The following is a 144,179-nucleotide window of genomic DNA, read 5'->3' on the forward strand; positions in this document are numbered from 1 at the left end:
GGACCTCAATGTACGAAAGGAATCCATCAAAATCCTTGAGGAGAACACGGGCAGCAACCTCTTCGACCTCTGCCGCAGCAACATCTTCCTAGGAACAACGCAAAAGGCAAGGGAAGCAAGGGCAAAAATGAACTATTGGGATTTCATCAAGATCAAAAGCTTTTGCACAGCAAAGGAAACAGTTAACAAAATCAAAAGACAACTGACAGAATGGGAGAAGATATTTGCAAACGACATATCAGATAAAGGACTAGTGTCCAGAATCTATAAAGAACTTAGCAAACTCAACACCCAAAGAACAAATAATCCAATCAAGAAATGGGCAGAGGACATGAACAGACATTTCTGCAAAGAAGACATCCAGATGGCCAACAGACACATGAAAAAGTGCTCCATATCACTCGGCATCAGGGAAATACAAATCAAAACCACAATGAGATATCACCTCACACCAGTCAGAATGGGTAAAATCAACAAGTCAGGAAATGACAGATGCTGGCGAGGATGCGGAGAAAGGGGAACCCTCCTACACTGTTGGTGGGAATGCAAGCTGGTGCAGCCACTCTGGAAAACAGCATGGAGGTTCCTCAAAATGTTGAAAATAGAACTGCCCTATGACCCAGCAATTGCACTATTGGGTATTTACCCCAAAGATACAAATGTAGTGATCCAAAGGGACACATGCACCCGAATGTTTATAGCAGCAATGTCCACAATAGCCAAACTATGGAAAGAACCTAGATGTCCATCAACAGATGAATGGATCAAGAAGATGTGGTATATATACACAATGGAATACTATGCAGCCATCAAAAGAAATGAAATCTTGCCATTTGCAACAACATGGATGGAACTAGAGCGTATCATGCTTAGCGAAATAAGTCAAGCAGAGAAAGACAACTATCATATGATCTCCCTGATATGAGGAAGTGGTGATGCAACATGGAGGCTTAAGTGGGTAGAAGAATAAATGAAACAAGATGGGATTGGGAGGGAGACAAACCATAAGTGACTCTTAATCTCACAACAAACTGAGGGTTGCCGGGGGGAGGGGGTTTGGGAGAAGGGGGTGGGATTATGGACATTGGGGAGGGTATGTGATTTGGTGAGTGCTGTGAAGTGTGTAAACCTGGTGATTCACAGACCTGTACCCCTGGGGATAAAAATATATGTTTATAAAAAATAAAAAATTTAAAAAAAAAAAAAAAAAAAAAAAAAAAAAAAGAGAAAGGCAAACATCCTGGGAATGTTTTCGTTCCCAGAATATTTTACATTATTATTTAATCATTCTCAAAGTTCTCACTGTGGAGCAGGTAAGCTGCACCAGGGTCTCTGGACAGAGATGTCTGCCTGTAAAAACAAAATAAACATGTATTTTGGGCTTATTTTAGACATACTTCTGTGCTAAAATTATAGATATATAAATATGGATATTGTAAGAACGGTCTTTTTCCAAAAAGCCCAAAAACTAGGGTTGCCAGATTTAGCAAATCAAAATCCTGAACACTCATTAAATTCGAATTTCTTATGAATGATTAATAATTTTTTTAGTATAAGTATGTCCCATGTGCTAGCTAGGGCATAATTATACTAAAAATATATTCATTCTTTAGCTGAGATTCAAATTTCACTGGACATCCTATATTTTATTGTTAACTCTAACAGCTGTTACAAAAGGAGACCACGGTTGAGTCTACAGGTAAGAAACTAAATTTGAACTAATTTACCTCGTTCAATATTACCAGAATACCATGAGTACTTAGGCAGAAAGCAGTAGATTTGGTACAAAGGAAAAACCTCAGTGGTAATCTTGTTCTTGCTTAAAGTAGAAGGACATTGCATGCTATCACAGTGCTTTTGTTCTTATTAAATTTCCTTGAGTTAATACAATACAAAACCTTACTGCTTTGCATTTTTAGAAGCCTTCTAAAATGGAAGACAACCATCTCTTTGGATATCTTTGTGCATTTCTAACAAGACCATGGTGACAAGGGGCTAAGTATACACCACAGTTATATTTAAATTAAAGAAAAAGGGAGTATCAATGTGGCACTTACGCTTTGAGATGGGCAAACTTGGAATGGGTTTATTTACTGTTGGGGGTTTAAGATCTGGTGTGTCTGTGGATATATGTGTGTTTGAGGGTTTTGCAGAAAAACACTGACTTATAATCAGAAAAGCACTGACTGCCCTGATACAAAGAGGTTAATTTTTAGAGTCGGCAATAAAAAAAAACAAAATTACAAATATTTTGGCCATTGTAAAATATATATCCCTTTTTATAAATATGTACCTGTAAAAGGTACAGAATACCTCTGATTAAGCATTTGTTTAAATTAAGAAATTAATTAAGTGAAAATACCAAGGCCACTGAAGATAAAAAAAAATAACATGCATAATCCATCTTCAAATACATGGGATATTTTAGAAACTAAGGAAATTATTCAGCCATCTCCTATACTCTTGGGTATTCTGATGTATTTTAGTATACATAGAATCCTATTACTTCCCATTACACATCAAGAAATCAGAAACTGATTCCAAAATATTGAAACTGAACTTCTTTATTACACATATTAGTTTCCCTCTATTTATCTAGAAATCACTTCAGCACAAGAAGTCACTGGGCGATAACTGACTCACCATAGGTGCTCAGGAAGTTGTGTTAAAAGAATGAAGCCATGGGGCACCTGCGTGGCTCAGTGGGTTAAAGCCTCTGCCTTTGGCTCAGGGCATGATCTCAGGGTCCTGGGATTGAGCCCCATGTCAGGCACTCTGCTCAGCAAGGAGCCCCCTCTCTGCCTGCCTCTCTGCCTACTTGTGATCTCTGTCAAATAAATAAATAAAATCTTTAAAAAAAAAAAAAGAAGAAGAATGAAGCCATGCTTCCAGCAAGATTTGTTTGGAAAATAGTTCGGATGGCACATACAATATTAAAAAGTGTTGAATGTGCTTTAGCATAGGTTTCATTGAGTAAGATTAGAAATGAATTTTTTTTTAAATGTATATAGTTGGGAGTCTAAGAAAACAGATATCAGGCCCTGGCCTGGCTTTCAGCTCTAGTTCAAAGATCTCCAAAACTGTGTGCTGGTTTTCTCTGCATCCAGGATTCCATTTGTGTCTGTGGAAGGAGAATGATGGATATTCCTGGATCTATGCACATCTTCAAGGACACTGCCCAGGAGGCTGACCTACTACTCTCTACCTTGCCAGGTTTGGTTTCAAATACCATTCTAGCAAAAAGAAAAACACATTGTTTATTTTTTCTAACATTCTAACTCCAAAGAAAATGAAATATAAATTAAAAGATTCTTCGCCAACAGAGTGATAATAAAGCCACGATCCCTGTTTTAACCCCTGGGTATATCAACTGGCATACTACAGAGAAAAACCAGGGCATGAAAATAAATCATAGCCCTTCCTACTTACATCTGCATTAACGATGCCTTAATAAATGGCAGGAGAAAAATGAGACTACTATGCATTTGACATTTAATCAGCTCAGCTCCTACAGTGTAAGTATTAGATGCTCATTTTACAATTGGAGAAACTACCTTCCAAAGGTCATATGACTAGGAAGCAGAACCGGTAAGATTTGAACCCAGGTCTGATTGATTCCAAGGCCGCACTTTTACTAAGGCATCATGGTGCCCTGCACTACACCACAAGCAGACAGCTTACAGCTGACCATTTCTGCTAGTGGCTAGTCAATTTGGTACACATACATGATTAAGACTGGGTTGGGGATGTCTTTTCCTATCTGAATGGGCAGCAGACAATTCTGTTCTTTTACAGGATGAGAAACGTCAAAGTCTGGACAAATTAGAGCTTTCACTAAAAACTGCAATAAGACACATAAAATTAGATAAGTATGAAAAGAATGAGATATGTTGGGGTGCGTGGGTAGCTCAGTGGGTTAAGCCTCTGCCTTTGGCTCAAGTCATGATCTCCGGGTCCTGGGATTAAACCCCACATCAGGCTCTCTGCTCAGCAGGGAGCCTGCTTCCCCTCTCTGTCTCTGCCTTCCTCTCTGCCTTCTTGTGATCTCTCTCTGTCAAATAAATAAATAAAGTCTTTTTAAAAAATAAGATATGAGGAAGTGGAGATGCAATGTGGGGGATTTGAGGGGTAGGAAAAGAATAAATGAAACAAGATGGGATCTTGTTTAGAGACTCTAAATCTTGAAGAACAAACTGAGGGTTGCTGGGGGGAGGGGGTTGGGAGAGGGTGGTAGGGTTATGGACATTGCGGGGAGGTGTGCTGTGGTGAGTGCTGTGATGTGTGTAAACCTGGCGATTCACAGACCTGTACCCCGGGGCTAAAAATACATTATATGTTTATAAAAAAATAAAATTTAAAAAATAAGATACATCATTATTTCTTTCATTGCTATTTTGGGATTTTTGTCCTTTGATTTTTCATACGTGCTTGCTGAAACATCAAGGTTAATGTCTTCATCAGGTTCCAACTTCCCAAGTGACCTTTATTCCAATTACCCTCCTACACAACACCTGCTTCAAAATACTGACCTGCTTCAAATAGATCTCTACTCTCTGAACAAGAACCTCCAACTTACCTTCTTCTCACTTCTGGAGTTAAGCAAGTTGATTAAAGTTCATTTGAAAGAACAAACCAGTAATAGAAGGGAACTTTTTCAACCTGATAAAAAGAATCTATGGGGGGGAAAAAAACCTACGAATAATTTCATGTAACGGTGAACATCTGAGGTCCTAATATTGAGAATAAGGCAGTGATGTTACATCTCACCATTTCTATTTGAGAGAGTATTAGAAGCCCAAGCCAGTATACTAAGGCAAGAAAAAGTAATAAGGGGCATACAGATGGGAAAGGAAGAAGGAAACTGTCTTTATTTGCAGATGTAACATGACCACGTATGTAAAAAACTAGTCTAACTAACCTACAGAAAGCTATTTGTACTTACAAGTAAGCCTCGCAAAGTTGTACGGTACAAGAGAAATACACAAAACTTAATTAAATGTCTATATATTAACAACAAATAATTCTGAAATGAAATTTAAAAGTAATAAGTGCAATGTTATCAAAAACATGGAATTCCTAGGGAAACAATCAACAAAACACAAGAACAATCCACTAAAACCAATAAAGTATTGCTGACAAAAAGTAAATACTATGATACTTAAATAATAAGTAATAGATAAATAAATAGATAATAAATAAATACTATGATAGTTAGATGGAGGAAACAATATTGTTTAGATGTAAATTTTCCCTAAATTTAAAGAAATCGCAGCAAAAATCTCAGAAAGTTTTTGTGTGTGTGTAAATACTGACAAATGGATTTTAAAATTTACATAGAAATTCAAAGGACCTAGAGTCACCTAAACCTTTTTGTTAAAGAAAAATAATATAGAAAGAGGTACTCTTCCCAATTTCAAGACTTACTGTAAAACTACAGTAACCTCAACAGTGTGGTATTGGCATAAGAATAGACATATGGATTAATGGAACTGAATAAAGTGTCTAGGAACAGACACATATGTGGTCAACTGATTTAAAACAAAAGTACCCAAATAATTCTGTGTGGAAAGAACCTTCTTTTCAACAGATGGGGCTAAAACAACTGGATATCCATACGCGCTAAAAAAAAGGACTCTACCCCTCACACCACACACAGAAATGCATGTGAAAGCTAAGACTTTAGAAAATCTTTGTGGTCTTGGGTTAGGGAAAGATGTTTTAAATGGGACGCAGAAAGCACAAACCTAGAAACAAAATAGTAATAAATTGCACTTCATCAAAACTTACAACTTCTGCTTTTTCAACAATACACTTTATAATGTTGAAAATACAAGCTACAACCTGGGAAAATATATTAGCAATATTGACAAAAGACTTACAGCCAGGAATTTTTAAAAAATAAACTCTTACGGGACGCCTGGGTGGCTCAGTTGGTTAAGCAGCTGCCTTCGGCTCAGGTCATGATCCCAGCGTCCTGGGATCCAGTCCCACATCGGGCTCCTTGCTCCTCAGGGAGCCTGCTTCTCCCTCTGACTCTGCCTTCCACTGTGTTTGCCTGTGCTCGCTCTCGCTCGCTCTCTCTCTGACAAATAAATAAATCTTTAAAATAAATAAATAAATAAATAAACTCTTAGACCCCAATTAACATTAGGCAAAAGATTTAAACAAACACTTCAAAACCAAAGACATATGTACTGGCCAGTAGCTCTACAACAGGTGCTCAACATCACTGTCATCAGAGCAATGCAAAATAAAATCACAATCACCACTACTCCTGCACTAAAATGGCTAAAATTTGAATAAGTGCCAACACCATGTGAAACCAAAGATGTGGCACAGCTAAAATTCTCAAATACTGCCAGTAGGACTATCATAGTGTACAACCACTTCAGAAAACATTTTATAGTTACTCATAAAGTTAAATACAAGCTTCCCATACTACTGAGCAATTCCACTCCTAGGTGTTGAGCTAAATGAAAACATACGTCCACACAAAAACTTATATGTGATCCTGAATATTCATAACAGAGTGTCTCAAAATAGCCAAACACCTAAAATAACACAACTATCTATCCAGAGGTGAGTGGATGAACAAAGCACCGTATATCCCTACAACTTATAAAATGCATTTCAAAAAATGAACAGATCCATGCAACAACATAGATGAATCTCACATAGAATCTCAATTCAGGGCGCCTAGGTGGCTCAGTGGGTTAAGCAGCTGCCTTCGACTCAGGTCATGATCTCAGGGTCATGGGATCGAGTCCTGCATCGGGCTCTCTGCTCAGCAGGGAGCCTGCTTCCTTCTCTCTCTCTCTGCCTGCCTCTCTGTCTACTTGTGATCTCTGTCTGTCAAATAAACAAATAAAATCTTAAAAAAAAAAAGAATCTCAATTCATATGAACTGAAAAAAATCAAACACTAAAGTACATACATAAAATCTCATTTATATGAAATTCTAGAATAGGAAAAATTAATCTATAGAGATACAAAGGAAGTTCATATTTGCCTGAGATCATGAGTGGGGTAGGGAATGAGGATTGACTACAGAAGAATTTGGAGGGATGATGGAAATGCTCTCTATATTAATTTTGGTGGTAGTCACACAGATATATATATTTTTCTAAATCTGAATGCAATACACCAAAATTTGTATTTACTACATGTAAATTATACCTCAACAAAGTTGATTTAAAAGCTAGATTTAAGATATTATTTCTCACCACTCAGATTGGTAAAAATCAGAGTTAGAAAACATACTATGTTGCTGTGGAGGGAATAGAAACTCCCATATATTACTAGTGACAGTGCAAAATTAGATCATCCATAGGGAATTTGCCAAGAGCGACCAAATGACATAGGCATTTACTTTTAACTCATATATCTCACTTCTAGGAATCAATTCCAAAGGTGCATTAGCAAAAATATGGAGAAAATATATACACAATTTTTCATTAAAGTACTGTGTTTTCTGCAACAGAAAGCAGAACAATAGGAAAAACACCCAAACACCTAAGGACCATGATATATTCAGGACAGAGATGCAGGTCAGACTTCTCTGAATATGCCTTGGGTTTCAATTATGTATATGAATATATTATGTTTCCTACTTCTATTCACTAAAATCCCTAAAGTAACGATCAACCCAGTTGCAATGAGCATCTTAATTGTGTTCTCTAAATACCATTTCCCATTTTTTAAAAAAAGCCAGAGTTCTTAAGAGAGAAAGGTCATCCCAGGCCTGGGAAAGGAAATGTATGAATGGATCATAATAAAAGTCAAATAGGGGCACCTGGGTGGCTCAGTCTTTAAGCGTCTGTCTTTGGCTCAGGTCATGATCACAGGGTCCTGGAATCGAGCCCCATGTCTGGCTCTCTGCTCAGCAGGAGGTCTGCTTCTCTCTCTCCCACTCCTTCTGCTTGTGTTCCCTCTTTCTCTGTGTCACTCTCTGTCAAATAATAAATAAAATCTTAAAAAACAAAAAAAAGTCAAATAAAAATTGGAAGCAACATAATACTACCCAAGTCAAAAGGATTCAGAGCCAAAACTCGAGAACCTCCCACTGGCTGAAGACGGTACAACTTGAGCATCAGTAAAGGTTATAAATACATGGAGTGAACAAGCAAATTTTTAAATCCTTTTGTTCATAATGGTACTTAAAAAAGTACACACATTCATCACTAAGGATTGTTAGGAAACCAATTCATTAATTGGAAAACTGGTAAATAAAGGGAAAGAAAATTGCCATCAACAAATTCAGATTGCAGAAAAAGCAGGATTAAAAAAAAAATCAGGACAAATACCTAGTTTTTTCAAAACTAAATGCCAAGAAAAAATAAAGAGTTGAGGGAGTTCTCTATAGATTATAAAAGATTAAGTGACTCACCAACCTGACACCAATGTGTACCCTGTATTTATATACTTATTTGAATAAACAATTTCTAAAAAACATTTTATGAGACAACCAAGGAATATGAACATTGACTACATATTAGATGATGGTAAGGTGTTACTGTCAATTTTGCTAAGTGTAATAATGGTGTTAATAAGGCTTTAAGGGAGTCTTTATCATTTAGAAATATATAGTATATTTAAAGGTGACAGATCATCTAGGATCTGACTCAACCCAATGAGGCACAGAAACAATGGAAATGGATACACAGACAAGAAGATTGCCCATGAGTTCATTACTATTGAAGTTGGACAGTGGATACAGGGAGTTCATTATGTTATTCTCTCTAGATTTTTGTATGTTTAAAATTTGTCAAAATAAGAAAGGTTTTTAAAGCATCAGTAAATAATTGAAAGGAAAAGAGAAATCTAATCTGATCATATGAGCTAAAAATAGATGTCACAAAGAAGAGAGATCAGACTTAGTGAAAGCTACAACTCAATATAAAGAATTCTATTCTAAAACCCAATTTATGGGGGCACCTGGGTGGCTCAGGTGGCTCAGTGGGCTAAAGCCTCTGCCTTCAGCTCAGGTCATGATCCCAGGGTCCTGGAATCGAGCCCTGCATCACATCGGGCTCTCTGCTCAGCAGGGAGCCTGCTTCCCCCCCCCCTGCCTGCCTCTCTGCCTACTTGTGATCTCTGTCAGTCAAATACATAAGTAAAATCTTTAAAAAAATTTTTTTCAACCCAATTTATGCAAAAAGTTAACAGTAAGCTAATATTTGGTAAGTTCTGATTGGTGAAACATAAATAATCAATCCTATAATGAGACCATGAGTTCCTGGAACAGTAAGACAAAAGCAGCATGTGGACCACCAGGAAACATGTATCCACCTAAAGCAGAGACAGCAATGAGGGACTTCAGTCTGGATGGAATAGCTAACACACAGTAATAGAAGGACAATAAGGATCTGAAATCAGAAGCAAAGCAATGGAATGAAAATGCTGCTATAAATTCTAGAGACAGTTCATAGGAACAACTGACGGAATTTGATACCGAGATGAGGGGAGAAAGAGGAGCCAAAGATGATTCAATCGAATTCAACAACTATGTACCGAACACTCTGTGTCTGACATGGCTTTGAAGACCTGGCAGTCTAATTGAAGAGATAAATAATTTAAATAATTAACTATGATATATACAAATGCTTTATGGCAGAAATGAGCATGAAAGTTATAAGAGAACATAGACTACGGAGCAACTGAAAAGATGGCCACATTAAGACAGCCATTGTAGAGATGGTGGAAATACCGGAGGAAGAGCAGTCTAGAAAGGATGGTAGAGGAACGCCTGAGTGGCTCAGTCAGTTAAATAGTTAACAGGTGCCTTAGGTTCAGGTCATGATCTCAGGGTCCTGGGATGGAGCCCCATGTCAGGCTCCCTGCTCAGCGGGGAGTCTGCTTCTCCCTCTGCTCTTCTCCCTGCTTGTGCTCTCTCTCTTTCTCAAATAAATAAAATCTTTAAAAATATAAACTAAAAAAGGACTGTAGCACCTGAAGTGCTTAAGGGACATCGAATTGCATGGGTTCAACAGAAGGTTAGGTGGAGGTCATATCAGCATCTAGGCAATGACTTTCAAAATAAATAGACTAGTTAAGTTTGTTGAAGACAGGAAAAATTGCCGTCTTTACACATAGGTCCTATAAATGAAATATTTTCTTTTATCCGCATCTTCATTGAGTTTACATTTTTATTTATTTCAATCTTTCTAGAATGCTAAGAATATTCCAGTTGAATGTTACCATGAAGACTTCGTGAAGTCATCTGAGCCTAAAGTCAAATTCCCTGACTCCCTGTTTAAGTGCATCATTTAAGACAGATCAAAGCAACTTATTTACAAATACTTGCCTCACTGCACTTATCAGTATAGATATCAAATGGTATAGTGATATTGGCTGCTTTCCGTGAGAAAAAAAATGTTACCTCAAAGAGGGAAATGCAAAATATCTTTGTTCAAGGGATGTGTACTGAGGGAGGGCAGGTAGACGCAGCTCGGCTAAGGTAACTAAAGAGAGCTAACTTTTCCAAATGAAAACAAATCCTATTTCCCTTTAGAAATCTTTGCGCTCGACTTCAGAAAGCCCTGTTTTGGAATTGGTCGTTTTCTAGGAAACTCTGGGAAAATGAGGAACTCTCTCCAAATTGCATGGATCACTCGGTCCAAGTATAGGCAATAGAACAGTGACCCAGGAACCCAGGAGGGCGAGCCCTGGCTCTGCGTGGCTCAACGGTAAGACACTGTCTTCAGCATCACTTAGCATGAGGAACTCAGTAAGCCCAGTGTGTCGTGTGGCATTAAGCTCAGAACGCAGCAATTGGGACCGCGCGCCGACTTCTGACGCACCGTTTAGAGTCGTTTTCTCGGGTTGAGAGAGACACCCAGTAACACCCCAGACAGAATGAAAGGTCACCATGAGCTATCACTGAACACCTGCACATTCACTTGTTAAATTTGCTAGAAACCGTAACAGAAATCCCCCTGATGGCCGCTTTCATCCGAGATATCTTTATAGTGAGAGACGCGAGTCAATATTCTCAAAAGAAAAAAAAAAAAAAAAGAACCTCCCCAACTTGACAAATGAACGGAAGTTGAATAATGGCGCGGACGGAGACGTTTATTTAACCGGCGCCTCCTGGAGATTCGGGACGGAAGAGCGCCTCCAGATCCCCGTCCCGCAGCAGGCGCGGTTTTATTTTTATCTAAGCGGCAGGAGCGATACAGTACATGACTAAACATAATCCGATTTGATTTGTGTTGTAGAAGCTCTCCAAAGAACAAATCTGTAAAATTACAGCATGTGAAAGCTTAACACAGTGATATAAAATGGCAGTGGCACGGTTCATATCTTAAACTGACAGACTGATGGTGATTATTGCAAGGACAATGCCCTGCATATGTCAAACGATTTGCAAATAATTTATGTCACCTTCTCCTCCATTATTGTTTTTGCAGAGGACATAAACTGTGTCACCAATATTAAACTGTCTGCAAAAAGAGCCGAGCTCAGCTTTCTCCTCTCTGAGAACGCACAGCCATCTGCACCCAGACAAACATGCATATGGCCGTCATTTGTCCAACATCTTACACAGTGTGAAGGTTTTTTACTTGAAATGCCAACCTGGGTGGCAGATGATGTATGTGTTTCCCCAGCCCTGTGATTACCGGGCCCGCGCCGCTGTGCCGCGCTCTCACCTCATCAGTTCCACAAGCTGCGCTCCAAGGTGTGTGAGGCATTTGCCGCGATATGGCTTCTGACACGCGGGGAGGCGGGCTGCTCGGCGGCTGAAGAGCGGCCTCCGGGTTTTGTTGCAATCGGGGTCAAAGTCTGACCTGCAGAAATTAGCGCGGGGGAGAGATTTAGGACTCAAAAACAGCGATTTGAAAACGGGAATGAATATATTTTGATAAAGGGGAAAGCTGAGGGCCCTCTTGCCACCCCCTGGTTAACTGCTGTGCCGGCTGCCTTCCACACGGCCTGGGTTCTGGCTGCTTGGAAGAGAACGTGGTGGAAGGTCTTCTTGGTGTCATCCGTTGTAAACAGAAAGGGTCACACCTACAGCGAGAAGGTGTCATTAGTTGTAGGGATTTGCCATGACTGTAGACCAGAAGGAGAGGGAATGGTCATCCCTACCACAACAGGATGAGGCAGCCCTTCTGCAGGTCTAAAGGTTGAGGAGCAGAGAGGGGCCGCCTGGGTGGCTCAGTGGGTTAAAGCCTCTGCCCTTGGATGAGGTCATGATCTCAGGGTCTTGGGATCAAGCCGTGCATCTGGCTCTCTGCTCACCAGGGAGCCTGCTACCCCCTTCCTCTGCCTGCCTCTCTGCCTACTTGCGATGTCTCTCTCCCTGTCAAATAAATAAATAAAATCTTGAAAAAAAAAAAAAAGGTTTAGGAACACAGAAATAGATTTTCTTTTATCTGGATACACATCCCCACACACACAGGGTGCAAGTGAAATCCTAAAACATAATTTCTAAACTATGGAGACAGGATTACTTACTTGCTTACTTACTTGTTTTTTTTAACTTGTAAAAGCTCCCACAATCCAGACATTTGATTCTTTTCTTACTATGATCCTCTGTTTTTATCAGGGAGGGAGAGGGAGCAATGAAGAACTAAAAAGTTTAAAGACTGTCCCAAAGGGATGTGTTTAGACATCAAATAGTTTTTACAAAACCACACATTTTGATGAGTTAAGTGTAAATGCATCAGAAACATATGGATTTATTTTCCTATAAAATTCACATGGACATAAAATATCTCCCCTGCCCCCCTCTTTCAATGGCGGGTTGTGCGGGGGTGGGGGGAACTAAATGAAGACATGTGATATTTAGTTCTTGTCCTCTATCATTTACCATATTTGGACATAAAAAATTTTTCAAACATGGACTTTGAACACTTGAGCAAAATACCTAATTTTAATAAAAAGAAGTCATTTCTCAAAATCTAATTTACAAAACAAAAATCCATGTACTTACCAAAATGAAAAAAATCCCATTTAGATCTAGTTATGCTTATGGGAGTAAGTGAAATAAAACCTATCAAGGCCATCTGAATACAGACTCAATAGGATGATTTCCAGAAAATGAATACTCTCAGTTGAAAAGAACAGCCAGTTAACAGAATTTCAATCAATATTTGCCACTTCTGATTACCTGTAATTCTTTCAATTAATGACAAGAGGGAAGAAAATGGAAATATACATATGTTAATAATAAAATGATAGAAAAACAAGCAAGATGGATTTAGTGAACTTACATGTGGGGGAGTTTTAAGATGTGGCCAGCAGCCCCCTAGGAACTTATTCTGACAAGTTTAATTTACATGTTTTAAAATGAGCATTGTCAAGGTTGGCAAAGCCGTTACTCCCAGTTTATCCCTCCTCCAATCCCCAGGCTTTTTGTTCTCCTATACCCTACAAATACCAAGGACATGGATAGATAGTAAAGATTCTTCAGGTGATTTGTTCAATTAGAATCATAAAAAATTAATCTTTTAAACTGCCTGCTGGACATTGTCATTTGGATGCCCAACTCAGCTTGTCCAAAACTGGCTTCCAAACTGACAATATCTCCTGAGTATGCTTTTCTATCAACTGGGGGTTTTTCTGCCATTGATGCTCCAAATTTTTCCACTACTTTTTCTTCCACCACATCTCATTAGCTATCAGCCCTGTACCCTTTTTCTTCCAAGTTTTTCCCAGATCTGCCCCTCTATTTCTTTTTTCTTGGCAATCTTGGCCTTGATAGGTTTTATTTCACTTACTCCCATAAGCATAACTAGATCTAAATGGGATTTTTTTCATTTTGGTAAGTACATGGATTTTTGTTTTGTAAATTAGATTTTGAGAAATGACTTCTTTTTACCTCAACTTAATGAAAGGGGCTTTCATTTTTGTCTCCTACCTACAGGAGGCATAGAGCACATCATTTCCTTATCAATCTGGCTTAAGAGCCAATTTAATCATAGTTTATTCTTCTCTTCAATAAAAATAACACCTTGGATTTGTAGATTGTTCCATAATCCACAAAGAACTTTCATAAAACTTAATTTGTTTGATCTTCACACCAAACCTGTGAGGTGGACAGAACAGGTATTGACACTCCTATTTTGTAGATGAAGAAGATAAAACTTGGAGAAGGCTAACTTGCCTGAGACCATTTAAACAGTTACCAGTTGAAGCCAAGAGTCTAACGCAAGGTTTTTGACTCCAATCCCAGAATAATTACCATTACACCACACTGTGTAGGACGACTGCATGTTGCCTAAGTGTCAAAATTGCTAAAGTGTGCTCAAAGCCATTTGTTACCTCATCCAAATTTATACTTATAACTTCGTCTTTCATGATTATCCTACAGAAACCTTTGATCCAATCACACTGATTTACCTACCATCCATGAATTTGCCGGGCACTTGCTACTCATGCTGTAACCTTTTAATCAAAGTCTTCCACTATTCAAAGTCTACCTATCTTCCTTCCTTCCTTTTAAAATGCAAATCAGGTTTATCTTCTCCATGAAGCTTTCCACAACCATTCCATTAAATGTAAATAATTTTTCACATGTTTAAACTCTGTCATTTTTGGGAATACTTAATTGTCTATGGCCTTCTGTCTCTTCTTAAATGGTTGCTTTTTTGCCTTCTCATTTAACTTTGCACACATCTTTGCCTTATCTGCCCCTATAGATTATAATCTTCTAGAGACCACAGACTGTGTCTGTTTCTGTCTCTCCTTCAGAATCTAATAAATACAGCATTAAAGATGTTCAGTAAATATTAGTTTAGTTAAATTAAATTCATTTGGATTGAGTTTTGTTAGTAGATGGCATTTAGATCTGGCCTTATTATTACATATTATAGCAACACTTAAAAAATGTATTGGGGCACTTGGGTGGCTCAGTGGGTTAAAGCCTCTGCCTTCAGCTCAGGTCATGATCTCAAGGTCCTGGGATGGAGCCCCAAATCGGGCTTTCTGCTCAGCAGGGAGCCTGCTTCCTCCTCTCTCTCTCTGCCTGCCTCTCTGCCTACTTGTGATGTCTGTCAAATAAATAAATCTTAAAAAAAAATTATTATCATAGTATTCCATATATAGTTATCTTGACTACACCTCTCCTAGATGCTTTCAATTTAATTTGATTTTTTAAAAATTTTAGTTAATTTAAATACTATACATATTATTAATCATCATCAAATTAGGAGTTTAAAATACACTAACTTCTTTCTTGGACTCATTTGGAAGTCAAGTTTCCATGTGGCACATTATTTTCTGATTAGGTTTACACAGAGATGGTGTTCACTGACTCCTATTAGAAAACCATTTGATCAACTTCTATGACAGAAATGTGTCATTAATCAATAGTAATTATTGAATAAATTGTAAAGCTTTGACAACATACCAAATGAACTGGACATCTGCCTTCACTTTAACCCTTCATATATTTATTAATCATCTTAAGATAGTTTCTAACACAAGCATAAATATAATAAAGTTCAGCATTTCAATTTGCCATTCAGGATAATTTTCTTTTCCTGTTGTTTGAAAATACAAATAGCAATTTTCTTAAGGTTTTCTATACTTACTGAAATGATTCTTCTGAAAAGCCAATCATATTAATCCTGGCTTTTTAGCATTTAATGGGTCCTTAACACACTTTCAGAGTTCTAACATCAATTATATACATAGAATAATATTTATTTTACACAGAGCTCTCTTGTCTACCTTTTTGGACATTTAGGGTATATTTATAATAGCAGTTGTAACATCACTGTGTACTAATTCTGTCATCTGTGTCATTTCTAGGTCTGTTTCTACTGATTAATTTTTCTTCTTGTGTTTCTTTGCATGCCTGGTAATTTTTTTTTTTTTTTTTTGGATTCCAGATATTGTGAATTTTATATTTCTGGGTGCTGGAGATTTTTATGTTCCTTAAATATTTTAAGGTTTTGTTCTGGAATGAAATTAAGTCACTTGGAATTAATTCTTTTGAAGCTTGCTGTCAAGCTTTCATAGGAAGGTCCACACAGCCTTCAGCCTAGGCCCAATTTGGCCCTAATCCCCTCTGAGGCAACACCCTCCTGAGGATCCCATTTAATGGCACATGTATCAAGTGTTCTTTCCACTCTTGACTGGGTGGAACACAAACTATTTCCAGCCTACCATGAGCTCTAAAGACCATTCTGCTTGTTTGTTTGTTTGTTTTTTTTTCAATAGTTCCTTGAGTCTTGGTAGTTTCTTCTTATGCATGTGATGAGCAACATCAAGACCAGAAGCAAAACCTTTTATAGATCTCATAGAGTTCTCTATGCTGTTGTCTCCTCTCTGGTACTCTACTTTGTGTTTTCTGGCCACCTTGGCCTGTTTGAACACTGAACTCTTGTCTTCTCAACTTTTGTCCTTCAACAGGGAACCTAGTGGGCTCTGTTTGTGCTCCCCTCTCTTGTGTTGCAACCTAGAAATGCTCACTAGGCAGAAGCTGGGAAAATTGAAGGGCTCACTTTTTTCCCTTCTGGCAAAGATCACTATCCTGAACTAACTACTATTTCTTATCAGAAAACCATTGTTCCTTATAGTTTGTCTGCTTTTTTTTTTCTTTTTTAGTTGTTTAAGATAGCAGAACAAATCTAGTCCCTGTTACTCCTATACTCCTATCATGACTACAAGTGGAACTTCTTAAACCACATTTGAAAGGTAAAGATTACTCTAGTGTATAGAGTAAAAATGAGCTTTTCTTTTTTGAAACTGTCAAAAACAAAAAAACAAGCAAGCCCAGAAATGAAAATTTACCCTTTCTAAAAGAAACCCTTCAAAAACAGTATTCAGTTCAGAGTGAAAAAGTACAATACATCAACTCTTTAGAGTAAAATCTTTGATTTATACAGGTATGAAGAGGTAATCCAACATTTTAAAGGTGATTTACCCAACCTCTTTTGAAATCACTTTAATTTCTTAAAGGTCACAAAAAGCATTGTATTGAAATGGCTGACACACTATTGAAATTTAAGATATTTTTTCCCTTTATGTTATTTGGTATCAAAAAAATAAAAAATAGTGTGACTGGCTGTACAAATCTACTCATAGTCAAAAGGAAAAAAAGAGAGCAAAAAAGAAAGAATAAAATAAACAGAAAAATTGAACTGAGCAAGCTAGTACTTTTTCTTTCTTTACATGCCCCACTTTGTATTGGTAAGACCAGATAATGAGTAGCACTTTTTCTTTGTAACAATTCATTAATCAGAGAAATGATCCTTGCTAGTGTTTAGATGTTTTACTTAATTTGGTACCTCTGGCCTGCTGCCCCACTAGTGCCAAAATTATTATTTCTCACCCAGCAGGTGATAAATAACAACTTCAGTCGTGATTAATACCATGAATCCTTCAACCTGACTAATGCAAAAAAACTTGAGACCTACAGAACAAGTGAGTGATAATTGTTGTGAGGACTGTTGGAGCTCCGCTCAGCCTGTGAGGGAAGAAATCCACAGGAAATGAAGCGTTTGTTAGCAGGCCAGCTGATCCTAAGAGGCTTCATTAAGCCCAACTCTGTGACACTCGCCATTTGAATACCAGTGCTAGGCTTTCTCCTTCCCAACGCTAAGTTTCAAGTATCTTCAGAGAAAAGAAATCACTAACTCATTTTTGCATGCATTTAAATATTTATCAAAGGGTTGAATGAATGGACGAATGAATAATAAATGAGAAAATAGAATTTTTGCCCAAGGACTTGACATTGTAATGTGGGTCATTTGAGAGCTTACATGTGATTATCTCTTGTCATTTCTCTAATAATGCAATTGTGCACAAATGTAGTTTTGTTCAAACCCATAGCAAAATTACTATTCTCTGCTGGCAAAAAGAAAAATGTTAGCAATGGCCAGTAACTAAAGCCACATGGTTCCATCAACTTTATTATTATAATTTAATACTAGATACCAAGGTAGTAGTATACCAGTGGTTCTCAATTAGGCAGGTGGTAAGGGAAATACGTATTGTTTGAAAAGCTTCCCACAATATTCCTTCTCTCCTAATTGAGAAACTCCTTTGATTGAGACTGTATATTTCAAGTCACAAGCCAATAGCTTCATAATGGTGGTCAACCAGTTTAATATGGCCTATAGACATATTTGTTTGGCAGGCAAGTTGTTTTTTCTTTTCTTTTCTTTTCTTTTCTTTTCTTTTCTTTTCTTTTCTTCTCTTCTCTTCTCTTCTCTTCTTTAATGCTTCAGGTAGCATTCCCTATTATCTTACTATCCAGTCTGTCTCATTCTACTCATTACAAGCCTGGCTTCTGAACTGAATTTGTTATTCCTGGCTAAATGGAGAAGTATTAAACAACAACAGAGGAAAAAAACCTAAAAACTAACTTGGATCCAGGATACATGGCTAAATATATCAAGAGATTTTCAAGATTCATGAAATTACATAAGCATCAATTTCTTCAGCTAAGAAATATTTTACTTCTGCCCTTATCTAAAAAAGCAATGCCTGGCATGGTATCAAAACCACTAGAAAATTGCACAATGTTGGAAGTGATGTGGAAACACAGAGGAGGGGAAGGTAACCAAACCTAGGTCTCAGGATGACTCTTAGGAATAGTTTTAACTAGGATTTGAAGGAATTGGAGAAAGAGAATGAAAAAGAACCCTCTTCCCTCACTAATATCTCATAATTCTTAATAAAAAGTAAAGAGAAGTAGCTTAAATTGGAATCTAGAGTACTGATTTATTTATCACTGATTCGCTCTTTAAGAGGAAATAGAAAACCTAAAAAAATAACCAAAAATATAAGTTGAATTAGTAGTCAAAAATCTACTCCTCCCCCAAATCCAGTAAATTTTAAAGAATGGTAATCCCTGGGTTTCAGAGAACAAAGAGAAAAGTGTCACTTGATTCATCTCTTTAAATCGACCTTATTTAAGTATAGTATAATTTCCATAGAATAAAATACAGTTTGATTAGTTTTGCGAAAATTTGTTATACATCCTATAAACAACACCATAATCAAAATATAAATTTTTCCCATTACCCCAAAAAGTTCTCTTATGCCCCTCTGTATTCAATTAAAAAAAAAATGAAATAAAAATTAAAAAACACCTCACCCCAGGCAACCATTGATCTCTTGTCACTATAAATTAAATTTGCCTACTCTAGAATTTCATATATATGTACATAGAGTAGACATTTCCACTTCTGGCATCCTACCCTCACTAAAGTTTTAAGATTCATCTAGGTTGTTGCAAGTAACAGTAATTTGTCCCTTTTTATTATTGGGTTGTATTCCTCTCTTTGAGTATACCAGAACTTATCAATACATCTATAGATGGACTTTTGGATTTCTCTCAAAATCCAGGCTATTACAAATTGAGTTGGAATGAACATTAAGGTACAATTCTTCATATGGATATGGTTTCATTCCTCTGGGGCAAATACTTAGAAGTGGATTTGTTCAGTCATACAGTAAATGCATGTTTAAGAAACTGCTAGTTTTCCAAAGTGCTCACATCAATCAATGTATATTCCCACTGGCAGTGTATGAGAATTCCAACTGACACTACACATCTTTGCCAATACCTGTTAGTGTCAAACTTTTCAATTTTAGCCGTTTTTATAAGCATGTAGTGGTATCTCATTGTGGTTTAATTTACTTTTAACTGATGACTAATGACATTAAATTTGTTTTCATGCATTTATTGCCATTGACAATATTTTTTGTATAATTTCTGTGTATATCTTTTGTTCTAACCTGGGTTGTCTTTTTATTAACTTCTAAGAGTTCTTTATATATTCTAGATATAAGATGTTTATCAGACATATTATTGCAAATATTTTCTCTCAATCACTCCCACTCCCAGAGTGGCAAACCTCATCATTTCATAGTGTCTCTGGGGGAACAGAGGTTTTTAATTTTGATGAAGTCCAGATTTTTAATAGTTTCATTTTTTTTTTAAGTGTTTATGTCCCACCTACAAAATCTTTGCCTACCTCAAGGTCATAAAGATTTTTCCCAGTATTTTCTTTTAGAAGTTTTCGAGTTTTAACTTTTACATTTAGATCTATAGTATATCTTGAGTTCATATTTGTAGGTAGTTAAGATTTTTAAAAATATGATATTGAATTGTTCCAGAACCATCTGTCTTAAAGGCTGTCCATTTTTCTTTTGGAATTATTTAGTTTTATTTATTATTTTCTACTGTGTTTCTGTTTTCTATGTCATTTGGAATTTCTCTATTGTGTGTCCATTTCCTATTTTACTGATTTCCATTACTTATTATTTCCTTCACAGTACCTATTAGGGGTAATTTCTCTTTTTCTAGATTCTAAAGGTGGAAGCTGAGATCATTGATCATAAACTATTTTTCCTTTCCTAATATTAACATTTAAAGCTATAATTTTCCCTCTTGGCACAGCGTAAGTTAAATCCCACAAATTTGGATATATTTTTTGTTATTTTTAAATTTAAAATATTTTCTAATTTTCTTTGTGATTTTGATTCTGATCCTGGGTTATTTTGGGTTTTTTTGTTTGTTTGTTTTTAAAGATTTTATATTTATTTCCTAGAGGTCACAAGTAGGCAGAGAGGCAGGCAGAGAGGAAGAGAGAGAGAGGGGAGGAAGCAGGCTCCCTGCAGAGCAGAGAGCCCGATTTGGGGCTCAATCCCAGCACTCTGGGATCATGACCCAAGCTGAAGGCAGAGGCTTTAACCCACTGAGCCAGCCAGGTGCCTGATCCTGGGTTATTTTGAAGTGTGTTGTTTCATTTGCAAATATTGGGGGATTACCCCTGACCTAAATTCGCTCAATAACTATTTGTTGAATATCTACAAGTTCAATAAATATGTACACTTCTAGAGATAAGGAACAGTAAATTAGGCAGATCTTTATCCAGACTTCTTATATTACACAGATCCTGCAAACTAAAGATCTTTATTAAATAAGTAAAAATAAGCACTTTGGGAAATGGAAACATCAAATCTGATTAGAACTTAACTCTCAAGAGTATTAGTCTAGAGATGAAATAAGAATACGGTACCAAGAGGGTGCCTGGGTGGCTCAGTCATTGAGTGTCTGCCTTTGGGTGGGATTGTGGTCCCAGGGTCCTGGGATGGAGCTCACATCGGGCTCCCTGCTCAGTGGGAGGCTGCTTCTCCCTCTCCTGTTCCCCCTGCTTCTGTCCCCACTTTCTCTGTCTCTTTCTGTCAAATAAATAAATAAATAAAATCTTAAAAAAAAAAAAAAAGAATACAGGACCAAGAGAAAGACTATGTGGTTGTTCAAGAACTTGATGAAATGCTTCCTGTGCTGTCCAATAAGAAATGCAACACTTCTAAATTCTCCAAGGGAGCAGACAGATAAGGAATGCCTAATCTGTTATTGCTTTTAGAGAGAAAAAATTTTAACATCATATAGTCAAATGACTGGCAATAAATGATTACTGTGAATCTACAATATGAATGTGTTAAATTCTTTCTCACATAAGTATGGCCTTCTATTCAGGAATATATCATAATCTTTCAGTCTATTTAAAACATCAGCTATCATGATAAACAACTAGAGGAGGAGTGATCTTTCCTAGTGAGAAGACTGGTTTTTTTTTAATCATTAATTGCCTTACTAGCTTTAATTCATTACTAGCTTTGTCTTTTCACTTTGAGACTCCACAAACTGTCAGTAATAAGACTTGCTTCTATTTTTTCCTCATGGTATTTTCTTCTTGGCTTTCATTTTCTCTGTTGTACTAGTTCTGAATAATATTCCTGTGATCATACTTTGCTTATTCCAACAGAAAAAAATAAATAGGACCGGGAATTCAAACTGAGAACAACAAAAACCTAAACATAGCAATATCCTTAATGTTTTGTTTTAAATTCTCGCTGGTTTTATAGGAATGACACTTTACACTGATGAAAGTATATTGCATTAAGTTCAGTATGGCAACATATCTAATTTAAAGAAAAAAAACAGCATAGAATTAATAGTTTTAGTTTATAGTTCTTTTACACATTATTATTTTTAAAACAATTTTGTCAAGTTTAATTTGAAAACCTAGGCAGGGAAAAACAGTAAGGAGCTAATCTCCTAGAAACAACTTTGTGCCTGTGAATGGTATTTCCTTCAAATATATTATTAAACCAAAATGAAATAATTGCATGTTGAACATTAACAAAATATACATGTAATATGGGAGCAGAGTACACTCTCATCTCAGGAACACAATTTCAACTTAATAATCATTGAAAGTACACATATTAAATACTCAGGTGTAAAAAACCACAAATATACTGAATAATATCTAATAAGCCAAACTTAGGACATTGATATAACAGTCAGTAGAATTACTTAAGTTCATATTTCAATAATTTGACATATTTGGTAAAGTTTTCAAAATACTTAGTAAATAACAGAGTGTTTTTTAATGTATAGTCTTTGACTATCTCACCCTAATGGAAGAAGGTATGAGTCATGAGCAAAAACCATCCTTTATCAAATTAGAATAATATTTTCTCCTCCAACACAACCTCATTGGTATGTAGGCCAGGATAAAATGAATACTATATATCTTTAGTGTTTTTATAGGATGTGAATGCTAGAGTGACATCACCAAGATGGTAGCATAGGTTGTTCCTGACTTCACTCCCCCTCACAAGAACAACTAACAATTATTTAAGAGCAAGACACCATTTGGGGTGCCTGGCTGGCTCAGTGGGTAGAACATGTGGCCATGACACCACTGAGAATCTTAGAACATGGGGTGAGACCAAAGCACCCCCAGTACCTCAAAGACCAAGACAGACTGCATTAGAAGAGTAAGAAAAGCAGCTACACACTAACCACTGCACCCCTTCCCAGACCAGCGCAGCACCACTCAGAGAGGTCTCCCCTGAGCCTATGATTCCCATTGGGAAAAGAGAACTGAGGGGGAACAACCAGCACTTCTCCCACTACTGCATTGTGGGTCACTTTGTAGGCACCTCTACTCTGATCTTGTCTCACAAGATTGCAGAGGGATCTGTAGGGCCCAGCACCACCAGGAATCTGACTGTGACAGAAAAGAGGAGAGGGATTTGCAACAACCAGCGCACAGATCTTGGCAGACCAAGTGTCTATCTACAGTGCCCAAGTAGTGGTCCCAACCACTGTGGCAACCAAAGTGGTTTCTTCATCTGTACAAGTAGTCAGGGCTGCACTGGAATCATGGAGACTCAGTGAACTACAGATCTCCTTATCCAGATCCTCAAACAAGGTGTTTTGCTGGCCCTAGAACCCGGGTGTCCATGCCCAGGAAAGGTGCTTAGTCATAGCCCCACTCGCTATGGAGTGGCTTCCAGCTCCATCCAACCAGAAGGGCAGGTGACAACTTCTGAAAGCTGTGCTGGTCCTGTAGCACCCAAGCTCAGAAGCAGGCAGAGCCAAGAGTTTGCAAAACAAAGCCAGTGGTCCTGCTTGGTCGGGGAACTTGAGGTGTGGGTCGGCTTGAGTTAAGACAACATCAAAGAGTTTTACCAGCTTTAGAGATATTTCTGTCACTGTGCCACTATTTCTAATCATAGCCCTGCTCACTGCTGAAATAGCCTCCAGCTTCTTTGCTCAGGAAACCTAATCAGAGCACACAGGAAGCTGTGAAGCCCATTCAATAGCCCTAGGTACAGAGAATGCAGCCCATGGCTTCCCCTATCTTTAGAGCAAAGCCAGTGGCCTCACCTGACCACAGAATTAAGTGCACACTCTAGACTCAACTGGGTCCCCAAACAACAAGTTGTATTCATCCTTGTCCTGTCCTACATAGCCCTATCTATTACTGATTATGGTACCCAGTCCTGACCATCTCTAAGTCTAACCAGAGAATTCAGGCAACCATGGAGCCCATCCTAAAGCCTCACTTGGGTAGAGAACCAAGCCAGCAGTCCAATCCAACTGTTCTTAGTCAGAGGCATACCCTCCTCCATCCCTGTCCTCAGAACTCACCCAAAAGTTCTGGGTGAGCTTTGGGTGAGCTGCCTCACCCAAAAATAAATAATGGTAGACCCCACCTGCTCAAGGACATTGCCAGAAGACATACCCAGAAACCCCAAATGAGCTGAATGGCTAGGCTACCAAAGTAAACCTATGAAGTCTTAAAGAGAAGCCTGATTACTCAATTGTGCATATAGCAATGTAACAAATCAAGGATATGAAAAAAACAGGACACCATCAAAGCAAAGTAATAAAGCTCCAATAACTGACCCTAAAGAAACAGAGGTATATGAATTGTCAAATAATTCAGACTAATCTTCTTAAGGAAGTTTAGTAAATTACAAGAAAACAGACAACTAAATGGAATTAGGAAAAAATACATGAACAAAATAGAAGTTAAACAAGGAAATAGCAACCATTAAAACCAAACCAAACCAAAAACAGATATCCTAGAGCTGAAAAATACAGTAACTGAAGAATTAAATAGAGTTACAAAAGTAGTCAACCATTCAGAAGAAAGAATCAGCAACCTGAAGGATAGGACATTGGAAAGTACCCAGTCAGAGAAGCACAAATTAGAAAGAACGATAAAAGAATGATTATGGGACTCAAGGAAAAGAAAAAATATTTGCATTATGAAAATTCAAAAAAAGAGAAGAAAAAGGGATAGAAAGTTTATTTAAAGAGAAAAAGGCTGAAAACTGGGGAGATGAACATCTAGATCCATGAGGCTCAAAGGACACCAAATAAATTGAACCTCAATTGAGTTACACAGAGACACATTATAATTAAATTGTCGAGTCACATAGAAAGGATTTTAAGAGCAGCAAGAAAGAGAAGTTATATATAAGGGAGCTCCCATAAGACTACTGGTGGATTTCTCAACAGAAACTTTTCAAGCCAGGAGATATATTGGTCAGCCATAAAAACTGAGGAAATCCTACCATATGTGACCACATGATTGGACCTTGAGGGCTTTATGCTAAGTGACATAAATCAGAGAAAGACAAATCTGTGTGATTTCACTTACATATGGAAACTAAAACAAAACAAAAACAAAAAAACAAAAAACAAAACTCATAGGCAAAGAGGTAAGACTTGTGGTTACCTGAGGAGTTAGGGGAAGTTAGGGGGAGTTAGTTAGGAAGTTAAGGGGAGAGGGAATATGAAAAAGGTTGCCAAAGGTACAAACGTCCAGTTATAAAATAAGTGAGTATTGGGGATATAATGTACAACATGATAACTATAGTTAATATGGCTGTATGATATATAGGAAAGCTATTAAGAGAGTAGATCCAAATAGTTCTCATCACAGGAAGAAATCTTTTATTTCTTTTTTTCTTTCTTTTCCCTTCTTTAATATATATGAAAAGATGGATATTAGCTGAACTTACTGTGGTAATCATTTCACAATATATGTAAATCAAGCCATCAAGCTATATGCCTTAAGCTGACACAAAGATGTATGTCAATTATTTCTCAATGAAATTGGAAGTAAATAAATAGTAATGATGTGGGTGTGGGTATATCAAAGTTTTGGAATTTTATAAAAATCAATAATTATAGTATAAATGTATATCTAGCATCCTGGCAATTACATATATTAATTAGCACTAAAATTCTTCATTCTAATTATAGCAGCTTTTAATAAAAATAACCCTAAAGCATTATAATATATTAGAATACTTCGATTCATTCCAAGGAATTCAAATTATGCCAGATGCAATGTCACTATTAAGCATATTCTATTGCATTTTAATTATTTGAAAACTGGTAGTCCAATGTAACAGGAAAAGCTATAGCTTACTATAATAACTAAGGTTACTGTAACATTTCTGGATAAAATTTCACATTGCAATTTAGTATGATAAAAATGGCATTTCTTTTTTTTTTTTTTAATAATTTTTTATTTTTTATAAACATATATTTTTATCCCCAGGGGTACAGGTCTGTGAATCACCAGGTTTACACACTTCACAGCACTCACCAAAGCACATACCCTCCCCAATGTCCATAACCCCACCCCCCTTCTAGCAACCCCCCTCCCCTCCAGCAACCCTCAGTTTGTGAGATTAAGAGTCACCTATGGTGTGTCTCCCTCCCAATCCCATCTTGTTTCATTTATTCTGCTCCTACCCACTTAAAAATGGCATTTCTAATCAGTGAATTCATAAAATAGTATTGGGACAACAGCCTACCCATTTGCATAGACAAGCAAATAAATAAATATATATAAGCAAACAATAAAGCCAAGTCCTCAACTCTCTCATCTCTTGCCTCACAATTTCTGGATAGACCACAAGAAGCACATGGATCAGAAAGCCCTAATGAAAAAGAATGATATAACTCAACACATTTAACATTTTTAAATTTACTTCTGGAAAAAATAAAGTAAAAAACTAATGGCTAATTGATAAGGACAAATATCCACAATACCTATGAAAACAATGGATTAATTTATCTATGATACAAAGATCACATGTCATGTAAATTGATAAGAAAAAATCCAATTGGTAACAGACAAAACCAGAGATTATAAATAACCAATAAAGATATGACAATGTTAAGCCTCACTTATATAATCAGAGATACAAAATCAAAGAGTAATAAAATATTATTTTCACTTAGATTGGCAGATATAAATGTTTCACAGTAAAAGTATTATGGGAATATAAATTGATATAACTTAGTTATGTGACCTTGAATTTCTTAATCTCTCTGTACCTCCTTAGTTTTCTCATCTTGAAGAAAGGTGATAATATTAAATCATAGAGTTGTAAAGAATAAATTAGTATCTGTAAAGAGCTTAGAACAGGGCCTCATACACTGTAAGCACTATATGTCTTCATTAAATAAATACATTTTAAAAATTCGGAATTTATTTTTTAGAGCAGTTTTAGGTTCACAGCAAAGTTGAGGATAAAGTACAAAGATTTTTTTTCACATACTCCCTGCCCTCACATAGCATAGTCATTGTCAACATCCCCCACCAGAGTGGTACATTGTTACAACTGACAAACCCACATTATCATTATGGCACATCATAATCACTCAAAGTCCATAGGTCACCGAGCATTACAGTTCCCTCTTGTTATTTGTACATTTTATGGGTCTGGACAAATGTAAATACAGTTTTTAGGAGGATAATTTGACAATATATACTTTTAAGATTTATCGAAAGCAAGAAGCACATACTCTTTGACAGAAATTTTCCACTATTAGGAATTTACCCTTCAGAAATATTACCTAAACATGTAAAGATATATGTTCAAGAATGTTCATTACAATGTAACTTATACACACTGTAAACCACCAAAAACTCTTAATGGCACATATTTATATAATGAAATACTATGGAACCACTGAACATGTGTACACATCTCCTTCTACCCCATAGCCCATAAACTGTCAACAAAGATATATATGTTTAAAAAATATATCCATAACAAAACAGTGGAAAGCAAGAAAAAATGTTCCCAGAGGGCCAGAAATTCTGAAGAACTCCTGATTTAAAAAATAATGTAGGTGGCATTAGATCTAAATAGAAATGTTTGGAAAAAACCAAAGGCCCAAATGATAGCAGAAAGTTATCACAAAACATGAGTCTAAGAAAATTCCATAGGTCAGTGGCACTTTATATAAAGTGCAGGAAGGGATTTATTCAAGTGATAAATTAGAAAAATGAATTCTGAGAAGCCAGGCTGATGAAGCTCTTCTCCATCTCCAGCTTTTGCTAAGAATAAGAAGCAAATGTTCAATAGTTGTATTTGCTCCCAGGATGACGTAGTGAGTACAGATCTGGGACCAGAGAGACAGCGAAGTGCACAAGGAAAAACTAATCCCAAGAATGAGAAACAACACACTCGCAAGACAAACTACCCCCAAACTCAAGTTAGAAGTATATCATGAAAAATGAGAAGAACCAGATAAGGTTGTATTACTAGCATCCAAAGAAATGTATAACAATTCTCAAATGCAAAGAAAGATAAGCAGAGAACCAAGAATTCAAACTCATGAAGAAAACTAACCCCATGAGAAAGACTCCAAATTCAAAACAGAAACTATAATCCAAAAAGAGTGACTTATGCAACCAAAGATAAATTTAAAATAAGATCTTCAGAGACTCAAGAGACTAGTTATCTGTGAAACAAAAATAAACAGAAATCCTGGAAATTAAAAATACCCTTATTTGGATAGCAGCTTCTGCTAAGATAAGAGTAATAGAAACCAGATTTATCATCCAATCTGAAATACCTAAAATCCAGACAAAAACATGAAGCAATGGTTTCGAGACAACTGGATATCAGGCAACAAAGGACAGTGATCCCTGAGAGGTAAAAAGTCAAAGTGATTCCTGTGCTTGCCCCTGATTGTCTTGGGTTTCCAGGATACAGCACAGGAAAGAGGAACCCAAGCAGAGCCTGGAAGGTTCCCTAAATTGGGGAGGAAGACAGGTGAGTCAAGGGAGATAAAGGCAGAGTTTGCAGGGTAGAATAGTAGAGAAGAAAGAGAACTCCAGAGATCTGCAGAGGATCCCCTCTGAATATTCAGCAGAGTACTGATCAGTGCACATGGATGGGACAATTATCTGGGGTTGAGGAAAACACAAGCAAAGGATAAAGGGAGCAGTACTCAGAGATCATACAAGGCTAAGAATAGTGCCTATTCCCACCATTGAGATTTTATATGTCATAATTCACAAAATGTTAGTGCATTTAAGAAGGGTCTTGTCTCAGAAGAGAAAATAATTAGCCCTAGACTAAATACAGTTCCTCTCACGTCTGACAAATATTAAAAAGAAGATCTAAGAGGATCAAACCATTTCCAAGTACTTTAACTGCTTCCTAGAACAAAGCTGGAGAATAGTCAAAGAAATACAAATATTTCCAGGTCCCCAAAAGATAAAATTCACAATATCTTGCATCAAATGAAAAGTTAGTGGGCATGCAAAGGAGCAGAAAGATAAAACCTATATTAAGGAAAAAAAAGTCTCTATATAGCAAAATATAAGTATACAAAAGAAGTACACAAAAGTACACATGAGGTACACAAAAAAAAATCTAAATAAATGAAGAGATTTACCATGTTTTAAGAGAGGAAACTCAGTATTTTTAAAATGTCAATTCCCATCTAATTAATCTACAAGTAAAAAGGTCTTTTTTTTTTTTATTCATCATTAACTTAGAGATACCAGTTACCATAATATGACAAGAAAAAGAAACAAAAATTTAGAAGAAACAAAACTGCCATTTCCTGGGAATTGTATTCTTTTATCCATAGAAAATAAAAATGGATCCTTAGATTGTGAGAATAAGGTTTAGGGGCGCCTGAGTGGCTCAGTGTCTATTAAACATCTACCTTCTGTGGTCCCTGGGTGGCTCCCTTGTTAGGCAGCTGCCTTCAGCTCACATTAACTCAGGTCATGATCCCAGATTCCTGGGATGGAGGCCATGTTGGTCTCCCTGCTGGACGGGAAGCCTGCTTCTCCCTCTCCCACTCCCCCTGTGTTCCCTCTCTCTGTCTGTCAGATAAATAAATAAAATCTTTAAAAATGTCTACTTCAGGGCGCCTGGGTGGGTTAAGCCGCTGCCTTTAGCTCAGGTCATAATTTCAGGGTCCAGGGATCGAGTCCCGCATCAGGCTCTCTGCTCAGCAGGGAGGCTGCTTCCTTCCCTCTTTCTGCCTGGCTTTCTGCCTACTTGTGATCTCTGTCTGTCAAATAAAATAAATCTTTAAAAAAAAAAAGTCTACCTTCAGCTCAGGTCATAATCTCCAGGTCCTGATATGGAACCCTGTGCTAAGCCCTGTGCTAAGCAGGGAGCCTGCTTCTCCCTTGCCCCTTCACTCGACCCCTCCTTCCTGCCACACACTCTGAAATAAATAAAATCTTAAAAAAAAAAAAAAAAGAATAAGTAGGTTCAACAGGATTACTGGACAGATTTCACACAAAAGTCAAAAACATTTCTTTATACTAACAACTTAAAATTTTATTTATAATAGCTAAAAATAGAAAAAGCGAGCAAATGGCAACACCACCAACAAACAAGATGGACTTCTATGTAGAAAAACTTTATTGAAGGACATTAAAGAAACATATGGAAGCATGACACATTTATGAATATTGACATAATTTTGAAAAGGTACTATTTCTTCCCAAAATAACCCATTCAATGTAAATCCAATCAAAATCCTATTTTTTGCTTTTGGTGGAATTTTAAAAGTTGATTCTAATATTTTCATGGAAGTGCAAAGATCCAACTTCGATTCTTAAATACAAAGAAAAAGACAGGATATTTGCCTTATCAGATGTCAAAACTTGCTATACACTACAGTAATTATGAGCACTCAATTTTGATGCAAAATAGGACAGTTAATTTAATAGACCAATGTAACAGGATAGCCAAGAAACAATCCTATGTGCAATGGGATAGGAAACAGAATTGGGACTAGGTATCAGCCAAAAACACTCAAGACCAGTCAAGAAGGTCAATAAAGAGTGCTAAGAAAATTAGTTATCCATTTTGAGAAAAGAATGGAATTAAATAGCTACCTTATACCATTAAAAAAAAAATTCCAGGTACATTAAGAACTTTAATATCAGAGGCAAAACTTGTATAAGAAAATGTTGAGGAGTGGCTTTATAACCTTAAAGTTGATGAATATGGTGGATTGATGTTCAACATCCATTACACCATCCTTTTAGGATGCCTTTCTCTCTTGCAGAAGCCAGAAAGTTAAAACTTAACATTTTCTAGACTCCTTTACAAACAGGGTTCTGGATGTTATTCAGGTTCTGTCATCCAGATAGATACATTTGTGAAAGATTTGAAAAGTTAAAGTAAGGTGCAAGGTACAATTCTGTTTCTCTAGCAAGTGTTTTCATAAAGGTTCTGTTTTTTCCGTAGCAGCATCAGCAGAGGTCCCGATAATCTGGTCACTAATTCTGTCAAGTTAATAAGCAGGGTGTGGGTGTCCATCTGGCCCATGCATAGTCTAGCAGGCATTGTCTGACTCTTGCTCTGTGCTGCAGCATGGCAATGGCATCCCAATCGCGGCAGCTTCTTGATCATGGCAGGGAAGGAATGGTTGGAGAGCCCATGGTTTCCTGATTATACGAGGCAGGAGCATCACTGGTGGACTGAGTTCTGTGGAATCATTGCTGAAAAGTATAACCTAGAGCATTTCTTCAGTATGCTAAAAAATTCTGTAAGCCATTAATACCTTGTAATAAATTTTTTCTTGCTTAACCTACCCAGAGTAAATTCTAGTGGCATTTTGTTTAATTTTGCTTCTTACTATTTTGGAAGAATTGTTCATTAATGTAGTCATCATAAATTGTCATCAAAATGCCTTGCAAGGAACACAGGAATCAAGTAAGCAGAGTTTAGTCCTTCGTAGGACAATTCTTCATGCCAACCAATACCTGAAGAACTTGACTTCTTCCCTGAACTTTTATAGAGGTGGGCTATGAAGGTGAAAATTTTATCTTTCTCAACATATCTGATTTCCCATTGTTTTCCTCTACAAATTTCAATGAAAAGTAAAGTGAATGTGCTTAGTTAGGCATTACACACAATGTTCTTTGACTGTGTTACTTTGACATACTTTTTTTTTTTTTTTTACGTCTTCCCTAAGTGAAAAAGTAGGCAAAACTTACAAGGGAAACACTAAAATACACAGAAATATCTTACTCAATATCACACAACGCATTTAGTTTCCAGTTATGGGCTCTGACATTCAGATCCACCACAACCATATTGTTCCTCAAGACTGTGTCCACCTGATAAGTTAAAACACAGAAAAAAGCCTCAAGGACTTAAGGCGCACTTCCCATGGAAAATAATAAGGTGTTATTTTCACAAACGATGGGACACTAAAACCCTGAATTATACATAAGGATTGGGAAGAGTTTCCTTTTTTATAAACAAGGGACAAAAAAACTCAAATCATAAAGAAAACGACTGACCAACACTTCAAGTATATAAAACTTAAGAACTTCTGTAAATTAGAACACACCACAAATGGACTGAAAAGACAAACTACAAACTAGGAGTAAATATCTGTAGCACTTACAACCAAGTAGGCATTAATATCTGTAATACAAATAAGACTCCCATGAACTACTAAGAACAGGCAAACGACCCAACAGAAAAACAGGCAAAGCCAACTTAAGTAGTCATATCACACACACAGAAAAGGCAGTGGCCAATAAACATATAAATTTATACTAAGCCCATTGGTAATCTTGAAAATACAAATTATAGGGGCACCTGGGTGGCTCTGTTGGTTAAGCCTCTGTCTTACGCTCAGGTCATAATCCCAGGCTCCTGGGTTCAAGCTCCAGATTGGGCTCCCAGCCCCACATTGGGCTCCCTGCTCACTGAGGAGCCTGCTTCTCCCTCTCCATCTGCCTGCAGCTCCCCCTGATTGTGCTGTCAAATAAATAAATAAAATCTTAAAAAAAAATTAAAAGTGCAAATGATAACCATGTTTAAAAAAAGTAATAGTTCCAAATGTTGGCAAAAAGAGAAATATAAGCTGCAAACTGGCACAATATTTATGAAAACAATTTGGAATTACCTTGTAAAATTAAATATATACATTACTTGACAACCCAGAAACTGGACTCCTATGTATATGCTCTGGAAAAACTGTCGCACATTCATACCAGGACATATGTACAGGATTGTTCACAAGCAACATTTTTTATAGCAGCAAAACTTTGGATACAACCAAATGTCAACTGACAGGAGAACACAGAAATCAAATGTTACACTCATGAATAAAATAATTGTATAATTAACCACTGCTAAATAGAAGAAATAGAAAATATTGTGTAAAAGAAGCAAAACAGAATAATGCATATAGTATGGTTTCATTTATAGAAAGACCAAAAGCAACAAAATTAAATCAAGGGAGTGATTAACACAAAACTCAGGAGAGTGGCAACCTCCAATTAGGGTAGGGTAAAGAGGTGTGATTAGGGTAAAGAGGGTAAAGAGCTGGGATCAGGTGAAAATAGTGTCATATAGAGGTCATCCAGATACTAGTAAATGTTCTATTTTTAAATTGAGGTGTGGAGATGATCTACATAGCAACAGTAGTAACAAAAAGGAACACATATGTATATTATATCTTAAAAAGCAAACATTTATGAACTTATATACAACATATATTAAGTAAATAAAGCAAATAAAAAAGAATGGGATTATAGACGGCCCTCAGTTGGTAGCAACTGAGGCAAGGGAGTGGCTCATAAGTACACAGGAGTTTTTATTTTTTTCTCTTCTTTTTGCATGTTTAAAATTTTACACAATAAAACCTCTGTAAGAATTTAGCACTTTTAGTTCTAAATGAGCATTTATCTCAAGATTAAAAAGCAGCCTAGATTTCCAGATTTCCATTTTTAGAATGTAGAAAGATGAAAAGAGCATTGCTCCCATCCTTAGAATAATGATGAACCACCTAACAAATTCATCCCAGTTCCTGACCAGTAGAGAGCTGAGACTGCAGGGCCAACTAACCCAGTCTAAGAAGAGAAGATACAAAAGTATTTGTTCACTTTAAAAATACTGGTCAACGGTAAGAATTGAGCTAAAATTTCTAATTAATTGCTAAAAGCTGAGTGTGGCCTCACAAAAGACCATTAAAACCCTTGGGGCTAAAAACAAAAGAAGAATTCACATTCACTCATAGGCTCTTGTCCAAGGACCTCACAGGAAGTTTACCAAAAAAACCTGGAGACATGGTGGGAATCAAGAAGTGTCCCTTGTGGTCCCTTGCAGTAAAAGCACAAAAGCCCCACCTGGATCCTTCTTCCCTGTTTCTCACATGGAACAAAAGGTGCCAAACAAAAGCAATTGTATCTCCATATGCAAAAAACCCCAGACTCTTACTTCATTCCACTTCATTCCACTAAAATTAACTCAATACAGAACTCAGAATTTAATGATATGTAAGAGCTAAAACAATAAAACTTCTAAAAGAAAACAGAAGAAAATCTTTAGGACTTTGCATTAGGTAAAGATTTCTTAGATACGACAACAAAAACATAATCCATAAAAGAAAAATTTGAGAAACTGGACTTCATCAAAATTAAAAATTTCTGCTTTTCTAAAACCATCACTGAGAATTGAGAATATGAAAAGACAAGTCACAGACTGGGAGTAAAGCTAGTATATATCACTTGAACATAGGCTCTGATTAAAAAAATATATTGTAAATTCTGGGTAACCAGTATAAAAAAACTTTAATGTATAAGTAATATACCAACAGTAGAGATAAAATGGCCTCATTTAAAAAAAAAAAATCCAAAAGAAGAGTTAAAAGAAACATGGAGCAAGTATAACAAATAAAAAGTCCCTGGCAAGACAACATATTTGAATCCACCTACATTAATAATTACTTTAAATGTTAACACGTTAAACACATCGGTTAAAAGACAGAAACTGTCAGTAATCCAAGATCCAATTCTAAGTTGTTTATAAGAAAAACATTTTGAATAAAAGGATATAAAAAGGCTAAAAATCAATGAAATCAAAAGCTGGATTTCTGGAAAAACAATCATTAGACTGATAAATCTCTAACCAGACTAAAAAAAGAGGAAGAAAAAAAATTACAAATATGAAAAAGGAAAGAAGGGACATTACTACAGATGCTATAGACATTAAAAGATAATGGAAAACCAAGAACTCTATGGCCATAAATTCAACAAAGTGGAGAAAAATGTAAGTTCCTTGGAAAGGCACACAACACACCAAAGCACACTCAAGAGGAAACATATAACCTAAATAGTCCTAAATCTACTAAATAACTTAAAATTTTAAGTTTAAAATCTTCCAACAAAGAAATCTCTAAGGCTAGACACCTGCATTGGTAAATTCTACCAAACACTTAAGGAAGAAATAATACAAACATAAACTCTTCTAAGAAGAAGGAATATATCCTGACTCATTTAATGAGGCCAGCATTAACAGGATACAAAAACCAAGGCATTACAAGATAACTGGAGACCAACATTTCTCCTGAATATAGACACAAAAATCCTTAAAAACATCTAGGAAATCACATCCTACGGGATTTACCCCAGGAAAATAAAGCTGAAGCAACATTTGAAAATCAGTTAATGTAACTCTTCATTTCCACACACTAAAGAAAAAAAAAAAAGATCATCTCAATGGGTACAGAAAAAGCCTTTGATAAAATATACCATTCATTCATGATTTAAACACACATACACAAACTCTCTACAAACTAGAAACAGAAAAGAACCTTCTCAACCTAATAAAGGGCATCTTAAAAAGCCTACAATCACACATAATAGTGGACTGAATACTTTCCCCCTAAGATCATGAATAAGGCATAGATGTCCATTCTCACTACTCCTGTCAGAACTATACTAGAAGTCCTAGTCAGGGCTGTAGCAAAACCAACAAATAAAATAAAACAATACAAGCAAAAGTCATATGGATTAGAAAGAATTAAATAAAACTATCCCTAGTCACAGAACACAGGATTGTCAAGATAGAAAATCCCAAAGAAGCTACTACATTTTTATCACAAATTCAATTACTGTAATTCGACAAAAACATAAGAAAAAAACAAAATGAAAACAAAACCTACAGCTAGAAATCCAATCCCAATTCTTAGGAACTTAAAAACAGATTAGGAAAATATTTATATCAGTCCAGATATCATCAACCTTTTTAACATTTCCAGACTCAATAAAATATATAAATTAGCTCATAACAACTGGTTATATAATACTTTAAAACAGTAAGTTAAAATAAGTTTTAAAAAGTTATTAAGTTTTATTTTAGAATACAGTATCTTGAAATATCTCAAGGTACAGCTACATTCAACCCATCCCCATTAAATGACAATCATACACAATAGTAAGTATCAAGATGGGGGCAACTGGGCGGATTAGTCTATTAAGTGGCTGCCTTCCTGAACTCAGGTCATGATCCCAGGACCCTGGGATGGGATCCCATGTCAAGCACCCTGCTCAGTGGCGAGTCTGCTTCCCCCTCTCCCTCTGCCCCTACTTTGCTCTCTCTCAAGTAAATAAATAAAATCTTAAAAAAAAGAAAAAAGTGTTAAGATGTATTAAGCAAATTTCTCAGATTGACATTTTATACTACTTTTCCTGGATTTCGGTTCCTAATGAATTAATACAATGTCTACCTATCCAATAGTCAACTGAAAAGTAATAAGTTGTTCAAAAGGGTTTCATAGAAGATATGCTAAACCCAATAATGCACATCATTCAGAAGTCATCAAATGACACTGTGGACTGTCTCTACCTTGATTTAAAACTTTCTCACTACTCATGATTTAAATTTTAGTTTAAATAGGGGCGCCTCGGTGGCTCAGTCGTTAAGCGTCTCTTAGGTGGTGATTCTGAGGTCCTGGGACCAGCCCACCATCTGGCTTCCTGCTCGGCAGGAAGTCTGCTTCTCCCTCTCCTACTCCTCTTGCTTCTGTTCCCTCTCTTGCTGTCTCTCTCTCTGTCAAATAAATAGATAGATAGATAGATAGATAGATAAAGAAATAAATAAATTTTGATTCAAATAAAGGATCATGCTAGTTATTCTCAAATTCTCAAATTCAGTACACATGTTAAGTATTTTGGCAGTAAAACAACATTTAACTTTTTAGACAGCAAACTAGCTTTTCAGTGATCATTTTTAGCTACTATGAATTGGTTTTGTGGACCCAAATTTAAAAGATAAAAGGAAGTAACTGAATCAACATAATGGGATAATCAAGGTTTCTTTCTAATGCATTGTTTTGGTGGTGATTCACTCCACCCTAGAGAAAAACAAGACCTCCCAGAATGACCCATGGATACAGTAAGTCTTAAGGAAGAGTAAATAACTCAACTTGGAATAATAACCATTATCTCCCAATGTTCCTCATTTTAAAATAAGAATACAGCCAAATAGTAAAGATAAAAATACTACAACTTATTTTGATGGAATAACTTTATATCCAAAAAACTCAAAGAAAAAAGTCTAGATTTTATTATACTGAGGTACAAATGGTTTGGGTTCAATTAAATGAATGTTATTGTAAAAAGAAAAAAGGCATCATTAAGTACAAAACAAATACACAAAAATATATACCCTCCCACAAAAAACCATCATAAGAGTTCTGCAAAAACACGGGTAACTTGGCATTTTTTAATAATACACATTATAAAACTAATTAGTTTAGGAAAGCTATATAAATAGCACTATAGTCCAAAGAGATTACCCAAAGTTTATATGGGATTTAGACTAAGGTGAACCTAATATATCCCTTATATGGTATAAATCTAATAATCTTAACAAAAAATATGTTATTCACTAAAAGCCAAACAGGTGCCAAACTGCCAGATAGTATTCACTAAAAGCCAAACAGATGCCGACTCTACTACTTACTAGCTCTACGACCTTGGGCATGACACTATGCTTTCTGTCTACCATGCCTTCCTCTGTAAACTGGGAATATTATCCATCATAGTGTCTTAATAAAGATTAAATGAGGTAAAAATGCCTGATGTTACATAAAAAGAAAATGTAAAAGTACTATTATTCTAGATTTTTTTTTAAAATGACATGATTTTCACATCTCTTTAAAGCATTCTTGGTTTTTTACAAAATATTAGAAAAATTGAAAGGGATAAAACATATGATCCTTAGTGCTTACACAGAAATTCTTGTTGATACCTCTGTGAAAACTATACTCCCACCTTCCCCATAAGAGAAATAAAATATTATTAAAATGTTCTTGACTCAAAAAAATAAGGTCTCTGAAACTATCCCTTTACCAAATATAAAAATATAGCTGCTCTGATGAAATGTTTACAAATTCAATTAGGTTTAAATATGAAGAATGCTCGTAAGTGGTAATGTGTTCCAGGATTTAACTGCTTTGCAATTATTTACATTTTCTTTTCTTTTTTTAAAGATTTTATTTGTTTATTTGACAGAAAGAGAGAGATCACAAGTAGGCAGAGAGAGAGGCAGGCAGAGAGAGAGAGGAGGAACAGGCTCCCCGCAGATCAGAGAGCCCAATGCTAAGTGCATACTTGTAAAGAACAATTTTCCCATGCCCAGGTTCACCATGTATCTATTAAAGTCATCTTAAAAGTATGGAACACAAATTATCTGCCTTAGAAAAGACAGTTTATTCCATGTATAAAAGCTCAGAGTGGCTTCAGGAAGATCAAACAGAAGTAAATACATCAGCCATATAGTTCTTTGAGCTTTATTTTTATATGCATACATGTTTCAAGAAAACAAAAATTTCAAGATACCGAGTACAACATATCAAATGAAATCATTCAGAATTATTTTAACAGTATAAAGTACATGTATAGGATGCATTATATAATATATTCTGAGGTTTCAAAAAGCAGTTTTTTTGGTTTTAAAATTCTGATACCATTACTTACTGTAACTTTCAAGTAACATAGTTCAAGTTAAGTTTTTTTTAAAAAATAATGACTAAATTAAGACATTATCTCTAAGATGATCTGATAGATGAGCTGCCTTTACCACGATCTTCAAAATAGTGCTGTTCAATTCTTCTACAGAAAGCAAGGAGGTTGCTATAGTTTTTCACCTTCTCAGAAAGTTCATCATTGGTCAACTGTGTGGTAAGAATGGTATACAAATGGCCAAATACCAGTGCATCTAGTTCAGTAGGCCTAAAACAAAAGTAGAAAGGAAAGAAATATGAATAGCATTTAACTTGTATGGCAGAATACACACTACTTTTTAAAACATTTTATTCCTCTATTTAAAAGAAAAAGTCACATAAATAAATCCTACCTCAACTTGATAGAATTTATTTTGTTTTTAACTTGGAGTTTCTGTTGTAAGATATGGAAAAAAAAAAACATTTTAAATGATAATTTGCTACTTGTGTGACTTGCTTTTTAAAGTGGTAATGCATTAAAATAATATTGATGTAACTGATCATATTCATTTTATTCATTAATTTATTCACTACATAAATACAGTAGGTCTTCAATGTGCCAGGAACTGTGCTTAGATGATAGAGATGTAAGAACATGAAAGATATCCTAAGACATGGACACAAAACATAAATTACAACACAATTTATTAAGTGTTTTAATAGAAGCAAAACCAAAATGGTATCAAAGCAGAGGATTTCACTATGGTGCTGGGACAAATGACACTTGACTACCCAAATAATGCATTAATAACATGATTTACTTTTAACTTTACTACTTTTAAAATAATTTAGCTTTTTAAAATTTATTTATTTATTTATTTTGAGATGGGGAAGGGGGTGGGAAATGGAGAGGAGAGAATCTCAAGCAGACTCCCCTCTGAGCTCAGAGCCCAATGAGGAGTTCAGTCTCAGGACCCATGAGATCATGACTGAGCCAAAAGCAGTCACTTAACCAAGAGCCACCCAGGCGCCCTAATAATCTAGATTTCTGAAGGAGAAGTAAAGATAACTTCAACAAAAAAATTTCTAAGGTTTTTTTCCCTTTAATTAGTGTTAGTAACAAAAAATTGAAATTTATCTACCTCACTACTAATGGTCTATAGATGAGGCATCACCAAACTACATTATATTAAAATAATTGCCAATAATATTAAAATACTACTGGAGATAAAATATCACTGTAATTATGAACTATTGCTGCTATCAGTCTCACAGTGATAAAATTTTTAAGAAAATATGTGTTAGCCTACATAAATGTGAAAGTATGTTTCAGTAATCTGGTTTGGAAGGACAGATTTGGGGGCCCCTCAAATCCAAGTTTGAATCCTAATTGCCACTTACTACCTATGTGGTCTTAATCACTAATAATGAATGACCTCATCCTGTTGCATGGCTTTAAATATGTCTTTATGCCACTAATTGCCCAACAATGTATCTCCAATCCCAGTCCCTCTCCTAAAGTCCAGAATCATACATTTTTTTTTTTTAAAGATTTTATTTATTCATTTGACAGAGATCACAAGTAGATGGAGAGGCAGGCAGAGAGAGAGAGGGAAGCAGGCTCCCAGCTGAGCAGAGCGCCCGATGCGGGACTCGATCCCAGGACCCGGAGATCTTGACCTGAGCCGAAGGCAGTGGCTTAACCCACTGAGCCACCCAGGTGCCCCCAGAATCATACATTTGAATGTCTACATAACATCTCTACTTGAGGGGTGCTTGGGTGGCTCAGTCAGTTGAGTGGCTGCCTCCGGCTCAGGTCATGATCCCAGGGTTGTGGGATCAAGCCCCGCTTCCCCTTCCACCCACCTCTCTGCCTTTCTGTGATCTCTGTGAAATAAATAAATAAAAATCTTAAAAAAAAAAAAAAAAGTGAATTTATTTCTTGATGCAACTTTCACTAATATAGATGGGCATCCTTTATCATTAAATGAAGGATCTGAAGGAGTTCAAGTATAAGTGTATATTCAAACTACAGTGGTCTAGAAGTAACCCTGAAGCGGTCAAAATGTTACTTGCTGCAAATGTACATCCATGTAACTCCAAAGGTGCTGAATTATATGGGTAATGAGAACTCAGCAATGGCTCTCATGTTACATAAAGACAACAACTGGATGGCAAGTTACTTTAGAACACCTAACAGGAAGTATAACACAATATACTAAATCAAATGAAACACACATACATAACTTCTAATGCATATTTTTTGTAATCCTTACAAATTTCAGCAATTACTTATATTAAGTTATATATATATGAAATATATAAATAACCCATTCCTATAATTCTTTCTTTTTAAAAAGTACACTTCTTTTTTTTCTTTTTCTTTTCAAAAGTACACTTCTGGTAGTGGTTCCACAACTGCATACCACTACTAAAACTCAGAGCTATAAACATAAAATGGTGTCAATATTAGCATGTGTAAATATAATAAACCTGATTTTTTTCTTAAAAAAGCAATAAACTCCAAAAAATACTTGCAATTCATGTGAGACAAGAACAACAACAAAAAAAACACACACTTTGCCCAATATTTGTACTGAACTGTTTAATCAAGCCAAGATCTTGATTAACATCCAGTTTTTAATTACCTTTCCTATACCACACAGAGAGAGAACTAACCTTTCCATTCTTATGCTTACTAAGTAGTGGGTTGAAATTTTAATACTGATAGCAACTCTCCTCCTAAGACTTTTAAGATCTTTCATATATATATATTACATCTATCTTTATAGACCTTTTATTAGAAAAATACTCCAGGATCATAAATACATTTTTAAGAACCTAAGAAATGTGCTGTCTTATCTTGCATTATCATTCTTTCCACATTTTCAATGGCTATCACTACTCTTTTTTTCCCTAGTTTTATTGAGAAATAATTGACAAGTATCACTGTGTAAGTTTAAGGTATACAGCACGGTTGGGTGTGATTTATATGTATTATGAAATAATTATACCAAAAGGTCCAGCTAATATCCATCAGTTATCTACTGTTCTTTCATTTGAATATCAAAATAAAAATACTATAAAATGTAAATGTTTTCCTAATATTTCCCATTTAAAATTTTTCTATACTCAACTTTTTTGCTTTCTTTATCATGACTGCCTATTTCTTTCTGATACCTTTTATAGTCAGTCTAGTTTGAAAAACATTAATATTGAATCTGTTCAGTAATTTTTCCTTCCATTACACTATTAACTTGCCATGTTTTCATACTACTAGGAGTAATTTACATATTCCCTCTTTATATACCAATCATTGATCTTAGTTAGGGCTGTCATTCAAGTTTGTAAATCAAGTCCTTTGCCATCAGTCTTTTTTATATTTTTGCCTTTGAAATTTTGAGCAATTTCAATTTGAGCAACAAATTACTCACTTTTCTGAAGTGGTGATTTAAAAAAAAAAAAGATTTATTTATTCATTTATTTGACAGACATAGATCACAAGTAGGCAGAGAGGAAGGCAGAGAGAAAGGGAAGCAGGCTCCCCGCTGAGCAGAGAGCCTGATGGATTGCGATAACGGGGCTCAATCCCAGGACTCTGGGATCTCCTGGGATCATGACCTGAGGCGAAAGCAGAGGCTTTAACCACTGAGCCACCCAGGTGCCCCTCAAGTGGTGATTTTTAACATTATTAAAGTATTTTAAAATTATTAAAGTATAATTGAGGAGAACCTGGGTGGCTCTATGGGTTAAGCCTCTGCCTTCAGCTCAGGTCGTGATCTCGGCTGAAACCCACATCAAGCTCTCTGCTCAGTAGGGAGACTGCCTCTCTGCCTATTTGTGATCTGTCAAATAAATAAATAAAATCTTTAAAAAAAAGTATAATTGATACACAATGCTGGATTAGCTTCAGATGTACAACATACTGATTCAACCACTCTATACATTACTCAATGCTCACCACAATAACCAGAGTCACCACACAACATTACTACAATTTTATGGACTATATTCCCTATGCTCTACTTTTTTCCATGACATGTACCATAGTGTTTTGATTACTACAGATTAGTAGTATATCTTGAAATCTGGGGTTAGATACTTTCAGCTGTGTTCTTCTTTCTCAAGGTTGCTTCAGCTATTTGAGGTTTTTTGTGGTTCTACACATACTTTGGATATATTTGTTCTAGTTCTGTGAAAAGTACTACTGGTGTTTTGGTAAGGACTGCATTCAATCTGTAAATTACTTTGGGATGTATGGACATTTTTAACAATATTAATTCTTCAAATCCATGAGCATGCTTTATCTTTCCATTTGCATCATATTAAATTTCTTTCATCAATGTCTTTTACTTTTCATAGTAACAGGTTTTTCACCTCTCTGGTTAAATTCATTCCTTGGTACTTTCATTCTTTTTGTTGTTAACTATAAATTCTAAATTTCTCTGTTAGTCTGTTAGTGTACAGAAATGCAACAGATTTCTATATGTTAATTTTGTATCCTACTTTACTGAACTCATTTATGAGTTTTAATAGTTTTCTGATGAGGTCTTTACAATTTTCTATATATATTATCATGTCATCTGCAAATAGTGGCAGTTTTACTTCTTCCTTAACAATCTGATGCTTTTTAATTCCTTTTCTTATCTGACTGCTATAGCTAGGACTTCCAGTACTATGTTGAATATAAGTGGTGGGAATAGATATTCTTGCCTTGTTCCTGATCTTAAAAGAAAAACTCTGTTTTTCACCACTGAATATGTTAGCTAGATTTTTCATATATGGCATTTATTATGTCAAGGTATGTTCCCTCTGTGCCCACTCTGCTGAGTTTTTATCATAAAGAGATGCTGTATTTTTTGTTAAATGCTTTTTCTGATTCTATTGAGATAATCATACAGTTTTTATCCTTCCTCTTATTACCATGATATATTATACTGACTGATTTGAGAACAGTAAACTACCCTTGCATCCATGGAATAAATCCCACTTAATCTTGGGGCGCCTGGGTGGTGGTTCAGTCAGTCAAGTGTCCACTCTTGATTTCAGCTCAGGTCATGATCTTGGGGTCTAGAGATCAAAGCCTGAGTTGAGTCAGGCTCCACACCCAGCAGAGAGTCTGCTTCAGAATTTCTCTCTCCCTCTCCTTTGCCCCTCACCCTGCTCACATGTACACACACACACACACACACTCTCTCTCTCTCTCTCTCTCTCAAGCAAACAAATCTTTAAAAAAATAAAATAAAATAGGGGTGCCTGGGTGGCTCAATTGTTAAGCATCTGACTTTGGCTCAGGTCGTGATCCCAGGGTCCTGGGATCAAGCTCCGCACACTGGGCTCCCTACTCAGTGAGAAGCCTGCTTCTCCCTCTCCCACTCCCCCTGATTATGTTCCCTCTCTCGCCGTCTCTCTCTGTCAAAGAAATAAAATCTTTTAAAAAAAATAAATAGAGTAATCCCACTTAATCATGGTGAATGATCCTTTTAATATACTACTGAATTCAGTTTGCTAATATTTTGTTGAGGATTTCTGCATCAATGCTCATCACAGATACTACCTAGTTTTCTTATTTATTTATTTATTGGTAGTATCTGTGCCTGGTTTTGAATAACGTTCTCCTTATAGAATGAATTTGGAAGTTTTCCTTCCTCTTCTATATTTTGGAATAGGTTAAAAAGAACAGGTATTGGGGCACCTGGGTGGCTCAGTGGGTTAAAGCCTCTGTCTTCGGCTTGGGTCGTGATCCCAGGGTCCTAGGATCGAGCCCCAATCAGGCTCTCTGTTCAGCGGGGAGAGCCTGCTTCCCCCTCTTTCCCTGCCTGCCTCTCTGCCTGCTTGTGATCTCTCTCTCTCTGTCAGATAAATAAATAAAACCTTAAAAAAAAAAGAACAGGTATTAACTCTTCTTTAAATGTCTGGTAGAATTCACCTGTAAAACCATCTGGTCTTGGGACTTTTGTTGGTTGATTACTGAATCAATTTCTCAACTGGTAATTTCAAAAAATTGAACAAACCTCAGTAAAATCCAATTCCTCCCTGAAATTTTTCATCTTAAGATTCCCATGTTTAATTTTTGCAGCATTTCCTCAATACCCTTTCTCATCAGTATATGAAGGTATATTTTCAAGTTTTACCATTTAATAGTTTATGCAGAACTTTTTCAAAAATAAGCCCTCTTCCAATTTCTCAATTTGAGTGACTTTTAACCAACACTCACTATCCTCTGCTGTCAAGGTTTTGTTTATACAGACCTGCAAGGAGTTCATAAATGCTTTACAATGGTATAATTCATTCTATCCTGATTAAACATAGGGGGAAAAGGGTAACATAAAAATAACACTGTAAGAAAAGTTTTACTTTTTCATTCCAAGTTCATGCTTACCACATGAAAAAGAACAAAGGATCTAGTAGCTTTTGGATAGGTATCTCAATAGATATCACATCAATAAGATACCTTGTATACAACAGAAAATAGATATTTTGTTTTAGTCTCATTTCAGAAATATGATTTAAATATTTAAAAGCTACCAACCACATTATATATTATAAAAGATTAAAGAAAAAAAAGGCCACCAGAGTTAGTATCTATCTTATTCTGATTTCTTTCACTTTTCTAATTTTTTCTTTCCACCATTTATCTTCTTTGTCCTCTTTTCCCAATTCCCATTCTTGCTGCAGGATCTCCCTCATCTACCCATTCCCTTTGAATCATCAAGTAAAACTACTGGGTTTCTTCTATGACTCCTCTCAACATCCCCATGAGGTTAACTAGGAGAAAAATTTATTCTACTTTTAGAGGGTAAGAGAAAGATACACAGGAAATAAGGTAACTTGCAAAAGTCTGGTATATATCAGAGCCAAGAACACAATTCAGGGCCACTGACCTGGAATCCGATACTACATTATCTAGACTTAAGCCAGCGCTCTAGTCACTAAAGTACAGTATCTCACAAAGTAATGATTCCTGACAGATAAAAAAATGAGAAAAATTCTGTCACATTAAAGTAAAAATACAAATGACTTTTTCCTAATTATAGTTTACTACTAATTAGACAATGGGATAAAACTAAAATTAAAAAATGAAATCTATTTTTCAATCATTAGAGGAAAATATTTATGTAAGTCTCACACAAGGTAAAATTATTTCAAAAACCTACATCTTAATATGGTTCTTCCATAGCAAATCTTTGGTTTTATGCTTGTTCTAAATGTTCAGTTTCTCATTACGAGCTTAAATATAACTGTAATCTTATAAGAAAAAAATCTGTTTTGATATTTCCACTAAATCACATGCTGAATGATACCTGGTTATGAATGAAGTCTTTGACACTGAGTTGAAATGAGAAAAATAAGTCAGATATATTCTCTTGGCCTCCCATGAAGACAGCATGCATAACAAAACTAACTCCTAACACACAATGATGCACTTCATAGGATAAAACACACCTCTTCTGGGCTTTTCAAGCCCTAAGAATTCCTGTACCACCAAGAAAAATGAGCAACTTGGCAGTAATATGTAGATACCATTTCTTTTGTGTTAGAGACTAAACAAATAGACTCTGCACAGCAGACATCACTAGAGCTAGGAACATAGCTGGAGAAGCTTTACCTACCAGGATTTCATGGTTTGAATCCTATGACCTTTGTGCTTCAGTGATCAAGACCCCAAATTTCAGTTATATATATTATACATTAATATAACAAATGTTTCCAAGCTATCATCATTGTCAATTTTGCTACTAATATTAATATCTCTATCAAAAGATGTATGATATGATCTTACAGAAGATGAATGCCTATAAAGATAAAATAATAGCAAATAAACCTTTTTAAAAATTATTGCAAGCTGGTGCAACCACTCTGGAAAACAGTGTGGAGGTTCCTCAAAAAACTGAAAATAGAGCTACCCTATGACCCAACGATTGCACTACTGGGTATATATCCTAAAGACAAAAACGTGGTGCTCCAAAGGGGCATGTGCACCCGAATGTTTATAGCAGCAATGTCCACAGTAGCCAAACTATGGAAAGAACCTAGATGTCCATCAACAGATGAATGGATAAAGAAGATGTGGTATATACACATAATGGAATACTATGCAGCCATCAAAGGAAATGAAATCTTGCCATTTGTTATGACATGGATGGAACTAGAGGGTATTATGCTTAGCGAAATAAGTCAATCAGAGAAAGACAACTATCATATGATCTCCCTGATACAAGGAAGTGGAGATGCAACATGGGGGGTTTGGTGGGGTAGGAAAAAAAAAATGAAAGAAGATGGGATCAGGAGGGAGACAAACCATAAAAGACTCAATCTCAAAAAACAGACTGAGGGTTGCTGGGGAGAGTGAGGTCGGGAGAAGGGATGGGGATATGGACATTGGGGAGGGTATGTGCAATGGTGAGTGCTGTGAAATGTGTAAACCTGGCGATTCACAGACTTGTACCCCTGGGGATAAAAATATATGTTTATTAAAAAATTAATCTAAAAAGGAAAATTTTTACTACATAACCAAGAAAAGGCTAGAATTTCTAAGTAAAACATTAAGATTAAAATGTTAATTTAGGGTGCCTGGGTGGCTCAGTGGGTTAAAAAGCCTCTGCCTTCAGCTCAGGTCATGATCCCAGGGTCCTGGTATCAAGTCCTGTATCAGGTTCTATACTCAGAGGGAAGCCTATTTCCCCCCTCTCTCTCTCTGCCTGCCTCTCTGCCTACTTGTGATCTCTGTCTGCCAGATAAATAAATAAAAATCTTTAAAAAAAAATGTTAATTTAAACCCATCTTAAACTGAAGCACAGGATGATTCTAATATATTAAAACTGTAACTTTTTTTTTAAAAAAAAGGGGAAATTCATTTTTTGCCTATATTAGATATTCTTTTCCAGATTACAAAATGATTTTCTTAATGAATTATTCAACTTAGATATATGTACATATACATTTAATCCATATCCTTTATACTAATTTCTGTGCTTTATAAAAGTTTTCATTAATTTTTAAAAGATAAGTTCATAACAGTGCTTGTCCATCCAACAAAATTGGTAACTGTTTAGTTTTATTCACTTTTCTGGTCCCCAGGGTATCACCCTGTAAAAACAAGTATGGTTAGACTTCATGTTTTAACAGCATTTTCCAAGTGTGGAATTTTGTTAAGATGATGTAGTTCCATACACAGCACCATACACATAGATAGCAGTACTTCTATCACATCATAAAATAATGACTGGTTTACATGTCTGCCCTTAAGAATTTTTAATGGCAAGGACTGCATTTCAGAAATTTTAGTATCCCAGAGCCTAGAGCTGTGCCTGATAACCAAGAAGTGCTAAGTAAATGTTTAATGAGGGCAAAAATGAAAAATAAAACAAAATCTTATCAAAAATATTTCTTGATAAAACAATTCCTCTATGGCAAAATAAGTTTATAATCTAACAATATAGAAAAGAAATTAAATAAAAAATGATAAAGTTTCTTACTGCTTATTGAAGAAATATGGTTGTGTTCCCAGTCTTTGAGAAAGCGCCTGACAGCACTGGTCTACATCTTCTAACACCTAACATAGGCAATATACCCAAAGGAAAATATTTAAATTAGCAAAACAATGTCTAAACTCTAATTCGTATCACAGCTTATATAACAAAAATGTAAGTTTAGGTAACCTTTTATCATATATTTAGAATCAGACTATAGAACACATAACACATAGAACATAAGTAATACTTTCTATATAAGAAATAAGAAGAAAATTTGAGAGAAAACTTCCTTTAAACACAAGCACATTTAAGTTACTTATAAGGATTACTATTAAGAAAGTTTCTACCTCAAAACTCTACCCCCTACAAAAAAATGTTTTCCTGAATCCATAGCTTCAAATGACTTTACATATTTTTAAAAAGCTGCTTCATAATGGTAACACTACTGCTGACCCACCATGAGTAAAAGCATTTGAGTTGTTTCCCCACTAGTGGAGATGGATTTTATTTACTCGATCCCTATTCATTTCCCCAATTCCCAGTGTGGTCAGTGGCACACAGCAGTAAACTGGCTAACTAGGACTCCAACTAGCCTTAGAAAAGAAACATTATTAATGATTGAATTAGTTCAATCTCATGACCTTGAAAAGCTATATATTTTTCTAATTTTGCTATTTCAATAAATTTAAAACAAACAAAAAGATATATTAAGAGCCTTATATAACAGGGTTTTTTAAAGCCCTGATGCTGCAGATCTATATTTATTGACATAGATGCCCACAATATATTGGTGAATAGAAAAAAATTAGATTACAGAGTGGCAGGTATAAGATCCCATTTAAGGAAAACGTTATTCAGAGACATCTAGAAGAATGTTCTCCAAAAAGTTAGCAGTGGCAATTTCTAGATGATAGGATCTTAAGCAATTTCTATTTCCTTTTTGAACTTTTCTGTATTAGATAGTTTGTTTTATAATAAGCATGTATGATTTTTATAAAACAAAACCCACTTCATGTCAGAAAAAAATAAGAGTAAATGTTTTCCTAATTTTTTTATTGTGCTGAGGTTTTTAAAGACAAAATATAACATGAATTTAATAGAAATATAATATAAATTATAAATGTATATAAAATTATATATAAAAATATATAATTATATATATAAAATATATAATTTTATAGAATATAAAATATATTGTATTACATATAAAATATAATGATACATAAAATTATTTTTATTGTATATAAAAATATATAAATTATAAATATAAAACATGAATTTCTTAATGCATTAAAGTTGAGGCAACCCTCTACTTCAATCTGAATTATCTGGATTCACCTGGTCCAGAGTCTTGTTACCCCATCCAATAGCTTTCATCTTACGTTTGACTTCCCACTGTTTCTGATAAGCCAAAATATGATTCAGAGGCCAAGGGTAAGGAGAGCCGTATCTGGCATGAGTGATCTAGAGCAAAAAGATTTTTTGACAAACATGATTCTAAAAACAAAGCCTGTTTTTACAAACAGAATTCTTAGGAAAATATATGTTCAGAACACAAATACAGCAATCTGAAAAAAATACATAGCTTGCAATCTAAAAAATTAAAATTTCAAACCATTCCCTTTAAAAATATATAAACTTTTATGTACTTTGCAACCAGTTACATCAAACAATGACACATAGCTTCCCTAAAATGTATGTGCAAGCAAAATTAAAGTAAGTGAAAAACTATATCACTAATGGTATAAACCACAATGTTTCATTTATGAGCAGGGACTTACGATTCTGAGCAAAAGTGTTTTCTCATTAAATTTTAATTAAGATAAATGCTGCAGAACCACTCACCTCCCCTACTGTAGCTTCATCACACCACTGAAGATACAACTAGGAACAAAAGAACAGTCACTAAAACTTTAGAATACCAAAAAGAAAATGGATAAAGAAAATTATTTCTTGCCATAGTGATTTTTTATAAACCAACTTTATAAAAGTCACATATATGAGAGCTTTCCCTCTCTGGCTAATATTACTATACAGAATTATTAAATTTAATTAATGATAATACTTAAAAAAAGCATTTCCTATTCATAAAGTAGTACATCTCTAAATACCATTAAACTATTTTAGAGATATTATTTAAGTAAACCTCCCAAGGCCAAAGTCAAATAATGAGTGGACAAGAATCATTCCTTTTTACCAAAAGAAAAACTAGACCTGTAAATGTCAGACAACTTGTTCGAACAATATAGCCAAGTAATTTCAGTAACCATCCTAGCCCTAGAATTGCTTGACTATATTCCTATTTCTCAATAACTCTGAAATAACCCATAAGAAAGATGATCGTTTGTAAGAGGGAAGTTTCTTTTCAAGGCCTATTATCTTCTACTATACCTCTGCAGTCAACAGCATATTGTTGACTAATTCCATGTAGGCTTTCATTTCTGCTTTTTGGACTTCATCCAGCCCATCACTAAGAGAATGGCCCTAAAGGGAATTTAAAAAAATTTAAAAGAGCATCATATTAAATAGACAAAAACTTTCAGTTATCTTACTACTGAGTGAATATAAATGTTTTTACTACATCAATGTTTTTACTATAAATGTCTAATAAACTTCTGAAATATCTCTAAAATTATACATGAAAAAAATTAATAATCTATCACGATAAATATTAATAAGCAGTATTTATATGCCACTATAAAAATGTATCTTTCAATGGACAAAATTATATTATCATTTCACAAAAAAAGAAAACAGAATGGTCAGTAAATCTTATTTTTTTTTTTAAGAGACTAACCTTATTAGTAATAAAACAAATGCCAAAAGACTGGCATGTGTTGCTTATAAAGTGGTCAAAGGTGGAAAGAAAATGTTAGTAAATGTATAGGGAAATAGACACTAATTTTAAAATTCTAATATACTATAATAATGAGTAGATCCATAAAATTCTATAACCCTTTAGTTCAATCCAGCCACCTGTGGTAAGATGTTTAAAAATGAGTATCTTTTAATATTTCAGCATCACTCTTAGGAATTTATCCAAAGGAGATAATCTGACAAATGTATAAAGGTGTCTGTAGAAGAATATTTATCTTAACACATAATAAGAGCCAAACACTGACAACAATTTATGTGTCCATCAATAAAGGCTTAAGTAAAAAAATTACAATATATCCATACAATAAAATACTATACAACAACTTAAAAGAATAATATATTATTATGGTCATTAACATGGAAGAATTTCCAAACATATTTATGATATTAAAAGGCAGGTTACAAAATAGCACACAATAACATGATCTACATTTTTCTGTATATGCAAAGAGAAAAGTCTGGAAGGGTGTTCCGCAAAATGTTAATGGGGGTTGTCCTTTTTACTGAACTCAAATGTATATATTAATATGTTCAACTTCTAAATATATTCTGTATCTCTCTCTCAAAGGTTAACCTGACATTTTATAACAACCTAAATTTTCATTTATGACCAAAACTCTCATTAACTGCAAGTTAGAAAATTATCTACCATTTTGTAAAGACCAAATTACATCCTTTGCCATTGATTTACATTATGGAGGAAAAAACTTATACTTTAGAACTATTTCTCTACTAGTTTATATTGGCATTTTTTAAAAACTAGGTTAAAATCAATACAAATATTAAGACACATTAAAGAATGATAAATGACTTATTTAAGACTGTGATCTAAAAATTAAATAAATAAATAAATAAAAATGTTTTAAAGAGACTAACTGTGATCAAATATATTTAATATCTTTTTTATTACCTTGGCTTTAACGAATTGGACTATTGGACCAAGTTCTGATACTACTTGATTTCCTACATGAATAAAAGGTACTTTACCTGTTGAGGAGGAAAAAAATGTATGAAGACACTTCCAGTAAACTAATACAAAAACAGATTGTGTTTTATTAATATACTGATTTTGTAAACCTATAACTTTTGAAAATTATAATTAAATGTGTACATTAAATTCTATAAACTTTTAAATGATTACTAATTTTAAAAGAAAAAGGAGATTCATTTCTAGAGTTCTCATTTGTATATAACAACTGATCACAATATTAGCTTTTCAGAACTAACATTTACAAACTGCTATATAATATAATATAGCAGTAAATACTAATTATGGAAATTAGATGAACCAAGGCAGAACACTGGTTCACGACCATTGACCGATTTGAAAGAAATGTAATTGGACTTTCTCTTCAGAGTACAATGAATCAATCTGTATTTTAAACTACATTTAAGAAGATGACTTCTTTTTACATCCACTTTTAAATCTCAGATACCATTAAGTTCAATATTTTAAGCACATAATGGTACAATAATAAATGTCTTTTACTCAAAAAAAATTAGGAATTTAAAAGAATTAGCAATCTTTGAAGATAAGCTAGTTTATGAATTATAACACAAAGTATGTTCCCAGACACATTTGGGGGGAAAAAAATAAGCATGCTTATTAAAAACTGGCTTCTCTAAATAAATATCACATTAAAAAAGTGGGATTTCATTTTAGAAATACCAATAGTTGATGAAATTATCAGAGATGATAACAAAATAAGTCTCCAAATAGCAATAAAGTTCACCCCTAAAGTTAGAGGATGAAGTTTGCTATCAGACCTATGTCAAATAGAGTTCACACTAACAGTAGGCTGATTCGTGGTCCTTTTCAACAGATTCACTCCTCTCTGCCCCACTCAGACCAAGGGTAATGGATGAGGCCTAGAGTACCAACAAGGCTTCATCTAAATCCCTAGGATAAAACGCATTACAAAAGGCAAGCAGGCCTTCAGGGAAACAACAACTCAACAATACATTTAGAAGACATTTCTAAGTTACCAATATAAAAACACTGAATTCCACATTCCTTTCTTCTACTGCTTTATAAATCTTGCAAAAAATAAAAGAATTTATCTGGGTATTAGGCCATAATGTTTTTTAACTTGAGATAAAATCTTTGTAAGTACTCTAATGCTAGAAATAGTACAGGTCCTCTGAGATAAAATGATCTGAGAATGAAAACTATGCGTGGATAAATGCCTAGACTGAAGGCTATTTTTAGGTTATAATATTTTGAAAGAAGAGTGTATTTCTCATTTTCAATATCCAGTCTGGCATTCTTGGAAGAAGGAGTTTGCATTTTCTCTTTTTAAAAATACTTTCAGTACTGTAGATTCTGAAGCAGGAAAGCAGTGTGGGTAGTCAAATGAGTACTCATGTATCCCTAAATATAAAGAAATATATACATCAAGGCAACAAATTACATGCCTTCATATATACATCATTACATGTCTTGATATATACATCAAGGCAACAAATACATGAGTACTCATGTATCCCTAAATATAAAGAAATATATACATCAAGGCAACAAATTAGAAGTGAGTAACGTTTTTGTCACTAGCCTGACTTAAAGTGGAGCCAATGTTATATCCTTATTATTGCAGGTTCAAGAAAAGCACTGTGAGATATTTATTCTCTGGCACCAATTGAAGATAATTAAAAAAAAACAAACAGAGGGCCCTATTTCTTATTTTAGGCAGAATAATCATTTTTTAGGACTTAAACAAAGGAAGCAAGAAGAAAGCAAGGAAGTCTGTGATTCAGAAAATATTGAAATAAAAAGAGCCCAAATACCATCTAATCCAACCACCACATATTACAGATGAAGTCACTGAAGCTCAAAAAAGAAAAGTGAAATTTCCCAAGGAAACTGTCAATATGTGACAAGGTCACAAAACGATTAGAGTAAAAATTTCCTAACTCTTAGCTAAGAGTGACTTGATTTCTGATTATTTCCACAATGTTCTCTGCTTTAAAACTCTACTACTATAAGATCAAGCAAACAAATAAAACATTGCCCTGATCCCTCCCCAATCATATGATGAAAGAGAATAATACTAGAGTTACGATGAAATTTAAATGAACACCTTAACAGAAAGTGCCACTTTCATCTACCTACAGGAGACTCCTATGAATGTATGTCTGTATGTGTGTGTTTATGTTCTGTAGCCTCTATAATAGTTATTTGTCTTTCATAGAGTCTATAAAAAGATATCTACCTGTGTGGTACTTAGTATAGTCATTTTAGGAAATAGGTGGATGAACTCTAGGGCTTCTCCTCATTTGCCAAAGATATCAACTTTAGTATTAGATTATCAACTTTTTTACATGTAGGTACACTCTTTTTGTATGATTACATAAAGGATAAAGATAGATAGAACCCAATATGATTCATCTCACCAGAATTCAGAAAGTTTATAAAACCTACATTCAAAATTAACAGAAAATGAGTCAATTAATGGCCTGCAATAATCTAAAATATGTCTATGTTTACAAGTCTAGAAATTTTTTTATGGAGATGTTTTAGAAAGTATATTCATAAATCTGTAAGTGTAGATGTATGGATATAGGCTTTTCAGTGTGTATGGAGGCTGTCCTCACAGCTTTTGACAATTATTACCACCTTTAAGAAACTAAGATTGAAAAAAAACTAAGATGAAAAGAAAAAAAATGTTTTATACAAATCATTTCTAAGTTATTTTCAGAGTAAGGAGATAAATGTCTCCCTAAAAAGCAATGTAACATATTTATCCCAAACATTTATACTCAATGGATTTACCCATAAAGGTGTGATTCTATGTTATCATTGGACCAGCAGAACCATAATTATAATCCATACCAATTCTAGTTAACATTTATTTATCAGCTTTGTGGCACTATATTTTGATGTTAAAAATTATCTGAACCATATTTATTTAAAACTTTACCTTTATCTACAATATATGACACACAGAAAAGGCAATACTGATTATAAAAAATAGGAAAAAGGCTAAAAGCTTAATAAATATCTTAAAAACCTGTTGAAATAAAAATTAAACAAAAAGAAGTCATTACAAACCAAAAGCATTCAGAGATGAACTTAAGGTCTTTGACAAGTAAATTTAATTATTCCACAATCTCTCTTCTTCCTTCTGTATAATAGGAGAACATAGTTTAGAGAAGTGTGGATAATAATGAATGGATTCATTATTATCAAAATTGGTTTTCTGAAGTGGAAAAGGTCCTATGTAAATAAGACTGGGGATATCTGAGATTGTGTATTTTCTTACTATTTACTACTTAAAACAATTTCTGTAACTTTCCAGTAATCGACTAACACCACAAAGTTGAAACCAATAGCCATGTCCACCCAAAGACTATCAAGTTTACAACTGTTACTTTACAAAACCATGGGAAAATTATTCCAAGGGTAAACAACAAAAATGGGACTCTAAAATAGTAGGTACAAACTGGACCAGCACTACAATTTTATCAATGCAGAATATTAACAGAATTTTTAAAAACTTACCAGACGGAGACATATATTCTGCATTTGCCCTACAAACCACTTTGATAGGCAGATTACACATTTGCAAAAAGGCCTGCAAATCAAGAGAAGTATAGTTAGCCTAGTGAAAGTATGTATAAATTGAACACAACTTTTTATTTATTTAGTTCCTAAATTTAAATAACAGCTCATATAATAACGCTTTATTAAAAAAGAATGAAACAATTTAAAGCAAAAGATCTGTATTCCAAACAAAACAAAATTTCATTTCAGTACTAAAAAAAAATCAATTTAGACACCAGTAAATGCTTGACACTTAAAGCATTTATACACTCTTAAGAAAAAAAAATGTAAACTATCTACACTTATTTTACCACATTAGTTTGTGTAAGCCAACAATACTAAATACTGATTTAATTTTCTTTAAGGATGACTAAAGTCCAAATTTTATAAAGTATTCCTTAATTCCACTATTCTTCACGGGATCTTTACTTTCTCAGCTTAGAGAAAAACTCTCAAAATGTTATTTCTGCTACTTCCAAGTTCTCTCCTATAATACTCAGTATTCTAACGTGTAGTTTATAAAAACCCACTGATTTGTTTTTTTAAGACATTAAGTTGTTGGTTTGTACTATGTTATAGTAAAAAAATCTCATAAGCAACTTAAATGTCTAACAATAAGAAAGTAAGTCATTTGTGGTGAATCCAGATCATGGATTGTTATGCCATCCCTTTTAAAAACCATGAATTATATCTTCACACATGGCTATCTGAAATAAGCTTACAACTGGATGTGGCCAGTGTCTAAATTCCGGCCAAAGGGACTTCAAGTTCTGGGCCACTGCTAGAAGCTTCTTTAAAAGGAAGAGATATGGCCTCTCCTCTTTCTTCCTTTCCTGCTCAGCAGAATATGAAAAAGGAGGACTATAGCCACAGCAGTCAGACTGAACTATGAAATAGAAGCTGAGAGTTGAAGATGGGCAGAGCAACAAGAGTGAAGAAGCCTAGTTCCTCGAGAATCATGGGAGTCATTGAACCTGATTACCTGTGCATATAAGAAGAAATAAACTATCTTTTCAAGTCTCTGGTATTTGGGGTTTTCTAGAACTCATAGCCAAACTGAATTCTAACATTCACCAAAAACTAGCTTCTAGCTTTAAACACCACCTCAACCAAGACTTGATTCTTCTCTGTGTAATAAGTGTATGCTGTCTTCTAAATACTATAACGTGTCCTCCCAAATTATAACAATGACAGTGAACTACTTGACTAATCCACAAGTATAGACTAGGATCAAAATCAGGTGGAAGGCTTATGAAAACACAGATTGCTAGGAATGGAAGAATTAGAGACAAGAAGTATCAGCAGCTCTTTCAAAAAAAGGAAGAAGGGATTAGAAGGGTCTTGCTTCTCCGATGTATATATCTGTACCCAATGATGAAGAAAGGCTGAACTTGTTAAAAGATAAATAGAAAAGAAAAAAACACACCGGAAACACTGAAATGACAAAAAAGAGGGAGAGTAACAGGCATACAAGATCCATGAGAAGGTAAAAAGGGATTTTAAGAGCACAGGTATAGGTATCTGGTCTTTTGTCAGGAAACAGGACACCTTTCCCACTCTAACACAAGGGGTGGTTGGATCAGTAATGATGCAAGTTGATAAGCAAGAAGGACAAGAAAATGAGAGAATATTCACATTCTATAAAATCGGAGAAGAAATCACCTTCTGAGAATGAAGGAATAAAAGTGGACTGAGGCCTTCAGAGAAGAACAAAAAGAATCTGAAAGAACTATTTAATATTATCTTCTAAAATGTCTGAATAATATTCCCTTGTTAGTCAACAATTATACTACTATAAGAATAGTAAATATTGTATATTTTGCTAAACGAAATGTAGTGGCAACTGTACTAACCACCTTTCCAAAAAGCTATATTTCACTAAAAAAGATTAAGCAAAATGGTAATGTTCTGCAATCAAAGCCATGTTTCCAGTTCTGTGAATTTTTCACTTTAATAAAATACAATTGATTGCATTTGACCAATTTAGCAACACTAAACTCAGCACAGACCTCAACTAATGGCATAATTCTAGTTAGCAAAGATTAATTTTACATTTACTACAATCCCAGATTTAAAAGTAATCTATGTATTAACCTGCAGTTAGTTCACAAAGAAGTCTGATATCACAAACACAATATTTTCATTCAAACATTAAAAATGCAGAACAGAACACTTCAATGACTGTCTTTGAGGATATAAAAAAATGTTAAATCCAAACCAGGCTTTGAGTCAAACAGTACTTCTCCTTTCTTTTGTAGGATGGAAGGAAATTCCTGAGAGGTACCAAAATAATAATTTCAACTTTCACTTTCCGTCTCTTATCAGCCCCCAAATAAAACAGCATGATACACCAACCTAAAACACATTTTATTTTCAGTTCTGAAATTGCAGTCTTCATATTTTTATTCTTATGTAAATCCAAAGAAAAAATGTAGTTCTAATTATAATAAGCAAATTTAGGATAACTCTGCTAACTCCTTTTCTTCAGCTGGATACTTTATTCCAAACTAATTCAAGTGATTAAAAATATAAAATAATTTGCACCAAAAAGTTAGCACATACTATCAGAATCTAGAACTGTGCTGTCCAATATGGTAGCTACCAATCACCTGTGGTTATTTAACTTAAATTTAAATAAATTAAAATTGAATAAAATTTTTAATTCACTTTCCCAGTCACACTAGCCATATTTCAAGTGCTCTATAGCCACATGTGGCTAATGGATACTGTGCTTATTGGACAATATAAGTAACAACATTTACATCACTGCAGGAAGTTCTATTAGACAACATGGATCTACAGCCATGATAATCAGTGCATAAAAGACATCTTAGCAAGACAGGCTGACATAAAATAAATAAATAAATAAAAGGGCAAGTCCCATTGGCAAAAAAAGAAAAAAAGACAGGCAGACATCATCTGAAAGTGACCAGGCTAAATATTTATAAAAAATAATCTGCACAATATTAGAGTGCCCACAAACTCTGCAAGAGATCCATCAACTTTTGATGACAGTGACACATTAAGCACCATAATATTTTCAATTTTACAAAGAACGAATATAGAGTTTACTTGGCTGAGCAACTCCCAACTGTTAAAATGGTCAGATAAGTTTATTAACCTGTGAAAACTAAGAACTTAAGAATGAATAAATTAAAACTAGAGTCAATAAATACATTCATTCTTTGAAAGGTAAGGAAATTTTTTTAAGATTTTTATTTATTTATTTGACAGAGAGACAGTGAGAGAGAACATGAGCGAGGAGAAGGTCAGAGGGAGAAGCAGACTTCCCATGCAGCTGGGAGCCTGATATGGGACTCGATCCTGGGACTCCAAGATCATGACCCGAGCCGAAGGCAATCGTCCAACCAACTGAGCCACCCACGCGCCCCAAAGGTAAGGAATTTTTTAAACATAGATACACACACACACAGAACACAGTACCCAGTACCCTTAAATTTAATAAGCGTGTAAACACAAAGAACTGAAGTTACACATTTACCTCTGCAATCTTTCAAAAATTCTACTAAAATAAGGGCACCTGTGTGGCTCAGTCAGTTGAGCATCCGACTCTTAATTTCGGCCTAAGTCATGGTCTTGGGATCATGAGCTAAAGCCCCACATCAGGCTCTGCACTCCTTGGGGAGTCTGTTTGAGATTCTCCCTCTCTCTCTGTCCCTTTCCCCCACCACACACACACTTCTCTCATGTGCTCCCTCTCTCTCAAATACACAAATAAATCTTTTAAAAAAAAAAAAAACTCTACTAAAATAACAGTGAAGAAACAGAAAACTAGTAAATCCAGAATGACACAAAGAAGGTGGAGAGGTGATCAAAGCAGACCAGAGATGTCTGCCCATTTCTGTTGGATGGAGAACAGACTTAGCAGGGCAGAGGAAGCTGAAACCTATGAGTATGCAGAGAAAAAAAATCAAAGTGTCCACATCACAGAAACTAGGAGATTCCAAAACTGGAGGGACCAAGTACCACAGAAGGTGGAGACGTGGTAAAGGACTAAAAATAAGAGGAGTGGCCGAAAGTCTGTATAAGCATCACACAACTAGCCTGCCCCCAACCTGACAGGAGACAGAGGTTCATTTTCTGAAGAAACCAAACCAGAGAGACTCCCGACCAAGTCTCAAGCATTGCAGAGGGCACTGAGTAGGTGCGGTGGGACTGTCACACTGAAAAGAGAAAGGTTAAGGGAGAGTGCACACATCGACTGAAGAGACCCACAGCACCTTCTCCCCCTTAGCTCCAACACACTGGCAACCAAATTAAGTCCCTCCAAGATAGGAGAGGTAACTGTGGAAAAGCCCTACAAATGCTGACAGTATAGGTCGGGGTGGGGGAGGGGAGGGTAGAAGCCAACAGAAAGAGCAACTCACTGTGCAATCAGTCACAGTGAAGCCTGCATGTCAAAAAGTACCCTCATCTCCCCCATCAGCTTTTTAGCACTTCACTCGTAAATATAAATTATTAGTACAGACCAAGAGATAGTTGAGGAAAGCCTAGAACATAAAACTTAGAGCCAAAATAAGGCAAAAAAAAGGAAGTGACAGGAAAGAAATATTGCAGAGAAAAGACAACTTCAAAGAAAAATTATAATGGTTAATATTTACTGAGCACTTACGACCCTGTGCCAGGTACTTGCATAAGAGCTTTGCCCAAGAGTTAGGTACAACAGATATGCCTATTTTAATACGGGAACACATTAACATACGAAGAGTTTAAGGAATCTGATCACAGCATATAGGAAGGCAGAAATGAAAGGAGGTAGGAAAGAAGGGAGAGAAAGGAAAGAAAAGAAACAGGAAAAAGAAAACTAAAAAAGTGAAGCATACACAGGACTGAGCAAATACATGACATTCATGTCTCAAAAGCAACTCTGAAACCTCAATGGTAATATAAGGCCTTCAAAATGCTAAGAAAAAAATCTTGCCAACCTAAAATTCTACATGAGGCCAAGGTTATTAATCAAATATGAAGAAAGAATAAAAACAGTATCATATAAGCAAGGTCTTTAAATTTTTATTTCCCATGTACCCTTTCTCAGAAAGCTAATGAAGAATGTGCTGCACAAAATAAAAATAACAAACCAAGGGAGGGAAGGGGGTGGGAAAGAATAGGGATCCAGAGAATAAGGGATCCAACGTAAAAAAAAAAAAAAAGGCAAAGAGAATTCCCTGGATGATGGTGAATAGCAGTCATAAGAAAACAGCTCTGAAGCCAGCAGAGAAAGGAACTGCTCCAATCAGAGTAGAAGGAACAGAAGTTTCAAAGGTAGTATTTCTGAGAGAAAAGAAAAAAAAAGTATCTGACGCATTTGACCATTGTGTGGGAGAGCATTTATAGTTCAATCAAAGTTTATGAAAGAAACTATCCAAATGAATTAAATAAAACAATTACTAACCTGGGGGGGGGGAGCACATAGAAAGATTATGTGCATAGTACACTGAGCTACTCAACTGAGATCAATATTTATATTCTAATTATAATGGGAATACTACGTATCAGTATTAATCTGACCAAAAAAAGTGAGAAGACAATTGGGAAGATGGGGAAGGAGAGAAAGGTGAGTTGTACGAGGAGAATTTCATAGTGGAATTCAATAGATACTTTAAAATTTTTAAAAGTAATAGTAACACAAGCATCTTAAAAATACAGAGGTAAATACCTGGAAAAATAATACAGCTAAAAGAACTGAAAATTGGTTGTCTCTGGGTATCCAGATTTGGGAATGGGGTAAGGGTGGGTCAGTAGACTGTGTGTGTGTGTGTGCGCGCGCGTGCGCGCATATATATGAGGAGCCTCTCATACATTACAGGTGGGAGTATAAATTAATCCAACCATCTTGACACTGTTCAGTAATTACTACTGAGCATATGCCCACCCTATCAGCCAACAATTCCATGCCCAGAACTATAACCCCCAAAAAGGCATATAGTCATTAACATACATGTACAACAATGCTCATAGAGTTTGATCCATAATAATCAAATACTGGGAACAACTCAAATATCTATTAATAAGGTAGCAAATTTGATTCTAAAATTCCTAACCCCAAGCTAAAAAGGATATATAGGGGCACCAGGGTGGCTCAGTGGGTTAAAACCTCTGCCTTCCTCAGGTCATGATCCTGGTGTCCTGGGATTGAGTCCTGCATCGGGCTCTCTCCTCGTCGAGGAGCCTGCTTCCCTCTCTCTCTGCCCGCCTCTCTGCCTACTTGTGATCTCTGTCAAATAAATGGATAAAATCTTTAAAAAAAATAAATAAATAAAAATAAAAAGAATATATAATGTCACCAACTGTTATTATGAGAAAGGAAAAAAGTAACTACAAAAGGATTAAAAATTTTTCTTGACGCTGAATGCTTTAGAAAGAGCATTCATTGAGAACTTTTAAATCAGAGAAATTCTAGAAACAATCCCAGAAGATGACACCTATGATACTCCATGAAGATTCTAAATTCTATTTGTTCAGTAATTACTTCTGAATCATATCTTCTGGGAACCATGGCTCAGAATTTTTTTGTAAAAAATGATTTTGAAAAATAAAATATATTTTATTTGTACATAAGGAAAACCAAAGCCAAAAGTATAAAGAACAAGAACGATCTGTTACCAGTCTATTCAACCCTTAAAAATACCTTAAATCCTAGATTCAAAAGTTGTTATTATAAATAATGCCACTGCTTTGATGAGATTATAAAACTAGCAGTTTAAATGTTGGAAAAACCCTTTCAAATGTTGTAGATAATAGAATATCAGGAATACAGACAGGGATCCTATTATAACAATCTGTCAGTAACATGGTGGCAAGCTTCTGATGCTTCTTGCTTCTCTTTTCAGATACCTGTCTTCTAAAACTAGCATTTACTATTTTAATACACAGTTATGTGCCAGATAATGATGATCAGCTCAATAAATGAATGAACAAACATGAAAATCTGAAAATATATCAAATCTCAAAATGAAGACTAAAGATGTCTAAAACTCAATAAATTTTCTAGTTCTAATCCTATGTGAATTTTCTTAATGAAGCAACAAAACTTCTGATAATAAAAACATTTTTTTAAAAACTGCTTAGTCAAATTTCAAAATACAACTGATACTCAACCAGTGCCTGGAGTATAAATCAATGCAGTCTAATCCAATGTTAGTTTGGCAACAGCTACAAAAATCCTAAATGTACATATCCTTTGACCCTACAATTGTACTGCAAGAAACAGATGAACATCTTCACGTATTTTATAAGATATATGTAACAATATTCATGCCTAAGCCCTATTATAGTTATAATATTTATACTTCTAATAATAATAACAGTAGCCTAATACCCATGAATAAGAGACTGATTGTATAAACTGTGGTGACTCCATCAATAGAATATTTGTAGTCTTCAAAAAAGAATGGGGTCACTCCTGAACTGAACTTCTTATACTGAACTCCAAAAGACATTTCTCATCTGGAATCTTCTGTAAGGGCTACTAAATAACATTAGACAACATATGCCAAATGCAGAACTGCTTTTTGTATTATTTTTCTTCCAAAGCCCTGGAGCAAAACATTAAAACAACCTCAGTAAGTCCTGCAAGAGGCTAATTTATTTGGCCCAATGCATAGCTTCTTGTGAACTAAATGGACAGGAAGACACAATTCTAATTGTGTAGAAGAATGGATGGAAAGCATTTATGCATTCATCCACATACTTGATAGAGTAAGCAGCTACTATGTATCACAACTATTCTAGGCACTGAGAACAGAGCAGTGAACATAAAGTCTAGGCCTTCATGGATTTTACATTCCAATGGAGAAAGAAGACAAGCAAATAAACTAGAAAATATGTATAGTGATCCCTGCTACGATCCCTTCGTACAAAGCAGTACGAAGGTCTTGCTGTTATATGCAGAGTGGTCAGATAAGGGCTCACCAGGAAACATTTGCACATAAACCTGAAGAAAGTTAGGGAGCAAGCCACGTATCTTATCTAAGAGAAGAGCAGTCCAAGTTCAACAGAGCTGACGCAGTCTTATGTGTCAACTGGTGTGTCTGAGGAATAAGACCAGTCTGACAATGCAGATTAAGGAAGTGAGTGGTTAAGTGATGACATCAGAAGAGATCATGTAGGACTTACAGATAATTTTAAGGATTCCAACCTTAGGAACAATCTTGGGAAGGTGCTGAGCTGAAGACTGCAAGAATCTTACTAACATTTTAAAGGATTACAAGCAGCTATACAGAGATTAGACAGTAGAGAGTAGAAGAATAGAAGCAGGAGCACTAGTTAGAAGGATTCTACAACAATCCAGGCAAGAAATGATGGTGGCCTGGATCAAGACAAGAGTGCGAAAGGGAACAAAAAGTCCGATTCTGGCTGTATTTTTAAGCTAGGGCCAAAAGGTTTTGCTGACAACTGGATGTGAATACAGGAAAAAGAGAGGACTCCAAAGATGGCTCAAAGTTTCTGACATAAACAACTAGAATGATGGAACTGCCATTTACCAAAATAGGAAAACCTGTGGGATGAGCAGGTTTTGGTGGTCTCTTCCCAAAAGACTTGGGAGTCTTTAATAGGGACTTCTCTAATATCACTTAGCAGACAACTCTGCTCTCTTTTCAAAGACCTGGTCACTAAGGCACCGTTGTATGTTTTGAAACCATATAAGCAACTCTACTCAAATGCTGAGAAGCCCAACCTTAAAGGCCATCTCCATTTCTTTTGTGGAAGAGGTGACAAAAGTACCTACACATTAGCATAATCTTTGTCAATATTTTCCTGCAAGTATGGCAATATTGAGATATTAAGAAAAGGAGAGAGGTAGGGGAGCCTGAGTGGCTCAGTCATTATGCATCTGCCTTAGCTCAGGTCATGATCCTGAAGTCCTGGGATACAGCCCTTTATCAGGCTCCCTGCTCGGTGAGGAACCTGCTTCTCCCTCTCCCACTTCCCCTGCCTGTGTTCCTGGTCTCACTGTATCTCTGTCAAATAAATAAATAAAATCTTTAAAAAAAAAAAAGGTGGAGCTATAATTATTATGCAGAATAAAAACACAACCAAGAAGAGTTGTTATCTTTGATCTCTTCTGTCCCCTCCAAGTTTAGCCCACCAAGTTTAAAAACTGAAAAGTCCATATCCAAAACATAAAAGAACTGACATAAGTTAACACCAAAAAAAACACCCAAATAATCTGGTTAAAAAGTGAGCAGAAGGGGAACTTGGGTGGCTCACTCAGTGAAGTGTCCGGCTCAATTTTGGCTCAGGTCATGATCTCAAGGTTGTGAGATGGAGACCCATGTTGGGCTCTGCACTCTGCAGGAGTCTGCTTGGGATTCCCTCCATCTCCCTTTCCCTCTGCCTCTCCTCCCACTCGTGCACACACCTGCTCTCTCTAAAATAAATAAATTAATAAACCTTAAAAAAAAAAAAGTGAGCACAAGACTTGAATAGATATTTTTCCAAAGACATCATAAAAACGGCCAACAGACACATGAAGTCATCAGGGAAATGTATATCAAAACCACAGTGAGATTTATTACCTTACACCTGTCAGAATGGCTAGTATCAAAAAGACAAGAAATTTAAAAGTGTTGGTGAGGATATGGAGAAAAGGGAACCCTCATGTACTGTTGGTAGGAATGAAAATTGGTGCAACCATTATGGACAACAGCATGGAGGTTCCTCAAAAAACTAAAAATAGAAATACCATATGATCCTGTAATTCCATTACTGGACCTTTATCTGAAGAAAACAAAAACAGTGATTCAGAAAGATATCTGTACACCTGTTTCACTGCTACATTATTTATAATATGCGAAGATATGAAGGCAACACAAGTATCCATCGATATATGAATGGATAAAGAAGATGTAGTGTGGGGCGCCTGGGTGGCTCAGTGGGTTAAAGCCTCTGCCTTCGGCTCAGGTCATGATCCCAGGATCCTGGGATCGAGTCCCGCATCGGGCTCTCTGCTCCGCGGGGAGCCTGCTTCCTCCTCTCTCTGCCTGCCTCTCTGCTTACTTGTGATTTCTCTCTGTCAAATAAATAAATAAAATCTTAAAAAAAAAAAGATGTAGTGTGTAGACACAAAGACACATACCATGAACTATTACTCAGCCATAAAAAAGAATGAGATCACTTATATGCAGACTCTAAAAAACAAAACAAATGAACAAACAAAAAGACCCATATATACAGAAAACACACTGATGGTTGCCAGAGGGGAGGAGAGTGGGGGTGGAGGGAGTTGGGTGAAGAAAAGCAAGAGATAACAGGTTTCCAGTTATGGAATGCACAAGTCACAGGGATAAAAGGTACAGCATAGGGAATATATAGTCAATGGTATAGTAATAGAGTGGCATGGTGAGAAATGATACCTATACTTAAGGTGAGTATAACATAATGTATAGAGTTGTGGAATAACTATGTTGCATACCTGAAATTAATGTAGCATTATCTGTCAGCGATACTTCAATTAAAAACAAAAACAAGGAGGCGCCTGGGTAGCTCAATCCATTAAACATCTGCCTTCGGCTCAGGTCATGATCCTAGAGTGCCAGGATTGAGTCCATAGGGCTCTCTGCTCAGCAGTGAGTCTGCCTCTCCCTCTGACCCTACCCCCTTCTCTCATGCCCCTTCTCTCTCCCCCTCAAATAATAATTAAACAACACAATAAAATGGGCATCTAGGTTACTCAATCAGTTAAATATCTGACTCTTGGTATCAGGTCAGGTCATGATCATAGAGTTCTGAAATCAAGTCCCATATCAGGCTCTGCACTGGGTGTGAAGCCTGCTTGAGATTCTCCCTCTCCCTTTCCCTCTGCCCCTCCTCTCTCTTTCTCATTTAAAAAAAAAAAATTACACTTTTTAAAATAAAAACATAAACAAAAAAACTAAACTGTCAATTTAACACACAGTTAAAGAAGAAGCAATGAGAAGCCATCCAATAACAGTAGTATTATCTTCTGAAAATATACTGAGAAGTAACACAAATAGAAGCCATTGTCACCAAGAGTCCTTTAAAATCTGAGCATAATGGTCCAATATGCAGGATATTTAAAATAAGTATGGAGATCTTATAATTAAGGTAAACATAAATATTAATAAGAAATCCAATAAAAAAATCTCAAAAATTATGCATATCTAGTTTCTTCAAGTCTTTATTTCCAAAGAAATATACTAAAAATATTACAGAAAGAATCTGGAGCAGCAAACTTAATTGAAATTCAATTTATTTTTTAAAAGATTTTATTTACCTATTTTGACAGAGAGAGAAGGAACACAAGCAGAGGGAGCGGGAGAGGGAGACTCCCTGCTGAGCAGGGAGCCCAACACAGGGTTCAATCCCAGGACCCTAGGATCATGGACTTGAGCCAAAGGTAGACGCCTAATGAATAAGCACCCAGGTGGCCCTGAAATTAAACGTAAAGCCAAAAACTCGGGGTACCTGGGTGGCTCATTCATTAGGCATCTGTCTTTGGTTCAGGTTGTGCTCCCAGGGTCCTGGGATGGAGTCCCGCATTGGGCTCCTTGCAGCTGGGAGCCTGCTTCTCCCTCTCCCTCTGCCTGCCACTCCCCTTGCTTGCTGTGCTCTCTCTTCATGTCAAATAAATAAATAAAATATTTAAAGCCAAAAATCATCCATTTCTTTTATAAAAAACAATAAATATCATGTTAACATGAGAAAGAAAATAGAATCTATAACATTAAAAACCTTGAAATATCACGCATCTTGTTTGAATTGCATTATCTTAACCAAAAATGAACAAATGAAGAAGTAAATAAAAATATTCAGTTCATAAAATAATGAGAAGGGCTCAAACCTGGCTGGAGAGAAACATAGCCAGCCAACAACAGGCCTGGCCTGGTCACTACATTTGCACAGGGAGAATGCTACACATCTCACTGAGACTCTGTCTTTACCATCATTTAGAGTAGGGCAAGTTTCTGTTGCTGACTCATACACACCATACATTACTCTTAAGACTGGGTGACCCAGCACATTCCCACTCTTTAATTGTCACTGGTTAAGTCCCTAGCATAATCTAATAGATCCTAACAGAATACAGACTTAAGAAACATGCTGTTGGGGCACCTGGATGGCTCAATGGGTTAAAGCCTCTGCCTTCGCTCAGGGCATGATCCCAGGGTCCTGGATCGAGCCCCGCATCGGGCTCTCTGCTCAGCAGGGAGCCTGCTTACCACCCTCTCTCTCTGCCTGTCTCTCTGCCTACTTGTGATCTCTGTCAAATAAATAAATAAAATCTTTTTAAAAAAGAAAGAAAGAAAGAAAGAAACATGCTGTTTAAGTAGAACACTAGAATGTCTTTTGAAAAATGGAAATCCTTTGGGGCACTTCGGTGGCTAAGCATCCGACACTTGATTTCAAATCAAGTTTTGATCTCAGGGTTGTGAGTTCAGGCCCTGTGCTGGGCTCCATGCTGGGAGCCCTTAAAAAAAAGAAGAAGAAGAAGAAGACGACAAGAAGAAGAAGATGATGACGACTACAACTTCGGAGGAGAAGTAGGAGGAGGAGAAGGAAGGAGGAGAAGAAAGAGAAGGAGGGAGAAGAAGTAGAAGGAGAAGGAGGAGGAGAAGGGAAGGAAGAGAAGGAGAAGAAGAAGAGAAATCCTCCTTATCAATTTTTTTAATTTTTTTACAGATTGATTTGTTTGAGGGAGAGAAAGAGAGATAGAGTGAGCACATGGATGGAGATGGAGAAGGAGAAGAAGACACCCTGCTGAGCAGCGAGCCCCATGTGGGGCTCCATCGCAGGGCCCTGGGTTCAAGATCTGAGCCTAAGGCAGATGCTTAACTGACCAAGCCACCCAGGCGCGCCCCTCTTTATCTATTATTAAGAGTCAGAATAGAACAGTAAAGCTTAAGTCTCCCAGTGAGACATCTCTGGGTAGAATCTTGTTGACTGTTAGCTTGAGAAAGCTCCTTTACCTCATAAGCTTTCTCACTTTTAAAGTGAAGACAATTAATTAGGCAGATTAACTGAAGTACTAATGTGTAAAACATCTTATATACTATCTGGCACACAGTAGTTCAATAAATATATTATTAAGATTAACAGTAATATTAGTAACAAATACTCATGTACCCATCTGCAAAAGAAGAAAGACTAACCTTGGTGATTTCAAAAGAAAGCTGACTTCGCTTACTACCCTTTAACACCTCCTTAAGAGAAAAAGGTAAATAATTTTCCTTTATAATCAAAACAGTAAAATTGGGCATAAGACTTAAAAAAAAAATCCCTAAATAGATATTAAAAGGATAAATAAGGGAACATAACCAAAAGTACTTTTTTAAAGAATAATAAGGTAAAGAATAAATAATATGATTTCTATGATCACAATATGTACCTTATATAAAGTATTTTAAGCAAGGCAAAAACAAGTGAATAAAGATGTTTTGATATTAACAAATATTTACTTTCTGAATAATGTTTCAAAGTCACACATACTGATGAAACTGATAAATGAACTCATAAAAGGCCTCCAGACTGTAGGCCCTGTTAGCACACACTAACCACCTCCATCTTATTCACTACTTTATCCTCGGCATACTACAGGGTCTCATGTAACATTTGCTCAATGACTAAGCCACAGATATTCACTATAATATGAAAACATACCTAAATTTGTAGAAAACTAGTAAGCTACAAGAAAGATTAGTATTTTGTTATTTTATAGAACCAAAGCTCACTGCATTAAAAAGTTAGATGTAATTCCTGTTAAATTCAGATTTTTAAATATCAATAAAATGACAAATACATCAATAAGCAGATATTGTTTTAGAAAAACAGTAACAGGAATTTAACTTAAAAATTATCAGAAACACAATTCAATGAGCATAAATAGCTTCAAATAAGCAAATTTGGTATCAAAAACATGAAATGCTACTAAAGCACAAATAAGACAGATCACATCAGAGAACAGATCTCCCTTAACACAACTCTCACCTGATAACTACTTTTGGAATATCTGACTCAACTTTAGATACATCAACATCTGACAGCTGTAGAAAAAAAATCAAGTTCAGAAGGAAAGCAACAAAAAAAGATAACCAGAATAGGAAAAGGTACATGCTCTCCCTGTTAGAATTAAATGTAAATAAAAGTAAGCTGTAAGGTCGATACTAAGTATCAGGAACTATGAAATAGTCACAGAGACCAATTCATATAACCCAAGAACCTAAAGCAATACCAGTCAGATATTTGGCACTCAATAATGAACAGTTTGGGAGTAAAGAAAGGAAACTACTTTTTTTGAGCTCTTATAAATGATTGTTTCATTATTTACAGATAAATATTCCCAACTGAGAAAAATAACAACAACAAAAAACTCCAACAAATTTTAAATTCTTAAGATAAGCTAAATAGCGGATGGCAGGGATATAAAACATATTCATTTTGATAAACCAATAGTAACGCAATACTGGATCATTTACTAATAAACAGCACCAACTATCTTCTTTCCTCTTCTTTATTCCAAAAATAAAATGAACATTTACTTATCTTACAGGCTAAATACATAAGAAATCTTATGCATTTAAGCAATAAAATCAACACTGCTTGCCAATGAAAATATAAAAATACTACAAAATTTTAAAGAATTGTTCTTGAATGTTTAAAAGATTAGGTGCCTCACACGGAGTAATACTATGGAATTTAAGGGGTTATAAACATAGCTTCTAAAGTATGTAGATCCCATTAACAAAGTTATCCAAATTCTAATAGGGAACAAGCAATTTTCACCCTAACTATGTAAAGCTATCCTTAGACAGCAGACCTTGGGTTTTCTTCTTTAGGACAAAGCTTCTATTCATCTCATAATTAAATTTGAAATATTTCACATAAGAATTCACTATGGACTATTCTAAAGCATGCAATACCATTTTCAGGGCACAAAATGAAAATGGTTCTGAATTTTAATTCATATCTCATTTTATGGACACAAAAGAAAATCTGTGACGACAACCAAAGAATTATTTTTCACCTTACGGAAGAAGCATGTTTTAAAATTAAAAACCATGAACAAATCTACCTATAAAGTGATTCATTTTTTTATATCAAACAGCTGCAGACCCTGTAATTGAAATAATGTATCTAAGGTTACAAATGAAAAGTGTTAGGTATCATTCCTGAAGTGACAGATTAAGTTCCTAATCCAGTTAAAGTAATAGCTATATTTGTAGTTTAACATAAATTAAGACCTTAATTATATTTGTGACTATTTTAAACAAAATAACAAATTCCTTTGTACCTGAGAATGTAATTTATAGCAAAGCCAGGTTCATTTTCCAAACCAATCTATTTCACACTGTAGAAGTACTCTCGTATAATGGTGTAATGTAATTCTTGTTGTGGAATGTTGAAAGAGTAGATACACTAAGAGTACAGAAGCGGTTTGAAGATAAATGAAGATGCTATTCATTCAAGGGTAATTTCATCTTAGAACTATATGAAAGATGTTTTGTTCACACAGGCTAGTGTATGGCCTCAAACTTAAGTGTATTTTCAGCTCAAATATAATGCTGCTAGATCGATTATGCTGATACTGTATCTAATAATGAAGAATTCTAGCCCTTTTCTGTATAAAAAATAGACTGTCATTTTTTCATCCTAATGCTATGTCTTCACTGTTCTGTTTAACAGCAACAAATTTTTAAATCCTGCTCACTATTTACTTTTTAAGCAGAAAAGTGTATGGTTGATATTCTAATTTGAAATCTCTCCTGACTGCAGCAAAGTGTATTTTTGCTATGTTAACTAGATACTTATGTTAGCAACCCACTACCCTCCAAAACCATTTTATTTCACTAATCACTAAAAATGACAACTCTAATAGCCACCGAATTCTATATTGAATATGTTTCATTTTCACAAATCCTGTAACACAAATTTAAATGTTTTGTATATACACCATTTATGTTGAGGAATTAATATTGATACTGAAAATGTTTTTAATCTGTTAAATTGTTTGCAATTTAAGTTCAATTTTAATTATCTCAATTTAAATTATCTTTTCTAAAGATCATCTTCTAAGTATTTAAATCCTTCCAAGTTTTATAAGCATAAATCACCAAAATACTTTAATACTGCTGGCATATAAAAGGTGATAGAAGACAGTCAATCTGAAGACTTTAAATTCAGTGATAAAACATCCTACAGCTTCCGTTTTTCTCATTTTACTAAAATACTGAAAAGATTTTATAAGTCTCCTATGTAATAAATATTCCCTAAATTTCTCTACCTCTAAACACTCCTTTCCTTCTTCTATTCCTGAAACTAAATACAGAAGCCTCATTTTGCAGAGGATGATCAAAGTGAAGGGATGAAAAAAACCTCAAAAAACTTTTACAGTCTATGAAACTTAAAGCTACATAATTTTAAAAAAATTTTTCATAAAAGAGTATTCTCCTAATTCTCTGTTAAGACATACACACTGGTGGTATCCTACTTGGATTTTTATCAGGTTTGAACAGACACTTAAAAAAAAAAAAACTGCAGACAACCATGAATAACTTGTTTAAAGAAAAAAAGGTATCCAACCAAACTGAAAATTCAAAAGCATTTCCTCCACAATTCTCAAGGTAAGCTGTCCACAGCAGCCACCTCAATGACAAGACATATTTATAGCGGATTTTCATAAGCACTGTTATTTCTCCAGTGGCACAAGTGACTCACAATCTTTAGGAGAGAGAGTTCCTCCTCTCTGCTGCTCTTCCCAATCACTACAGGAAGATATTATCATTTAACTGCTAATTAATACGTCTACCTAAAAAGCATCATTTGCTAAAAGGAAAAAAGCAAGGGTCAGCTAACAATTTATCAGTAGATGTTACATATAAGTGTTCATGGCCCAGAATTAATAGGGCCTATAAAAATGCTGACTTTTTTAAATGATACAACATATTCAACAGAAAAAATAGTTTTTTTGTTGTCTGCCCTTTCATTTTTAAAGACAGAGTATTCATTCACAAGAAGGGGGAAATGAGAATATTAAGTAGAATAATGATATTTCCCTTAATCTGAGCTTAAATGTTATACTTACTGGAAGTGAGTATAAAAACTGAGTAAGTGAAAGGTAGCATTCTCTTGTATGCAGTATTCTAGTAATTGTCATCAGTTCAAGACACTTTCTAAAAGTAAAGCCAAACTTTTGCAAAAGACTAAGCCATACAAAAAAGGAAAACAGGTTTCTTTGTAAGTTGGTTTCCTATAATAAACAACATCCTTTCTAAAACTTACTAAAAAGTAACAATTTTATTATATGCATTCATAAAATATAGGCACTAAATTCAGCATTCAACATCATCTTGTATTTCTAATGCTATTCTAATGCTATTGCTTTTACTTTTTTCAAAAGAATTTCTCATTTATTATCTAACTTGAGCTTCACAATAACTGAAAACTCAGGTAAGATTGCCTTTATCACATTTCAGAGATCCAAAAGCTGAGACACATTTATCTTTCACATCTTAAAGTAATCTATAAATTTGAAGATACAACTTGCTAGGAAATGTCAGAAATGATTTTTGAATTTAAATGTCCACTTTTTTTGAATAAAAATTCAAAGATCTGTGTCCCTGGACTGAACTGATATGCAACAAAGTGTTATAAGCATGGATTCTTGACTCTAGACTCCCTGGTTTTGCATTCGAGCTCTGCCAAGTACACCCATGTAAGTTTGAGAACCTCTCCACTTTAACTTGCTACTTTGTAAAATGGGACTACTACTACTACCCACCTCCTAGAGTTGCTGTGTGTGAAAATTATCTATGACATGTAAGGTACATTTAACAAGACCTGGCACATGGAGTAAGCACTGTGTACATTTTAGTTTCGGTTATTATTGCTGTTCTTACTAACACTACCTGCAGAATGTGGATTATAATAGCACCTAAACTTCAAGTTGTTTTAAGGATTAAATGAGTTAATAAGAATAAAGTGCTTAGCATAGTAATGAGCACATGATAGGTACTCAATCATTATTGTCTGTTTACCTCCACAGTCTGTGGGCTCTATGACCTTGGGCAAAGCTCAGTTCCAGTTCCCACATCTTTAAAATAAGGTTCATAATAGTCCCTCACACCAGGATTATGGTAAGGATTAAATGAGATACTTCATATAAAAGCTCTCAGTAGAATGCCTTAAATAAAAGTCTTCAATAGAAACTAACTTTTAAAACAAATCCTATTCAGAATTAAAAAAAAAAAAATACTTTGAATTAAAGCATTCAATATTGACATTTTTCAGGTACGGCATGAATGATTACAAAAATTAATAATGTTCACACAAATTCAAATATGTCCCTCCCCGCAAATTTTTTTTTAAGATTTTATTTATTTATTTGAGAGAGGACACGAGTTGGGGAAGGAACAGAGGAGCAAAGGGGGAGGGAGAGAGACAAGCAGACTCGGGCACTGTGTGCAGAGCCTGACACAGGGCTAACGCCAGGACCCCAAGATCATGACCTGAGCCAAAACCAAGAGTTGGATGCTTAACTGACTGAGCCACCCAGGCACCCCTCCAAAAAAATTCTTAAACCTAACATTTATTTTAATTAATCCCAGGTGTTTAGGCATTATAAAGCCTGCAAGCTTCCATTCCTCCTGCTGATACGGATTATACAAACTTCCATCAATGAATAAGAGAAGGAAATAATAACCAACATTCACTGCATATTTACATTGTGCCAAGTACTTTTCTAAGTACTTTATATATATTAACACATCCAATCCTCATGACATCCAATAAAACAGCTTCTTTATATCTCCATTTTACAGAGGAACAACAAAGAGTAATGTTTATGGCATTCTATATTTAGAAGAGACCAACTCCCATTTCATTTGTGGAAGCTGCTATAAAAGACAGCATATACCAAATCAGTAAAGTCATAAACTTCTTAAGGAAAATAAGACATTTTACTCAGAAAAACTGCAGGGGAGTTCATATGTATTGGCTCATACTATATTTCTAGACATGTGCTGTTCAATACAAGTAGCTACATGTGGCTACTGAGCACCTAAAATGTAGCTAGTACAAATTAAGATGTGCTCTAAGTGTAAAATACACATATTTTGAACTTAATATAAAAAACGTAAAACATCCCATTAATCAATTTTGTACTGATCACATGGTAAAATAACATTTGGATACAATGGATTAAATAAAACATGATTAAAATTCATTTCATCGGTTTCTTCTTACATTTTTTAATAGGACTACTACAATTTTTTTTTTAAATTTTATGTATTTATTTGACAGAGAGGGGGAAGCAGGCTGAGCAAAGAGCCTGATGCAGGGCTCGATCCCAGGACCCTGAGATCATGACCTGAGCTGAAGGCAGAAGCTTAACCCACTGAGCCACCCAGCTGCCCCCAAAATTTTTAACTACATATGTGGCCAACATTATATATCTGTTGGACAACAGTTCAGGTTTAGGAGGTGAGAGTAGTAACAGAGAATTACTATTTTTTTAATTAAAAAGAGTAACTGAGGGGCGCCTGGGTGGCTCAGTGGGTTAAGCCTCTGCCTTCTGCTCAGGTCATGATCTCAGGGTCCTAAGATCGAACCCTGCATTGGGCTCTCTGCTCAGCAGGGAACCTGCTTCCTTCTCTCTCTCTGCCTGCCTCTCTGCCTGCTTGTGATCTCTCTGTCAAATAAATAAATTTAAAAAAAAAAATTTACCTAAAATTTAACTGATTTATAGACATATAATTTATATACCATACAATTCATCCTTTTATTTAAGTGTCCAATTCAATTTTTAGTATATTTATAAAAGTGTGCAACTATCACCATTGTCTAATTTTAGAACATATTCATCACTTCAAAAAGAAACCCTGTACCCATTACATCATTCCCAATACCTCTCACTTCCTATTTCTACCTCTCCTCAGCTCCTGGCAACCACTAACACACTTTCTCTCTCTGTGGATTTGCCTGTTCAGTAACAGAGATTATCAAAGTTCTTTTCCCAATTACACATACACAAAGACTGCTTATACATATATGTACATACCACTACACACATGCACACACACACTGCTCATGAGAACCAGAGGAATATGCTACACTAATACTTCACTCTATTTAACATATAGGACTGTTATATGACCAAACACTGCTGGTTAATACCAGTACTTTTTGGGTGAGGAGGAAAAAGCAAACCTAAGAGGAAATAACAACCATGGGAAAAAAATTTATTTTCTTTTAAACTGAAATCATAAGGGTTCCTTTAAACAAAAAAGATCTAACCACTTAGTTCCAGGACTATAATAAATGCCAAGTCTATGCTCTAGGTAAAATTTAAATTTCCTGATTGCTTAACTGGCAGACTATTAAAATATCTGATGCCTGATATCTGGTATCTTCTAGAAAATATTGTTTATGGATACCTGTCACATTGTTTTGATCAATTTTACACATTTAACTGATACTTCTAAACGGATACTGGTCCACTATATAGAAGAAAATTACTCCATAAAGTTTACATCAGATATCTGGAAAAGTCACATTTATAGTCATGGCTACTATCAGCTGTCAAGTCAAAGAATATTGAAGAAAACTAAGAATTTTTAATATATGCTGGTTAATTTATCATCTAAGTGACATATGTAGGATAACAAAAAATTGAAATGGTTAATAAGCAAATTCTGCATTTTAAAAGGTTCTCTTTTTTTCTGGTTTTACTATTAATTACAACTAAATTTTGAGGAGCCATGGAGAGAAAGTAAATTAATAGGAACCATAAAAACAGAGTTGCTAAATAAAGTGTATACTAAGGTTTCTTTTTTCTTCCCTTCCCCAGATTACTTAAAACATTATCATTATTATTATTATTATTATTTTAATGGTAACATACTGGTATTTCGATTTATACTAAAAACTAGTTCATTCCAGGGCTTTTCAACATTGACACTATTTATCTCTGGGGCTGGGTAATTCTTTGTTGTGGAGGGACCGTCCTGTGCGCTAAAAGCTGTTTAACAGCATCCCTGGCCTTTACCCCGTAGATGCCAACAGCACCCTCCCCAACAGTTATGACAACCAGAAATGTCTAAACACTGTCAAATGTCAAATCTCCTTCAGTTAAGAACCACTGCTCTATTCCTTCTCAAAATACCTTTTAATTGGTGGAAATGACTTCAGTAACTTTTCACAGGGGATCCCCAAACAGCTTCAGCAAGGAGATCCATAAACCCCCTGAAACCATATGCAGAAAAGCTGAGGTATGTGTCTATTTCATGTGTGCACGCTGGAATGTTTTCTGGAGAAATGGTTTATAGTTTTCATGAGGTCCTGAAAGAGTTATCCCAAAAATGGCAATTTAAAAAGGGTTAAGAATTAGTGCTTCAGTGAACATACTCACTGTGCTATGAAGTTATTTTTTTCAAAGATAAACATTGAAAAATACTATTTTATACACAGCAAATAATTTGCTTGTGCGTTCAGTTATCAGGCAAAATTGCTTTTACCACACTTATGAATCTTTCACTCAACAAACATTTACCTAGTACACCTGATATGCTATGCAGTTCGTTATTAGTATCTGAAAGCTAAACTTAAATTCACCCTCACCAAAAAAAGAAAAAAGATTAATAGCAGTATGAAGTCCACATTTATTGCATAAAATCAAGTGAGAATTTCTGCTTCTTAAAAATTAATGTTAAGAAAAAAAATACACAAGTTGTAATAGTAGTATCTAAAGATAAAATAAGGGGGGGAGGGTGCCTGGGTGGCTCAACTGGTTAAGCATCTGCCTTCAGCTCAGGTCATGATCTTAGGGTCCTAGGATTGATCAAATCCCCTCTTAGGCTATCTGCTCAGGGAGAGTCTGCTTCTCCTCCCTCTCCCTCTCACTCCCTTATAAATCTTATAAATAAATAAATAAAATCTTTTTAAAAATGAAGATAAAACAAGGGTAAATAAATAAAATATATGTAATTTACATTTTTGGTAAAAAGATTTAAAATAAATCCTAAAGATGGGATGCCTGGGTGGCTCAGTAGGTTAAGCCACTATCTTCAGCTTTCAGGTCATGATCCCAGGGTCCTGGGATCAAGTCCCACATCCAGCTCTTTGCTCACTGGGGAGCCTGCTTCTCTCTCTGCCTCTGCCTGCTTGTGCTCTCTCTATCTCTGACAAATAAATAAGTAAATAAAATCTTTAAAATAAATCCAAAAGAAAGAAAGATACTCATATGAATAAATTATTATCCAAACACGTTTCTTCTTTCCATCTTTTCCTGCCTTAATGAAAGCAAAGATATACTAAATGACATGGTATCAGACATAGTAACCAAATGCAGAGAATATCAAGTTAAATAAAAAATGTGAGATGACCAAGTGCTTACCATCATGCCTATAACATAGCAAAAGCTCACAGGCTTTTCTCTTGCCTTTCTTTCTGTCTTCCAGAAGCTCATCATCCCATCTCCAAAAATGCCACATGTCTTAGTTTCTCTTTTAAGCTATCTTTTAGTGCTGCACAATAAAATCCTCTTTGTGATTCAAACTATGTAAGCTAACTAAGTAAGTAACAGCTATATATGCAAATGTTTGAATAACTTTAATTCTATAATCTCCATAGGCATTTCTCTCCCTTTTTTTTTAGTAAATTGTGGTGTATTCATACAGTGGGATAACACTCATCAATAAAAATGAGTAAATCAGAGGTATATCTATCAATATGGACAAATATAAAAAACAAAGTCAAGTACCAAAAAAACAAACAACATATCAATTTGTTAAATTTATACGAATTAAAAAAGCAATCTATAATACTAGTTATTTTTGTTCTCTTTTTTTTGTATAAGTTATCTGTAGTCCCATCATATGATAAGCAAATTCAGGATAATGAAAGAGAAGAGAGAGGGAAACAGAATCAGTGAAGGTTATACAGAGCCCTGTAAGCAGTATCTGTAAGGGCTTGTTTTATTTTTATTAAGCTTTTAATTCAATTCCAGTTAGTTAATGTACAGTGTTTTTTAGTTTTTAAAGCAAATAATCCCCAAGTAGTCTATTCTTCCTGTGGTGCAGTTTAAAGTTTACAGGACCACTAACCGCTTTTTGGATTACACAACTGTGATATACAAAGTGAAGAGCTACTGCATTCAATAAGTGGTTTGGGAATAAGAGACACTAATGTAATCAATAAATATATAAGAAACAGCTAGAGAAGAGAATGTCTGCTTTAAGATTAACAAATGGATTAGACTAGAATGAGCACAGTGAAAGAATGATGCTTAAAACTATGTGGTAAATAAATCTTTTCAAATAAGTTAATAACTGTGTCCATAAATGAACGTATCACCACAAATAATCAATACCATCATATCTAGCCAAAAGCTAAACTATTAAGAGAATAATCTAGCATATTAAGTGATTTTTAAAAAAAGAATGAAGACTTTTATTTTATATACTGACAATAGCTAAAAATATTACATAATAAAATCACACTTCACAGAAAAGATGTTATATTGATAATGGCAAATCACACAGAAAGATCATAAATATATAACATTGCAGACTGCGCGGAGAGAAAAAAATAGTTATAAGTGAAAATTATTACATTATTTGCATATTTACCTGCACAGCAAGAGAAGCTGCATTGTCAGAAAGCAAAATTTGCTCCCCTGTGGAAATACAATGAAAAGTCTGAATCAAAAGTGAGACTGCTAAATAAGCAAAATATACTTGTAAATATTTTTATTTTAAAACACTATTCCTATTTTTAAAAATAAAAGGTATAGATTTTCACCATAGGAACTATGAAGTTCTATATCAATACAATTGGGTAATCACAATTTTGATTAAATCATCACAATATGTACATAACACAGACTATTTCTTCTAAAACTATTTGAACATTTTTTGTATTTTATCAACAATATTTAATTAAAATCACTCATTTAAAAACAAATTCATTTTTCAACTTTTCAAGAAATACTATTCCTCTTCTTTTCATTAAAATTAAGTAAAATAGTATGTGCTCAAACCCCTCTCGTTAATAAGCATTCAAAATCATATAAAACCAGCTTGCAGTTAATATTGCACAGTGTGTCTAGGTCTGTCACACAAAAGAAAGATGACAAGTTTGCTGCAATAAAAATTCCATGCTTAGAAGACTAGGGCTGCTGCCTATTAGTCTTCATTACTTTGCAGTCTTCTGACAACTGCAGCAGGCTGCTGAGCCCCAAATGGGGTCCATAATGTGATCTGATGATATATGAAGAGCTGCTAGAGGGAGCCTGAACCATCCTAGCCTATACATTTTAACAGTTCCTTTTCACTGAGAGCCCACTTTACCACAAGACTTCAAAAATCTGCTGTGTCAGCTACTGGTGCAGTAAATCTGCCAACTGCTCCTGCAGCCACATCATTTTACACTGCCTACAGCAGCCAATATAATGAGTCAATAATAAACTAAGGACCTTATAGGCCATGAATAGTTGGGTTTACACTGCAGATTCAAGTTTAGGCAAAATCTCCTAGACAAATTGCACAAGAGAATCACTTCTTTATGTTCTCTCAGAAGTAAATGATGTTGAGGGGATGTGGATTTTTTGGTAACAATATTTTTTGTTTTTTTAAAAGATTTTATTTATATATTTGCAACAGAGAGCACAAGGCAGAGGGAGAGGGAGAAGGAAGCAAATTCGCTACTAAGCAAGGGAGCCTAATGCAGGGCTCCATCCCAGGACCCTGAGATCCATGACCTGAGCTGAAAGGCAGATACTTAATGAACTGAGCCACCCAAGCACCCCTAGATATATTTTTATATGAGTCATTTTTGTTTTTATATGAGCCGGGGTTTTTTTTTTTAAGATTTTATTTATTTTATTTGACAGAGAGAGAGATCACAAGTAGGCAGAGAGGCAGGCAGAGACAGAGGGGGAAGCAGGCTCCCTTCTGAGCAGAGGGCCCGATGCGGGGCTCGATCCCAGGACACTGAGATCATGACCTGAGCCGAAGGCAGCGGCTTTAATCCACTGAGCCACCCAGGCACCCCATATGAGCCGTTTTTAATTGTGGACAAGTACCTACCTTTCAGTTGCTGATACAAGGTAGCATTTTCAGGCCAAGGCTCTGCAGCTATGGAAACAAGGCAGTGATAATTAGATACATAAAGCAAAAATGTATCAATAACCCAATTAATAAGCACAAAGATTTGCCTAGAGAATTTAATTTAAGTCAATTGCCAAGGTTACTTTAAATATGGCAACCAATCACACTACCTTAGGTTGTATGGTATATGGTATAAGTAGGTTAGATAACTTCTTTTAAATGCATGTGAGGTTTATTATTTGGTAGGGAGTTGTGCTGCTGTTTTAATTTCAACAGAGAAGAGGTGGAAGACATCCTGTCCAATCAAAAGTGAAAATTTAAAAACTTAAACAGGCTATATGCTACTATTCCTTATCCTCCAAACACAGATACTCCAAAATGTTATTTATAAGATACTTAATTTGGGGGTGCCTGGCTGGTTCAGTCAGGAGAGCATGTGACTCCTGATCTCAGGGTTGTGAGTCCAAGCCCTACTATGGTGCAGAGATTACTTAAATAAATCAGTCTTTAAAAAAATGAGATAGTGAATTTGATTCACTATCAAAAAAAGTGAAACAGTATTTTACTATAAACTTTAACAAAGTAAACTTTCAAACAAGTAACACTATATGAAAGAATCAAATATATCTCTTTCAGGCTATGCATCTTTCTTTATAAGCTGGTAGTATTTAAACATACAGGAAAACCATGTTGTATTATAGAACATTCCGTTACCTTGAACCCACCACCACCACTCCCACAAAAACAAAGTCAAAGAGCACGATGAAGCAGTAAATACCTACAGTGTGAAAAAAGCAAGTAAAACTAATTTTAGGCCTGAAGCCAGGCTTGACCATAACCCTTAACCTCTAGTTGAGATGCTCTGAATAGTCCAGGGAGTGCGGGGGAGGACCCCTTTAATTTGCTTTAACTCATACTTCAGAATGAAAAGGAACAAAATCATATTATTATAAATTATAAATGCTACTTTTCATTTGATTTGGGCTACACAAAATTAGACTCGTATTTAGGGATACCATGAAAACCTCGAGCAAATAATGCACCATACATAGTTTTGTATGCTATTGCTCATAATATTATACGTATAAACAAAAACTACCAAGTTTCAACTCATATACCAAAAATGCAATAAAACTAAATATTTATTATATGATACTGTAAACTTTTAACAAAGCAGAATTTTACTAAGAACCCAGTTAACCTGTGTAACATAGTTTTTAAAAATAAAAGTCAAGGAAACAAAAACAAGGTGACATCAGCAAATTACTAAAAAATAACCTTTTAGGCTAAACTGTATGGTCAGCACACCTATAACGTTTACATCTATATGAGAAACAATACAATGAGTTTCATTTGTTGTAAAATCCTACATCATTGAAGATTCAATTAATTTTAAAAAGATTCAATTATATGCATCTAAATCTAATTAAAGCAATAAAGCATAAGAATAAAATTAACAAAAATTTCAAAGATACTGAAACTAAGTTTCTTGAGGGCACAGATGTGTCCCATCTATGTATGCTACCCTGTAGCATGTTTTGCATATGTTGATTGTGTGTAGAAAGAAAGACGGGGGTAATTGATTAAGCCTACCATTCTGTTCCCTAAATATTCTGGCTAATCTAAGTTTTACTGAACCTAGTATTATTAACTTTGTTAAAGCAATGGGATGTTCTAATTAAATATTGTAGTAATTTTAACTTCAGTTAAAATATAGGCTTTATATGTGATAGACAAGGATTACAAGTTTTCAAAAACAATGAATAACATACACTTAGCATTAAGCATCTGCTCAATATAATTTAAGTATTCTCTGATTAATCAGAAGCCACTTTACTACTCAGCAATATCGCAGAGTTTCATATGAGCAGCAATTTATGTGTTCCATGGAAAAGTTAATTTATTATCACCACCATGGATTCTCCAGACCCATTACAACAGACATATGTGAAAATAAAGAAACCTTGAGACCTATTACCTGATCACAAAAAGAGAAGTTGCCTACAAACACTAAAATTTCTGTTATTAATAGAATCTAAAGATGGAAACTAGGTGGGAGGGGGCTGTTTTCCTTGATCCAGAATACAAAATATATTCAACTCAGAAATTACTGTCAAAAATAAATTCTCGGGCGCCTGGGTGGCTCAGTGGGTTGAGCCGCTGCCTTCGGCTCGGGTCGTGATCTCAGGGTCCTGGGATCGAGTCTCACATTGGGCTCTCTGCTCAGCAGGGAGCCTGCTTCCCTTTCTCTCTCTCTGCCTGCCTCTCTACCTACTTGTGATCTCTGTCAAATAAATAAATAAAATCTTTAAAAATAAATAAATAAAAATAAAAAATAAATTCTCAAAAAGTAACTCTGCCAAAATATCTGAGGCTATCTTTACAAATAGAACCTATCATTTAAAAAGAGAAGGAACTGGGCTGATACATATACATACATGTATATATACATATATATATTGATACAACTATGGTTGTATGTATATGTGTGTGTGTGTATATGTATATATATTTTTTATATATATTTATTTATCAGTTTAGCAGTATGGCATGCCAGTGTATCCATGGACCAGGAGGCAAGAAATGGTAGAGTATGCAAAGAATGATCAACTACCTATCTCACCCATGAGCAGCTCAAAATATACAAACATCACTGATCTAAGTGCATCCCCTACATGAACCAGCTCAAATAATTACATTTTAAATATGACATGGGAGAAGAAATAGCTAGAGTGTTATTCAATAGAGTGCCAAAAGTGAAAATCCTAAGTTGTGTGGCATGGCAATGGATCTACAAACCAACCATGCAAGTATCTTTCTAGGAAATGAACTCTATTAACTGTCTTCACAAGTAAATCCATGAATCATGAACACTATTATCCACACATGACAAAGAACATTTCTATTTCTATTTCTTGGTTTGGATAATATTAACTGAAGTTTTCTTTACTGAGAACACTATTATGAAAAAGACAAAGTCCAAAAATGCAACTGCTTCTCTATTCCTCTTTCCCAAGGTTAGGCAAGTCAATACCCACCCCTTGCTCCTATCATGTGAAAAAGAAAGGGAGACTAAGAACTTATAGTGTTAACAGACCTTTAAAATCTGTAGCATTTCAAAAGAAACATCTTAAACAATAATAAAACATTTGTCATCCCTTGCTAGTTTTACTTCCATTGACCTAAAATGTTTTAGACCATAAACTAATTCAATAGTGAATAAAATTTCAGGACTCACCTATGGTATTTTCAATTTCTACCACCAAAAACATTCCCAGTATGAAGTGCCTTTTTAAAATTGCCTTTGGGAAAGACTGGCCTTGGAATACATATAGAAGGTGAAACTCAAATTTTCTGTAAAGAAAGTTTGGTAGGATTGGGGACCGAGAGAGACCACTGTGCAATGCCGTCAAGGTGCAAGATACTGGTATTATTAGCACATCAAAAGTAAATTTTAGGGGCACCTGGGTGGCTCAGTGGGTTAAAGCCTCTGCCTTCGGCTCAGGTCATGATCCCAGGGTCCAGGGATGGAGCCCCACATCGGGGTCTCTGCTCAGTGAGAAGCATGCTTCCTCCTCTCTCTCTGCCTGCCTCTCTGCCTACTTGTGATCTATCTGTCAAATAAATAAATAAAAATCTTTTTTTTAAAAAAAGGAAATTTTATGCTTCCCACACATCAACATTTGGCGTGGCTCTTGTAATAAAGATCAGATTCCTCAACTTGGCCTTACACCTCTCCCTCTCTACCTCTCTGGCCTTCTGGCCTCATTGTAACTCCTCCGCCTACTTCTACACTCCAGTCACACTAGCCTTCAGTCAGTTTCTGGATGCACCATGTTCCTTCCTACCCCAGAGATTCATTTGTGCTGTATCCTCTGACCTAGAGCTATCTCCCACCCCTGCAGTGTATCAGCTCAAACATGCTGAGATGTTGGGCCGGCTCCCTGGACATGCTACCTGAGCAACTGCACAGGGCCAATGCTTAGAAGGGCTCCACACTCAGTTTCACGTTCTGCCATTAGTCTTGGAATTCTTTAGAACAAGGGGCCTCATGTCATCATTCTGCACTGGACCCTATACATTCTGTAGCTGGTCCTGTCCTCAGGGAAGCCTTATTGACCCTCCCTGAATAGTTCAAACACTTTCTTCACAAACTTGACAGCATGCACTGTCCTTTGTACCACTTATCACAGACAACAGTTTTATACCAATTTGAGGACTAGCTGATTGTTTATCTCCCCTAAACAACATAAACACCATGAATCCAGTGTTCAGCTCTGATCTTTGCTTACCATTTCTTCCCCAGAATTAGTACCTAATCAGTAAATGTTGACTGAATAAATGTTTTTATTATTACCACTATTATCACCATTATCACTCTGTACTGTTTAGACTTAGAACGCAGTAGAGAAGATAAGGAAATTATACAACATGGCCAAAAAGGGGAAACTTGACCAGGAAAACTTAAACACTACAACCAATAACACAAATATAAAAATATCAAACAGCTGCCTAAATAGATGGCAGAATCTAATTCCATAAATTTACCCCTTCACTGACCCTAAACCTAGAAATGTGTTTCTTTGCTTCCTACCAAATGTACAGCTCCCACTTGATATTACTGTTGCAGCCCTCCTAAGACTAACCCCAGGCCTTGACTTATCTGACATGTCATCTCAGTACTCCCCTTTCCACAGCCTACAATTCTAATCCAGGCACCATCACTTTTTAAAATCTAACATCCCCATCAGTAAAACATTTGGGCATTCAGGTCCAGATAGATTTAGATATCATATGGTCAGTATTTCTAAGCTAACAAATCATGCACATTATAAAGCATACATTAAAGAAGAAAATACGCAGGGGTGGCTGGGTGGCTCAGTGGGCTGAGTCTCTGCCTTCGGCTCAGGTCATGATCTCAGGGTCCTGGGATTGAGCCCTGCACTGGCCTCTCTGCTTGGTGGGGAGCCTGCTTCCCCCTCTCTCTCTGCCTGCCTCTCTGCCTACCTGTGATATCTCTATCTCTCTCTGTCAAATAAATAAATAAAGTCTTAAAAAAAAAAGTTTAAAAATAAATTGAAGTCCAAGGTCTAGGACTTTCTTCTTGTACTTCAAAAGATTGTCTTATGTAACACAGGGGATACACACCCCATTCCACTTTGAAAAACACTGCTCTAATTAAATAACTACTTATCTGACATTTTAGCAGGGAACCCAGCCATTCACACACCCTTAAACAAAGATGAGTCCTCCTCTATTCTAGTGAAATCATCTTTTTTGACAATGAGAAAAGGTTGGAAAGAACACACACAAATTAATGGGGGTGGGGGAGATACAGTAAGACCCTCTTATCCTACCTAAAATTTCCCCTACATACTTCATACTTTCTCACCTTTGTGACTTTGCTGAACTTCTTCCCGTCTGTCCAGAATACTCCAAGCACCACCACATACCCAAATCCTATACCTTTTACAACACCAAGGTTAAATGCCACCTATATCAAGAAGGCTTTTGAACTGAACAAATCTAATTTCTTTTTTATCTATACTGTCCATAGCAGTTTGTACTTGTCTTATATCATATATTACTTTCTACTCTATTCTATTATTATGTCAATATCTTATCTCTCGTTCTAAACAATAAGTCCTTAGAATGTGAAAAATCCCATGGTCCTGAGATTATTTATTAAAGACTTGGCTTCCCAACTGCTCCAAACTGAATGTGGCATTTACAGTAATATATGCTAAAATATGAAATACAAATTAATTTAGGTCTAATTTTTTAAGTATCATTTAAAGCTAATATCTTTATTTCAAGAGTTTCAAAGTAAAACAACCCACCTTTCAGAAACTCTTTCATAATAAGAAACTACTACATCATTTTCATAACACAACCATAACTTACTCTAAGGTACTTAGTGACGCACATTAATCCATTATCTCAAATTAGAATGGCTTCTCATTCCTTAGCGAAAGACCCATGAAACTTTTTATTATTTTTATTTTTTAAAAAATTCCTATTTTATAGATATAAATAAAAGAACATCTAGAAATAAAGCTCAGAGCACCTCATAGCTAAGTTTCTATCTGACAAACTCTGTTGTCTTACCTACTTAGCCTTTTACCTATTTTCCAATTCTGCAAAGGCAAAATTGCCATGGTTATTTTACATTTAGTGTCTTTTTACCAGAAGCAAAGGAGATGCCTCCTCAATTTTCAGTCTTCAGTGGAACAGGAGTTTTTTCATCCAAATGAGTATTTTTAAATTTTCAAAGACATTTTTCTCCACTCCTGTTTAAGTTGGAGAAGAACAAGCTAAAAAGGGGGGGGGGGGTGCCTGGGTGGCTCATTCAGTTAAGTGTCTGACTCTTGGTTTGGGCTCAGATCACGATCTCATGGATCATGAGATGGAGCCCCATGTGGGGCTCTGCATTCAACAGGGAGTCTGCTTGAAGGTTCTCTCCCCCTATCCTTCCCCCTACTGATGCGGGTACACACACACTCTCTCTCTCAAATAAATGGGTAAATCTTTTTTTAAAAATAAAATAAATAAAATTTTTAAAAATTAAAATTAAAAATTTTTAATTAAAAATTTGACTTTTGAAAGCTGTAAGATAAAATAAATGAAAGCATAAATAAATAAATTAGTGTTAGAAATGCACACAGGATAAAATATTATCTACAGCCCCCCAAAATGCATATTTGCTTCTCATTTAATTATCTTTAAGGTACCCACTATTTTTAAGTTTTACTAACCAATACAATATAACAAAAACAACAAAAAAATCTACTAGTCTATTATAACTTATAGAGAAATAACTACTGGCCCATAAATTCACATATATATATAGGCCTACATCTCGAAACATGCTCAACATGCTACATTTTACCTGCAATATTCTTTCAAGTATCAAATTCGGTCATTTGAGGAGCAGATAATCTATCTATGCCATTCAATACAGAGTATTCTATAGTATGAAAGTGCTATGACCTAATAAGCAAGTCTAATTCCAAAGTCTATTTCTTGATGATCTAATCTAAGAGGACAAGAGAAGGGCCATGGAAAGAAGTGCCCTCTGTTGTTGTTTTTTAAGTTCTGCATTCTTAATGCACAACATGACTCTTCTGGCATATGAATGTAGGTGAAGACATAATTTGTAGAATAATAGGCACTAATATTACATGCTGCTTCAGTACTGTCATATTTCTAATCCATCAAATTGATTAATGCTATAATAACTCTACACAACCCTATCATTTGTGCACTAATGAAGTCAAAGCCAGTGTATCCTTAGGCAACTACATTCCAAAAGCTCATAGATGTCATCTCTTCAGCTTCCTAAGACTATTTAGACAGTGTTATACAAATGGAGTAAGAAATATGTATAACCTAACCCCAAATTTGGATGGCTTTCTGCCAAAGGTATAAATGCAATACTACTGAGATAACAAAATATTCCAAAAGCATTTGGCAGGTCACAAACACGAGCAAGTTACTGCAAGACACAAAGAGAAAAGAAGGAAATAAGTGTACTAGTTTGACATAATTACTATGCTGATGATCTCCATGATATCAACACAGACACCTATCAAGTTTTAGGCAGTTATGATATAAAGCTTTCATTTAAAATGGATTTCTAAGATGTCTAGACTTTCAATATGATGGTATGGGGCTTTATCAAAACTAGAATTTTAAGAACTACGTGTTAGATTTAAAGCTATTCAACCTGCAGACTATAGTACAATTCAAAGATAACACTGTATCCAAGAAAATACAGACCAAGAAAGTATTAAATAGCAATGTCCCCTGAGCTACTGTTTCATAGGGGATGTTTAAAGATATTACACAGAATGTGTAAACAGGAAGTGACTCTTCCCACAAACAGAGTTTAAAACCATTCTCCCAGCACCTCAATAGTCTGATATCAACGTTCATGTCAGAAAATGGCTCACGTTGGAGAACTGAAGTGTAATGTCACAGTGACACTTCCATACTTAAAACACTGGCAGGTAAGCTTTCTGTAAGTGGTGGTAAGACTACTGTCTTAGTTCATTTGGGCTGCAATAATAAATACCACAGACTGGGTGGCTTACAAACAACAGAAATTTCTTTCTCACAGTTCTGCAGGCTGGAAGTCTGAGATCAGGATGGTCAGGCTCTGGTGAAGGCCCTCTTGTGAGTCTCTGATTTCTGACTTCATTTCTCACATGGTATAAGGGGCTAAGGAACACTCTGGGATCCCTTTTATAGGGGCAATTAAAATGACCCCAAGTGAAAGTACATGAATGCATGATAGAGTAGAATTACTATGCAAGGCAAATGAGATCTAATAACCTGCCACTCAGAAAACGGAAGATAGAAAGCAAACAAATTGAAAATTCAAGAAAACTAGCAGAGGGCAGAACGTTCCCCCTCACAACGTTAGGCCCTGAATGAAACTGGAAAACAATGAGAATCTGTCTCCTTCTGGTCAAACACTACCTAAACTTCTATCTAGGTAGACAATGATAATGGTGATGACAGTGATAACAGCTGAGATTCCCCAAGACTCATAAATCTTATACCCAGAATACAGAAAAAACTATTACAACTCAATAATTAAAGACAAATAACACAATTGTTAATAAGCATAGGATTTGAAAAGACTTTTCTCCAAAGGAGATCTATGAATAACCAACAAGCACATGAAAACATATTCAAGATCATTAGTCATTAGTCAATGTAAGTCTAATATCATTAGTCAAATGTAAGTCAAAATTACAATAATGAGATACTACTTCATACCCACAGAATGGCTATCATCAACAAGACAGAAAATAAAAAGTGTTTAAAAGATGTAAAGAATTTGGAACTCACACACTGCTGGGAGGAATATAAAAAGTCTGGCAGTTTCTCAAAATGTTAAACACAGAATTACCATATGACTCAGCAATTCTACTAGGTATTCACCCAGGAGTACAGTATGAAAAAAACATATATCCATGGGAAGACGTGTACATGAATGTTCATACCAGCATTTTTAACAATAGTCAAGAAGTGGAAACAACCCAAATGACCAACTATTGATGAATGAACAAACAAAATGTGGTATATCCATACAACAGAATAAGAAGAACCAACTACTGATACATGCTATAACAGGGATGAACTTCAAAAGCCTAAGGCTCAGTGAAAGAAGCCAGTCACTAAGGAAAGCAAACTGTATTATTCCATTTATATGGCATGTTCAGAATACGCAAATCTACAAAGATAGAAAGTAGAGTAACAGTTGTTTCAGGCTGGGAATAGAAGTGACTGTAAAAGGGCAAGGGACTTCTTTTTGGAGTGATGGAAATGTTCTACAATTTGTGGTAATAATCACAACTCTGTAAATATCCTAAAAAATCGCTGAATTATATACTTTAAAAGCATATGTTAACTATACCTCAATAAAGTTGGGGTAAATAGAAAATGTAAACTCTCTTACTGTGTTTATTGTGCACTTAAGTGCTTTACATGTTAACTATTTCACAACTTTATGAGGTAGGCACTATTATTATGCCTATTTTACAGTAAGAAAACAGAGGCACAAGCATAAGGAATTTGTGTAAGTCACAGTGTTAGTAAGTATTAGTAAGTAACAAGAGCCAGGGTCTAACCCAAGGTAGGCTGGCTCCAGTCAGTGAACACACAGCTGTCACCAGCTAACCTCTTACACATTTAAACCTCTTACACAGGGGTGCCTGGGTGGCTCAGTGGGTTGAGCCTCTGCCTTCGGCTCAGGTCATGATCCCAGGATCCTGGGATGGAGCCCTGCATGAGGCTCTCTGCTCAGCGGGGAGCCTGCTTCCCTCCTCTCTCTCTGCCTGCCCCCCAACTTGTGATCTCTGTCAAATAAACAAATAATTTTTTTAAAAAATTAAAAAAATAAACCTCTTACACAAATAAACAAATCAATAATAATTATTAGAATTAAAGTAATTATAATCATCCTACAACAGTAGTTCTCAACCCTTAATAAGAATCATCTATGGAATTTCATAAAGTTATGTATTTCCACCAAATTCTAAACTTTGAGATTCTGATACTGTAGAGATGAGGACCAAAAATCCAAACACACCACAAGCACTCCCATAAATCTGAAGCAGATGGTAAGTACCACAAAAAAAGACTATTGTTGGGACAAAGAATATATCTCATAGAAGATTTAAGTTCTTTTCACTGCTTTCATTCATTTGCCTCAGAGAATGTGGTAATGAGGGCCTGTGTAGTTTAATGTATTCAAGAAGATTTTTGTCCATCTTATTGTACTTAAATATTTGCACATATGGCTTAAAGCCATGTTTTAAAGCATGTCTTAGTGGCATGCTGCAATTTTATACTGTTCCAGAGTAAGCCTTTAAGATTAATGAATGAAGGCCTCACTTTTTTTGGAATCAAAGTGGTTAAATGATAGTTTTCCCATTAGAGGTAATCAATAAGGAAAGTAAAATTAAGTTAGTCATTATGAGGCTTGACATGAGCCATCCTAAACCTATCTATGTAAAACTGGAAATCAATTTCAAAATGGTATTCAAGGATCAATTTCATAAAACTAAGAAACTTCTAGAGGTTAACTAGGGTCAAGAAAACTAATTCACAGCAACAACAACCCAATAACTGAAGCAAAAGTGAATACAAGTTTAATTTAAAACCTTACATCCTTTCTTAGTAAGTACACATCATCTTCTCAAATGGTCAGGTTTAGACTTTGTCACATTATAAAAATAATCAGCCATTTTTCATTAATTTCCATTAGAAAACAGGCCAACTACGTGTGATTATGAATAGATATGAACTTGGTAGCCAGGACTCAAAATTTGAATTCTCTTCTAAAAAATGGTAATCTGAAATTCATAAAGAAGAAACACTGACACATGTCTGAACTTTTCTCAGAAATGGAGATGAGTATGAGACGAAGAGCAGAACTATACAAAAACAGCTGGTTACGATGGAAAGTGCAATTTCTGCCCCCCCCCCTCAAAAAAAATCAGAGAAGACAAACAACCCCACACAGGTATCAGACCTCAACAATGTTAACAATGTTAATATTCAAGGTATAATAGTTCTCCAAATCTAATCCTAGAAAATGGAAAATAAGATGTCCCTCAAACTAAAGAACAATTCTCCCACTACTTTAAATCAAACACAATCACTGTAGTAATAGCACCTATGTTTTTAAATATCTACTAAGTGCTTACTACTCTCAGTACTCTCCATATACTCAGTCTCTCACATCAAGCTAGGTAACCATTCCTTTCCAACCCCTTTCCATTCCTCCTCCCTCACTTCTTTCAGCTAGCTATGAAACAAATGATCTAACGGAGGATTTAATGTGTCATTATACCTTCTGAAATCTTGGCAAAACTGCAAGATTTCCCCCAAAACAAAAACAAGCAAACAAACAAACAAAACCCAAGAAAAAAGATAACATAGCCCAACCTTCACAGAATCTCTTCCAGAATAAGAGCGCAGAGATAGAAAATCCCCACACAGGGAAAATACATATTAAATGCATTTAACTAAACAAACATAGGTTTTTATAAACTACCAAACTACCAAAATATGATGAAAAGACAAATATGAACATAAAACTATCACTGCTGTCTAGGATCTAATTTTGTTGAGTGGGTAAGGGGGAACAGAGCTTGGAGAAGGGGTTGGGGAGAGAAGAACAAGTGACTGAGATACATATAACCACTTAGAATAGATAAGTGAGGGCACCTGATTGGCTCAGTCCGTTAAGCATTCAACCCTTGGTTTAAGCTCAGGTCATGATCTCAGGGTTCTGAGATCAAGTCCCGTGACAGGCCCAATGCTCAGAGTCGCTCAGCTCAGAGTCAGCTAGTCTCCCTCTCTCTCCCCCTTCGCCCCTCCACTCCCCTTCCCCATGTGCACAGATACATGCTTTCTCTCTCTCTCTCCACTGCTAAAATAAATAAATAAAATCTTTTTTAAAAATTGTTTTAATGCAGTAACGAATATAGTTAGTGTAGGGAAAAACATAGGTCTTAAAGTCAGACATATCTGTGTTCTCCTCCCAAATCTACAGCTTATTATTGGAGTGATCTTAACCAAGTTGTTTAACCTACTCTTGCCTCAATTACTTCACCTGTGAAAAGGGGAAATATTACCCACCTTGTAAGGATGTTGGAAGAATAAAATTTGATAAATCATGTAAGTGCCTTATACAGTCTCTAGCTTACAGAATATATCAATAATTACTATTAACATTAGTGTCAAACCAAAAGTACATATCCTGCCTGAGGAAGACAAGAAAGAATGCACAAGAAGAGATAAAATCTGAACTGGTCCAAAATATAATCAGAAGTGGGCCAGAGAGAAGGTGAGGGGCAGGGAGAAGAGCTGAGATGTTTGCTAAAAATCTAACATCCCAATTCAGTTTGAGAAGGGACAAACCATGCTCAGTAAAGACTTCCTAAATTACCATTTCTATTAAATATACCATTTTATATTGAAATTATCCATTTCAATGGATGTGCCCTACAAAAACATGTAAGTTCATCAAAGGCAAGAATTGTTTTACTCTTCTACAGCACCTAGCAGAGGAACTAGCACATATTAGGTAATCAACAAATAAATATATTCTGTAGGAAATCAAGTAGGTCTTTTGCTATCTAAAGCCTGAAAGATATCTGACCACAAAAAATTGCTGTAACTCTGGAAATAAAACCACCAAAGCAAATTAAGGAATGATAACATCTCAATAATATGTACTAAATTCAACACTGGAAACTCATAAACTCACTTTCTCTCCAAATTGTTTAATGGTTCCTAACAAGAGGTGCACAGCCCAATCATCTATGGATGATTGTCCTAGGGCACCTGGGTGGCTTAGTGGGTTAAGCCTCTGCCTTCAGCTCAGGTCATGATCTCAGGGTCCTGGGATCAAGCCCCGCATCAGGCTCTCTGTTCAGCAGGGAGCCTGTTTCCCCCTCTCTATCTGCCTGCCTCCTCTCTGCCTACTTGTGATTCCTCTAATAAATTTTTTTTTAAATCTAAATATATATATATGTATATAATATATATAGACAAGCATGTGTGTATATATATATATATATACACAAACATGTCCTAGAGCTGCCCTCGACCTTTACATGTAACAGGCTTTTGGTGAGAAAAAAAAGGCATGCAAGTGTGTGCATGAGGTTTGAGAAATGCCTTACAATACAGGCATGGCTTATTTTAGAGAGCTCCACAGATAATATATTGTAATGTGCAGTAACACCCTTTACACACCATTCTACCTACACCCATCTCTCATCCACCCCATCTTATTTATAACCTATGTAAATGGGACTACTCCATTCCCAGAATTAATTTAATTAATTAATTAATTAATTAAAACAGGTGACCCCTCTGCATCAGTATATTACCACCTTGTCCACTGTGGCATATTACATTCTTAAAAATGGCCACAACAATATAACCTGTCCTACAAGTTCTTCTAGAATCTCACCAACACCTACCCCATCCACCCATTAAGAGGTGAAGTTAAATTCCCTCCCCTTGAATCTGGGCAGACTTGTAACTCTGTTGTGACCAAGAGAATACTGCAGAAGTGATGCTTCAAGACTTCCAAGACAAGGTCAGAAAAGGTGATGTATCTTCTCCTTTGGTAGCTTGAACACATGCCTTTGGAGCACTAAGTAAAATGTCTGACTACGCTGAGGCTCCTAGGCTCCAAGAAGCCCAGGCCACATGGAAAGGCCATATATAAATATTCCAGAAGACAATCACAGCTGAGTTCTTTGTCAGCAATTCTTAGATGTGTGAGTGAAGATGCTTCCAGGTGTTTCCAGCCCTCAATTGTTGGATCCCTAGCCTTAGAGTCTTTCCAGGTGAGGATCCAGACATTGTGAAGTAGAAGCAAGCCATCTCTCCTGTAATCTGTCTGAACTAACCCACAGGATCCGTGAACATAATAAAATGGCTGTTATACATCCCTAAGTCATGGCGTGATCTGTATACTACAACAGTAACTGAACAGTTAGAGTTTGGACAGTTACTGTTAGTCACAGATCTATCATTAAAGATTGAATTAAATATTAAACCATTTGTCTAAAGCCTCAGAATTCCATCTAAATCAGCTACCAAACTGACTCCTGACCATGTTATATTTATAAATTCCATTTACTGCTTCAGGCATAGATTTTGACATTTCCACTCTCCCTCTAGAAGGAAATATACCTTCCTGAAATCTCACTCTCCAACTTCCTGCCCACATCACAGCTCCCTGACCTCCAGTCCCCAGAATTTGGAACCCAGTGACTATAATGGCTTACCTCCATCAGAAACTCTGTACTGTTGGTAGTTGCTACATCATTCAGGAAATGAGGGGAAAAAGAATCCAAGGAGAAAAAAATGATATAATTATACTGGCTAAACTCAAAGTTTACTATAATCTTTTTATAAAAAGCAGACCATTAAAGCCATTTACCTATGATACAAAGATAATCCAAAACAGTAAATAATGAAATAATTTACACGTGCCCTTAAATTGCACTCTATCATTTCTAGAACATTGTCTCCCTTTTGAAATATTTAATATCAAAATTATTTTACCTTCTCCAAATAGCCACAAAATGACAGTATGAAAAATCAGTACAAGTATATATGACAAGAAGAAGAAATCTGTCTGAGAAGAAAAAATCAAGACTAATTCACAAGTGGCTCAGTCAGTTAAGCATCTGCTTTCAGCTCAGGTCATGATCTTGGGGTCCTGCCATTCAGCGGGCTCCCTGCTCAGTGGGGAGTCTACTTCTCCCCTTCCCTCTATCCTTCCCCCTACCTGCTTGTGCTTGCTTTCTCTCTCTCTCTCTCAAGCAAGAAAAAAGAATAATTCACAATCTCAAAAAAAAAAAAAAAAAAGAATTTACAGTTTCAACTAAGAAATAAATATAAATTACCACATAAATAGTTAACATTATATAACCAGTTCTCATCCACTAGCCAAACTAGGGTGTTAAACTGATGGACAGTAAAAATTACAATTATGGGGTGCCTCGGTGGCTCAGAGGGTTAAGCCTCTGCCTTCAGTTCAGGTCATGGTCTCAGGGTCCCGGGTCCAAGCCCCATTTTGGGCTCTCTGCTCAGCAGGTAGCCTGCTTCCCCCTTTCTCTCTCTGCCTGCCTCTCTGCCTACTTGTGATCTCTGTCTGTCAAATAAATAAATAAAATATTTTTTAAAAATTACAATTATAACAATGTCTAATGAAAAAAAGTAAGTAGCTTTTATTTTTACATTCTCATTAACTCATATCTTTTTCAAATTTATCAAATAAAAAAATCAGAAGCTTAGCATTCATGATGCCAAAACATTCCCCTATAATGTAAAGACTAATGATCAAAAGAAAAGGAGGTCAACAAAAGGCCAAATCATTAAAGCATCAGCTGCCAATATTAGCTTACAGAAATAAATGCTGGAATAATTAAGCCCCTCTTCCTGTCTAACAAATGATACAATTTATTTGTATGAAGTTCTAGTCAGTGTTCTAGTTTGTCCAGGTAATAGAATATGACATGGGGCCAAGTCCAAGACAATATTTAAGGATACTTATCCCCTGGAATACATATACCCAACAAACTTTTTTGAAAATCCAAATGCGGATTAAGTCATGAAGAAACTTCTTTGGCTTTTAAAAGTCTTAAAGACAAAAATATATAATCAGCACAAAAACAGAGCTAAGTGTATAAGTACAATGAAATGCTTTTTACGGTTTCTATTTTGCTAACGCAGTTACAGTTAATGGGAATTGCCATGACAAAATGATTGTTTTTATGAAAAGAAAGCTCTTTATCACTAACCAATCAAATTTCATTTTTATTACTGATGTAGAAAAGTTCGAAACCATGATTCATTTATAGAGCGTACAAAAATAAGAAGAGTGTTCAAGAATAGAGGGATCATTTACAAAGCAATAAAAAATTAAAACATGCATTTCTCTTACTGGCAAGGCAAATACTTCTACACATAAATGTCTGTAACTGCATTTGCCGAATATTATAATTTCTGTCTTTGAACAAAAAATGAGAAGCCTGAATTTAATAGCTCATCTCCATTTGGTATCTTCAGTCCATCTGATAACTGCTTATCAAGAAATTTCAAAAACGTTTGAAAAATGTTAAATAAGTTTGATGATATTTTCTTTCAATAATCACTCAAATATGGAAGGCTTGAGCTAACGTTAATAACTCAAAAGTCTTCATAGAAATAAGACTAGCAAATCTTTATAGGATACCTATCACCAAATCTTTTACATTAAAAGCTAAAAATCATGTCATTTCAGAGTATGGAGTGTTAATAAAGCATACAAGAAAATTAAAACTCACATTATGATTAACTATGGACTACTTTAAGATCAGAAACTTTCAAATTTTTCTGATTTGAACGTTTTTTAAAAGGCATCATATCAGGGGCGCCTGGGTGGCTCAGTGGGTTAAGCCGCTGCCTTCGGCTCAGGTCATGATCTCAGAGTCCTGGGATCGAGTCACGCATCGGGCTCTCTGCTGGGTGGGGAGCCTGCTTCCCTCCCTCTCTCTCTGCCTGCTTCTCTATCTACTTGTGATTTCTCTCTGTCAAATAAATAAATAAAATCTTTAAAAAAAAAAAGGCATCATATCAAAGTTTTTTAAAAGGCAAATAAGCCACATTGCTCTCAATAAATTGTACTTTGCCTTTACTCTGAAGTAGAACCTATTTTATCTTTGGCTTTGCTTTTCCATCTGCCCCTTTGAGATCCCCTTTACATGTGCCAAGTGATAAGCACAACAGTATGAGACCATCCACATGAAAATATAAATAAAAGAAGATTCTCTGAATGTGATGGCTAGTTCAGTAACTTCTCAATAATTCCTCAGTGCCTTCCTCAATCCTGGAGAATCCTCAGAATACTAAGTAAAACTAACAATATGTCTTTATTTTCAAGAACAAGAATTGAATGCGCTGTATTTTTTTTTCTTTTTTCTTTTTTTTAGATTTTATTTATTTATTTGACAGAGACAGCTCGCAAGTTGGCAAAGAGGCAGGCAAGAGAGAAAGAGGGAAGAAGGCTCCCCGCTGAGAAGAGAGCCAGATGCGGGACTCGATCCCAGCAACCTGAGATCATGACCTGAGCCGAAGGTAGAGGTTTAACCCACTGAGCCACCCAGGAGCTCCCTGAATTGTATTTTTTCAATTATCTGCTACAATCATCATCATTAGATAGGCATGTGGATATAAGAGCTCTATCACATATAATAATTCTATCACTCTCTGCATTCTCAATAAACCTTGTGAGCAATAGCATCACTCCTATTTTACAAAGGACTTTTTTTTTTTTTAAAGATTGTATTTATTTATTTGACAGAGAGAGATCAAAAGTAGGCAGAGAGGCAGTCAGAGAGAGAGAGGAGGAAGCAGGCTCCCTGCTGAGCACAGAGCCCGATGCAGGACTTGATCCCAGGACCCTGAGATCATGATCTGAGTTGAAGGCAGCAGCTTAACCCACTGAGCCACCCAGGCGCCCTTACAAAGGACTTTTAAACTATGTTTTCCACTTCTTTGAGCTTCTGGTACCCTTCCGAACTGCCTTTAAAGTCCACATTTCCGGGGTGCCCGTCTGGCTCCATCAGTTAAATGTCTGACTCTTGATTTTGGCTCAGGTCATGATCTCAGGACTGTGAGACTGAGCCCTCACCTGGGCTCTGTGCTAAATGCAAGGATGATTAAGATTCTCTCTCCCTCTCCCTTTCTCTCTGCCCCACCCTTGCCCACCCCATGCTCTCTCTCTTAAATAAGTAAATCTCTCTCTAATAAATAAAAAAAGTCTACATTTCTTAGTACTTAACACGGAAAAGGGATGAAATAAAAAATACTTTATTGATGAAATTAAAAACAAAATGTTATAAACATGCCTTTTTTTTTTAAAGATTTTATTTATTCATTTGACAGACAGAGATCACAGGTAGAGAGGCAGGCAGAGAGAGAGGAAGGGAAGCAGGCTCCCTGCCGAGCAGAGAGCCCTACTTGGGGTTCGATCCCAGGACCCTGAGATCATGACCTGAGCCGAAGGCAGAGGCTTTAACCCACTGAGGTACCCAGGTGCCCCAAACATGCCTGTTTTGATAATACTTTCAAGATGCTTACAAACGGGTTCCATGGAACCCATAAAACTACTTTTCCAGATCATAATATAAATTAATGCTACTCCTAGAATGATGTTATTAATAAATTTAAATAATTAAGCACTCACATGCCCACAATGAGATAAATGAAATATTGCAAGTCTTTTTTTTTATGCTTTATATAGTTTACTGAGCTTCTAAATAAAGAACAGAACAGATATTGTACTGATTTCAAAAGATTAATAATTACAGTATGATGAAATTAACTGATATGCTTCAAGTATAGCAAGGTACTGGGGAAGTAATAAGGTCATTCAGAAAAATGGTATAGAGTTACTAGAAATAAAGACACTTTTGGACTTTTGCTGTCCAAAATAGCAAAAGAATAACATTACAAATATAACATCCTCAAAGGTTCTCAGGCAATGAAAGTGGTAACAGAAACTACCACGTACCAGTAAACTAGATGCATGAAACATGTTATAAAATATCTTACCCCTTTTACAAATAAGGTAACTGTGGCCCAGACGGTCTGACCAAAATCACAAAACAAGAGACAGAGCTGAACTTGGTACTTAGTTTTGTCTTACTGCTATGGCCCGGTTCCTAACCTAAGCTTCAATTTCCTCACCTATAAAATAAGAATAATATCTATCAAAGAGGATCAAATTGTTAATATTAGCAATTATATATCTAAATCATCTAGAATAATGTCTCGAAAAGGGGTGCTTACTCTTATTATCAGTAATTATCTAGTTAAGCTAAGTTTTTAAGGCTAAAACGTTTTGGCAATGTCTAAGAGACCGCCACTCACTCCATCAGAGAGTGGTAAAAGAGAAAAACTAGGAGCACCTGGGTGGCTCAGTGGGTTAAGCCGCTGCCTTCGGCTCAGGTCATGATCTCGGGGTCCTGGGATTGAGTCCTGAATTGGGCTCTCTGCTCATCGGGGGGCCTGCTTCCCTCTCTCTCTCTCTCTGCCTGCCTCTCATCTACTTGTGATTTCTCTCTGTCAAATAAATAAATAATCTTTAAAAAAAAAAAAAAAAAGGAGAAAAACTAACAAGGTGAACAGCTAAAAATGACATTAATGAACATTTATGGAATGCTTACAGTGTGTCAGACACAAGGCTAAGCACTAGTATTTTTTCTCATCATCTTTAAAATATATAAAATTATCCTCACCATTTTACAAACAAAATAAAGATCACATATGTAGTAAGTAGCCAGGTCTGACTTACTCCACAGTCCACAGAAGTGTAAAAGCTAGGTGAAAGAAATGACTGATGGGCACCTGGCTGGCTCAGTCAGAGGACCAGGTGACTCTTGATCTTAGGGATTGGATGTTTGGGCCCCATGATGGGTACAGAGAATACTTAAAAATAAAAGCAAAACAAACAAACAAAAAAAAGTGATTGACACTGTGGGAGATTTCTGCTATTTGGTGCTCAACACCTCTCCTTTTGTGTGTGTCTGGGGGCTCTGTGGAGCCCTAGAGCCTGGAGCCACTCATAGCACAGGGATAAGCAAGGGGATCAGGCTTGTCCACCACAGTACCCCATCCTTTTTGGCTACAGTGACTGCTCCACATGTGCTCACACAACCCAAATGGGGATATTCCACCCTTCCCTAGGATACATACCCCAGTGACAGTAAAAAATTAAAAAGATAAATAAAAATCTCATGTAATGTACTGGAAAAATTTGCCATTAAAAAAAAAATAAAATAAAAACCACAAAAAAATGAAAATTTAAAATACACAGGCTGTTATAAAAAATTTTGAGGGCACCTGGGTGGCTCAGTCAGTTAAGCTGCTGCCTTTGGCTTAGGTCATGATCTCAGCATCTTGGTGGGGCTCCTTGCTCAACAGGGAGTCTGCTTCTCTCTCTGCCTCTGCCACTCCCCCTGCTTGTGCTCTCTCTCCCTGACAATAAATAATGGGTTATTATTAAAATATTAAAAATGGGTTACTATTAAAATAAATAAAATGGGTTGTGGGGGAGCACCTGGGTGGCTCAGTCGGCTTGGGTTATGATCCCAGGGTTCTGGGATAGAGGCTGCATCGGGCTCCCTGCTCAGCAGGAACCCTGTTTCTCCCTCTCCCACTCCCCCTACTTGTGATCCCCCTCTCTCTCTGTCCCTCTCTATCAAATAAATAAATAAAATCATAAAAAAAATTTTTTTAATGATCCAATACCCAGGATTATTTTTATCCCTCTTCAAAGTTCTAAATCAAGCATATGATCATCTAAAGATCCAAGCTATTAATTCAAAAATTAAAAAGAAAATTCAAAATCACAATTTACCCTTCCTTTCCATATTATTAAATAACAAAAACAACTCAAAATCCTCTTCCACTTTAAGAAATTTATCAAAGAACCTATGCAGTAGATCCACAAATATGTCTATGAAAGCACTGCTCACATCAGAGAAACATAATATATACCAGGGATGGCTTCAGGATCCATCAACTTGGCTAGACTGAACTATTGCTGCCAGAATTGCCTTTCTCCTGTTTCTGGTTATAGTGAGCTACAGGGACATTTCTCTAGCAGGCTCTGGGAGGACAAAAGAAGCAACAGCCATTTTGTAGCTCATAAATACCTTCTCCCAGTTATCCAAACACTAATTTAGATGCTGCTGTGAAGGGATTTTGCTGATTATTTATAAATAAAGTCCCTAATGAGTTGACTTTACATTCATCTAAAGGGAGATTATCCTGGGTGTGCCAGATTTAATCTGATGGAAGTTTTTTTTTTTAACAGAGAGCCTATGAGTTCATACACTGCAAGCAGCACCTGCTACATGTGCCTCTTCCTCTTCCTCCTCTATCTCCCCTTCCTGACTGCCTACTCTATGGACATGGTCTTTGGTTGGCCAACCCCCACAATAGCACAAGCCAATTCCGTGTGTGTGTGTGTGTGTGTGTGTGTGTGTAGACACAGATACAAAGCTAGAGTTAGAGCTCAAGATCCTCCAGTTTCTGCTTCACTGGTTGAACTAATGTAACACACTAAATACCCAACAAAATAAGATTAGATAAATAAATTATGCTTTCTTCATTACAATGAAATACTACGTAACCACTGCAAATGATGATGTGTACCTCCATTAGACAAGGAAACACATCTCAATGTTATACACAAAACAGGTTACAAAAAAGTATGTACATTTTGTATTATTTATGTGTTTTTTTTTTTAAATTTAGGGGCAGAGAACAAGTTGACTCTGCTCACCAAAGTTTTAATGATGATGGTGAAACTTTAAAGTCTTAATCTGGGTGTTAAATTTTAGGTGATTCCTGTTTTATTCTTCAGATTCTTTTGTATTACTTCATTGTCTACAATGGCCATGTATCATAATTACTACCAGAAAAAAAAGAAAAAAAGAACCAGTTCTCATTTGACAGGAAAAAATGTGAGACTTACAGGTTAAAATGTGCAAACTCTTGTTTGTCCCTTACGAGAACACTATGTGCCAAAGATGAACTCTACAGTTTAGAAGAGTGAGAACTTAACAATGACAAGAGATGAGGCTGAAGAGATGGACTAACTTATGACAGATCTTATATGCCATGTGACAGTTCTGAACTAATGAAGACGTTGAAACAAGAGGAGTCACATTTGCATTTTAGAAAAATAATAATAAAATATCATAAACAAAAACCCACTGAGGCTTGCAATGTGGAGACTGTATTAGAAAGAGGCCAGACTAGACACATGGAAACCAATTCAGACACTACTACAGTAATCCAAGCAAGAAATTATGAAGTCCTGAACTAAGGAAATAGCAGTGGAGATAAAGAGAGTAAGCCACTAAGGTCCAGTAAGGAGTAAGAACTGTGGGATTTTGGAGGTGAATACACTGGTAGTAACGAGACAAAAATAGTTCCCTTAAGCTGGGGAGTTCAGAGAGGACTTCCTAAAAGATGGGCTCTCAAGAATACCACAGAGAGATGCAAGATGCCTTTAAATGTTTCTAAAGAAATATGAGTGTGTTGGCTCACAACCACTCAAAGGAAAAATAATAAGCAATACACTAAAAATGAGAGCACTCAACTACAAAAACCAATTCACAATTATTTGTTGTATTTATAACAGGACTATACAAATACGAATCTCTAATCTCTTGAGGTTGATCTCTTCCAAGAAAATCAAATTACTGTCAGAAATAAAACACTCTGCATAGTTGCTTGATCTGAGTCACTTATAAGTCAAACATGATTCATATAAATTGTTACTTTAGTCACCCCTTATATCACTGCTTGCCCAAATACAATCTTTTAAATTTTTTTAATTATAATCGTTTAAACTACACAAGTAAAATATTCTCACTGTAACAATTTGAATTCAGAAATGCAGTTATTCTACCCTCCACGAACTCCCTACCCTTATTACTCTGAAATTACTAGTTAAAATGAGTTGAATATTCTATTTTTCTTTGCTTATATAGCAAGTTTATATAGGGTTTATTTAATAACAGTGGGTTCATAAAGTATATATATTATCCTATAACTTGTTTTTACTTAAGGTAATCATAAACTTCAAGCCAAAATATTCAACATTTCTATTATTTGTAATAATGTGGGCATTCTATAATTTGACATATATTTAGAACATCTGTGGTTTTTTTATACTAAAATTAATGATATAATGAATACTGCTATATATTGCTTTAAATAATGGTTCTTTTTGTTTGTTTGTTTTGTTTTTATAAAAAGTCTATTTTAATTCATTAAAACTTCAGTTTTAACATATTCTAAAACTATACACTTTTATCCTTCTCTCAAACTTTTATGTTTTTGATGTCACAATATACATCTTATTTATCTTTGTATTCCTTAACAAATTATATTTTTTTACTATTTTTGTCTTTTAGACTTCATACTAGCTTACAAATGATTAACTCACTACCTTTACATGAGATTACTCTGAACTTTCTTATAAGTTTATTTTTACCTTTAAAGTTATACTTCCAAATGTTTTATTGTTACTAATTAGTACCCTTCTATTTCATTTAAAGAACCCCCTTTAACATTTTTTTTTCCCCATTTGGGATTTTTAAAAATTTTTTATTTATTTTTTAAATTTCTTTTCAGTGTTCCAGAATTCATTGTTTATGCACCACACCCACTGCTCCATGCAATACATGCCCTCCATAATACCCACCACCAGGCTCACCCAACCTCCCACTCCCTACCCCTCCAAAACCCTCAGATTGTTTTTCAGGGTCCACAGTCTCTCATGGTTCATCTCCCCACCAATTCCTCCCAACTCCGTTCTCCTCTCCATCTCCCCATGTCCTCTGTATTATTTCTTATGCTCCACAGTCGCCAAACTATGGGAAGAACCAAGATGTCCTTCAACGGATGAATGGATAAGGAAGATGTGGTCCATACATACTACAGAGTATTACGCCTCCATCAGAAAGGATGAATACCCAACTTTTGTATCAACATGGACGGGACTAGAAGAGGTTATGCTGAGTGAAATAAGTCAAGCAGAGTCAATTATCATATGGTTTCACTTATTTGTGGAACATAACAAATAAAGGTACTTCTAATGGTATTTCTATCAGATAAATTCCCTGAAAAGCTTCTTGGTTAAAGGATAGTATCTTAAATAATATTACTATATTATTATATTATATTAATATATATTATATATTAATATATATTATATATATATTAATATTATATTAATAATAAATTATTCTCAAACAACAGTAATACTTTAGACTCACCAGCAGTTTGAGGATAGATGTTCTCCCCCATACCTTTGTCAGTTCTAGAAAACTTCGTATTCACTTTTGCCCATTTGACTAAATGGAAAACTTTGTCTACTTTTAGTGACAGCAACTTTTCATGTGTTCATTGTCCATCTGCATTTCCCTATTTGTGAATTGCTTGTTCCTATCCTTTACTCTTGATCCTGTTGTTTTTTTCATTAATTTTTGTGGAAACTTATGTTTTATCATGTAAACCTTTAAAATTTTTCTGCAATCAAATCTGCTAATTTTTTCTCCCAGGGACTTTAGATTCTGTGTCTTGCTTAGGCCTCCTCTGCTACACAAGATTAAACTATCACCTATATTTCCTCATAATTATTTTATTACGATTTGGTTTTGTCCTTATTTTACATCTAGATCTTCAACTCATTTAGAATTTATTCTTATGGTGTTATAACTTAGGAGATGTCCCAACACCGCCTATTAATTATTCATCTTTAAATGTTTCCTTCTAGAGTAATAAATTACAAATAGCCAAGACGGCACACAAATAAAATTCCTAGGAATTCTTAAATTTCACTAACTGAACTAAAATTCCAAATTTATCAAAAGTTTTTTAAAAGACTTTTATCATTTTTGCTTTAAAAGAAATCACACACTGGGACATATGTATACAGTATACCAAAATCAGCATACAACGGTGAAATAGTTGATTTTTTCTAACATAGCAGAAATGGAAATTAAATCAATGATCTAACTTTTTTTTTAAGATTTTATTTATTTATCTGACAGAGAGAGAGATCACAAGTAGGTGAAGAGGCAGGCAGAGGGGGGGGGGTGAAGCAGGCTCTCTGCTGAGCAGGGAGCCCAAGGTGAGACTCGATCCCAGAACCCTGAGATCATGACCTGAGCCAAAGGCAGAGGCTCAACCCACTGTCACCCAGGCACCCCTAAGTCAACAATCTAACTTTTAACATAAACAGAAATAATCAGTTTGAAATCTAAAGATTATTCATTGATTCAGTCACAAATATTTATTGAGCACCAACTAACAGGTGTTCTGGATTTAATGCGGGCCAAAACAAGTAGATCCCTACTTTCAGGAAGCTTATAATCTAGTTTGAGCTTCTCTCTCTTTCAGAAACAATGTATTTAAGTAAAAAAGAAAATAAGAAATATATGTTCACACAAATACAGTGCTATGAAAAACATTTTGGCAAATTTCATTACACATTCAGTACTTTCCATTTCCAAAATACTACTTTATTTCAAATGTACCTATTTATCCTGGTAACTGTCTCTTTACTCATGTTGAAAATCCTGCAAGAAATTAAGATTAACTTCATTTAAAGATTAGCTATTACCCATCAACCTTAACCTACAATACCTATGTCTACTCTCCTCACTTCCTCAACGATATTTAATTTCTGTCACTATGGTAAATAACTCAAAAAGAGAAATCTAGTTACATCAGCCACGTTCAGTCCAACAAATCAAAGTTTTTTCCAAAAAGTATATCGAGACTGAGAGACTTTTCGGCGATTCCTACAGATCTAGCAAATAGCAATACTATATTGCTTGAAGAGGAAGCAAGAACTTCGGTGGTCCTTACATGGCGTCAGGTAACAAGGGCAACTCATTAATGACAATCACCTTAAACGTCCGATCCCACGACCGAGGCCACCGCCACTCTCAGCCTTGTAATACCCGGCCCTTGTGGCCACGCCCCCCATACGAACTCTGGGCCTCCTCCATGCACCCTAGCTCCTCCGGACCCAACAGCACAAAGTATGCCCACGAGAGGGAAGGCGGTATTACTGCCCCTACAGTGTGACCTTGGCTAAGTGTCTCCCCGTCAGTTTACTCATCCGTGAGATGAGGCTGGTACTCCGCGCCCGCCTCTATCCCCAGGCCTGGGTTCAGCACCTAATGCCACAAAAGGGAAAGCTGCAGTCCTAAGCTCCACGCTGTTCCCCGCGACTGCCCCGCGCCGCCCCCGCCTCCACCCGCAGTCCGAGGCCACGCGCGCTACCTGCGATCTGCGAGACGAAGGCTTCAGCCACTAGAGACATGTCTGCTGGGCGGCTCTGCGCCCGCGGTTCCTACGCCCCTCGGCCCTCGACGTCCTCTTCTGAAACCCGTGCGTCTCCTGCGGCTACCAGGCGTGATCCCGGCTGAGGCTCGCACTCGCACAGCCCACCTAGGTGCGGGTGCAAGCGGTGAGGACCCCAAGGTTACCGCCAGGCCTGGCCAGGAACTTCCGGCGCAGCTGACAGTGGAGGAAGAGCACTTCCGCTCGCGTCACCGGCGCGCTCCTCCCCTGGCGCGGGGGGTTGCCGAGTCCTAATCTCGCCGCAGGGGCTCCGCGGCCGGGGGGTGGGGTCCCTGGTTCCCGGTCGCTCTATGCTCCAACCTGGGGGTGGAAAGAGGGATCCTGGAGGTTTTCAGTATCCTTTCTGTAAGCGAGAATTTTCTAAGCAAGTTAATTTTTTTCTTCTTTTTAAAGGATTCTTTATTTATTTGAGAACGAGAACCCGAGCTGGGGGAGGGGCAGACTCCCTACTGCAGAGCCAGGGAAGGGCGCCGAGCTGGGTCTCACAGTACTGAGATCACGACCTCAGTGGGGTGCTTAACCGCCTGAGCAACCCCGGCATCCCAGCAAGTATTGTTTTTAAGCGGCACCATACCAAGCCCTTTAAAAAGCGTATACAGTATTCTATTTAGTGTCTTCTCAACAACCAAGAAGTCGATATTGTTATGGCCATTTTATGGGTAAAGAAACAGGCTTAGAAAGTTTAAACTGCCTCTTCAGGGAGTATGATGAGGCCCAGATTCAAATCTGTGTTGAATTTCCTCTGTTTCTCTATACTGCTAGGTTGATTAGTCCATGGACAGACATTAGTGTTTATTCCTTTATTCAAAGGTGTTTGGCAGAGAGGAGGCATGAGAAGCTCCTAAGCTGAGAAATAATTTGCCCTTCAATTCTGGACACCCAAAAAGAAGCTCATCTTGCAGAATAAGTTTCACACACTTCTCCCTTTGGCGGGGGTGGTGAGAGGGGCAGGAAAAGGAGGAGACATTAAATCCATAAGTGACTTTTTATACAGTTTATACAAGCATACAATTGAGGAAACATAAGGATATGTTACAGATTTAGAGGCATAAAATATTACAAGTGAAACTTACTTCAGAGATCATCTGGTGAGTCAAGGCCCCCCTTTCACTGCTGAGAAATTCGTAACAGATTACCACAAACTAAATGGCTTAAAAATATTAAATTTATTCTCTCCCAGTTTTAGAGGCTGGAAGTCCTAAGGACTCTAGCTTTCCCCTGACTCTTTGTAGCCTCTGGAGGTTGCCAGCAATCTTTGGCCTTACTTTGCTTATAGACCCATCAACTCAAATCTCTGGCTTCATCATCATGTGGCAGAGTTGTTTGTATCCAAATCTCCCTCTTCTTATAAGGACACCAGTCACTGGATTAAAGTCTACCCTTATCCAGTATGACCTTATCTTAACTTGATTTCATCTGCAAAGGCTATTTCCAAATAAGCTTACATTCACAGGTACCAGAGATTAGAAACTTGAACATACCTTTTTTTTGGGGGGGGGGGGAATACAATGCTATCCACTACACTAAATGATAAATTTTTTAAGAATAAGTCATCAATATTTGCATCACCCTTTGCAACTAGGAAATTTGTTAAACTAATTTAAATTTACCCAAAAAGTACGTGAACATAAATATAGCAATGTATTCAGAAACAGTGTCTTCTCACTGGCTGAGATTCAGAGTTGACAATGGGTTGAAATAATAGGTTTTTCTTGTTTGTGCTAAGGGAGATAACACTGATAGTAAAGAATAAGCCCAGTTTCCTCCTCCTTATCCCATGAATGATATTGACCAAGAGAAATGAACTGTTCCAGGGTATGGGGAGGCAATTAAAAGAAAAGCTTTCAACTCCTGTCTGTTTCTCTGCACAGTGAACTAGTATAACTTGTAAAAGTGAAGATCTGTCAACTATTGAAGTTCTGTTACCAAGTTTGGTTTGTCATTTTTTTTAAAGCTGGAATAAAATTTTTGACTACTTTTTGACACTTGCAGAATTTTTTTTAAGATTTCTCCATATCACAGAGATTATATGGGAACCTGAACCAAAGGCCTTAGAATTGGACTAGGGAATCCAAAATCCAACAAGTTCAAAGGGCAAAGGTGAGCCCCAAAGTGGAAGGAGAATGGCAAGATCCAGGGATTTGGCATACATGCAAGAAAAACAGAGCAAGATGAGAGGCAAAGGAGACTGTGCCCTCAAAATTTCAGTTATGGCTTGATGCCTAGCACATCGATGATCTGGACTGGCCCAAAGGTCCTGGGCTGGTGATTGACACCAACCCTGTTCTAGAAAGCTTTTGAGAAAGAAACTGGGATCTGCTGGGGGCACTGTCTATACTCAACCCTTTCATCATTGTAGCTGGGGAAACAAGACTCATCAGCACCATATGGATTCACTTTTTCTCCCTGACTGATGGTTCCTTTGCTTCCCACACAGGCTAATTTAGACTGGAAAGAATCTATAATGTGGGAGGTCTTTATTACTAAAAATTAGATCCAATAAAATGCAGATGTCCTGACAGTATCCACAAACAAGCTGTCTTTGAATAAATAACCAACTGGAGTAAATGTATTTATGCATTTGTATTAGAGCAACTGGCAGATTTAAAACTGAAGATCTGTTTAAGATCACAATTAAGGAAAATACAAGAAAACAAGCCACTGAAAGTTTTAAGGATGAGGTTATAAAACAGAAGTGTTAGGGAATCCATATGTTACTAAAAGGATAATCACACAATTATTTAAAATAAAATATTAATGCATGATATGAATATTGTTTGCCCTAATAAAATCACTTTTCTTGCAAAACTGTACTACCATGAAAACAGTTTCATGTCTCTAGTCTAGATTTTATATTACTATATTAAGTAGGAAACATAGAGCTGTCATCATGAATATATACTTTATTAACATTAAAGTATCAAGGCATTTTATCTGCATTTCATTTTTCTCTGACAGAATGTTCATATTTTAAATGTAAATATTTTCTTTTTTGAAAAATGCCTGCAAGATAAAATTTAGGCTGAGATTCCTTCAAAATTGTACTATTTACTTGACAATGATAAAATAAATTCAGGCCTTATTATGCAATTAGTCCCCCCCCCTTCCTATCTCATCAACAGAATTAATTATGGATAATTCAATCAATCCCAATAAAGTGTTAATACAATTAAAAACACTAAGGTAACCATATTATGCCCCAGAGCTTTTTTGTTCATCTACTAACAGTTCTTACTTCTTTAAAAATAATGGAGCTGTAGGCAACTACAGGCGGTCTAATATATGGGCTTTGCAAAGATACTTCTTAAAGGGTACAGAAATGTGGCAGCCATTTGTCCTTACACCTCTCAACAACTCTTTCATCCATTTTGTTTAATTCCTGAGAAATTATGATCGACCCAGAACTAAGTTCTTACCAGTTTCTCACTTTCTGATCCCGCCCTCTTGTATCTTAGGCTAGCACACCCTGGAAAGAACTACAGGTATATGGACTACAACACTACACTTCAGGAAATATCTACACTATTGACTATAATGGGCCTGGATTCTTGGGATATTAACTTATTTTCAACAGTAATTAAAAGGCTTAATTTCCAAAATACGCTGCCAGGTCAGGTGTTCTCATAGTTCTTTGTTATTTTTAGGAGCTGAATCTTTTAACTATATCTAGTGAGGGTGCTTTTCTCGGGTGGTTGAAAATTGTCTTATCTACTGTTCCAGGAACTGAGTTAGTTAGGACTTTCCTGGTGCAAGTTATAAAGGAACAAACCCAGTTAAGCAAGTTTAAGTTTATCGCCTTGTAGTGGTAGAAAATATACCAGAGTAGTTCACAAAGCTGAATGAAAACTTCTAGGAACCAGAGTGTCAGCTCTCTCATTCTCCTTCTACCTCTCATTTCTGCTCAGCTTTATTCTTTCTCCCTAAAGACACATCTTCTCCCAGCAGGCAGGAAAAATAGTTGCCTAGAGCACCAACTTGACATCTTCTTAGCTAGGAAGCCTCAATTTCCATAAATTAATCTCAGGGAAAAATTATAATTGTTTGGATGTTGTCACCTTCAAATGAAACACTTTGTCCAAGTGAATGTGTTCACTGACCAAGCCGGCAAGGGAAGTACAGGATCTGTTATGAAAGAAAATGAGAGAAAAGACACAAGGCAGCCAATATTATAGTAACCCGTCCACAAGAAGCATCGAGAGTGCTATAGTGGGGCTACTACTTGTATTAAAACTACAAAAGTCACTTAATCTCTTTATTATTTTTATTTCTGGGGCACCTGGGTGGCTCAGGGGTTAAACCTCTGCCTTCAGCTCAAGTCATGGTCTCAGGGTCCTAGGGTTGAACCCCCGCATCGGACTCTCTGCTCAGCGGGGAGCCTGCTTTCCCCTCTCTCTCCGCCTGCCTCTCTGCCTCCTTGTGATCTCTCTCTTTGTCAAATAAGTAAATAAAATCTTTAAAAAATTTTTTTATTTCCACAAAGGGGCTAATAAAGTGTAATGATGCCTTAACTACAGCCCCTAGGGTTGGGGAGGAGGAGAGAAACTCAGATGATCATGTTAACTAAGGAAAAACTGAGGAGGCCTGCAACAGAATTATTATATTTATATATGTAGCTATTTATTATATTACTATATTTAAGCAAAAGTAAATACTTTCACATAAATGTAATGAGCTAACTCAACCTTAAATCACTATAGCAATGAACTTACAGTTTTTCAAAACAAAACAAAAAACCCACACACAATTGTCTCATCCCATGGTGTATATAACGCCCTTCCACAGCTGGATAACAAGGATATGTACTTTCTGAAGCTATAAATAATATGTGTGAATAAAACAACATGGAAACATGAATGATGTTATGTTAAGTTAAAAAAGCAGAATTAGAAATGTACTTTATTCTGAATACATCTATGTAAAAACGTGTATATGGAAAAAAAAATTCTCAAATGTAATAAAGCCTTGATCCAGTAGGGTGGGATCTTGATTTTTTTTTTTTTTTTTGCTGTTTTTTAAATTCTCTGTACTATTTTTATGCTACTTTTACCATTGGGGGAAAAAATGTTTTCATCACTCTGGATAAAGGTGACTGACCTATCTACATCTAGGCCTAGCATAATATAGATCTTATTAGACCTTAATTATACTGCTGAGAATTTATCTTGGACTAGGTCCATGTTCCATAGCAGAGATCCACTTCCATAGTAATACTGAGGGAAGAACACGTGCAGATAGAACCACATCCTAAATACCTTATTGTTTGTATGTCCTTATGAAAGATTTTGTACAGCTGGCAAGCACATCTCGTTGTGTGACTACTCTTGTTTAATACTGAATGATATGTGACAGAAACTGGCAAATTTTGTAGATTGGTTGTAGATACCCTTGTTTTTGCTGATAGTTTGGCATTGGTTTTAAACTTTATCAGAGTTGTCATTTTTATCTTATAACCGGTACACAAAGCTGAAGAGTCGGTGATGGTGACTAAGAAGCCTGAAGCAAGAGTGTCTACAAAATGAGTGTCGAAAACAAGGTGAAGAGATGGGCCTAAGACAACAGAAATTTGAAAGCACTCCTGAGCACTTGGAGTCACTTTGAGAAAAAGGTTCCCATGATGGAGAACTAGGTCACCTCTGATAGAACGTCAGCATCTTGAAGATTATGCCCAATGACATGATCACCAATGTTTTCCTTTGCCTTCTTTTCAAATTAGAATCTATCTTAGAGAATGAGATTCATTTCACTCATTCATTCATTCCTCAGGTAGTTATTAGACCCCATTTTGCAATGCTGGGCCCTCACCCAAATCTTGGAGATACTATAGTGAACAAAATTCAGTGTCTGCTCTGAATTACAATCCAGTTGAAAAGATGGTTAGGCAAACAAGCCATTTAGACACGGCATAACAAGTGCTATGAAAAAGGGTCTGTATAGGGGCGCCTGGGTGGCTCAGTCTGTTAATCGCCTGCCTTCAGCTCAGGTCATGATCTCAGGGTCCTGGGACTGAGCCCTGTGTTGGGTCAAGGATCAGTGAGGAGCCTGCTTCTCCCTCTCCCTTTGCCCCACCTCTGCTGCTTGTGTGCTTACTCTCTCTCAAATAAATAAAGTCTCAGAAAGGGATGAAGGAGGGAAGAAATGAAGAGAAGGAGGGAGAGAAGGAGGGGGAGGGTGTCTGTATCCATTTAAAGTCATAGGCAATGTTACCTAAGAAATGTTTCAAGTTGTGTTGCCATAGCTACCACAACTCTTCAGTATAAGCAAAATGCCCTTGCCAGTATACCAAATTTAAATACATGAAAAATAACTTCTTGGGCTGGTGTGTAGTACACCTCCAGTAATCCAAAAGCTTGCCAACTATCTTACACAAAACTTTATTTTGGCACATGTTTAAATCTTACAGTCTTTAAGGGGCACAACATCCTTTTTCATGGCAATTCTTAACTTTTTCCTTTCCAAATAAAATGAAAACATCTCACTCTATAATTCTTCAAAATTAAAAGCAATCTTTTATGGCTGTTTCTCAGTTCAAATTTCAGTGTGAAATGTTTGGTGATTTATCAGCTTCTTTTTATTAAACAGTATCCCAGAACTCAAATGAAATAGAAACAATTAATATGGGTACCAGCAACTCTTAACAATCCCAGCAATGATTTCTATTTTGTCTCTGGAAAATTTTTTATAAGTGACTGAATATTTCTCTCTTCACTCTTGAACCCAGTCATCCACATGAACCCACATGAATTTTATCTAGATCTTCAATTAGATTTTTTGAAATTTTTATTTAAATTCAATTAATTAACATATAAGGTATTATTAGTTTCAGAAGTAGATTCTGAAGTCAGGGATTCATCAGTGTTATATAACACCCAGTTCTCATCACATAGCATGTCCTCCTTAATGCCCGTCCCCCAGTTATCCCATCCCCTTACCCCCTCCCCCTCCAGCAACCCTCACTTCCTTTGATTAAGAGTCTCTTATGGTTTGCTTTCCTCTCTGATTTCGTCTTGCCTTATTTTTTCCTCTCTTCCCCTATGATGCTCTGTTTTTTCCTTAAATTCCACATATTAGTGAGATCATATGGTAATTGTCTTTCTCTGATTGAATGATTTTGCTTAGCATAATACCCTCTATTTCCATCCATATCATTACAAAAGGCAAGATTTCTTTTTCTTCTTCTTCTTCTTCTTTATCCATTCATCTCTCAGTAGACATCTGGGCTCCTTGCATAGTTTGGCTATTGTGGACATTGCTGCTAGAAACATTGGGGAGCAGGTGGCCCTTTGGATCACTACATTTGTAACTTTGGGGTAAATAATAGTGCGATTGCTAGGTCATGGGGTAGCTCTATTTTCAACTTGGCAAGGAACCTCCAAACTGTTTTCCAGAGTGGCTGCACCAGCTTGCATTCCCACCCAGTGTAAAATGGTTCCCCTTTCTCCACATCCTCACCAACACCTGTTGTTTCCTGACTTGTTAATATTAGCCATTCTGACTGTTGTGATGTGGTATCTCATCATGGTTTTGATATGTATTTCCCTGATGCCAAGTGATGTTGAGTATTTTTTCCTGTGTTCTGTTGGCTTTGTATGTCTTCTTTGGAGAAGTGTCTGTTCATGTCTTCTGCCCATTTCTTGATCGGATTATTTGTTCTTTAGGTATTGAGTTTGATAAGTTCTCTATAGATTTTGGATTCTAGCCATTTATTTGATATGTCATTTGCAAATATCTTCTCCCATTCTGTAGGTTATCTTTTGTTTTTGTTGACTATTTCACTTGCTGTGCAAAAGTGTTTTATCTTGAACTCCCAATAGTTTGTTTTTGCCTCTGTTTCCCTTGCCTTTGGAGATGTGTCTAGCAAAAAGTTGCTGTGGCCAAGGTCACAGAGGTTGCTGCCTGTGTTCTTCTCTAGGGTTTTGAGGGATTCCTGTCTCATATTTAGGTCTTTCATCTATTTTTAGTCTATTTTTGTGTGCGGTGTAAGGAAATGGTCCAGTTTCATTCTTCTGCATGTGGCTGTCCAATTTTCCCAACACCATTAGTCGAAGGGGCTGTATTTTTTCCTACTGGATATTCTTTCCTGCTTTGTCGAAGATTAGTTGACCATACAGTTGAGGGTCATTTCTCTATTCTGTTCCATTGATCTATATGTCTGTTTTTGTACCAGTACCATACTGTCTTGAGAATTACAGCTTTGTAATAGAGCTTGAAGTCCAGAAATGTGATGCCACCAGCTTCGGTTTTCTTTTTCAACATTCCTTTGGCTATTTGGGGTCTTTTCTGGTTCCATAAAAATTTTAGGATTATTTGTTCCAGCTCTGTGAAAAAAGTTGATGATATTTTGATAGGGATTGCATTGAATGTGTAGATTGCTTTGGGTGGCATAGACATCTTTTTTTTTTTTTAAGATTTTTTCTTTATTTATCTGACAGAGATCACAAGTAGGCAGAGAGGCAGGCAGAGAGAGAGGAGGAAGCAGGCTCCCTGCAGAGCAGAGAGCCCGACGTGGGGCTCGATCCCAGGACCCTGGGATCATGACCTGAGCCAAAGGCAGAGGCTTAACCCACTGAGCCACCCAGGTGCCCCGGGTGGCATAGACATCTTAACAATATTTATTCTTCCAATCCATGAGCATGGAACGTTTTTCCATTTCCCTTTGTCTTCCTCAATTTCTTTCATTAGTGTTGTATAGTTTTCTGAGTACAGATCCTTTGTCTCTTCGATTAGTTTTATTCCTAGGTATCTTATGATTTTTGAGGCAATTGTAAATGGGATCAACCCCATGATTTCTCTTTCAGCTGCCTCATTGTTAGTATAGAAATGTAACTGATTTCTGTGCATGGATTTTGTATCCTGCCATGTTGCTGAATTGCTGTATGAGTTCTAGCAATTTTGGGGTAGAATCTTTTGGGTTTTCCACATATAGTATCATGTCATCTATGAAGAGTGAAAGTTTGACTTCTTTGCTGATTCAGATGCCTTTTATTTCTTTTTGTTGTCTGATTGCTGAGGTTAGGATTTTTAGTACTATGTGGAACAACAGTGGTGATAGTGGACATCCCCTGCTGTGTTCCTGACCTTAGGGGGAAAGCTCTCCATTTTTCCCCATTGAGAATGATATTCACTATAGGCTTTTAGTAGATGGCTTTTATGATGAAGTATATTTCTTCTACCCCTACACTGTGAGGAGTTTTAATCAGGAAATGATGTATTTTGTTTAATACTTTTTCTCTATCTATTGAGAGAGTCATATGGTTCTTGTCCTTTCTTTTACTAATGTAGTGTATCACACTGATTGATTTGCAGATGTTGAACCAACCTTGCAGCCCGGGAATAAATCCCACTTGGTCCCCATGAATAATCCTTTCAATGTACTGCTGGATCCTATTGGCTAGTACCTTGGTGAGATCTTCTACTGAGTTTTGTCTGTATTTTACTGTCAGTAAAGAACCTAATTCCAAGTATAAAAATTACAAGGAACAGCTGCTTCTGCTTTGTTCAAAACTGTATTAATTTTTCTTTATAAGATTTTATTCATTTATTGAGAGTGAGTACAAAAGCAGAGGAGAGGGGCAGAGGAATGAGCAGACTCACTTTTGAGCTTAGAGCTTGTCCTGGGGCTCCACTTGGGTTTTTGTTTTTTGTCTTTTTTTTTTTTTTAAAGATTTTATTTATTCATTTGAAAGAGATCACAAGTAGGCAGAGAGGTAGACAGGGGGATGGGGGAGATGAAGCAGGCCCCCTGCTGAGCAGAGAGCCCAATGTGGGGCTCAATCCCAGGACCCTGAGATCATGACCTGAGCTGAAGGCAGAGGCTTAACTCACTGAGCCACCCAGGCGCCCCCACTTGAGGTTTGATCCCAGGACCCGAAGATCATGACCTGAGCTGAAGTCAGATGCTTAACCAACTGAACCACTCAGGTGGCCTCCAATAGTAGTGTCATCAGGCTACTCTTCCAATTTCGGAAAAAAAGATATGCATGTGGGCTATTCAAAGCACATTAGTTGTATGTTGACTACAACTAAAGTATCAGAAACTCCAAAAGAAGACCTTTCACTAGCTTAAGAAAGGTTAGGAGAATTCAATGTCTCCACACTGGATGCCCTCATCCAGTGTTCTCCAGAGGACTTATAGCTAGATAGAGAGAAGGGAACACCCCTATCTGAGTGAATAGAACCTGCCTATATAAGATATCTATAGAAGTGTAGTTACACATATATTTATACACAAATAGGAAAAGCAAAAAATCAGTATGTTAAAATGAGATCAAAATACAGTGAGCAAAGATGATACCTAAAAGAATAAATTTTAGGGGCATGTGGGGAGTTTGGTTGGCTGATTGACTGACTCTTGATCTCAGCTTGAGTCTTGATCTCAAGGTCGAGGGTTTGGGCCCCATGACGGGCTCCACACTGGGCATGAGCTTACTTAAAAAAAAAAAAAAAAAACAAATTTTAAAGAATTTTAAAGATAATAATTAAAAATTTACTTTGATATCTAATAACAACTTAAAGGTCATATAAATAGCCTATATGTTTTTCTCATGATAAACTATCAATGTATCTTTCCACTTTCCTTTAATGCTCATTATTTTTTTGAAATGTATGATTACAGCAAGACATAAGTCTTTTTTTTTAAGATTTTTTAAAAATTTATTTGACAGAAAGATAGAGAGCACAAGTAGACAGAGCAGCAGGGAGACGGAGAAGCAGACTCTCCGCTGAGCAGAGAGACTGATGTGGGGCTCTATCCCAGGACCCTGAGATTACGACCTGAGCCAAGGGCAGCCTCTTAACTGACTGAGCCACCCAGGTGCCCCAAGACATATTTGTATGTGTATTTGTAAAGGTGAACTATAACATAGTATAGTTACTGAAGCCAAGAAGTTAACACTGATGTCACACAATTAACTAGTCTACATACCATATACTAATTTATCCAGTTTTCCCTCTAACTGCTTTTTTCTAATCCAGACTCCCACATTGCATTTAGTTGTCTTATTTCTAGTCTCCTCCAAGACATGAGAGTTTCTCTGTTTTTATTTTTCCTCTGTCTTCCATGACTTTGACACTTTTGAAAAATTCTGTCCAGCTATTTTGTAGAGTGTTTCTCAATCTGGGTTTCTCTGATATGTTCATGATAAATTGGTGTTATTTGTTTTTGGTAAAAGTACCTCCAAAGCAGTATTGTGCCCTTTTCAGTCTATCATATCAGGATACAAGTCAATATATCCTATTACTGGTCATGTTAAATTTGATCCCCTTATTTAAGTTAGTGTCTGTGACTTTTCTTCAATGTACAGTTACATTTTTCTTGTAAGTAAGAAGTACATTGTAAGAGATACTTTGAGACTCTACAATCTTGTTTCTGATATTTTGTCCACTAGTTGTACTATGTGTTGATAGGTCTTGCCTGCAACTGTTATTGCTTTGCTATTTAACTAATGGTGATTTTCTATTTTTATCATTCCTTCTACATTTATGGATTAGAAAATTACTGCAAGAAAGGGCTGTGCTTTCTCCCCTTGTATTTATTTATTTATTCAAATATTTTTTTATTTCAGTGTGGATTCATGGATATTTATTTTATTCTATTGGTTATAATCCCAAAGTGTCATTGTTTATTTTCTTGCTCAAATTTCCCCAGACCCAGTTATTGGTAAATTGTACAAGTTGATTGCTGTGTCTTTTCAAAATACCTCTATCATTTTTTGAGCATTTCCTTATTTTCTGACACCAGAAGATGGTCCATGTGCATTTTGTAATTTCCCTGCCCAGGAATCAGCCATTTTCCAAAAAAACTCTCGTTTCTTTTAGTAGAGAATGATATTTAGAAACAAAGACCTGGTTGTTAGATAAGCCTAGTCCTATTGGATATTCATTGCTCCCAGGCCCACTCAGTGAACAAAGATAGGAAATATATGTGCGTATAATAACACAGGCACACACGCATCTATATTTATTTCCAAACTATTCATCTCTCTGTGTGTATGTATATGTTTTATGTTTTACACACACACACACACATATACATAAAATCACGAGTTCATACTAATACCTTTAATTTTAATCCAATATCACTAAATTCATTCTAGGTTTCCCCCCTTTTATTATCTGTAACTTCTTTCTCTGACAGGGAGAAACGTGGTTCTCATTATCCACAATATATTTTCTTATTTGTTCGATTACAGTATACACATAAAGCAGTTTCAGAATTGTAAGCTCATATCCCCATAAGAAAAAAAAATTTAGTAAGAAGAGTACAGTATTTCTGTGCAGGATTTTGGGTTTTGCCTTACCGTTTATGGTCAAAAACTGTTTTCCAAGGTTGGTTAGGTTAGTTCTTTCCTTCCCCAACTGCTTCAGTGCAATTATGTTATTCATTTAATGCACTTAAGTTTATTTGTTACTTTTCATGTTCCACTTAAGGTTCCTCCCAAGTCCTGGCTGACTTTACTTATTTATTTTGCTGGGGAGGGTGGTGGGAGTGTGTGAAATATTGCCATGGTCCTGAGTTAAAGCAATACAAAAAGACAGACACAGATAAGTGTCACTCTTCCTCATTCTTACTACACATTATTTCTACCCATTCCCACTCACTCCCTGGAGGTAACCAATCTCATTTCTGGTTTACCCTTTCTGCATTTCGTTTGCACAAATAAACAGATAAATGTTGATTTTCTTAAAATCTCTTTCCTTTTTACATGAGGTAGTTCACCTTCTTTGGCGTCTTTCTTTTCTCATAATTTTTTAATGTTTTTCTGGATATTCTTTTTTTTTTTTTAAGATTTTATTTATTTATTTGACAGAGAGAGTCACAGCAAGAGAGGGAACACAAGCAGGGGAGTGGGAAAGGGTGAAGCCGGTTTCCCACCAAGCAGGGAGCCCAATGTGGGGCTGGATCCCAGGACCCTGGGATCATGACCTGAGCGGAAGGCAGATGCTAAACCAACTGAGCCACCCAGGTGCCCTGTTATTCTGAATATTCTTGCCTGCTTATTTTCCCATAAGAACTTTAGTATCAATTTATACAGCTCCATTAAAAAAAAAAAAAAACCAAAACACCTTGTTGATATTTTTGGGGGAATTGCATTCAATTTATAAATTGACTTAAAGACATTTTTATAATCTTTACTCATCGTATCCAAGAACAGATGATGCTTTTCCATCTGTTCAAGTCTACATTTTTGACTTTCAGGAGTGTTCTAAATTTTTCACATCCAGTTTTACACACTTATTATTACGTATACTTCTGAGTATTTAATCGTTTTATTGTTACTAATATGGGGCTTTCTCTACCTTTATGAACTGTAACAGGTTATTGTTTGTGTATGTGCACCAAAAGGGATACATATTGTGGGAAGACAAGCTTAGACATGTTGAATTTGAGGTAATAGCAGAATACACAAATGAAAATATTCTGGAGGCATTTTGAAATGTAGGACTAGAGCTAGGAGAGATACTAGGGTTTGATTTTTTTTTTTTAATCTATATGGGTATTGATTGAAACCAGAAGGTAGCATGTGATCCCAAAGGAATAGAGCTATTAAAAAAAAAATTAAAATAGAATAAAGAACCACAAACTGAGGCCTGAATGTTGGAGAGCACCCAGGTTTAGGACACAGAGAAAGGGTAGAAGGAACATCAGAATAAGGGGGTCACAAAGGCCAACAAAGAAAGATCCAGGGAGTAAAAGTGGGCCTCTGTGGCAGAAGCTACAAAGAAAATGAAGCCTGAGCAAATGCCATCAGATACAGGTAACTAGTGTTTTCCAAAGCTTGGTCCCCACCATCCTAGTTCCTTCAAGATAATAATATGTATTCTTCAAAAAATGTTATGGAGATCAAAAAGTTTGGAAAGCACTGATTGATCTAAATTAAAGAGGTTTCTCTACCAGAGGACTTCTAAGAACTATTAACATGCTCCTAGGAATTCTGAGTTTCCATAATGAGAGTGGCATGCAGATTTCTACACTTGTGTTTTCCAACTAACCTAGAGTTTCCTTAACCAATCTTTTTTCTTCCAAATGAATTTCTCAAAATGAAACGCATCTTGGAACGTACTCTGGACATTTTAGAGCACGCTCTAAACCAATTTTCTTTAGCCTCCTCTCTGCCCTCAAAGTCAAACAACAGAATGTAGGAATTTTATTTGTTTTACAGGAAACAGAACTTTCTGACTCTGGAAGATTGCCACAAAGTACTGCCAGTGTTGTCACAGCACAGGCACAGCCGAACAGCACACTGGAAGACACTCTAAGGCAGGCTCCCAGAACTGGATACAACAGGAGGGTGCGTTGGGGCCAGGGGTGGGGTTGGGAGAGGGGGCTCTCTTGAGGGCAGAGGGCAGCAAGGAGCCATTTGAGTCAAAAGGCCCAGGAGTTTCTGGAAACTCACAAGCAATCCGGCAGCACAGTTCCCAAGAGGTCTGACCCAGGAGGGTCATAAAGACTCTGGTTCTCAGAAGCAAATCCCCAACCCTGGGAATCCAGAAGCTGCAGGCTCTTTCCAGAAGTGAGCAGCTCCTGCCAGGGTCCTTCCCGACTAAATGGGCAACAACATGGCAGCAGAGTGGGGACAGGGCTGACTGGGATTCTCTCTCTCAAATAAAAGCCATCCTAAATATTTCAACATTCTAAATGACATTTTAAATTAAAAACTTTAAAGGAAAAGTCACTCCTCGAGAAATACTTTGTCAGAATAGGAGAAAGTGCTTCTCTCAAAAAACACGTTAAAAGAAATTAATACAGACAGTGGAAGACAACAAAAAGTTGGATGGATTTATCATAAATCTATTCACTGAGATGTAGCATTCACTTAAATAGAGGTCACATGAAAAAGACATCTTCTGCGTGATATTTTGTAGTAAATTAGAAGGCCTGACAATAGCTTGATTATCCCATACTAATGCAATGTTCTTAATTGTTTTAAGGCCTCAAGGCCTTGCACAGTCTAGAGATAAGGAGATATCTAAATACAGTCAGCTGGATGGGTGCCTGCCTCATGGAATTTCAGGACCAACGTCAGGTCCTCAATTTGCTCCAGCTGTGAATAAGTCTGAACCAAGCCTGGTAGCATATCAGAAACCCCATTTCCATCAGTATGTAGGGTCTGGAATGAGTCTTGTTGTTCTAACTCTGGGATCGAAGGCCCCTGTACCTACCTGCCTTCCATCTACCCTGCCCTTGTCTTCTTTATGCATACCTAATCTGCATTATGGGACTTCTTCTCCAGTTCATTTGGTAACCCATCTCCTAGATATATATCTGTCCTAAACTCAAGTCCTTTTGACTGGGGTCTTGACAGTCACCCTTGTCCTTGTCAGTAGCTAACCTTGACACCTCCCCAACACCATCACCCTACACTCTACTGGACTGCTGGGGTCTTATTTCCAACTGGAGAGAAATCTCACAACCACGGTTCTTTTACTTAATTTGACTAAAATTATCACCACCTCATTGGAGATCCCTGCCACAAGGCCTCACCCCTGATATCTGACATTTTTAGCATAGGCACTAATTGAATAGGATGAAGGTTCATAGCAGTTCCCTGGACACCATGATTGGAATGCTGACAACTCCCAACCATCAGTCTTAACCATGCTGATGCCCAAATAGCTCCCTTTTCCTAACAATCTGCCCAGAATGACACCCCAAAATACTTTTTTAAAAATTTAAATAGTTTGTTCTTAATGTCCTCTTTGGAGTCCACAGTTGTATAATCAGATATTTTATAATATCTAACCAATACTTCCATGAATTGAAGTTCTTGGGGCCTAATCATGCCATATGATGCATTTGCAAAACTTCACTCATAGTAAATTATTTCCTGTGTATTTTATAATTTTAGTCTTCCAGGCTTCCTCTGTGGAAACTATGTGCCAGTATGACTAAATGCATACCCTTCCAGAAAGGTTTTCATTTTCTTCTACCAAGCACTCCATGAATAATACCAGCCTTGCCTAAACCTCATTTTTGGGGGGGGGAGGTGATTTCTCAGTGTGGGAGAGTTCCTGGGCCCCTACAGATAGTATAAGTTCAAACAACAAATCCATGTGAGGACCTGTGTTTACGGATTTAACGTGAATACGACTTCAGTTCATCTAGAATACAGGTGAAAAACTCCTGGTTGCCTCCTTGTGTTGGTAGACAGATTTTTCCTTGCTTGCCTTTTCTCTGAGGACACAATACTTGGGAACTTTAGCATTGTGGGGATGTCCAACTTGATACTGGCCCAAAGCCTCTCATGTTCTTGCATGGGATAATAAACCCCAGGTTCTGAGTTAACAAGACCAGTAAACTCTCCATGGCAGTCATAACTTTGTCCTTCACCACACTGTTTTCATTCTCAACTCAGTCTTCACCTTTGGTGTATAGGGATGCTTTATTTTACCCTGATTTCCAAGTGTTTTATAATAAGAGACTTTTTCAGATTGTCTAACCCACAATTTCGCTGGACATACAAGTACCAGTGTGCCTTTTTTAGATTGAAAAGTTCTACTGGTTACTGTATCAGTATAATTATATAACGTTAATGTGATTTTTATATAAACAAAAACTACCTCCAAGAAAAATAATACAAGGTTTTGCAATGATGTTTTTAAGGGACTAGTCCCTGAAATTTATGTTTTTGTTATAAATCAGAAAGCCTAGAGAATAATTTCTGCTGTGCGAAATAACAAGATTTCATTCATTTCCTGTTATCTTTTACCATGTTCTTGGTATATCCACTACCACTCTGAGTTAGGCCATTATCTCATGCCAGGATTTATGAAATAGACTCTTAATTAATTTTCACATTTCCAGTCTCTTTCAGCTCCAAATCATGCCACAGACAACCACCAATTAATCTTCCTAAAAATGCTACTCTTGCAGTAACATTCTTTCTACATATCTCTGATACTTCTCTTCACAAGTTAAGACAGTTACTCACTCTCCCTCCTGATCTCTTCTAATTCCTGCTTTTGTTCACGATTTTTCTCTCATCTAGAAGGCCCTTCTTCCTTTTCTCTGTCTTCCCAACTCCTGCCCACTCTTAAAGGTTCTGTTTAAAAGTTCCATCTTGAAAAGTTCTCTCACTTACCCCTCTGTAATCAATCTTGCCCTCCTTTATTCACTGTTAGTGTCTAGCACCTGAAATAGTCAATTAGCATTTATCACATAGAAGAGCGAATCCTTGATTTTCAAACAAGTGTGTTCCAAAGGTATTTTTGTAAATTGGCTGCTTAACACACTGAGTTCAATTTCCCTTAGAAGTCAGATTGTAAATACTGGTTAGGTTTTGAAGGTAGCTTTCAGAATTCTATTCAGGCCCTGAGGAAACTGAACCAAAATACCAATAGTAACAATTCAAGAATCTGTAAGGCAAACTTTATGCTATCTAGAAACAGCAAAAGATGAATATTAATTTATTTCTCCCTTTTGATAAAGCAGTAATGTCCACTCTTAGGCAATTTTCTACTTAATTTAACAAATATTTATTGGACAATTATTAAGTGCCAAGTACTGTAGAAATCTAGTGATCAAGACAGACACATCCCTTGGCCTCATGACAGTCTCATCTCTATCACCTTCACGTACGCCATTTTCCCCTATCTCAACGTGGCCTTCTTCTAGGGCCCCAAGTTTCTGACCTGGTGACTGGGTCAGAAGGTCAATCTGGAAGTAGTGCCATATACCAGTGTGGAAATTACTAGAGAAAGGACAGGCTTGGCTTTGCTTGCTTTGAAGTTTTTTGGTGGCTGGCCTTCTGTGATAAAAGTGACAATGAAAATGGTTTCTACTATTGTTATGTTTTGTTTGAAGAGAAATGGTGTGTTAGGGAGAGAAGATGATGTGTTCTTGCAGAACTTAGAGTTTGGTATGCTATGGGACACCATGAAGAGATCTGTAGAGGGGAGCCTGGGTGGCTCAGTGGGTTAAGCCTCTGCCTTCGGCTCAGGTCATGATCTCAGGGTCCAAAGATCGAAACCCGCATCCCACATCGGGATCTCTGCTCAACGGGGAGCTTGCTTCTTCCTCTCTTTCTGCCTGCTTCTCTGCCTACCTATGATCTCTCTCTCTGTCAAATAAATAAAAAAATTTAAAAAAGAGAGATCTGTAGGTTAAAAAGAGAAAGGAAATACTTGAATTCTTTTTTTTTTTTTAAGATTTTATTTACTTATTTGACAAATACAGATCACAAGTAGGCAGAGAAGCAGGCAGAGAGAGAGGAGGAAGCAGGCTCCCTGCTAAGCAGAGAGCTTGATATGGGGCTAGAACCCAGAACCCTGGAATCATGACCCGAGCCGAAGGCAGAGGCTTTAACCCACTGAGCCATCCAGGCACCCCAAATACTTGTCTTCTTATGGGGATAAGAAGAGACTTGGACCCAAGCTAGAGGTTTAGATTTGTCAGTGATTTTTCTCATCCTAAGTATGAGTAAGATCATTTTTTTAAGTATAGGTTGCTTGAAGGTTTATTTTTTAAACTGCTAAATTGGCTGTATGATCTTGTATTTTATTTTGTTTTTTCCTTGGGGGGGGGGTGGTTATAACAGCAACAACAGTCTGCTCCCTTAGGGTTAGAACCTTTCCAGTCTAGCTTTATGCCTCATGAAGACTCACATACTGTATGGATTCAATAAATATTTGCCGATTGTTCCACTGTGTCAGTGTGAGATTCTGAGACACATCAATAATTTCCCTAGGGTTAATAAAAGTAATTGTAAACAGTTGGATAGTCTGATGTACCACAGGCTGGCTAAATATAGCAATAATAGCTACCACATTTGCTAAAATAACAGCTAAGCTGCTATACACAATTTGGGATTAAAGACTCATTAAATAATAATATAATTCTTTCCAGCCAAACTGGCCTGCTCACTCTTCAAAGACAAGCATTGAATATTCCTGCTCCCATGTTTCTGATGACTCCAGTTATCCCACTTGGAAAAACCTTATCACTTTTTCCCACAGGTTCACCCTCTTCAACCTTGTTAACCTTTCTCAAGTCCTGTCTGTAAAGGCCTTCCTACGTTCTCTGGCCCTGGGTCTTCATCACCACCCGGTACACATCACCCTGTTTCCCTAATTTTATCCCAGCTATATTCCCAGCCAGACTGAAGAGGAGTCTTTTTAACTTTTTGGTGTCCTCTTGCCTAGTTCAATATGGCAAAATAATAGATACCCCATAACTCTTATCTGTTGATGATGATTGAGGGAAGATAGGCACCCAATAAATCACAGGATCATAGAATATTAGAATCTGAAAGAAACTTTGGGAATTCTGTGATGCCCACCTAACACCTAATAGACGTTATGTACTTGTCCTCAAACTAACCCCATAAGCTAATTGGAGGTTTCCAACGAGGATTCCCCAGACAACTGCTATCAATGAAGTCCTCTGATGGTGAAAAACAAAACAAAAACAATAGTCTAACCGAACATTCCTATTTTGGAAATGAAAAAAACATAGTTCCAAAAAGCTGGAATTATTTTTCTGAGGTTGACAACTGGCTACTGATAGAATGTAGAAACCTAGTTTACTGATCCTTTAAGGTTTCTGCATAACGCCGATGTATTTGGAGACCGGTACCTTAGCTATAGTACCTGTAGAAAGGGCATACATACCTAACAACTTATCCTTTCTGCTTTTGATAATGACATTTTGAGTTCAAAATCTATTGAATAATTCAATTAGACAGTGATTGGATAAAAATAGTCTTTTGAATTAACCAAAATAACTTTGGACTTAAAAATGTTCCCTGTGGTTATTACCACTGAAGCTCAATTCCAAATAGAGTAAAGTAGGAGAAAGCTTCCAGAATGAAACCGCTTTCACTATTTTATCCTTGCTATTAACACAGGACAAAGACACCATGAATTACTAAATCCTCCAAAATACTTCTGTAATGTAAATATGGCTTCTTTGGTGTTGTGAAATTACATGTTTCATCTTTTTTTTTTTTAAGGTAGGCTCTATGCCCAGCATGAAGCCCAACTCAGAGCCTGAACTATTGACCCTAAGATGAAGGCCTGAGCTGAGGTCAAGTGTTGGATGCTCAACCAACAGAGCCACCCAGGCACCCCTAGTATGCTTCATTTTGTTTTGGACATCCTTGACAGAATTCAACCAATAGCCTTAAAATATAGGAAATTCTAAAAAGGGAGTATGCTGCAACATTGTCAATACTTCAAAAAGAGAGTTTTCTAAGTAAATAAGCACATTTAGCTTCCATTGCATCCACTCCAAAGTCTGCAATGGGAGTTATCAATGCTGAAATTAAAAAAAAAAAAAAAACACCTATTCATTTCATATCTATGCTTGTAAAAAATTTGGGGTCTCCCCATTGAACATTTGCAAAAGCCCTCAACAAAATATTAGCAAACTGAATTCAATAGTACATCAAAAAGATCATGAAGAGTAAAAATCATGTGATCACCTCAACAGATGAAGAAAAAACATTTGACAAAACACAACATCCATCAACATCTATTTATGACAAAAGCACATCACAAAGTGGGATTAGAGGGAATGTATTTCAACAAAATAGAAGCTGTATAGGACAAGCCCATGGCTAATATCATACTCAAAAGTGAAAAAACAGAAAGGTTTTCCTCTAAGATCAGGAACAAAGTAAGGACGTGCAATCTTGCCACTTTTATTCAACATAATGTTGGAAGTCCCAGACAGAACAATTAGGCAGGAAAAAAGAAATAAAGCCATCCAAATTGGAAAGGAAGAAGTAAAACTCACACTATTTGCAAACAACATGATTTTATATATCGAAGACCTTAAAGACTCTACCAAGAACTATTAGAACCAACAAATTCAGTAAAGTTGCAGAGTACAAAATCAAGACAGAAAATCTGTTGTGTTTAGGGACACCTGGGTGGCTCAGTGAGGTAAGCCTCTGCCTTTGGCTCCGGGCATGATCTCAGGGTTCTGGGATCGAGCCCCACATCAGTTTCTCTGCTCAGCAGGGAAACTGCTTCCCTCTCTCTCTCTGCCTATCTCTCTGCCTACTTGTGAATCTCTGTCTGTCAAATAAATAAATACAATCTTTTAAAAAAAATCTGTTGTGTTTCTAGACAGTAACAACACACAATTAGAAAGAGAAATTAAGAAAACAATCCCATTTATAATTGCATCAGAAAGAACAAATAGCAAAAAAAGAAACAAAGAAAGAATAAAATACCTAGAAATAAATTTAACCAAGACGGTAAAAGATTTGCACACTGAAAAATGTAAGACATTGATTAAAGAAATTGAAGAAGACACAAACAAATGGGAAGGTATTCCATGCTCATGGATTGGAAGAATTAATATTGTTACCCAAAGTAATCTACAGATTCAATGCAATCCTTATCAAAATTCTAATCATATTTCTCACAGAAATAGAACCAAGAATCCTAAAATTTATATAAACCATAAAAGATACTGCTTAGCCAAAGCAATCTGGAGAACAAGAACAAAGCTGGCGGCATCACACTCCCTGATTTCAAACAATATATCAAGTTGAATATAGTAATCAAAACAGAGTGGTATTGGGATAGTATTGGCATAAAAACAGACACATGGATCAATGGAACAGAAAAGAGCCCAGAAATAAACCCACAAATATATGGTCAATTAATTTATGACAAAAGAGCCAAAAATATACAATGGGGTAAAGACTATCTCTTCCATAAATGAATGTCCAGTTCGGAAAACTTGACAGTCACATGCAAAGGAATAAAACTGGACCACTATCTTATGTAATACACAAAAATTAATTCAAAATGAGTTAAACACTTGAATTTAAGACCTGAAACTATAAAACTCCTAGGAGAAAACATAAGCAGTAAGCTCCTTGACACAGGTCTTAGAGATTATTTTTTGAACTTGACTCCAAAGGCAAAGGCAACAAAAGCAAAAATAAAAATTGGAACTACATCAAACTAAAAGCCTTCTGTCCAGCAAAGGAAACAATCAACAGAAATTAAAAAGGCAACCTACCAACTGGAAGAAGAGAGTTACAAAGCATAAATCTGATATGTGGTTAAAATTTGAAACAAACATATAAAGACCTTACACAACTCTGTAGCAATTAGAAAAGTGATCTGATTAAAAAATGGGCAAAGGATCTGAATAGACATTTTTTCAAAGAAGACATACAGATGGCCAACAGACACATGAAAAGATGCTCAGCATCACCAATCAACAGGGAAATGCACATCAAAACCACAATGAGTTATTACCTCACACCAGTAAGAAAGGCTAAAGACAAGAAATAACAAGAGTTAACAGTTAAGATGTGGAGAAAAGGGAACCCTCATGCACTGCTAGTGGGAATGTAAATTGGTGCAGCCACCATGCAAAAGAGTATAGAGTTTCCTTGAAAAAGTAAAAACAGAACTGCCATATTATCCAGCAATTCCACTTTTGGGTATTCATCCAAAGAAAACAAAACACTAATTCAGAAAGATATATGCATCCATATGTTCACTGCAGCATTAGTTGCAATAACCAAGATATAGAAACAACCTAAGTGTCCATCAGTGCATGAATGGATAAAGAAGATGAGATATAGGGTGCCTGGATGGCTCAGTGGGTTAAGCCTCTACCTTCAGCTCAGGTCATGATCTCAGTGTCCTGGGCTCAAGTTCAGGGTCCTGGGCTCGAGTCCCAAGTCGGGCTCTCTGCTCAGCAGGGAACCTGCTTCCTCCTCTCTCTCTGCCTACTTGTGGTCTCTCTCCATCAAATAAATAAATAAAAATGTTGCTTTTTAAAAAAGGAAGATGTAATACATATACACACACATACACACACACACCATATGTATGGTATATATACATAATGTGTGTGTATATACACGTATACACACATACACACAATGGACTACTACTCAGCCACAAAAAAGAAATTTTGCCACTTACAACAATATGGATGGACCTTCAGGATATGGTACTAAGTGAAATAAGTCAGAGAAAGCCAAATACCATATGATTTCATTTATATGTGGAATGTGAAAACAGAACAAATGAACAAAGAAAACAAAACCGAGCTCATAGACCCAGAGAACAGACTGGTGGTTGCCAGAGGGGAGCTGGGTTGGGGAGTGGGCCAAATGGACAAAAAGGGGTCAAGAGCTGCAGACTTCTAGTTATAAACTAAGTAATTTATGGGACGTCATGTACAGCATGGTGATTATAGCCAATAACATAGTATTGTATATCTGAAGTTTACTGAGAGTTAATGTTGAAAGTTCTCATCACAAGGGAAAGAATTTGTAACTATGTTAGGGGATGAATGGTGACGAGACTTAAAGTGATGATCATAGTAGCAACTATACAAATATCAAATCATTATCTTATACCCCCAAAACTAATATAATGTTATAAATGAATTACACTTCAGAAAAAAAAGATTTTTCTACCTCCATATGACAAAGTACCTTTTAATAGAAGAATCAGTTTTCTTGCTTTTCCCCTTCCCCCATCTTTTAAGCTGACAATAAAAAAAAGAGAAATACAAATTTTCCTTTTCAGACAATTTATTCAGTCTTGCTATTGTTATATCCCCAGGGATTAGATTTACATTTTGAAAAAATACCATGGTGTACAAATGTGCATATTCTATTCAGCCAACATATCATAAGATACTATATAATAACATCTGGGAATATTAAACTTTGCCTTTACTGGCAACCCAATTGGCATCTTTAATTTATAGTGCAGATGTTTTATACTGATGTGCTTTGGAAATATTTGAAGTATTCTCCAGACAGTATTCTGAGGTTTCTGCAGTGGTCCACTTCAGTCTTTTGAAGTTCTCTATACAATAGGAGACATACATAGATTTTCCAAAACATGCTTTGGTGGGAATAAAAAAAGAAGAAAAGCCCAAGATGGCATTATACAAAGCTTCCCTGAGTAGTCTGTACCTAATTCCTTTCTGGCACCGTAGTCTTGGCCGTCAGTGAGCTTTATGATAACCATCTGATAAAACCCTTCCTGTTCCCAGACCACTTTGTGGAATCTAAATCATTTTAATGCCTCATATTTACGAAACACTTGGATTTCTAAAGTACAGATATGAAATTTTCATTTTACCTCTTTGCCCATCATATTTCGGTCGTGCACTAACCAGTGGTAGCGATTATCGTCTGTGTGTGCGAGGAGACGGCGGATAAACCTCACCTGTGATCAGGAGTCCTTCCACAGTGTTGCCGCTGAACAGAGGTCTTTCATCCGAGGCCTCAGCCACTGCGCGTAGACCTTGCTCCTGCTCACCCCACCAGCTTCTCAACTTGAGCACAGTCAGGCGTTTGTTTAGGAAGAGCTGCCTTTCAGATCATAGGAGATGCTGGCCTCTAGGAAACAAACTGAGGGTTCCTGGAGGGGCGGTGGGTGGGGGGAAACGGTAAATGGGCGATGGAAATTAAGAGGGCACTGGGTCTTACATGCATCCAATGAATCGCTCAATTCTACCTCTGAGACTAATAAAAAATAAAATAAAAGGAGCTGCCTTGAACCATCTGTTGCTCATGTTTACCAGGAGTCCACCACTGTGCCACATGCTTATAACATGGACTTTGGAACTTTTTACAGCAGAGTTCACATCTCCACTGTGTCGGTGTAATGTCGTCAGCTCATAGAAAGCACATAGACTCCGGAGACACATACACTGGGATAGAATTCCTAGCTCCATTATTTACTAGTCCTGTGGCTTTGGATAAGAATGCTTTGGAGCTCCCAGTTTTCCTTTCTCTGCGATGGAGACAATACTTTCATGATTAGGCTTCGGTGAGAAATAAATTAGAAAAAGTGAATAGAATACTTTCCTCAGTGTCAGACCTCTTTGAGGGTCTTTGGATTGACATTCTCTGAACTGACTTGGATTAGCAAGTATTAAAATACACCCTACTTCAATTCCCTTTTTTTTATTGTCATGGTAAAAAATACACCCCACATAATTTACCATGTTAACCATTTTTAAATACAGTTCAGTGGCATGAAGGACGTTCACATTGTTGTATAACTACCACTACCATCCGTCTCCAGAACTTTCCATCTTACCAAACTGAAACTTTCTACCCATTCAATGCTAACTCCTCTTCGTCACCCCTACTCCCCACAGGGCCCTGGTAAGCACCATTCTACTTTCTGTTTTATGACTTCAACTATTTCAGGTAGCTCGTATAAGTGGACTTGCATGATATTTGTCCCTTTTTGTCAGTTCTTGTGAAACTAACTGCTATTTGCGACTTCATTATTGATTACCTTGTCTTGCTATTAAATTATTAAGTTAAGCCTGCCATATGTATGTTGCATTCGGGGTGTAACGGTCCAACCCAATGCACCTAGGTGTAAAGGTATCTTAACTACCCATCTAATGGGAGACTGGACTGTATGACGGTGATGATGATGATGATGTATCCTTCTACTATTACCTCCCCAGCTTTCTTCTTTCTGCCCCTTGAAGAGTAATTTCAATCCTAGCCACTTCCTCTTATTCTCAGTCTCTTCACAAAATCTCGCTCCTCTCTTGACTCTGGAGAACTTGGAAACTTTCTGTGCCCCAGCCACCCCCCTACAGCCCTGTAGAATGGAGGCTGCTCATTTTCCATCCCTTACATTCAATGAGCCTGGAAGCTATCTTGGCATTCTCCCAACATTTCTGTTTTATAAAACATGACTCAGATCTTTATGCAAAACTTCTTCCTCATTTGGGTCTCCTATGCACTGAGCTAGCTAACAAGATTTGATGAGGAGATAGAGGTGGGGTATGATAGAAAAAAAAGAGGTGTCAATGATGATACCAAGGTTTTAGGGCTTTGGAAGGATGGAGTTGCTATTTGCTGAAGTAGAGAGGACTGGAAAAGCATTTGGAGGCAGAACAGACTATGTGGAGCTGTGCTTGGACTGAACATTGAGATGCTCGGGTGCTCATTAAATACCAATGGGAGGTGACAGATAGGAAACCTGAGTGAGAGTCAGGGGTGAGTTTCAGGGAACTTGATTTTCATCAGTGTATAGATGGTACTTAAAGTCACAAAACTGCACGTAATCGTGTAGGGAATAAGTGTAGACAGAGTAGAGGAGAGGTCAAAGGATTGGATACACCAACATTTCCAGGCAGCAAGGCACCAAAGGAAACTGAAAAGGAAAAGCCAGAGAGGTCAGAGGAAAAACAAACTAGAATGGTACCTTGAAGAGAGAAGAAAATGTTTCAAGGAACAGAACCATTAACCGTTGAACGTTGCCAGTGGGTCAAGGAAACTAAGGGCTGGGAAATGAATACAGATTTGGAAATCTGAAAGCCGTTGGTGACCTTAGAAAAAGGGCAGTTTTAATACAGTAGTGAGGGTGAAAATTGGCCTAAAATGGGTTCAAGAGACAATCGGGCAAAGACATTGAAGGTGGCTGATATAAACAACTAATTCCAGGAGTTTTGCAAGAAAGGGACAGAAAGGTTAAGGGTGCAGCTGGACAGGGAGAGAGGGCCGAGAGGTTTCTACGATGGGAGAAATAACAACATGATTGTATGCTGATGTGAAGGACAGAACAGAGAGGGGGGAATCATGATGTAAAAGGGAGGGGGAGAGTAGCCAGAGCCCCACCCTTGAGTTGAGATGGCATGACCCCAGTGTACATTGAAAGGATTAGCCTTTTCCAGAAGCATGGCAGTTCATCCATAATAACATGAGAAAGGATAGTGTGTATGGGCACAGATAGAGGTCGGTGAGTTGACATGATGGTGAGAGCTTGTGAAATTCTCTTCTGATTCATTCAAGTGTCTCAGTGAAGCAAAATCACCAGCTGACTGAGGAAGGGTAGGGAAATAGGAGAGGTTTGAGAAGGGAGGAGAAGGTACAAAATAGTCACTTAGAGCAGTGCTACCCACAGCATAGTCTGGGGACCAGAGCTTTTTCACAAAGTCTTTGTTACCAATCCATGAAAAGACAGGTATAGGAATTAAGAGTAACCATGTATAAGCTTTTAGAGCAATTGGATGGAATAATTTTATGACTGTTAAGTTTAATGATAAAAATTTTGGACTTGAAATTTGTCTGTCTTTGTTTTATTTCATTTTTATTGTAACTCATTTAAGTTGTATTTTATGAGAGTATTATTCCAGGGGCACCTGAGTGGCTCAGTCGTTAAGTGTCTGCCTTTGGCTCAGGTCATGATCCCAGAGTCCTGGGATTGAGCCCTGCATAGGGCTCCCTGCTCAGTGGGAAGCCTGCTTCTTCCTCTTCCACTCCCCCTGCTTGTATTTTCTCTCTAGCTGTCTCTCTCTGTGTGTCAAATAAATAAATTTAAAAAATTTTTTAAAGTATTATTCCAAGATGGATTTAAAATTGTTAGAAGTTGACCCTTCACCCAGATAGTTTGAGAAATACTTATTTAGAGAGTGGGAGAGTTTGGACAAAGCAAATACAGAAAATTGCTGGGAAGCCTTATGTCAGTAATCATGAATTTAAAACACCCAAGTCAATAGAGTCTCTTTTGTCTAGTCTTATTCAACCATACAGATAATTTTTTATTGGTTGGAGAGCTGGGTTTAAGCAGGGTTTTGGTTTCTCCAGGTGAGTAAAGAAGAAGGGACAAGAGCGTTGGGTATAGCAAGGAATCGATTACAAAGAGTGACAATTGGGTTTGCCAGAACACAACAAATGTGAAAATTTAGATTTACATATTCCTTTGTATGTAAATTTTACATCAAAAGAAAAAACTATACACAAATATTGTACTCAATGATACGCATGCTAAAAAAAAAGTAGGGATGTCTATAACTTACTTTGAAATGCACTTTTTAAACTGCTTATGAATGGAGGAATGGCTAAAGGGATAAATAGGTGATAAAATTGAATATTAGAATTTAAGTGATGGCTATATAGGTAGTCACTATAATTTCCTTCCATTTTGCTATTTGTTGGCAATTTTTCATAAATGTTGGAAAAACTATTATCTTGAATATTTTTGTGATCATTTCATGTTCCCAGATTATTATCTCCTAAAGGACAGAAAAGTTATGTCCAGGTTATCTACCCCATACCTCTTTACTTCACAGATAAGGCAACTGAGTACCTAAGATGCTGAATGACTTTATCAAGATCAGATGCCAAGTTAGGGGTATATGTGACTCGTACTAATTCACAAGGAGCCAATAAAGGGGGCACCTGGGTGTTTCAGTCCATTGAGCATCTGTCTTTGGCTCAGGTCATGATCCCGGGGTCCTGGGATCAAGACCCACGTCGGGCTCCCTGTTCTGTGGGGAGTCTGCTTCTCCCTCTGCCGGTGCCCCCCCCCCACCGGCTTCCATACATGCATGCTCTGTCTCAAATAAATTAAACCCTTAAAAAAAAAAAAAAGAAGCAAGTAAATTCCATAACTCACCCCTCCAAGATCCATGGAAGAGCTTGGAATGCCCATAAAACCTCAAAAGCTAAATGTTAAATCTTGAGTGTATGTTCAAATGTACATTTTCTAAAGGAGAAAATTCATAGCTTCCAAAATACCTTAAATAGTTTATGACTGAAGAGAGATTATTCTCTCTTTAAAAGGGCAAACTTTATGTTCATGTGCATTCCTTGTAAGTACAGAACACAGTGTTAAGACATTCAAGAAATATTTTTAAGCCAATAGTGTTTTACTACTGACAATCAGTGTTAAAGTGATAATATTTTAATCTGATTAGTGATAACGGTGTTTAAGAAGGTTTTTTGTAAGTCCGAGATTATAAAGGTGTTTATAATTTAGGACACTCAAGCGCTTTATAGTTTTTAATTATTGTTGAGCTTGCTGCTTAGTGACCCTCATAAGCCTGGCTGAGTTCTGATAAAAGATTTTTCTTTCTTTCTTTTTTTTTTTCTACTTCTTTGACATTCCCAGATTGCTGTATTGTTTAGCAAAATCCATCCAAGGCTTTCAGTTCCTACTTTCCAGTAAAACACTTTATTAGGGGTGCCTGGGTGGCTCAGTGGGTTAAAGCCCCTGCCTCTGGCTCAGGTCAAGATCCCAGGGTCCTTGGATCAAGCCCTACATCGGGCTTTCTGCTCAGCAGTGAGCCTGGTTCCCTCTCTCTCTGCCTGCCTCTCTGCCTACTACTGTCTGTCCAATAAATAAATAAAATCTTTTTTAAAAAAAACACTTTATTATATAACGTCTTTCACATCTGGGCTATAAGCTTTCTTGCATTTGTCTATGGGATGAGTAAGCAGTTGCCTTTAGGTGTAGAATTAGGCTTGTTCGTTCTCCCCTACTCCTCTGCTTTACCATTCATTCGAGGAAAGCCATCTTCTTGACCTTTAGCTTTTTTACCTATAAATTCAATACCTCCTGAAGTATGTCACAAAGTGCTCTCAGTATTATTTTTTTAATAGTTTTAAATAGTTTTTTAAAAATGGTTTGAAGAGAATGAAACAGTAAAGTATAAGTGTTCAGTACAAGTGAAGTATAAAGCATATAGTATTATATTTGGTCAAAGGAAAAAATATGTTATCGATATGGTTTTTATATTTCAAGAGACCCAAGATTCTGTATTTATGGAAGAAATGAATCATTGGGTGGAGCTGCTTCTAACATTAGGGGGAAAATATTCCTCATTTCAAATAAGCATCTTTCCAGAGTGATTCTCCCATCTACCTGTGCCCGCATTTGCCATCCTCTATTTTCTTATTTGTCAATTCAGTCGATGCCTACTTAAATCTTCTAAAGGCCACATTTGTTAAGCAAATATCATAAAAGCTCATAAACACTGACTGCAATGGGGTTCTCTTGAATGTCCCAAGGATAAGCTGAACAGATAGGTCGGCATAGCTAAAACTGGACTGCTGTAAACCTGCTTGGGCTGTCAAAAGAAAGAGAAGAAGAATAGTTCAGGAAGTAAAACAGTCAATGAGACAAATTAAAGGAAATAAAGAATTCTGGTGTGGATTGAACTGACAAGCTCAAGAACAAAATGATAAAGACCTCTCATCACGTCTGAAAGTCTATAAAATTGTATAAGTACAAGGACTAGAAAACGTGAATAGTAAGCCTTATCCTATTACAAAAAGAAACAAAATGAACTGCCAAAACTTCAGAAAGGTCAGCTGTATCATATATGTATCTGTATTGAATGTTCGTACTGAAGACTAATTGGAAGTTTAAGAAAGAATTTGCATTGTTAAGAAAGAATGATCTTTTTAATGAGGCAGATCATCAAAATATGGAAGGCTCTTGGACCTTTGTAAAACCAGGAGAACATGCCTGGGCTAGCCTGCTATAGATTGAGACACAGGAAGAGATGAACCATGGCTCCAGGGGAAATTCTGGATCAAACAGTTAAGTTGCCCAACTAATGTGGAAACCCTAGATGGATCCAGAAAAAATAAATCAGTCAAGCTCAGCCAAGATTAGCAGAATTGCCCATCCAACCCACAGCTCAGTCCTGCATAGATAATATCCCCTGGAGGTGGGAGAAAGGGCAACGTGGGGAGACCAGTGAAGAGTCTACTGCAATATGTTATGCTAACGGCCCCTAAGCTATGGATCAGTACTAACACCACAAAAAGAGGGGCAAGCAGACATTCTAGGTCTTTTGATATGATATGATGAAACTACCACTTAGGAGGTAGTCTTCCCAAACAATGGCAACTGCTCTAGGCATTCAGATCTAACTACTAATTTAAAAAATATTAGGGGACAGAAAATATGTTAAACAATAACAGAGAGATGTAATCTGTAAAATCCAAGCTATGGAAAACTCTATGGGACAAAATGCTCCATTCCTTCAATAAATAAATGTAAGAAAAAAATAGGGAGGAGGTAATCAATGGGCTAAAAGACAGTTGATAATCTATACAGGAGTCAACTGGAAAAACACATTTATGACACAATCAGGTAAATTTTAGCAATAATTGGATATTTAATAATAATTAGGAGTCCTTGGGGATTTTTTAAGATGTGATAATGTTATTGTCATTATTTTTTTTGAGCCCTTATGGGAATACATACTGAAATATTTATGGATGAAAAGATATGATATCTGGCTTTGTCCCAAAATAATTCAATGAGATGGGGAAGTGGGTGGGGTATTAACAAAACAAGATAGGACATGAATTGATCATTGCTGAAGCTGATTGCTGAATACATGGGGGTTCATTTTTTTCTACCTTTGTGTATGTTCAAATTTTTCATTTAAAAGAAGCCTTAAAATTATGAAGGAATATCATTTACATACACCATATGACAGAAAAACTTTACAGATACTGCTCTTTCTCATGATTGACAATTAAGCCATACTATTGCAAAAAGCCCTCCCTTTGCAGATGCCTATTCCTCAGTGATATGGTATTAATGCAAGAATCATCCTGGGTAAAGAGGGGCTCCAACCAACTGAAGAATGAAATGAAATAATAATAGAGACCCATACGTACAATGTCTGCCTATAGATTGCAGTATGTGTTTTAGTGTGTATTCACTGAATGACTATCTTTTTTAACTAGCCAGTTTTTATATTATTAAAATAAAATCATACTGATGGTAAAATATCCAAACAGTACAGAAGTTGAAAGAAAGGTGAGAAGTAAAATTCGTTCTCTCAATATCTAGTCTCATTAGATAGAACCACCTAAGTAACACATTGAGTATCCTTCTGGAAATGTTCAATACATAATCACATGTATAGGTTGTATGGGTGTGTGAGTGTGTATATGTGTGTTTGGAAAAGTTAGTGTTAAACACTATTTGAATAAACACAAGAATTATCTGGGTTTTGATTAATTTTATTAGGAAAAACTATTAGTGAGCATTTAATACATCTTTAGTTTATGGTGACACTTTCATATTCGCTAAGTTGTATATTCATAGAACTTCATCTTAGCCCTCTTGTCACATGATTTCCTGTATCATTCTAACATAGTAATTCATATTCTATTGATCATTTGGAAACAAAGCTGAATTTTTCACCTTAATATAAAAGAAAAAGGAGTGCTGTGAAGTGTGTAAACCTGGAGACTCACAGACCTGTACCCCTGGGGATAAAAATATATTATATGTTTATAAAAAATAATTTAAAAATAAATTAAAAAAGAAAATACACTGGGGCACCTGGGTGGTTCAGTGGGTTAAGCATCTGCCTTCAGCTCAGGTGATGCTCTCAGGGTCCTGAGATCGAGCCCTGCATTGGGCTCCCTGCTTGGTGAGGGATGGAAGAACATTCTCCCTCTATCTATCTCTTCCTCTCTTTCTCTCCCACCCCCTCCTGCTCATGCTCATTCTTGCTCGCTCACTCTCTCTCTCTTTCTCTCAAATAAATAAATATCTTCTGCCCATTTTTTGATGTGATTATCTGTTTTGTGTATGTTGAGTTTGAGGAGTTCCTTACAGATCTTGGATATAAGGCCTTTGTCTATAGTGTCATTTATAAATATCTTCTCCCCTTCTGTGGGTTGCCTCTTTGTTTTGCTGACTGTTCCCTTTGCTGTGCAGAAACTTTTGATCTTGATGAAGTCCCAAGAGTTCATTTTTGCTTTTGTTTCCTTCGCCTTTGGGGACATGTCTTGAAAGAAGTCACTGTGGCCAATGTCGAAGAGGTTACTGCCTATGTTCTCCTCTAGGACTAATGGATTCCTGCCTCTCATTGAGGTCCTTTATCCACTTTGAGTTTATGTGTATGGTGTAAGAGAATGATTGAATTCATTCTTCTCTAGATAGCTGTCCAATTTTCCCAGCACCATTTTTTGAAGAGACTGTCTTTTTTCCACTGTAATTTTTTTCCTGCTTTGTTGAAGATTATTTGATCATAGAGTTGAGGGTCCATATCTGGGCTCTCTACTCTGTTCCACTGGTCTATGTGTCTGTTTTTGTGCCAGTGCCATGCTGTCTTGGTGATCACAGCTTTGTTGCCTGATTTCAAAGCTTGAAATCAGGCAACGTGATGCCTCCAGTTTTGTATTTCTTTTTCAACATTTCCTTAGCAATTCAGGATCTCTTCTGGCTCCATACAAATTTTAGGATTGTTTATTCCAGCTCTTTGAAAAATGCCAGTGGAATTTTGATCAGGATGGCATTGAAAGTATAGATTACTCTGGGGAGCATAAACTTTTTTTTTTTAAGATTTTATTTATTTATTTTACAGAGAGAGACACAGCGAGAGAGGGAACACAAGCAGGAGGAGTGGGAGAGGGAGAAACAGTCTTCCCGCTGAGCAAGGAGCCCAGTGTGGGGGTCGATCCCAGGACCCCAGGATCATGACCCAAGCTGAAGGCAGATGCTAAACCATCTGAGCCACGCAGGCACCCCGGCAGTACAGACATTTTAACAGTGTTTATTCTTCTGATCCATGAGCATGGAATGTTCTTCCATCTTTTTGTGTCTTCTTCAATTTCTTTCATGAGTGTTCTGTAGTTCCTTGAGTACAGATCCTTTACCTCTTTGGTTAGGTTTATTCCCAGGTATCTTATGGTTCTTGGTGCTATAGTAGATGGAATCAATTCTCTAATTTCCCTTTCTTTATTTTCATTGTTAGTGTATAATAAATAAATAAAATCTTTTAAAAATATATACATTGAGATGAAAACAAATTAATGGTTTATTTATTATTTATTATTTCTTTAAGCCCTTCAAATTGAAAATATTTAGATGGATTTTCTATTGGGGCTATTACAGTGCTCTCATCAATGAAGCACAACAAAATTTTAGTGCATGAAAAGAACAAGGTCAGTATCATAATCTTATGTCATCTGTCTGAATCAAGAGTAAAAATAGTTATGTTATAAATGCATGCCACAAGTTTTACAAGATACATTAAATTTTGAGAGTAGCTTTTTATATTACTTCTCTGTAATGCCTGGTTCCATACAAATTTTAGGATTGTTTATTCCTGTAATGTTTAGCCTTTTTTTGTTGTTGTAAGGGTTGCAGCAATAAACAAAAACATTTCTATTCTTTAAAAAACTCTTTAATTCACTAATTTTAAATACAACTATGTAATTATTGCCCTTAAGATAATTCTCAATTGAACACTAACTACAAACTCTTTCTTTCCTGTTAATTGTTCCCTTATTAAGTTTATTTATTTATTTTCATGATTTCTACACCCAGCGTGGGGCTTGAACTCATGACCCTGAGGTCAAGAGTCCCATGCTCTTCTAACTGGGCCAGTCAGGCGTCCTTCCTGTTAATTCTTTTACAATATAACAAGATTCATCTTAGACTTCAGTTAGCCAATACAGTATTATTTTTCAATATGTCCCCTTTTGGTGTGAGCCCATTTTCTTTGTGCTCGTCAAATGACTACTGGTTTTTCAAATTACTGACAAAGAGAAGAGAAGGTAACTATTACTTTTCTTACATGCGGGACTGTCTTCATGCACACATGACCCGTGCAGGCACACAGGGTCCCAGGCTCAAAAGAGCCCCATGTTTGATTTAATGCTGTACTATCACTGTGTTGAAATTCATTATAATTTAATCCTTGAACTTGGATGTTTTGTAAGCGAAGTCCAAAGGGACAACAAAGCATGGCATGAGCAGATAACGTATATTCCATGTGCCTCTGTCATTTCTTGCCACCCCATCTTCGTGTAGCATTTCTGAAGCTGCATGAACTCAGAATTCCAGTGGATCCAGCATGGAGCTTGACAGAACTCAAAGTAAGCACAGGGCAAGCATTTTATGGAAGCTATTGGCCTCCATAGACTGCTAGGAGAATGTGCACAAATCAAGAAGCGAAAGAAAAAAAAAACAGGTGAGGCAGTTTTTGCAGCATATTCAGTGTGGTGGTAAGAACAAAATAAAGGGGTGCTTGGGTGGCTCAGTCTGTTAACCATCTGCCTTGGGCTCAGGTCGTAATCCTGGGGTCCTGGGTTTGAGCCTACATCAGGCTCCTGAGCAGGGATCCTGCTTCTCCCTCTCCCTCTGCCTGCTGCTTCCCCTGCTTGTGCTATCTCTTGGTCAAATAAATAAATAAAATGTTTAAAAAGAAGGAAAAAATACATATATATGTACAAGCTACAAAACATAACTGTACAATTTGGGTGATCCTGCATGCAAGTAAATGTTCTCATATAATTTGAATAAATATATTTGAATAAATTTAAAATTGGAATGCCACGCTCAAAAGATGAATGGTTTAAAAAAAAGCCATTGGGGAATCTGGACTGCAAGTTCTGAGGGAAGCGGAGTGAAGTGGTGGGGACGCGGCGGCGGCACTGACGATGAGTTTTCTTGGAGGCTTTTTTGGACCCATTTGTGAGATTGATGTTGTTCTTAATGATGGGGAGACCAGGAAAATGGCCGAAATGAAAACTGAAAATGGCAAAGTAGAAAAACACTATCTTTTCTATGACGGAGAATCCGTTTCAGGAGAGGTAAACCTAGCCTTTAAGCAACCTGTAAAGAGGCTAGGGCACCAAGGAATTAGAATTGAATTTGTAGGTCAAATTGAACTTTTCAATGACAAGAGTAATACTCATGAATTTGTAAACCTAGTGAAAGAACTAGCTTTGCCTGGAGAATTGATACAGAGCAGAAGTTATGATTTTGAATTTATGCAAGTTGAAAAGCCATATGAATCTTACATCGGTGCCAATGTTCGCTTGAGGTATTTTCTTAAAGTGACAATAGTAAGAAGACTGACAGACTTGATAAAAGAATATGATCTTATTATTCACCAGCTTGCCACATATCCTGATGTTAACAACTCAATTAAGATGGAAGTAGGCATTGAAGATTGTCTACACATAGAATTTGAATATAATAAATCAAAGTATCATCTAAAGGATGTGATTGTTGGAAAAATTTACTTTTTATTAGTAAGAATAAAAATCCAACATATGGAGTTGCAACTGATCAAAAAAGAGATCACAGGAATTGGATCCAGTACCACCACAGAAACAGAAACAATTCTAAATATGAAATAATGGATGGCGCACCAGTAAAAGGTGAATCAATCTCAATAAGACTATTTTTAGCAGGATATGATCCAACCCCCACAATGCGAGATGTGAACAAAAAATTTTCAGTAAGGTACTTTTTGAATCTAGTCCTTGTTGATGAGGAAGACAGAAGGTACTTCAAGCAGCAGGAGATCATTTTATGGAGAAAAGCTCCTGAAAAATTGAGGAAACAGAGAACAAACTTTCACCAGCGATTTGAATCACCAGAATCACAGGCATCTGCTGAACAGCCCGAAATGTGAACTGAATAGGAGAAAAAAAGAGAAGCAAAAAACTCCTATGTCCATTGAGATGAAGTTCAGCTTGTTAAAGATGGCTGCAGCTTGTGGGGGTGGGGGGCAAAACTCCATTTATAATAGTCTTCCTTTATCTTACAGTGCTGCATTTATTTTATGATACAACTAAATGTTCTTCATGTATATACATTTTAAAAAAGCGCTTTCTTTGAAACACTGGAACTTTCTTAAGCTGCCGTTTTTTTCTTTCCTTTTTTTTTTAACTGCATACTTTGACCTGATGATAAGCACCCAGATATGCATAAACATAAACATTAAAGATTTTCATGTGAGTAGGCTGGTATTTGTAATTTTGCTTTTCTTTGTAATGTTGATTATACTTTTCTCCTTTTTCATGCTAACAATTACCTCTATTCTCTACATGCAAAAAATTAAATAGTTTGTGTTCAAATAGAAATAGAAAAATTGACTGGGCATTACATCCGGCAAAGATTTAAAACATGGCATCTCAATATTTTTGAGATGATGTTTCTACATGTGTGTTTGAGAAATACATAGGGAGTGTTTGACTGTAGGTGCTTTCGATTCTACCATTCCGTGGCTTCCTGAATTGTATCTTCTTTGAAGTCTTCTGTGGTGCTAATGTTAAAATTTTTCCCTGAGATTATGTGGCATGTCACAGTGGCCTGCTTGCTTGCCTGATCCTCCCTCCCTCCCTGCCTCTTTTCTCTTCTGTTCTTTTTCTTTCATTCATTCTTTCCTTTCTTTCTTTTTTGCCATATTAAGTAACTATTTTGCTACTACTATCCAGCAGGTACACTGTATGTTTTCTGCAATGTAGAATTGACTCTATGTTGGTGTTTTAGTTAAAACTATATAATTCTTCTATAACTACTTAAAATTGTTTTCTTAATTTAAGGCATCTTTTTACCACATACATAAAAATATAATTTTCTTGCCTTCACAAATATTCTCTTCCCTTTCCAGGAGAAAATTTGAGGATGGGGAACTCAGGAGGCCCTGTGAAGCATGTAGTTATCTAGATCTGGACAATTTCATGTTTGTTAACCTGGAACTTTGGCTAGTTCAAACTGAAATGTAATTTTACCCACTCTGTTTAAATTTTGCTAACACTAAATTCAAGTCATTTGTTCAAAGTTCCAAAAGAAGGTTTCAGTCATCTGTTCGTATGCATGGGGTCTGATCTCAGATACACTAAATGTGGGGTGTAGGAACTAAAATGAAGCCTGTCGTGTGAAACTACTTTCACTAAGGGTTCACTGGTTTTTGTACCAATATTTTTTTATACACTTCAGCGCAAGTCTTGTCCGTTAACCTTACTTTATGAGTAAGCTAAGTAACCCAAGTTACATTTCTTTAAACCTGTTTACTACTATGGCACTTTGATAAAATGGTCAGTAACCAACTTCATTATCGGCAAAAGGTTCCATGTACCATGTGCTGGAGCATCTATTTTAAATGTGGCTATCTGTGAATGGTAATGTTTTCCTTCATGTAAGTGCCTGTTCAGAGTTTCAAAATTTTAAAATGCCAAATATTTTCATGGTCACATTCATGTAGTAAATCTAGGAACTATTCAAAGAAATTTTGGAAACCAATTGTGTTTAACCAGCCTCAAATTGTGCACCCATGATGTATAATAAAGGATTTGAAATGATAAAAATAAATAAATAAAAGCCATTAACTTAAAATGCTTTATTCTTATTTAATTAGGGCAGCATTAGATACATTAAAAAGCAGAGATACTGTGGGA

The 144,179-nt window shown here is 36.3% G+C and overlaps 1 protein-coding gene and 1 pseudogene across 4 annotated transcripts; one reads left to right on the plus strand and one right to left on the minus strand.

Moving 5' to 3' along the window:
• Positions 1-38,139: 38,139 nt before the first annotated feature.
• On the minus strand, positions 38,140-106,434 carry MTX2 (metaxin 2). 4 transcript variants are annotated; one of them, XM_045066693.1, is made up of 13 exons: positions 106,183-106,434; positions 105,429-105,470; positions 94,608-94,639; positions 80,263-80,310; positions 78,805-78,851; positions 55,160-55,232; positions 51,572-51,648; positions 50,176-50,268; positions 49,630-49,668; positions 49,123-49,248; positions 47,788-47,864; positions 38,722-38,762; positions 38,462-38,597 (listed from the first exon to the last, which is right to left on the minus strand). In XM_045066693.1, the coding sequence occupies exons 2-12, from the start codon at positions 105,458-105,460 to the stop codon at positions 38,738-38,740; spliced, it is 669 nt and encodes a 222-aa protein (XP_044922628.1). In that variant the 5' UTR covers positions 105,461-105,470; positions 106,183-106,434; the 3' UTR covers positions 38,462-38,597; positions 38,722-38,737. The 4 variants fall into 4 exon arrangements, with proteins under 4 accessions (XP_004774460.1, XP_004774461.1, XP_004774462.1 ...); XM_004774403.3 differs by lacking the exon at positions 38,722-38,762 and having other exon boundaries at positions 38,140-38,597; positions 106,183-106,432; XM_004774404.3 differs by lacking the exons at positions 38,722-38,762; positions 94,608-94,639; positions 105,429-105,470 and having other exon boundaries at positions 38,140-38,597; positions 106,183-106,432.
• A 34,982-nt stretch (positions 106,435-141,416) lies between these two features.
• LOC101670607 lies at positions 141,417-142,495 on the plus strand (annotated as a pseudogene).
• The last annotated feature ends 1,684 nt before the right edge of the window (positions 142,496-144,179 follow it).

Source organism: Mustela putorius, unplaced genomic scaffold (assembly GCF_011764305.1).
Source record: "Mustela putorius furo isolate JIRA1106 unplaced genomic scaffold, ASM1176430v1.1 tig00003869_pilon_pilon_pilon, whole genome shotgun sequence".
NCBI lineage: Eukaryota > Metazoa > Chordata > Mammalia > Carnivora > Mustelidae > Mustela > Mustela putorius.

Excerpts from the sequence above, each read along its gene's own strand:
- MTX2 (XM_004774403.3), bottom strand. The coding sequence starts at position 105,460 with ATGAGTAAAGAGACAGTTACCAGGATAAATAG. Across the intron at positions 51,649-55,159 it reads AGAATATATGTCTCCGTCTG|GTAAAGTACCTTTTATTCAT; the intron begins GTAAGTTTTTAA and ends CCTCCTCAACAG. Across the intron at positions 38,598-47,787 it reads CCATATTTCTTCAATAAGCA|GCCTACTGAACTAGATGCAC; the intron begins GTAAGAAACTTT and ends CTTTTGTTTTAG.